Source organism: Cryptomeria japonica, chromosome 8 (genome assembly GCF_030272615.1).
Source record: "Cryptomeria japonica chromosome 8, Sugi_1.0, whole genome shotgun sequence".
In the NCBI taxonomy this organism is placed as follows: domain Eukaryota; kingdom Viridiplantae; phylum Streptophyta; class Pinopsida; order Cupressales; family Cupressaceae; genus Cryptomeria; species Cryptomeria japonica.
The window spans coordinates 645,213,625-645,357,803 of NC_081412.1; the positions used below are offsets into that span (position 1 = coordinate 645,213,625).

Genomic DNA, 144,179 nt, shown 5'->3' on the forward strand with positions numbered 1-144,179 from the left:
ATGCTTTTTATATGCTTGTGCTTATTCTATGATGATGCAATGCTTAGATAGATGTATGTGATGTGAATGCATGATGTTATGAGATGTATCTTGAAAATGAGATGTATGATATGCTATGAGATGTATCTTGAAAATGAGATGTATGATATGATATGTTGTAAGATTGTATCTTGATTTGCAACTCATTGTAAAATGACAACTAATTGTAAAATGATATGCAACTAATTGTTTTTGAGCATCCTCATTCTGCATTTATCATCCGATATAGCCACATGTTATTTGCTTTCGATATATATATCATCATTGAGCCTTGATTGATCTTGAGATATGTTGAAAATTTATACAAGCATAATGGTATAATTGAACCATGATGACCTGAGAAAAATTTACATGATGTTTGATTTTGCAAGATAGCACAAGCGTCAAGGTATAATTGAACCAGGACGACCCGAGTGCGGATTGCATATAAACAGACAAGATTAAACCATTTGTATGCGTAAAGTAGAATCATTTCTTTAGTGATGTGTTGTGAATCACGTCTCGAGACAAGTATTTACACATTACAAATGATCGCCTCACAGACAAAAAACTAACAAAATATTGGAGTTTCTCGATGTTTCTCTAGCTTTGAAGCATTATGGAGAAAATATAGAGAATCCAATAATTCAAAAAGTTTAAATGCAAGAATAGTCAAAAATTTATGCAAAATGCAACATGTGATACTTCAGAAAATCATCCATCGTATTTCTTTTGTGATTCCTTGTTTGATCAATCAATGTTTTGCTGTGTGATTTGTGTGAGCCTTTGGTTGTTGGATATGATGTTCTGAGTTTTGCAAATAGTTTTGACGGTTTGAACATGCTACAAGTTTCTAATGGTTATTGTCCATAGCTAAGTGTACCTCTTGATGCGGGTATGTACAGTGATTACCAAGCCATGGTGAGATGTGGTGAAAGGCTAGATGGATAAATCAGGATAGTGACTACGCTAAGTATGTCCTGAATGGATATTTGTGATAAAATGTCGGGCGATGGCCAATAGTGTTTTACTACGGAGATAAGGATATGGATATAGATAGAGGAGTTGTTCTTTCACAATAGCGCTTGTTACCCGGTTTTCACCAGTTGCTTTTATTGTACCTTTTTATTTGTTTTTTGTTGATTTTTTGATTTTTTTTTTACTTTTTCCGTGCATTATACTACTCAAGTGTAGTATTTCTTCAAATGGATGTTGTTAGCTGGTTCGTCGAGCACATCTCCTTCTGAAGTTGTTAGCTAATAAGCACCTGATCCATAGACTGATATGATGACATAGGGACCTAACCAGTTAGGTTCAAATTTCCCTTTTTTTTCTCGATCTTGCTGATTTCTAGGATTTTCCTTGAGTACTGGTCACCAACTTTAAAAATCCGGGGAATGACTTTGTGGTTGTAACTTTTGCACATGCGTTGTTGATATGCTTTGAGATGAGTATAAGCACGCTAGCGTCTTTCATCTAATAGTTCAAGTTCTTGCAGTCGGTTAACTCGATACTCTTCATCTGGGATTAAGCCTTTTAGAGAGACTCTGGGAGATGGAATTTCTACCTCCAGGGGTAAAATAGCTTCTGATCCATATACCAATGAGTATGGCATAACTCCTATAGGTGTGTGGATGCTAGTTCTATATGCCCAAAGTGTTGGATTAAGCTGCACATGCGAATCTTTGCCTCCATCATTCACTGTTTTCTTCAAGATTTTCAGTATTGTTTTGTTAGATGCTTTCGCCTAACCATTCCCCCGTGGGTAGTATGGTGTAGAGAAATGATGTTGAAATTTGAATTTTTCACATAGTTCTCGTACATTTTGGTTTTTGAAAGGTCGTCCATTATCAGTGATGATGGAACTGGGAATACCATATCTGCAAATTAGATAATTAAGGATAAAAGAGGCAAATTGTTTCCCAGTCATTGTGGTCATGGGGACTGCTTCAATCCACTTGGTAAAGTACTATGTTGCAGTTATAATGAACTTGTGTCCATTTGATGAGGAAGGATGAATTTTGTCGACTAAGTCTAGTCCCCACTGACAAAAGGGCCAGGATGTTGTGAATAGTTGTAGTTCCTGTGCTAGTGCATGTATAAGATTGCCATGAATCTGGCATATAGGACACTTTTTTGCAAAGTGATAAGAATTTTTTTCCATTGTAGGCCAGTAGTACCCCATCCTTAGAAGCTTTTTAGCAAGAGTAGTACCACTGGAATGTGTACCACAGATACCTTCGTGAAGCTCATGTAAAGTGGAGTCAGATTCATTACAATCAAGGCAACGAAGAAGAGTACCATCTAGACCTCGACGGTACAAAGTATCAGCAATAAGGGTATAACGGGCAGCTTGTCGGATAAAGTTACATTTTTTGGTTTCGGGACAAGTAAATGGGTAGGATATTGGTCTTAAGATACTCGTATATCATTCCATATAAGGGGGAGTCTGAACCAATTAAGGCGTAGATAACCTGGGATTCCAAGTGGTCATAGGCTGGGGAGAACAGTTGCTCTACCAGAAACTCGTAACGACTCTGTTGTTCTGGAATTTGTAGTAATGAAGCAATAGTAGCCATTGCATCGGCTGCTTTGTTGTTTAATCTTGGTATTTGCTTGAAGGTGATGTGTGCAAAATATTGTTTGAAGTCCTCCACCATTCGCTTATAGGGTAGCAGCTTGTCATCCTTTGTCTGATAGTCATTGTTGATTTGATTGACGACTAATTGTGAGTCTCCGTAGACCTTTAACTCTGTGATTTTCCATTCTACAGCCATTTTGATGCCTATAACCAATGCCTCATATTCAGCCACATTATTTGTGCATTGGAACATAAGCCTATATGATCTTGGTATAGTGTGTCCTTCAGGAGTGATGAATAGAATGCCAGCACCTGAACCATGTTGTGTGTAGGATCCGTCAAAGTATAGGGTCCATTGTTTGGTAGAGATAGCAAGAACGTCCCTGTTTGGAAATTCAATCTCCATAGTTTGTTTTCCCGGTAGTGGTGCTTCTGCTAGTTGATCTACTATTACTTGTCCCTTGATAGCTCTTCGCTCCATATAGTGGATATCAAATTCACTGAGAATCATGACCCATTTAGCCAATCGGCCTGTAAGAGATACCTTGCTGAGTAAATATTTGAGAGGATCAATTTTTGCGACTAGCTTGATTGTGTGAGCTAGCATGTAATGTCGGAACTTTTGGGAGGCGAAGACTACAGCCAAGCAGGCTTTCTCAATAAATGTGTAATTGAGCTCATATCCGTTTAAAGTCCTATTGATGTAGTATATAACTCATTCCTTGCCTTGTTGATCTTCTTGTGCTAACAGTGCCCCCAGAGATTTATCTGTTGTTGAAATGTAGAGAATAAGTGGCTTTCCTGCTATCGATGGTACCAAAATTGGTGGGTTCATCAGATATTGCTTAATTTGATAGAAGGATTCGGCACACTTGGCTTCCCATCTGAGTGGTACATTTTTATGTAGTAAATGATTAAATGGGAGACTTTTATCTGCTAGTTGAGCGATGAATCACCTGATTGATTGGAGTCGTCCTTGTAGCGACCTGAGCTGGCTGATGTTCTTTAGTGGTGGCATCTCCATAATGGCTTGTACCTTTGCTGGATCCACTTCAATTCCCTTGGTTGAGACTATGTAGCCTAGTAACTTGCTTGATGTAACCCCAAAGACACACTTCTTAGGGTTGAGCCTGACTTGGAATTTCTCCAATCGATCAAAAATACTTGCTAATATGCTTAGGTGTTCCGCTCTGGTGAAGGATTTAGCTAGTAAATCATCCACATAGTCTTCCATGAAGGTATGCATCATGTCATGGAATATTGTTGTCATGGCTCTTTGATAAGTTTCCCCTGCATTCTTTAAGCCAAAAGGCATGACGTTCCAACAGTATGTTCCCCAAGGACAGGTGAATGTTGTTTTATCTTGATCCTCTGGAGCAATCTTGATTTGGTTATATCCTGAAAAATCGTCCATTAGTGATAACATTGCATGGCCTGTTGTGAGGTCTACAATGATGTCAATACTTGGTAAAGGAAAGTCATCCTTTGGATAGGCATTGTTGACATCTCTAAAATCTATGCATATTCTGATACTACCATCTGGTTTTGAAATTGGTACGATGTTGGAAATCCATTCTGCATAGTCGATGGGTCAGATGAATTTGACATCTAATAGTTTCTTTAGTTTAGCTTTGACCATGAGTGCCACATGGGGATTCATTTTTCTCAGTTTTTGCTTAACTAGCTTAGCTCTTGGAGCCATAGACAAGTGATGCATGATTAATTATGGATCAATCCCGAGCATATTTGCGTATGCCCAAGCAAAGTTGATTTGCTTTTCTTTAAAAAATTTGATAAATTCTGATCTTTCTGCTTCTGTCAAAGATTCTGCAAGGTGTATATTCTTGGCTGCTTCTGTAGTACCAATGTCGATTGATTGAGTGGGCTCAATCAATATGGGTGATTGCTCATGAAAATGTTCAGGAAGAGTGTCAAGTCTCCCATCTTTAGGTGCCTTAAAAAGGTTTTCACCCTCAGATGCATCCTTTATTTTTACTTTTTTGTGATCTAGAGCTGCCATTGACTGGTTTTCAGCATCAGATCCTTTATTTGGTTTATTTTTGTGACTGAGAGACTTGGCACTCCCTTGGTTGCAGACATCATTACTTTGTTCACTAGTAGAGCCTATTTTCGGGTTAACAATACATAGGTAGTGAATAATAGACTCATTGTTTGGGAAAATTGATATATCATGTATTTCGGGTTCATCCCAGTCGATGAGGTCAGGAAAGACAAGTGGTAAGGAATCATTTGGTGGATCAAGTTCTGTTGCGGTAAGTGTCAGGATAGAGGTTTCATTGTAATTGGTTCGGGTGCTAAAGAAGTCCAGGATTCCGTCGAGGTCTTCGATGGTATCATCCTCCGTATAGACTTGTTCATAATGTTTATGCTCGCTTTCCTTAGCGTCATAGATATTCTGTGGTCCAAATTCAAGTAGTCTAATTTATGTGCTATGTTCTTCTTGAGAAAGGGATATAGAACTAGTATTTTCAGCGGTATTTTCAGTAGCATTTGAGCAGCTACCCCATTCATATTCATTGGAATCAGTCTTAGAGTTATCATCCGAGATCTTTTCAGTGTTGTAAACAGGTATGTTGAACGGTGAAAATAGATCTTTGATAATTGACACTATTTTGCTGGCTTTTTCTGATTCTGCGTCAGATCCTGCTTCTATTTTTTGCATTTGTTCATAGACTGTTTCTTCCCGGGGAGGAATGATGTTGCCCTAAGGTGATTCTGCTTTGTTGGATATTTGTTCATGAATATGAGCTACTATTGTAGATGTTGCCTTCTTGTGAATGATGGGCTTCTCCTGATGTTGCTTCTTTTCTTGATGTTCACGTTCCTTACAGATTATCTCTGCTGACTCAAATAGTGCTTCTTGCCAGGATTCTTCTTTGTACTTCTTCTTTGCTTTCCACTGAGGTTTTTGATATTTGCATGGTATTTTCTTTGGTAGTAGAGTAAATTCAAAGCCTAATCCTTTTTTGTCTTAACCAAATTGTGGAGGATCCAATGGTTCTGTGACACCTTCCTGACGCTTACCAATAGGTCCTTTGCCATTGTATCCGATTTGTTGCATGATTAAGTAGCCTTTTCCATATAGGTGTGTGGGTATAGCTACTTCCACAGTAGCTGCTCTATCTTCTTCCTCATCTTTGTATAGCCAACTAAGGATATCCTTTTCCTCAGATTCATGTGCTAAAGTGTCGAGTTGAATGAATGTGCCATCGAACTTGGTGATGGGCTGAGTTGCTTGATGTGTTGATGTTATAGGTAACCCATGAGATATAGGTGATGTGGGTAAGCTGGTCAAACACATGGGTTCCAAAGAGTATTCTCCCATGCCTTGATCTTTGATTTTCATTTTCTGCTTGAAATCTCCAAGTAATGATTTAGACTTCTCTTGTTGAAAATCTGGTTCTGAGGGATTTTGTTTCTCTCTATTATGCGGAACCAAACTGTCCTGGGCTGCCCCCATTGCATTACAATGTTGAAATGGATTGTGATCAGTAGATATAGAAACCTCCTGCCCATTATAGGGGAATTTGACACACTGGTGATATGTGGAGGGTGCTGCTTGCATTTCATGTATCCAGGGTCGACCCAATAAGATATTGTATGTGAGGTCTATGTCTAAGACCTAGCACATAGTATCTCTTTGTATTGGTTTGACTTGAATCGACAACACCACTCCTCCTTTAGAGGATCTTTCTTCATCATCATATGTCTTTATAGTAATCTTTTTGCATGGATCAATAGACTCCTCTGAGAAGCCTAATGCACAGATAAGTTTTAAGGTACATATATTAAGCCCAACTCCTCCATCTATCAATACTCATTTCACTCGGTGTTTATAGACGATGACTTCGATATGGAGAGGAGTGTTATGTGGATGACTTAATGAGATATTATCATGCTTCGAAAAAGTGAGATTATGAGGCCCTGTCATATGAGCAACCATGGCTTGGAATTTGTTAGCATCCAGATCTTGAGGTACATTTGTTTCTAATAACGCTTGCTCCAATATGTCTTTGTGTTTTGGCGAAAGTTTCAGTAACTCCAGTATAGATATTTGAGCAAGAGTTTTGCACAGTTGGCTGACTAGATCATATTGAATTTTGGGTATAGCGTTTGTTGTTGACGTATGTCCCTTCATGACATATTTTTGAGCTCTTGTTGTTACGTTGACAGATTCATGATCACGTTGATCTTGGATTGTGATGACATTGACTTGATTGTCTTTAGCTGATATATGATTGATGGTGTTATTGTAGATGTGATTGACACGAGCTCCACGTGTATCGTTCGAGGTGGAAGCTCCATCTTTGTTGTAGTTTGGAAGAGGATTCTTAAAGGCTCCATGGTCACCATTTGTCTTGAGACCATCTACTGTTAAATCACCTCTATCAATCATGTCTTGAGCAATGTTTTTCACTCTCATGCAATCATTTGTTTGATGGCCTTTGTTGCGATGAAAATCACAAAAGTGCGAGTCATTCCACCAAGGTGGTTTGATTTGTGGTTCATAATTGTTGATTGCTGGTAAAGAGATAATTTTGTTTGCTAGGAGTTCTCTGAATGCTGACTCTAGTGATTGTCCCAGTGGTGTGTAGACACGTTTTTGGAAATTGTTGGTGCCACCTCGTGAATTGTTATTAGGTCCTCAATTTGCGTGCTTGTTTTGAGCATTGTTGGTGTTGTTTGTGTTGGGTTGACCTTGATTGGTATTTGGTGCGTATGTGTTAGTGTCTGGGTTAGTACCTTTGGGATTCTTTGTAGCTTGAGGATTTCCTGATAAGGTGAGCACGGGTTGTTTAGATTTTGGATCATGTGGTTCATTGCCTCCTTCATTTCCATTGTTCTTATTTCTGGTCCAGGATCTAGATTTGTCTAAGTTGTTATTGTTTTGGTTATTGTAGTTTGATGAACTTGTTCCTTCTTTGAAGAATTTGAGCATTCCTTTCTTGACACATGCTTCTTCTACTTGAATGTCATTTTCAATTAGTTTAGCGAAAGACGGTATGCATTGGAGCTTGAGCCTGTAACTCATCTCACTATTCAAGTTATCGATGAAAATTTCCATTTTCTCCTTTTCAGGAATATCTCGAGGATATCGTGAAACCATACGCCGCCAACATTGAAGGAATACCATGAATGTTTCATTGTTTTTCTGTTTCGTATTACAGACATCTAGCATGGTAATCATGTTGAATGTTATAGGAATATTGAGTTATGAATTTGTTGACTAGTTCATCAAATGATCTGACAGGAGGTGTGATTTTGGATAACCATTCCATTGTTTGTCCTCCCAAACTTCTCGGGAATAACCTCATTAGATAGGTGTCATCATGAGAAAATTCAAGACTCATGGTGCATAATTCTCGAACATGATCATGAGGATCACTTTTCCCATTGTATTTGTCAAATTTTGGAACGTCCAAGTTTGGAGGAAAAGGGACCATGTGCAATCTTCTGTTAAAAGGATAAGGACAAATTTCATTTAGTGAATACCGCACTGTTGTCCCTTGTTGCATGGCGTGCATTTGTCTTTGTAACATTTGCATTTATTGAGTAAGTTCAACCAAAGGCGCATTGTTTTTTCGAGGGAAGACTTCTTCCTTTGCATTAATCCTGGGTTGAAATGGTGTATGGAATGGTATATTTTGCTCAGGGATGTTTTGCCCTGGTGTATGTTGTTCCGGTATGTTTTGTTTAGGAATATCTTGCTCAGGGTCGCATGCTTCCCCTTCTCATTGTTGTTCTTGATACTCGTAATGTTGAGATCTTGTTCTAAACATGTCTGTGTCAAAGTCTTCAGGAAGTTTAACCCCTTTGCTTGTAAGCATGAGTAGGTATTTTTCCTTGTCATTTTCCATGAGTCTTTCCACAAGTTTTTGAAATGAAGCACACTCTTGGCATTCCTGAAGAAGTTCCTCAAAAATTTCGGCGTCCTCTAGACTCGGATGCTCGAAAGGATTTGATAATCTCCGATTCATGCTGGATTCTGATTGCATTTCACTTTGTTTATTTTGTTGAGAGCGAGTAACAACAAGCATCTAGTAGAAGCTTTCTGTGATAAAGGGGATAAAATCCTCTTCGATGTGTTGCTCAGGGGTTGGTGGTTCAAATCGGGGTATGTTGTAAGTGATGCACTCGTCGGGAAAGAATGCAGGATTGATCTTTCCTCCTCGGTTTATGATTTGACTGAATGCGGATTTTTTACAATATGCCCTAGTCTTCAAAGGCTCCTTGTCAAATTCGTTGGATTTGTTCTGGATATAAAGTTTGACGTGATGAAAAAATGTGTGATGAGATTTGAAGAGTTGACGATTGATGTATACAAATTTATTTCTTTTGATAAATTTGGAAAAATTTGGTTGTTGTTTCTTCAACGTGGTGTTACGATAAATATTCTTTCTTCTCAGAATATGAGGATTAGTCATGCATAAGTGATTAATGGTTTCCTTTGAGTTGTTTTGGATTTAGTTTATCTTGTTTCGAAGACTGAAGTTTTACTTTATCAAAGTGAAGGTTTAGATGCCCCCTCATGATAAAGTGTGTCAAATGATATGGATAAAGTTTCCCGATATGGAAACTTGATTTAACAATCTGAATTTTTTGAACAAGTGTTTTTGGGATAAAATCCGTGAGATGATAAAGGACCTATTTGTCACTTGTGATGATGTTTTCCGATTTTGATAGGATAGATATGTTTATCGTGCAACCAGTTTTGGATGTTTGAACAACTTTTGTTTGACTAGAAATTTGCTCTAGAAATAGCTTTTAATGTTCTGTTTCTGATACTCTGTTTTGACGAAAATGAAGCTGATGAAAGGAGGTTTTCAAAAAAAAATTCAAAAATTTTCAAATTTATCTCTGTTCTGCCCCCTGTTTTTCTATTTTTTATTACACGCTAGAGCAGAGACAGGATGCGCTATAGAAAGTTTTTAATGAGCTAAGGAAAAGACCACATGCGTTAGGCTGCCCCCGGCTACGAGCTAACTGGTTTAGACTATTTATTTTTGCTTTCTGTTTTACTCAAAAAGTCATGCACTAGTATGGGCCTGCTAAGTGCTAACTGATCAACTCTATGCACTAGTTTTTTAATCCTACGCGCTAGACTATTCTTAAAACGCGCTAAGTTACGACTGTGAGTTTTGGATTCTTGGTAAAGCGTTACCGTTAAGACTTGACACGCTAAAGTTCAGTTTTAATGCGCTAAAAGATAGTTCACATGTGCTAAAAGGTTGTTCTTACGCGCTAGACTGCCCTGATATATTGATTTGGTTGTTTTCTACGATTTTTGGATCTTTGTTTTGAATTTTTCAGTGTTGACAGATGATTTTCTGAGGTAACAAATGAAAGCACAGCACTAAAGAGACAAACATTTTGCTTAATCTAACAATAAGTGTACGTTCTGCGAGGATGTGTTCAAATCCCCAATGTTTTAACAAGTTTGGATACAAATAATACACTTCAAGAAGACTCTTTATTCAAAGGTCATAAGTAATATCATAGCCCACTAGTCTTGATACTCCGTCAGCTCAAACAGTCGTGTCACCTCCTAGGAGGCGCCCTTTTTTTGCCTTTTGCCAGAAATTAACTCAAAGTGAATTGCTTCACAATCGAGTAGTTATCTTGGGAGATATATGGTGAGTAATCTTGGGGGTGGATTCTTCCCCACCCTTGCACTATGATATTACAAATGTCTAGTTACTGACTTAGCTCAAGGTTTCTATTTCTAAGGTTCGTAATCAGGCTTCCTGTTCAACCGTCAGTGATAAACTCCCTCAGGAAGCTTCCCAACCTTTAGAACAAAGGCTTTATATATCTTAAGGATACTGGGGGAATGCTAATCATTGCGCGCAACCATTGAAAAGGACTTTCATCACTTTCCACTTTTGATTATAGTGGGTTGGAACACTTGGCATCAAAGTCGTTTCCCACTTAGGTCGTTCCTTTCACACTGGCCACGAATGGCTTTAAGAGTTTTTCAACCCCTCGGGAAGGCAGGCCTGCTAAAGGATGTAAATACTATAAATGACTGAAAGCGTAAGAGTAGTCTGGCTTTTTGATCACCTAGTTAAGGGGAGAGCATATACCTTCTACTTTCGAGACAAGGTAATCAAGTTGTTCTTTTTATCCTTTCAATTCAGTGATTTTCTAAAATCTATATGGAGATGTTGCTCCACAAAAATATGGTGTTTATTTTACCCTTTCAAGGCAATGATTTTCTACTCTATGGAAAGAAATGGTCAACAAAGTAAATTCGATGTTTGGTCAACAAAACAAAAGCGATCAAATGGGGAAGATCTTCCCTCTTTTAGTTGTAACTGACTTTTGTGACTTGGTGTGATTCTTTACTGTGCCCAAATTTAAAGATAGATCCTTTTATGCACCAAAGGATGGTGAAATTCTTTTTTTAAGCCCTTTGCAAAATGAAAGTTTGTCTTGTTCTTTTTAAAGCCCAAATTAAGAATTTTCCTCCTAGAAAAGCAAGAAAAGATTTTTGATTTGTGGTTCTTTTTAGGTACCCAAATGAAATATGAGTTCAATTTTAAGAAAATTAAAAGAAGTTCAAATTTTAAACTAACTTAACTAAGTTAGTAAAAACTCTAACTATCTTAATGGTCCTAAAACTGAGCTCCTATCTGCAATAAAATCGTTAGAACCTTGCAAAATAACAAGCAAAAAGGTTAAATAACTCGTGGACTTCAACAAGTCTAATTTTACCCTTGGTTACAGATTTTAGTTTTTGCCTTTGTTCGTGATGTGCTACAGAACAAACTGTATGCGCTACAATATAACAGTGATGCGCTACAAGATGACAGCGATGCGCTATGTTGTTTCCAGGATGCGCTAGGATGGTTTCCGGATGCGCTACTCTGTTTTTCTCTCACGTCGAGACCTATAGGAAAATGTTAGTGGGATAATGCGCTATGGTAAAGACTACATGCGCTATTAAATAGATCCAACGTGCTAAACAGTAAGCGAGATGCACTAGACTGTTAACCAGATGCGCTAGGGAATGTTTCCCACGTGTTGTTTCCTATTTCTCGCGTACCTGCAAAAGGGGTTACCTAACTTTATTGGGGCACAAAAACGACGCAAATTCAAAAACTAATTTGATATATGGGGTCGGGCCCCATGGTGGGCACCAGAAATGTGTGCGGGAAAAGCGGGTCAGTAGAACTTAAAATGTGAAAAATGAAGCCTAAGGAGCCTTGTCCACACACCCATAGGACTTCTTGGTGCAAGTTATGGAGTCATGAAGAATGACTCAACTTTCCAAGGTTGGTTCCATGGTTCTCTATCTCACAAGGTCCCTCAAACCAATGTCTTTGGTCTCAGATCACTAAGCAAAGTGGTTTAGGGATGACTAATGCAAGAATGAGGGATGATTTAATTGATTTTATTATGAGATGCATCCTAAGCTATGCATGATCTTACAAATACAATAAACTAGATTATAAGATGACAAGATTAGTAGCAAGACTATCCTAGTATGATATACTAGTCTATGATTAAGCTAAATGATAAGGAAAATACTCTAAACATGCATATTTAGATTAATTCCTATTTAAAAGAGAGGCTAAATGATGAGCACAAATGATATATTAAATCTTGGATGGATTTGAGTACAAGTATGATGCTAAAGATTTGGATCCCTTAAAATGGAGGATGGGGAGCTCTATTTATAATAAAAATAGGACAATGGATGGCCAGGATTGAAAGAGTTAATCAAGGGTTGAGTTTGAAAGATGGGAATCCATGTTTGCAATTTGCACCAATGAAATGGTGACAATTGTCAACAAAGGTTGGGTTGAGAAGAGAGGTAGGAAGCATTAAATGCTTGAGAAGACATGATGGTTACCTTAGGAGGTAAGGGTTAAGGTTAGGTTAGGGTTATCCAATGGATAAAGGTTTTACCCAAAGGATAAACTCTTGTGCAAAGGATTAAGGACTAACCATGGTCAAAGCAATAAATGCTTGATGAGACCCTTGGGTTACATCGAGGTTAAGTTTAAAAAAAGTCTTTAGTCATGCAAGAGGATTGAGTTAACCATTAATGGTTTGGAAGAGAAAGTTGTTGGAGACTTGAAGCCTTTAATGGTTATCAAATACTTTGAGGGTTTGAGAAGTGACTTCCTCTTGCTTAGGGATGTGACAATATTTAGGAGATGGGTTAGGCTAATTTAGAAGTGATTAGAAGAATCTAGAAGAGGGTTTAGGATGCAAGTGGGAGATGTAGGAAAATGCAAGTGGGTGAGAGATAATAGGTTTAATTAAAATAAATTGTTTTATTTTAAATTGGTTGCAAGTGGAGATTTTTAAATAAATTAGATTTATTTAATTGGGATTCCCTGTTTAATTAAATGTAAATTTAATTAAAAGGTTTCGAAGAATAGATTTAATTAAATAAAATAATTTATTCAATTAAATGACCTAAAAGGGGTCAATTGAATTTAATTAAATAAATTGAGTAATTTACTTAATTAAATAGAGGAATGTGGATAATTTAATTAAATTAGATTTAATTAAATAGAGAAATGAACATAAAATATTCATTTAGAAATATAGTCATTTTTATACGTCTACAGTAGTCACATAAATCTATCCATTTTATTTAAATGAATATTTGATATTTATTTGATTAAAAATCCACTAGCCATCAGTTAATTAAATTAATATTTAATTAATTCATCTTCAAACATTCTCAATTAATTCATTCAACCAAATTCACACTTAATTAAATGAATAAATTCTATTTATTCAATTTAATCCTCTTTCCTCTTTTAAATAAATTAAATAAAACATTTATTTAAATCATAAATCCCCCCCACTTGCATTTTCCTACAAATGCAAATTGCAACCACAAGTTGAAATAAATTAATTTTATTTTAATTAAAATCCTATTTTCACTCACCCACCAAATCAACTTGCACTCCTAAACCCCCTTTTAGATTCTTCTAAACCCTTCCTAATTAACCTAATTCATCCCCTAAATATTGTCACGTTCCTAAGCAACTTGGAGTCACTTCTCAAAGACTTCAAAGTCTTTGAAAAACATTTAATACTTTGTGTGTTCAACAATTTAACCTCTGAGGTCTTCCAAACCACTTATGGCTCTTACATGACCATTTATGGTTAACCCCTAACTCAACCTTCATGTGACTCATGTGTCTCCTCAAGCATTTATTGTTTTGACCATGGTTATCCCTTTTACCTTTGCACAAGAGTTTATACATTGGATAAAAGCTTTATTCTTTGAATAAAGAATTTATTCACTCAACCCAACCTTGACCTTAGCTCCCAACTTAACCTTGAGGTCATGTCAAGCATTTAATGTTTATTCCCTCTCCTCTCAACCTATCTCATATTGACACTTGTCATCCTGGGATTGGGTTGAAAGCTATCACATGGATTGAATATCATTCAATCCTGACCCTTGTTGAGATTACTCAATCTCAACCATCCATTGCTCCATTTTTTCTATAAATAGAGCCCATTTCTTCATAATCCAGATCTTGAAAACTTGTATGCATCTAAGTTATAGAGAATTTTAGAGAGCATTTAGCATATCTTACTCACATTCACTCTTTTGGTTAAAATTAACAAATAGAACTTAGATAACTCATCCTTATTTGGTTATTAAGCTTGCATTTGCATACTTTTCATAATCATCCACAATCTCGAACCTCCATAAGCATCCATGGTGCAAAAAGCTGCTGAGAGCTACACTAATTTGGAACTTGGAGAGGAGAGGAACAAGGGAGAAGGAGCTAAGAGCATGGTAGAAGGCATTTGGAGATGTCTTCTTGCATTTACATTCATAGTTAAATGCTTTACTTTGTTTTTAGTGTCTCTTTTGGTATGCCTTCTTAGACTAGTTGTTGGTTGATTAACACTAACGTTTGTTTCTTTGTTTTGTGTGTTATACGACCACAGGTTTTAGTCTAACCTTGCCCCATTTTGCAGAGCAACAAGGTTAAATACTTCAGAAGTGTGCTTTGGCTGAGAGGGAGTCTCAACTTCTATGATACATTGTGTTGTATCCTCCAATCTTTGCGGGCAATGCAAGGTGGAACCACCCTTCGCGGGTAATGCAAGGTGGTGTTGTATTCTTCTCTAGGAGAAGTTGAGGTGAAAGACCTCTTCCACCCTCTGCGGGCAATGTAAGGTGGATCCATCCTCTACGGGTATGCATGATGGGTATCATGGAACGAGTCCATGATGTATATTGAATTAACCCTTTGCGGGGATGCATGGTGAATATCATGGAAGGAATCCATGATGTATCTTGGAACCATCTTCTATGGGAATGCATGATGAATATCATGAAAATAGTCCATGAAGCATGGTCATAGTTTAACTTTATTATTCAAGGAATCCTCCCTAGCTAAGAGGGAGTGTTGATTTATAGCTAGGTCAGATTCCTAGCTTGGGCTGACCTAGCTCTCTAAATTGGCCTTTTTGCCATTTATCATCGTGTTGATTGGGCCCTATTTGGGAGATTTATGTTAAATACATGTGTAACATGTTGTGACTTGCGTGTATAACGTGTAAACATTATGTAAAATATGGCTTGGCACCAAAATTATGTAACTTGTAAATAGGTCATGACCTATACTTGTAACTTGTAAAATGAAATTATTTGTTTATATTTTGGCGATAATTTTCATATGATTGATCTAGCAAAGTTAAGGCATTGTAACTCATGTAAAGTCAAGGCAAGTTGAAGCATTTCACATAGATTTGAATTATCTTGAAGATCAACGAGTCCTTCTGCAATATCAGTGATTCTTCCTTGGAGGTCAGTGAATCTATCCAAGGCTCAACAAATACATATTGAAGGACAACAACATATCTTGAGATTTGCAAAATCTATAAGAAGAGAAGCAATCAATAGAGCAGCGATCAGACATTGGACATAAACAACGAATGTCATCTCAGTTGAGTGAGTTCATCCAATGTGCAACTCTAGAGACCTCTGATCAAGTATTCCCTACTTGGTGGTGAATTCTAAGTAAAGGATATCTTCCCTAGAGGCTGCCCTATATGTGATTGGGATTTGGTCAAGTTCTCATCAGAACTTGTAATTCAGATAAGTTGATTTTCTCAAGCCCTAGGTGGGTGTACTTGTAATTAGTTACATTCTGACATTAATATAATCAATAGTGTTGTTGGGTTTTTCCTCCAAGAGGGAGGTTTTCCTAGGGTATTGTTGTGTTCTTGTGTGTTTCTCTTATGCATTTACTCTCAGTCTGATTGCTAAAATTAACATGGTATCAGAGCCTACTGAGGGGTGTGATCTGACCCAAACTACTATTCAAATTGCAATTGTCATAAATACACAACCTATCATCATTGGTGCAATCTGATCTTTATTTCTATTTTTGTTGATTTCTTCATACTGTCACAAGGATGTGAAACTACTATTAGTGCTTTCTTATTGGTCAACTGGTTATCATATTGATTAGTATTCAGCTTTGAGATCTTCCAATAGTTATCGTGGCATTATTTATCACTAGATTTTTTTCGTCCTACTATCTTGATGACTAAATTTGGTATTGTCAATATTTTTCTGAGGGTTTCAAGACCTAATTGAGCATCATTAATCAAATCAGTTTCTGCATCTATGCAATTCATTGTATGAGTGTTTACTTTGAATTCATTTTAGTCTGTGATAAACTAAATAAATTCAAGATTGTATTTTCTCTTGGTTGCTTTTATATCATTGGAGTAGATTTTATGTAATATATATATTTGTGTGTGTATGGATGTACCCGTACCCACTTTTTTTTGCTAATTCCATGAATCTGTATCCGTATGCATACCCAAATCGGTAACTTAGGTGTTAAATTATCTAAAAGCCATCTTGTCTCATGTATGACCTATGAGGGGCTTCTAACTGATGAAATTATCCTCAAAACTCCACCTTTTCCGGCCTCAAAATGATGATAAACTTAGAAATACACATTTTCTTTAAAAACTAATGCCTGAACTAATGAATGATACTAAGAACTTGCATTCTAACTTGAAGTTCACTTAACTGAAACTCCCACCCTTTAGTCATTTCCATGTGCTTGTTTATGATAGTCCAATCTACTAAAAAATACTATCATGACTGCACTTTCATTTCTCATAGAAGGTGATCATATCTCCATGTTGCATTGTCTAATCTCAAAATTACTGTCATGTGCCTTTGTATTTAGAACCCGATTTCGATCACAATACTTATTCTTCACTCCTCATTACTGGTCTGCAACACTGTATCACCATTGTACTGAGCCTCTGTGTATGCCTTATGACTATTACATCTTTGAATGTCTTTGAGTTCTTTTTTTTCTTTGATATACTTGATCTTCTTATCTCTCTATGACTGTACTTTGTCTTTGATTTGCTCTGTGACAAGGCTTTTATGGACTACAATTGGCATTGATGGAATCTCCTTGTATTGCCCTTAAGTTTGGAGCCTTGAAATGGAGTGTACGCCTTATGATGGCACTATCTACTTTGTGTTCTACAATATTCTCTTGTCTCCAACTCAGATGATTATCTTTTATGACTAGATATATCTTTGTAAGTGCTTTCTTTGTTAATCATTATATCCTTGACCTATGTATGCCTAAGACTGAAATATTGTTCTTGATAGTCTTGTTGCTCACTATTTTGCAGAGTTTTCCTTAGGCACGTGCACTATCACATGTTGCCCTTTAACAAGGTCTAGGACTATACCTAACCCTACACTGTTATCCATGACTGCATACTGAGTTCTAGGTCTCTATCTTTATAATATCCTCTTTTGATGGTATTTTTAAACAATAATATGACTATTTATGAATGCTTTATGTACTAGCTGCAAGACATTTTTGGCATTTACTATTATGATTCCTTATGATAAGTCTTCTCATGTATTCTTGTAGCTATTTCATCTTTATCTTCTTGATAATGAAGTACCTACTACGCTTAATCCTTTGTAAGCTCACTAATATTAATACTGCTGATATTAATCCTTTGTAATCGGCAAAAGTCAACTCAATGGTAACACTACAAGTAGAAGTATGTGATCGGGATAGCATACATCGTTTAAGTCCATCGACATAACACACACTAGCGGCAATGGATAAATCTTGTCTTTCCAATAGCCGATGAGGCTATCGGTAAGACTTATCCTAATGGACACTAGCAAAAAGTAAAATGCATCGGCAAAGGTTACGACGATAAAGGGTCATCGGTGTAGATAAAAGCAGTCAAGATTTTTTTTTTGTTTTAAATGTTGGGGAAGGTCGGAATTTCAACGAACACCACAAGACAACCAACGATGCTGCAATACCTGTGAAGACAAAAACGTCGCAGGATGTAGCCTCGTCCATCATCGCAATCATCAAAATTCTGACATCTCCTTGAAGATGGTCCACCAGTAGAACACACACTAGTGACAATGGAGAAATCATGTCTTACCGATAGCCGATGAGGCTATCGGGAAGACTTATCTCGATGGACAGTGGCAAAAGTAAAATGCATCGGCAAAGGTTACGACAATAAAGGGTCATCGACAAAGGTTACGATGATAAAGGATGCAACGAGGTCAGAATTTCGATGTGAATCCCATTGTCGAAATCATCGACGAAAAAATAGCGACGAGGATTTTCTCCCCGAATACGTCTAAATTCCGATGTTTAGTTGTTTGAGTTCTGACGAACGCTCATTGGAAAACTGCTCCAAATGTACTAGTGTGGCATGGACTAGCAAGAAACAAACTTGTGTTTCTCAATCTACAATTGAAGTAGAGTATGTAGCTGCATCCATGAATTGCATGCAATCAAAATGGATGAGACATGTGCTAGAAGGATTCAAGATAGATATGCCTTGACTAGTGACTATCTATTGTGACAATACAAGTGCAATAAACATTTCTAAGGATCATGTACTTCATTCTAGAACCAAGCACATTGAATTTAAGTATCATTTCCTAAGGGAAAGAGTTCAAGAAAAGAGGTGAAGATGGAATATGTGAAGAGTAAAGATCAGTTAGTTGATATCTTTACTAAGCCCTTACCAAAGGCTACCTTTGAGTTTCTTAGAGGTAAACTAGGGGTTAGACCCCTACACTAGAAGAACTAGAATGATGGAGATCCATCAATCCTGTGGATTTCATATTTATTTTTCACTAAGGATTGATGAAGGTGCGGGCTACTCCTTTGGGGGAGCAAGTTTGATGTAAAGTTCTGATTTAATGCTCTGTTATAATTTTTCTGATTTGAGTAGTGGTGATGATGGAAGAGGCAACAACATAATTGAAGACAAGTGATGCATTTACATCTTTGGCATTTTTTTCAAAGGGGGAGAAGAATAGAAATCAGATATGGCATATATGGGACAAGAAAAGAAATCAGATATGGAAGTTGAAGATCAGATTGAGAGAAGAATTGGTTAAGGGGGAGATGACAAAAGGAGAAGAATCGAAAGATGATGTTATACCAGCAAGCAAGTTGTTGATGATGATGATACTCTGATTGTATATCTAATTAGTGTTGCTATCAATGCCAAAGGGGGAGATTGTTGGCATTTGGCGTAACTGATGCAGATGCAGGTGATACAGTTGAAGTCTAATGACTGCACCGGTAAAGGATAGAAGTCTATTTGTGATGAAGAGATTGAGATTCTATGATGAGATGACATAATAAATTATTTGTGTTGTCAATGATGGAAAATGATGTCAACTAATGTTCCTGGTGTTTTGTTTTGTCATCTAAGTGATTTGGTTTACCGAAAGACAGGGTTTACTGACAAAGAGTTGAAGTCCGTGAGATAGGATTTTAACCAGTAAAATAGAGATGTTTTGATTGAATCCAATGATCGGCGATGATTGGTGATTTGAGGTTTGGACGGTGAACTTGTATCATGGAAAGATATATCTGACCAAAACCAGAACTTGTGATGATTACTAGAAGGCATGTTTCAAATTTCTGATGAAGTTTTGCTAAGGTTTTAGTAGGGTTTAAGACCGGTGAATAAATCATCAAACCGGTAATGATTTGTGTTATGATGGTGATCCACAAAGAGTCTACATGAAGTTGGTAACACGAAACAACCCACATGAAATAATTTGATTGTTGTTTGGGCACGATTCAAGGAAGAATTTCTTGGGAACCAGTGAAATGCTTAGTAGAGTGTTTTGATGGTTTGACTTTGGTACAGATCGGATTTTTGTGATGGGTTACGATCAACCAATGGTTGATATTACATTTTAATTTTTTATAATGATCTTTATATTGATCTGTGATGATCTCCTATGATTTGAATTGTAAATTCATGATGTAATTAGGTTTTGTGGCTGACCTAGTTGAGATGGCTATTTAGGATGACACAGTTGATGTTTTTCGTGTTGTTGGTCTTAAAGAATGTGTTAAGTCATCCAAGTGAAGTGTGAGATCTGCCTGAGAGTTGCAGAGTGTTGTGTATAACTAGATTTGATCACACGAGAAAAGAAGTGCAAGTAATAGATCATTTTCTTATTGTTGTTCCCTAACAGTTGCAACAGGTTAAATCCCTTAACCGGGTAGGTCCTAATAGGCCTTAAACATTTAAGTCCCCTAACAAGATAGCTCTCAAAAGAGTGTTAAATCCTCTCATGAGGTTGATCCTAATAGATCATCAAGCTCCTAACCGGCCTGCTAGGCAAATCCCTTAACCGAGTGAAACCTAACAGGGTCTACCAAAGAGGTTATTAGATGTGATTAAAGAAGTTGAGATATTTGTTAAATGGTTTCAGATCTTATATAAGTTTGATTTTGGATTCAAAGTTGCAATTGGTCTTAATACTGATTCACCCCCCTCTCAGTATTAACCGGATCCTCATAGGATTAACAAATTCCCACCTTGAGGAGGTCCACAAGGAAACAAAATCTAGTTGACAAATATAGCCCATTATATTTCCACTATGTATTTCTTTGTTGAGTATTGAAGATGAACCTATATCTTTTAGGGTGGATCTCTCTTTGAAAGAAAGTAAGTCTTGGTTGTAGGTCATGAAGGAGGAGATGATGACCTTGGAAAGTTGTGACACATGAGATCTTATTACTTTTCCCAAAGGAAAGAAACCCATTGGATGCAAGTGAGTATTTATAAAAAAGTTTGGAGAAAATGGTTAATTAGAGTGGTAAAGATCATACTAGTGGTCAAGGGCTACTCCTAGAGAGAGGGAGTTGATTTTGGTGGCATTTTCTCTCTTGTTGCTGAATTGAATTTTATTAGATTCCTATTGTGTAAATTGCTGCTACTTGTGATTTTGACATACAGAAAATGGATGTTAACATTACTTTCTTGCATGGGGATATTGAGGAGAAATTTATGTGATGACCTGATAATTTTGTTCAATTATTTTGCATTGAAGTTTGATTATATGTGGAGTGAGGAGGATTATTCTATTTATATTAAGCTTATTGGTGATCAAATACTAATTAGTGCCTTGCATGTTGATGACATGTTGTTTATCAGTAATAACAAGGTGATGATTAAAGAACTCAAGGATCAACTTTTTGGGACATTTGATATGAAGGAATTGGGGCTCTAAAATATATTCATGGGTTGGAGATCAACAAAGATCAAGTTCATAGAAAGCTTTGGTTAAATCGGAGTATGTTGATACTATTTTGTAGAGGTTTAATAAATATGACTATAAGCTAGTTATTGTTCTGTTTTTAATTGGTACTGAGTTGAGTTTAGACATGTGTCCTAGTATTGATGATTTTTAGGATACATCCAAGGTTCCTTATTTTAGCGGCATTGTGAGTTTGATGTATGTAATAGTTTGCAATAGACCAGATATAGCTTGAGCAGTAGGAATTCTAAGAAGGTTTGTGTCTAATGCTAGTAAAAAGCATTAGAATTTTTATTATGACGACGTTTAGATATTTATGAGGTAATTTTGATTACTATTTGCTTTATCTTGGTACTGATGATGTGGTTAGGTCATTGAACATACAAAGATTTGTCGATGCAAATTGGGCAAGTGACTTGGCTAGTCAGAGGTCTACTAGTGGCTATGCATTTACTTTGTTTGGAGGAGCAGTGAGTTGGATGAGTAATCTATGAATCCTACAATCAATTTGTCCACCATTGAAGTAGAGTATACAACTACTACGCATGCCTTTAAGGAGGTAGTATGGTTACAAATATTCGATATCTGTGCCAATTTTGTTTGTAGGATTGTGAGGATCAAATGTGACTATTAGAGTGCTATTTGTTTGTCCAATAATCCTATGCATAATGCTCATACTAAGCATGTTGATGTTAAATATCACTTTGTTTGAGAAATGGTTGAGAATGGTGTGGTCTTGATAGAGAAGTTTGACACTTTGGATAATGTTGCAAATTCTTTTATCCAGTGACTAAAAAAAAGTTATATTGGTGTGGGAAGACCATGGGCCTTGATTATTGTATTTAATTTTATTAATTTATGCATACCTTAGATGTAATTGTAATGTATAGTGTCAAGTGAGATAATGTTAGAATATGGTGAGATTAATCTTGCAAATCCTATGTCATTAATGTGTCTCCATGTTCCTTGGAGAGTGTTCTATAGGATATGAGAGAAAAACATTTAATATTTGTACTTTATGACAAATTGTAATTGCATTTTTAAGAGGTGAAAATGCATTGGTGATAAGAATAAGTCAAAATGGATATGATTCCCTCTTTTAGGTATCCACTTTAGGGATATGAATAGGCATGCTTTTGGTGCCCAAACATGGAAGGTGAAAGGTTGTTCGTTGGGTGATATAAATATTCACTGAGGAGTTACAAAGCATTCGAGAAAATAAAGCTTTAAGTGGCTATGGATTATACATCTATGGTGGAGGTATTTGAAGGAAATTAATATTTTATTATGTTTTATAGTTGTCCACTTTCTTAGGTGTGGGTTTTTGCAAGTGTTTTTCTACCTCTAGTTCAAGTTACCACTATGGTTTTTCTCCCTTAGTTTGTTATAGATTGGAGTGATGACATAGTATTTTTGTATTGTTCATTTGTAGGTATCTAGGTGCTACTGAGTTTGGTTGGATAATTAAAGTGAAGTGAAGTTTATTGTTGTATAATTCCTTTTTGAATAGTAATGATATGCAAAGAAATGAGATTGTGGGTGTATGAATGCAAGATAAGCTCTCAAATCCCCTTGAATAACATTGGAACATGAATAGGTTCAACTACAATTCTAATAAGAGAGTTGAACATTGGGTATTCTATTCCTTTGTTGCAATAAAATTGAGATTGTGAAGTGTGTGCATGAGATCTAGGAGTTAATGATGATAAACTAATTGATTTCAACAATTTATACAACAAATATAGAAAAAAATAACAAACATAGGAAGTTAGATCTAGAATATAGATACAAAAAGGAGCTTCGATCTAAAATCAAGAGTAGAAAGTGTTAGACATGAGGGTTGGGCACCCTAGCTCAAAGGTGCCTTAAACTAAAGACAATGAGAAGGAATGTATTCAGGAGGCTTTGAAAAATTGTCTAGAAAACCAACCTAGAACAATAGGACGGAATTCAATGAATTAGTCCAAGGTTTTTCACCTGTTTGAAATTTTCTGCAACCTATAACTATTTTCTCTACACTCTTATAACACTTTCATTATTGGATCTAAAATTGCACACATGAAAAATGGGGAAAAAAGGTTTGTGTTGTATAGAGGCTTGCTTAAGTCAAACCCCATGGTGTTCCCACCTCCATAATAGATTCAATGACTATGGATCTTAAGAAATTCAAGAACATAGTTGCATTCAAAGAGCAAAGAAGTCAAGCATACAACTATTGGACTACAAGAAATATTGGGAGGGGGGGTGAATTAATGTTTCAATAAATCAACAAGATTTCAACAACTTGTGTAAATTGAAACTGATTTGCTTAAGAAAATGCCTCACTGACTGATTTTTATGTCTCACTGACTGAATTATCTCACTGATAGATTTCACAATGCCTCACTGACTATCTAAAATAATTCATATCAACTTTTCTAAATTTACATACAATTTTTCTTCTATGTTTCTTTTCACAACATCTTCTAATCTCACAGCATCTGAGATTTAGAAGCAATGGTATAATATGCCACAATTATTCATATACAATACATCATTGTGAATTTAAAAAAACATACACATTATGATATATTATAGTGCATACTAATGTTCACATACAATATACCATTATGCATATGATGGAAATGCATTGTAATATATTGTAATGAACTCTATTCCAAAACAATGTGTATGTCTGTCAAGAATATTTTCAACTTTGTTTACAATCACAAATTGTATTACATAATAATATCTCTAAGGAACACAAATACAATCTTCTTTTTCAGAATAGCAGTAAAAGTATATCTTCTTGTGCAACTGTGTCATTTCGAACATTCTTACAAAGAATAAAAATACATTCTTACTAAAAAAATGAATTCTTCATTTAACAAGTAACTGGAAGAACGAGTAATATGAGTTTTAACTCGAAAATAAAACCCAACAAAGAACTCAACATAAACCCAAACTAGGGTTAAAAATAATAATATTCTGCTCAACAATCTCGAGTACATAACATACCAGAACTAGGGTTATACATATCAACTTGCATTAAGCCCTAGCAAGGGTTAACATATGCTAAACACAGTCCCTTTTAGAAAAAAATAGTTACCCTCAACTGGCATAGAAGAAAAACCCGTACTAGGGTTCGAAGCTTTAAGAATACATTTACATAGATTTAAAAAAGAAAGCATTCTCACTGTATCAAACAAAACCCCATGCCCTAAGCAAGACCCCATACTAGGTTTACACAAAAGAAAAAAAATGTTTAAACTAGACATAATCTTTCTTTACTAAATAGAAAACTATTAAACCCACAAAGATATATTCACAACATCATCTTGGTTAACAAATTTATCGCTTCTGTTTTATACTCTTTTGCCCATGTCAGTGACAATCTAACCAATAGTTGAGTCGCTTGCAATGGTATTTACAAGTGCTCTCTTCTTGTTTTATAAGGCGCAACTCCCTTTGGATATATATAATGAATATAAACAAAGAGCATGCTTTTCACTAGAAAGCAGAAAAGGAAAACCAACACCTACCCATAACCATGAAAGTAAATGTAGAGGATTGATTTTATAATGAAGCGAATGTAAATAAATGACACAAAGTTTACTTATTCCACGCTCACAAATGATATCCAGTGAAACAAAGAGTAGCAAAACCCTTTAACAAATGATTTAATCGAAATTCAAAGTTTTAGAATTAAATACATACACAGTCCGTTATAGCAGGATGACACTGAAAGCAATTGCAAAGAAACACAGTTCGTTACAATTTAAAGAAAAAGTTCCAAAATTCAAAGATTCAAAAAAATCTTCATAATTCCTTCCATAACCCCCCTCCTCCTCATATGTACTATCATCTATTTATACTAAAAATCCACTTTTTCTGTTTTCAAGAAATGGTTCATTTCACATTAGCCGTCTTTGAAAATGAAGACCTTTAAACATATTTAAGGAAAACAAAATTATTAGAAAACCCTATTAAAAGCACTAATCCTTGCATTATAAATAGCTACTAGCTTTACACTTCTTCTTCATTAGGCATCAGGTTCCGACCTGAAATCTAATTGTCAATCCTCTCAACCTTTGTCTCCTCTTTGATGAGCACTCAAAGGACGATTGAAAATTCATCTTCATCTTCTATAAGTTCTCGAGAAAGGTTGGTCAAGTAACAAAGGATGTCGTCCTGCATGTGCTCCACGTCTGGCTGAATCATGGGTCCCTTTCTTTTAAGCACCATATTTGAAAAACTAATTGCCAGGTCTCCTTCTTGTCACAATTTCTTCTTCCAAATTTTGTTCGTGATTTCTAGTTTGCTCTGCAATATTTTCTAACAGAGCGATAGTTTTTCTATATTCAACAAATTTAGTTCATCATTTCCATACACCAATCCTAGGATAATATTCCCTTGCTCAGTTGCTAGCAAATTTAGGTCTGGATTATGAAATGGCAGCTAACCATCATGAGGGAGAACCATTTGGGACAATGAAGCTCATAATGACAAGTGTTACTCTGATCTACTCCTAAAGGTGGTGCATTAAATTTCCAGCAAAAGACAATAATATCAAGTTTTACGACCTTTGCCACCACCTTTACGTGCTTCCAAATATTTAATCTGTCATTAATAACAATACTTATAAATCTTTCCTTGATATTTTTCTTGGAATTTGAGCGTCGCATGGTGACAAGCTGAGTCGGAACCATGATGACCCCAACACAAGGTTCCGTTATATCAAGGCTTGACTACTAAGAAAACAAGGTTAGTCCGTACAGATCACTTTACAAGGTGGTGGTGCCTGAGAATTGAGGCAGGATCTTCAAATCACATAGTCGTGAGAAATTAGAACTCCACAACCAATGACCGAGACTTTGAGTTTTTCAGAAACCAGTCCAAGCAATCAAAACAAAGAACTAAGGAAACAAGTTGGACAATTGAAAACTTATAGAAACTAATAACCCCATGACATAGTTATGAAATATAAGGGACAAGCGACTAGTTTTGAAAACACATAAAGCCGTGATTCAAGACTTAGATTATCAAGCAAACAATAAGGTTTGTGATGCAGGGGCACACAAAGACCCGAAAAGTAAAAAGAGAACAAGGCTTGGATAATACATCATTAGCCTAGTAAACGAAAACTATACCAGATAGGGATCAAAAACTAAAAAGAGCATGAGACATCAGTCAAGTGAACAATTGCAAGTATCCGAACTAGAAAGAACAAGAAATAACGAACTCTTCAAGAAGACACAAGATAATATTTCCATTTGGACACAAACACAAAGATTAAGGGTTCAAACACCTATATAAGTGCCATTTTTTAATTTCTCACCGGAAGTTGAAATCTTTGTTACCACCATATCATGCCTTGCCCATACAACCATCATGCATGACTGCTAGCTTCCACTATTATTTGAAAAACCCTAATTGTCCTGCATTGTGCTCTAGCTCCTGGGCTTAACAAATTGAGCTGAAAAAACATAATACAAAATAAATCTTATAACTTTATATCATATGCTTTTAGCCATTCAAAATATTGATAACTACTCATATCCCTTTTAAGGTACATTTCAGTGGGATAATTTTAAGTCCCCTCAAGCAAAATAAATACACCAGAATTTGTAATGTATTATGCCCTTAGAGATATTGCCAATCCAGATTCCCTTTCCTTTTTAACTTTACTTTAAACACATTGAAGGCTTCACCATAGACAACATTAGAACAAACCAATGCAAGATATAAGTCCACCATGATGTCTTAGAATTTGACATTAATGCCAACCAATGACCAAGTAGGGCAACAACAACTTTGGTACAACAATCATAATCAACTACATTGTGTTTCTTCATGTTGGAAGCATGTATTAACATGTTGCAGGAATTCATTGCATCTGTTGTGGAACAGAAGGAGATTCATCCTTTTGCAAACTAGTCGTCATTGTTCCAAGAGGGTCAAAACCCAAATTGGAAGGCAAAATATGACCTTGCACCATTTTCACACCATTATTATTATTTTATTTAATGAGAAACGTGCCTTCAATCACCACTTTTCTTTTCCATAACATTGTTCATCTGCTTTCAATCATCATTCTTCCCTTCCTCTACATCATTCGTTTGCCTCTACTCCTCAGGTTTTGCACCTGCTTGAATACCTTTATATATATTCTCTCATTGCATTCTTGATATTAGGTTAATATAATATTAATATATATCTTTAATATAACATTGACATGCAATCTAATAGTATATAATATTAATATAAAATCAAATAATATTATATATTATAATTATTTTAATATGACATGATATCAAATATAATCCAACAACATATAATTCAAACACTAATGACAATTCTTAGTACAAATCCATCTATGTCAACTATAAATGAGAAACCATGATATCCTTGTAGTTTAAAAATAAAATAAATCAAGACATTATCATGTCCCCTCCTTGATCATTATATATATCTCAAATGAAGCAATTATTATTATTAATTAATATAATAATTAACAATGCATGATTATTTGAAATTTATTTATTTATTGAATATTATTAGTTAATTGATATATGTTAATATTATAAACATAATTTATATATTATAAACCTAATCTACATATTCTTAATTGTAAACACAATTTATATATTGAATAAAGATGATAATACAACAATCAAGGAAGTGCAAAGGCAATAATCTTAGTCAAAGTTAAATTAAACAAATACTAAAAGTTAGTGATTTAGATGGATACATATTCTAAAGGTAGAACTTATGCTTTGAAAAGGTAGGGCTTATGAACCAATGAACAACAATAATACTCTAAAAGAAGAACCAACGTGAAATATATTGAAGGACATGATGGAAATATTGTCATTGATGTCAAGTGGATCCATGCAGATTGATGAACATATCCATTATAACAGAATAATGAACACTATGACAACAAATATGAAGATTATTTATCATTGGCTGCCTCACTATATTTGTCACAGTCATATATACTTAGAGTTACAACGATCTATTATTATTCTGGTAATATTATTATCATTCTAGCAAATTACTATTATTAATATTAATATTATTAATAGTAATATATTTGTAAATGAATCCAATATATTAAAAGAAATACGATTCCTTGACAAAATAAATCGGTTTAGTTAAACATCGATTAAGAGCAGCCATATGAAATAGTGCATATATGTCTTACACAACCGACTCACTAAGAATCATTGACGTGGCCAAGGAATGCATTGGCTATTTTCAATGAAAGATAAGGAGGGGATTATTAATTAAAGATTACTATAAAGAAGTTTCGATAACATTGATAATAATGAAATCAAAGACTTACTTTGTAAAAGTTCGGGTTACTATTATTTCCATTAAATAAGAAGGCATCGATTTGAATTAAGAAAGTTATAATGGCAGTTGTTACTAATATTTACTAATCGGTATTTAAGAATATGTGACCATTCACGTAGGGGTATAGTTAATGGTTGTGTTTTTTTGTTTGGAGTTAAGATATGACATATTATTAATTATTGTAAATTCAGTTTGAAGGGGAGGGATAAGAGGAGTTACATGCAGCAACATTTGTGTTCTTGGTGGTATGCATGAGATGTGCTTAATATATGAAGCTCGATAGTGATACAAATTTTGATGATAATAATAATAATAATAATAATAATAATAATAATAATAATAATAATTATTATTATTATTATAATGTTTTATAAGAACTACATTTCCAGTAATATATAATGATAATACCTAAGAATAAATAACGTATATAAATATATATAAAGTTATATGTACATTAATAATTAATATTAATCAGATAGAATCCTTAAGATAATATCAGAAAGAAGCTTATTGGATTCATGTTAAGATAGTTTGTCTCCTAATCAATTTAATTTATGTCACAAGTATGTTAAGAGGGATTATTTATGGTTAAAATAGACATAAACTCAATAGGGGACATTAAAGACATTAAAAAAGAAAAACAACTTTTTATAATAAACTAATAAATAAATAAATAATATTTTAAAAATTATTAAATAAAAAAATTATTTGTAAACTTAGTATTGTAGGAATATCACAACTCCAAATAAAATTATTTGATGATTGCTTTCATTTATTTCTTTACAATATTATATTATTTCTAAATAAGTCTATCCTCTTGAACGCAAGGCTACAAACTTTGAAATACTACCTAGTAAAATGAGTTATACCCCAAATTGGATTAGTTAGAATACAATAATGTAAAATAATGATAATAATAATAATAAAAGAAATCGTGGACCTTTTCTTTGGAAATAGTAACAGTAGAGAGGATAAAACGGCATGACAGATATCTTCGAACAGTACGAAAATTCCAAACCAGACGTAACGTCGCAGGCTCCACATGGAACTCCCGCTCGAAAGAATGATTTCCTCTTATTTTTCAGGGGAAACTTGACAAATAATTTTTCGTTCACCCATAAGTAATAATTTTTCGAGCATGGCAAACAAAACAAAGATAGGGACCCACATGGAACTCCCGCTCGAAAGAATGATTTCCCCTTATTTTTCAGGGGAAACTTGACAAATAATTTTTCGTTCACCCATAAGTAATAAACATAATTTGTTTAAAAAACGAAGAATTTTTACAGAGAATCAGAGATCTAGGAAGAGGAATACAAGGCCGGAGCCGGAAACTCAAAACGACATAGCTTCCAAAACACCCAAGCGACCCGGGATCGATTCTTTCATCCGCCAATTTTCACAAAATTTTCCCTAATTCAGAAAAATTTCGATTGAACACAATGAGTGAGGTATTTGATGGATACGAGAGGCAATACTGCGAGCTCTCTGCAAATCTATCCAAGAAAAGCACTTCAGCTAGTCTTCTGAACGGAGGTAAGATCTGATCCGACGCTTTTATTTTTCTTAGGGTTTTCTTTGCGGTCAAATTGCATTTATTTAAAGGTAATTAGGGTAATCGTAGCTCTGCATAATTGATGTTTATAAATTTTGAGGCATAGAAAAGCTTACAATATAATGGGATCTGGCTATGAATGGTCCAATTGTGCACGTGAAAATGGTTTGAGGAGAATCGAACCCGCAAACACCATTGGAAAAAACGAGGGCTGCTGATAATTTATTCAAATAGATTACAACTATCTTGGTAATTACAAAATTAATGTATCAATTGAATTCAATTCTTTTAATTGGAGAATAAGGGTAGAAGCGCCCCTCAGCTCTGGTCTCCTCGCTAGGTACAGAATATGTCCACCTCTTTTCCAATGAACACTCGGATCTTGCCCAGGGGTTTTGGGGAGGAGGGGTGCATTTCAATACGAGATATCATTGTGGTTAGTTAAATTTTTTCATTGATATCCTGAGTGAGTCCTTATATTTGACCGAATTATCCCATACTAGAAAATGCCGTCCATGTGTACTAAAATGACTGCACGGGTTTGTACTTTTGGCATGGGTGGATCGGTTTTTGCAAATCCTCTAGTTTTAATACGTAAAATTTGATTCATGGAGATGCTTTCTGCGATTTTTTTTGAAAACAAAAACATAATAAGGTTAAAGTCCTACATTTACATCAAGGGACATATTTATACTCGCAATGTATGATAACTAAAATAAAAGCATTCATGTAATTTTGTTTTGCTTATTTCTATTGCATATCATTCACATACTTACCTTTGATACTTTCCTAGTTTTTTGTTCTTCTCCTGGGTACACAATTTTGCCATACATGAAAGTTATTCTTTTTCTTTTCTTGTACATGCAAGACTTTCTAAATTGCTCTATGCAAATTAAATTGATTTTGCAGTTACTTCTAATCACATGCAAACTTCAGCAAGTTTTTTCTATTTTTCAAGTAACTTCTTTCAAAACTTCCTCGTTTGTAGTCTTTCTTTCTTCAAAGTTGTGGGAACTAGTATTTTTGTATTTTCCCAATCCACTTCTAGTAAAAACTGAAAACCACCTGCCAAATCTGCCATATTTTCTTTTTCTATTTTGTTGCGAATGTTATCTCTTCCTCTCTTAAACATTTTTGGGCATGTTCTCCCAGTTTTAGATTGATTTGAGACTTAATTTCTTTTGGATATAAATCAACTTTTTGGATATCTGTGTTGTTCTTTGCTTGTATGCATAGTAATGAATCTCCTTCTATCTCTAAATTCTTAATGTTCTTTTCCTTACACATCCATAACCCCATGTCCCCATGCCACTGTTTAACTCCATTTTCTGCTTAAAAATAAGCAGTTAAGAGTGTCCCCATACAAATCTTTAATCATGGGAAAAGGATAATTTGGAATCTTTTCCCATTTTTGTGGAGCAGCCATGGCTTAAAAAATGAAAATAAGCTGTGGAAAAAAGAGGGGGGCTGGAAATAAGCAGCCACTGCATATTAAACAAAATGCCACATGGCAGCACAAATTAGTTTGCCTCCATTTTTAACAATTTTTCTTTCTAAAATATATCACATATAATCATATTAATACTATTTAAACAATTTATTATTTATGTGGCAGAAGAATTTAAGTTGACTGCTTAATTATAAGCAGAAAAAATTTTGAAATTTGTTCATGAGGCCACCGGCTCCACAAATTGCTCCTTAAAATAATGAGCAGTGGCTGCTAGCCAAAATAAGCTTAAGTAGCCACATGGGGACATGCCCTAAGCCTAGGGCCAATGCTTCCATCTCAGCTTCATTGTTTGAGGCATATCATATCCTTTTTGATAATGGCCACACACATTGACCTTCAAAGACTGTAATGATACAACCTATTGTTAATGTTGTAGCTGTGGTCGAACTCCTTCACATCAACCCGTGCAATCTAAATGTCTATTTGGCTTGTCGACCATAGACATTTTTGGCGTCTTATACATTAATATTTGTTAAGCGGTTAACAAAATGTGGTTAATGTTCTTCCCCGCCACCTTTGGATGAGTCGTGCCTCTTGCTTAACCCGTCCGTCACCCTTGATGAAGGGCCACGATGCTTTGGAGGAAACACGATGATCTTGGAAGAAGCCGACTCTTCATGAAGAGTCTTCATGCCGGGTATAAGGAGGATCCTTTCCTCTTGCATTCGACATACAATCGATTGATGTGAAAGATTATCGAATAAGAAGGGCAGAGCGACATATACACAGATCATAAGACATACATGCAGATCGGGTCTTCACTACAGCAAGACACATAAGCATATCAATATTATCTTCAGCATCGTGTATCTTCTGCTTAGGTTTTCACCTTCTCCGACAACTACTCAATGAACATGGGCTTGTTCAGTGATCTTGCAGCATACGGATTTGTGAATACGGCGGATGCATGTTGTGGACAAGGAAGCTACAGTGGTGTTGGCCTTTGCACTGCGGATTTGTAAAGACCCGATATTATCTACAACACTATCGTGCTGTATGCACTGTTCATATTGGATATATATATATATATATATATATATATATATATATATATATATATAAAATTTGCGTGCTCGGGGGAGACGATAACAGTATATCGTCTATGGTTGGGAGGGCAACAATAATGTGAATCATTGCCCGTGGTTAATCGAGCACACCCTATGGTTACTGTGCATGGTCATCTTCTTGTGTTCCTAGTATTGTAAGAAAATCAACATGGTATCAAAGCAGGTTCCTGAAGAGCCATTGCCACAGTTAGTGCATCCCCTCTATCTTGAGGAGGAACTTGAGCTTAAAGTGAAAAGATGTGACAAAGGGATATAGATCATTTTTAGATTGAGTAGAGAGAGATTCTTGGTTACAGGTTATAATTGAGGACAATGCCAAGAATAATGAGAAGGAAGTTCGGGCCACTTCCTTCCAGCTAGACTTTGATGATTCTCTTCATAGAAGTGACATGTCTATCTTTAGCCTTGGAAACTCTGCAGATTTGTATCTATCTATGACAACTGAAATATGAGATTAGGACCTTCATTGGATGAAAGGACCAAACTGATCAGATAAGTCTTCTCCCCACTACCACATTTATTTGATAGTATATGGTGCATTGCTTATGCTCGTGTTATTTGTCTATTGTATGTATTGGACTAATGGTTGCCTTCATGTTCATGAAACTAGAACTGCCCATGTGTAACGTTGAGTTCTGTAGCCCTTAGCTATGATTGCATACAATTTAAGACATCTAATTTATCATTATCAATTTTTGAGCTATGTTTAACAGCAGATTATTACAAGTGTATGTGCAAGTGCATGTGTGATTATAGGGGACACTTGAAGACCTTAGTAGTTAAGGCTTGACTGCTGTTATACTACTTGCATAACAAGTTTATCCAAAGAGCTTGGATAATGAGATAAGTATTTTTCTTGGTTATTATCTCTTGAGTATTACTTTTATTTGCTTTTAGTCAGCCTCTTATCACTATTCCTATATGTACTATAAAAGTTGCTCTTGTTCTTTTCTTTGGCCCTCGAGGATGGGTTTTGCAGAGAAAGAAGAATGATACATTAGGAATGTTGCTGAGGCATCTGTACAGGTAATGGCAACATCGAGGATTACAAAGAAAAGTCGAGACAAGAGGGCTCCCCTAGTAAGAGGGAGCAAACTTCTAAGGGTATGCTTCTGTGATAGAGGGATCAACTAGAGGTTCTGCTTCAATTGACTTTCGAGGATCTTGGTTATATATGTTCAGAGGGAGTGGACCATGTCAAGATGGTTTCTCTATTGATCAGTAGTCGAAGGACTCTATGATTCATGGATGGAGTCCCATGTGTGTAGGCTGGAAGGTTTTATGCTATCACTTAGGTCGTGATATTCTTGGATAGATGGATACTTGGTGAACTTGGGATTCACCAAGAGTGATGCAAATGTTAATGGTGAGGCATTGATTTTGGTCGTTTATGTTGATGACTTATTTCTCACTGTGGCAGAGAAGCTCATCATTCAGTGTTAAGAGGGAGTTAGCCTCTGAATTTGAGATGAAGGATCTTGGCCTTATGTACTACCTCTTGGACTGAAAGTTTGGCAGAAGACCGCATGAGATCTTCTTGAGTTAGGGGAAGTACACTATAGACATCCTGAAGAGATTTGGCATGATGGACTATAAGTCCATGTCTACGCTGATGGATATAATTCTGGAGAAGTTGAGTGAGTCAGCTTCCAATTTAGATCTATTAGATTCCTCTATGTATTGTCAGTTGATTAGATCATTGATGTATTTGGTCAACACCAGACCATATATCTGCTTTGCAGTGAGTTCTCTTAGTCAGTTCATGTATGAACCAAGATAGATTCATTGTGTTGCAGCATGTGTGGCAGCTCGTGAAGCAATGCGGCCTCAGAAGCTCCTTGCAGGATTGTTTGTACAATCATTGGAGCCTACAATTATTCATTGTGATAACCAAAGTTGTGTGAAAGCCTTTTGTCAATCCTGTGTGTCATGACAAAATGAAGCATGTGAAGATCAAGTATCACTATGTTAGAGACGTGGTGGAAAGGAATGCTATTCAGTTAAGATACATTAGTACTGATGAGTAAACGACAAACATTCTCACCAAGCCTCTCTCCAGAATAAAGTTTGTGTACTTTCAAGGTAAGCTTGGTATGGTAGAAAATGTAGCCCTAGCTGAGATTGAGTCTCAACAACATTGATCTGTTTTAAATAGTACTAATGTATTCTCTAAGATGTTTAAAGTGTAAACTCTTATTATGAAATCTTATTAATTTGATATGGTTCATGATTAGTGTCATGTGTGTGACTCCATGACAACATTGGTTCAGTGCTTGATAAGCCCTTGTGAACATTATTGTGAGGTGACGATCTCTCATTAGTGAACACTTGTACATCTGATCATTATCGTAAGGTGACGATCTTATGATATTGATCGATCTTACAATTGTGATGGATATCATGGGACTTGATATCTATGGATATGCCATAGTGGTTTATATCTCTAGAAGTAATATCTATGGATATACCATAACGGTGGATATCATGAGGCATGATATCCATGTATAAGACATGATGGTGGATGTTACATAAAGAGATATTCATGGTGGATATTATGTGACGTAATATTCGTGGACATGCCATGAAGTAATATCCTTGAATATGCCATAATGGTGGATATCATGAGATGTGATATCCGTGGACAAGCCATAATGGTGGATATTACATAAAGAGATATTCATGGTGGATTTCATGTGACGTGAAATTCGTGGACATGCCATGTAGTAATATCTATGGATAAGCCATAATGGTGGATATTACATAAAGAGATATTCATGGTGGATTTTATGTGACGTGAAATCCATGGACATGCCATGTAGTAATATCTATGGATAAGCCATAATGGTGGATATTACATTAAAATATTTATGGTGGATATCATGTGACATGATTTACATGGATATGCCATAACTCTTGATATCACAGTGAGGTGATATCTTTCTCTCACATATAGGTGTAGCTATTATGGTAAATCATCACTATGGAGTGATGTAAGGATAAGAAGGATTCCTCCCTAGCTAAGAGGGAGTGTTAATGTTGTAGCTGTGGTCGAACTCCTTCACATCGACCCGTGCAATCTAAATGTCTATTTGGCTTGTCGACCATAGACATTTTTGGCGTCTTATACATTAATATTTGTTAAGTGGTTAACAAAATGTGGTTAGTGTTCTTCCCCGCCACCTTTGGATGAGTCGTTCCTCTTGCTTAACCCGTCCATCACCCTTGTTGAAGGGCCACGATGCTTTGGAGGAAACACGATGATCTTGGAAGAAGTCGACTCTTCATGAAGAGTCTTCATGCCGGGTATAAGGAGGATCCTTTCCTCTTGCATTCGACATACAATCGATTGATGTGAAAGATTATCGAATAAGAAGGGCAGAGCGATATATACACAGATTAGAAGACATACATGCAGATCGGGTCTTCACTACAGCAAGACACATAAGCATATCAATATTATCTTCAGCATCGTGTATCTTCTGCTTAGGTTTTCACCTTCTCTGACAACTACTCAATGAACATGGGCTTGTTCAGTGATCTTGTAGCATACGGATTTGTGAATACGGCGGATGCATGTTGCGGAGAAGGAAGCTATAGTGGTGTTGGCCTTTGCACTGCGGATTTGTAAAGACCCGATATTATCTACAACACTATCGTGCTGTATGCACTGTTCATATTGGATATATATATATATATAAAATTTGCGTGCTCGGGGGAGACGATAACAGTATATCGTCTATGGTTGGGAGGGCAACAATAATGTGAATCATTGCCCGTGGTTAATCGAGCACACCCTATGGTTACTGTGCATGGTCATCTTCTTGTGTTCCTAGTATTGTAAGAAAATCAACACCTATCACTGCCTGTCTTGGGTTTCCTTTTGCTGATCCGTCAAAGTTCATCTTGACTCTTTCTGTGGATGGAAACTTCCAAAAGACATTTTGTCTAAACATCTTCTTGTCTTTTAATTGCTCTTTTGGCCTTTCTAGGAGATCTCATCTCTTATGTAGTTCTTCATCCAATCTTGTAAAAATTGTTCCCGCTTTTATCATATTTTTAGCATTCAATAATTCACAAAGGCTTTCCTGAATTTTCGGAATAATCCCTTCTTCATCCATACTCTTTTCTTGAGAATTCTGCAATTCCTTTCTTTCCAGATATTCCAAACTATCATGGCTGGGGTTGCCACCCATAAACTGGCCCACATCGTATCTCTTATCTCTTGGTCAACTAGTCAACCATTCTTTTAAATCTTCCTTTTTTGCTCCTTTCCACCCAATGACGTCTTATATCCAATCCCAACATTTGCTTGCAAATGTGCAATTTAGCAGCAAATGGTCAATTGTCTCACTATCTTTGTAGTACAACGTGCATCTATTTAATTCGTAAATCCCAATTATGTTAAGCCTATCAGCTGTTAATACTTTTTATGTAGTGCTTTCTATAGAAACGCACCTACTTTTCGTAGGATTGTGGAGTGCCAACATAATGTGTTCAGCCATGATTCATCTGCCCTTTCTACCGTTTTGAATTTTGTATCCCATTTTGACCGAGTATACCCTAGATCTTGCCGCGTACCATATAACTTCATCTTCCTCATCCGTCAAAATTACTCTTCTCTTGGCGAGTTCATTGTTTAAAACTGATTTAGCACTATCTGTGATTGGTAATTGGTCCACCTTAATCCAATCGTGATGCCCAAATTTCAAATTGTTAAGGTCGATGTAATCTCTTACCTTTGATCCCACTAGATGTGTTAACTGTCTTATGTGTTGTTTGGTGTACTAGCTGCGTTAACTGTCTTATGTGTTCTTTCGTGTCCTCTAGCTCTTCTGTGATGTCCCCTTTTTGTTGACATCAGTTCTTTAGTGAGGATTAGCCTATTACCCTGACCCTCGTAGGCTAATGGGATTGGTTAGAGGGTCTTTTGAGGATTGGTATCATCCCCAGTGTTCAAAGTGCTTCAGTTTGGTCTTCGTTTGGCATCATTTGGACATCATTTTCTCTACTTACTATTTTTATTAAGTCTTGGGATGTTAGAGATGGACCCCTGCTATTTTTAGTAAAGGGGGTATGGTCATATGCAGTCTCCTCATGTTAGCTCCTAGTTCAGACGGCGTTCGAAAATACAGAGTATTCATGGAGATATTAATGTTTAATTGGCTCAATTAAACATTAATTATTTGGAGATTATATTATTAAGTTATAAAATGACTTTATATTATAAAGCACTTAAATGAGGGTCTATTTATCATGAGAAGGGGGCCAAGTTTATTAATAATTTATGAGCACATAACCCAAGGTTTAATTACATTATTGATGCCAATGAAATATTATAACATTTTAATGTTAATTAAGAGCTTTTTGAAGAAGTTCGAACTTCTTGAGGAAATATAAGTGTGCAAAAGGAATCGAACTTCATTATGTGATTGGAGTTTTTGATTGAAGTTTTTGATTGAAGTTTCTCTGGAGCATTGAAGTGTAGAATACCAAGGGCCTCTGCAGGATTCAAGGCTTGTCTGCATTGGAGAGCGTGGCTTCTTCATTATAACAGCATCATCTGATTATGCTTGTGAGAGTTGGCTTCATTTAGGAGTCAATATTGAGCTGATTGGAGGGTTTATTTCAGAGTTTGTTTGCAGATTGAAAGAGACTACAGTGCGCTACAGAGTCGTGAACAGTGCCGTGAACAGTGTGCATGAACAGTGCGCTACAGTAGTTCGAATTCTATAGAAGGGGTTTTAGAAAGGTGAACAGCTATATATATTTGACAAGGGCTTTGCATATGAGGAGAATCAAACTAATATATCAAGGCAGCCATTGAAATTTCAAGTTTTCTATCTATGGTTATTGTATTAGATAATCATTACTTCATTGCATCATTTGCTATTATGATTATATCATGAAATTCTTGGAGGTTGCATATGTTTAATGGAGATATAAGTTGCATATTCACATTCATGGTAACATTCAACATTGATCAGCCACTTAGCTTTCATGCCAACTGTTTGCTTAAATGCCTAATGGCTGTAGGTATACATTGGGATGCATGACAAGTGTTTGTCTTAATGTCAACTAGCTGTACTAGTTAATTTCAGTCATTACATGTGTGTGTAAAGGTCTAAAACAGCTAGTATATCATTTCTATAACAACCTTGCATTGTTAGAAGCTTTCCATAACTTCATTTGCAGCCTACAAACCCAAAGAAGACAATAAAAAAATTCATAACAGCGGCTTCAAACATTGTATGCCAAGTGTTTGACAATATTCCTTGGGGGTTCAAATAAGCGAAACAGGGTCATATTAGCCAAGGGATACAACATCTTCCAATGGTCTGTTGCCATTCCATGTTTTGGACTAGAAATCAGCTTGTTTTCCGTTCTTAATATTTCATGTAAGGTGTTTAGTTATTATTCTTCTGCTTTCCTATAGGAATCTCCATATGGCCGAACCTCATACAGAAACTGCCATTACCAAATCTCCTTTTTGGAGCAGGATCATCTAGGTATTTTTTTTGAAATATCTTGCACCATAACCAGTTTGGCTCTCAATACATCTTCCAAGCTAGTTTGGCCCTAGGTGCCATGTTTTGCATTCTCATCTTTTGGAGTCTTGCACCCCCTGCTACCTTTGGTAGGCATGCCATGTCCCATTTAACCTATGGGATTTTCTTCTCATCCTTTGCTCCTTCCCATAAAAATTTCTTAAAATATCTTTCTAACTTTGCCTGTACCTTATGGGTAATATGAAAGCAAGACATAATATATATTGGGACTGCTGAAAGAACTGATTTTGATCATCATCATTCTCCTTGCTAAAGCTTGCCATTTGTTGTTCCATGCTTGGGTTTTATTTCGGCAATTCTCTATCACAATTTCCCAATGCTGAGATTGACAGGTGCTGGATATAAGTGGTGCTCCTAGGTACTTAGTTGGAACATTTGTTATTGCAAATCCAAGCTTATTGACGATCCTTTTGTAGCGCTTTCTTAGTATTGAAAAATATTAATGTTGATTTCTCCTTATTAATTGTTTGCCCTGAAATCCTTGTGTAGTCTTCCAATGCTTCTTTCATTGTCTCAAACTCTTTCATGTTTGCCTCTCCGAATAAGACAATGTCTCTTGCAAATTGAGTGTGTGTGATTGGGCTCAAACCTTGCGCCACTTTGATGCCTTTCCATAAGTCTCTTTCTTTTCTTAATTTGAATGTTCTTCCCATAGCCTTTGCCATTAAGATGAAAGGAATGGAGAAATGGGATCTCCTTGCCTTATCCCATTTCTAGCTGAGAAGAATCTGTTATGGTAAATCAATGTTCTATTAAACAATAGAGACAAAAGCTCTATATACAAAATTTACAAAAGACGATGTTTCTAAAAGAAACAATTGTAAACAGAAGTTGAAAATACAAACTAACTAAAGACGACTAAGAAGACTAAGATGACCATTAAAGAAACATTACAATATTCTAATAGAATCCTCACATTGAGCCGTTGACATTGATTGTATATCTTGTAGAGGAAATGCAATGGTTTATCATATTTATCCATGGCTCATTGAAGCCAAATCTTCTGAGAACTTCAATAAGAAACTTCCAATTGACCCTGTCATATGCCTTGCTGATATCTAATTTGATCATCATACCTTTAATCTTATCTTTATTTATTGTATGAACAACTTCATTTGCCACTATGATGCTGTCAATTATTTCTTTGCTTAGACAAAATCCACTTTGCTCTTATGATATTATATTGTTTAAAATCTTTTTCAGTCGGTTTGCCAATACTTTTGTCATGATTTTGTAAATTGTATTGCACAAGGAGATAGGGTGAAAATCATTGAGAGAGCTATGTATTTGCTTCTTGGGGATAAGAGTGATCACTGTATTGTTGATATCTTTTACAAACTTTCTTTTCTTTTTAAATTCCTCCATTGTTTTCCATACATCTTTACCTATAAAATGCCAACATTTCTAATAAAAGCTTGTCGGGAATCCTTCTGACCCTAGAGTTTTGTCTGGATGAAGTTGAAAAGTTGTTGTCCATACTTCCTCTAATGTGATTGAAGCATTTAACACGCCATTATCTAATTCTGTTACACACTTAGTGATTCCGTCCAGTATGCCTGCATTATCATTTATATCTTGCTGATGACGCTTTCTCAATAGCTCTTCAAAGTGTTTAACAACTTCTATTTCAATCTCATGCTTGCCTCTTGCATTTTTTCCATCCTCCATGACTATGCCATCAATTCTATTGAAGACTCTTATGGCTTTTGATGAAGTGTGGAAAAACTTAGAGTTCGTTTCCCCTGATTTTAACCATGTTTCCCTTGCTTTATCTCAGCAATATACCTCTTATCTTGTAAGAATTTCTTTATGATGTTCTTTTAGTTGTTTTTCCTTCAAAAAATCTTCCTGAAACATACCAAACTTAATTACTCTATTCTTTAATTCTTCCATTTCTTGTACCATTCTACCCTTTTCCTCAAATATGTTCCCAAATACCTCTTTATTCCATGTTTTCAGTCTGGCTTTGATGAATTGTATTTTTTTCACGAAAATGTAGCTTGGGGTGCTTTTCTCTCTGCATTCATCCCACCACTTCTCTATTAATGGTAGCAGGCCCTCATCTCTCCACCGCATTCGACAATTTCTTGAGTCTTCTGATTCTACAATGGCAGCAGGCCCTCATCTCTATTAAGTAAGCATTGTTTGGTTTGTCTTCCTTCAGAATTTTCATGAGTATTGGGAAATGATTTGAAGCTGATATAGGTAGTCTTGAGGTATCCAATATTGTATCTCCCTCCATCCAATTGGGAGAAATAATAAATCTGTCAAGTTTCTTTGATTTGTTTGTGAAGCCTGGCCTGCAGTTGTTCCATGTATATATACCATTAGATGTTGGACAATCAATCCGTCTGATCTTAGTGATGAAGTCTCTAAAGTCCTCCATATTTTGATTTACTCTACTTATGCCTCCACTTTTTTTTGTTAACTCTGTTATTGCATTGAAATCTTCCCCTAAGACATACAACCGATCCCCTAACTATTTAAAACTTAATGCAATCTCCTATCGCTGTCCAAGTTGCTTTCTTATCCACTGTCTTTGTGGGTCCATATAAATTGAATAATATGAATTTTAGGGATGAGTTGCAGTCTGACACCCAACACTCCATCCAATTGGAATGAGTCTGAATTGGGTCAATCTTGATATTTGTATTTTTCCATAATATAGTCAATTCTCCTAACATCCCATTCGCCTCACTAAATACTCCCATCCTTGTTGTGCAATACTTCTTGAATTTATCCGCTTCATCCTTATTGAGTTTTGTTTCCTGGATTAATATTATGTTTGCTGAAATCTTCCCCAAATGGTGCTTTATTAAGCATTGCTTGTCAGGGGCATTTAAGCCCTTGACATTCCAAGTGGATATCTTCATTGACCCCCAATTAAGGGCTTTGCTCCCTTGGTATTAAATTTTTTTTTATGCTCACTAATCCTCTCTCCAATGTCTCCCCTTCCCTTCTTTGCCTGTTGGACTTCCTTCCTCTTCCTTTACAGGTCTTGCCCACCCTCTTAGCCATAGTCTGCCTAATCCATCTTGATTCAACAATTCCTATCTCATCATTCTTCATGAATTCTTCCTTTGATTCCAACTCCTCCATTTCCTCCATCTTTTTTCCCATTATATCTTGGCTCAGTTCCTTTTCTTGATTTGTTTGGATTTCCATCGATTCTTTACTGGTTTCGTTGAAGTTCATCTCCTACTGCTGTTATGATTTGTTGGATATTCTGCTTTCTATTACCATAAGCGATCCTTCTTTCTGGGAACTGATGTGGTTGATTCCATCCTCCTTTGGCTATAGTCCATCCTCTTGCTTCGATTCTTGCTCAGGCATTTGGGTTTGTGGTAATTCTGTGCTTTGAGGGAGAATTTCCCTTTTTTCCTTTGGTCTCTATACCATCTTTGGCTTTTGGTTCTTCTTTTGATTTATCCCTTGTTTTTTCTTGGTACAATATATCTCTCTATGCTCTGTACTTGTACAAGTGTGACATAAGTTTTTGATTTCCTTGACTTCCACCGATTGCAACCAGTGCTGCCCTTCAACACAGTCGGATCTCATTTGGGATCTTCTTGACCGTTGCAATTTTCATCCTTGCATATAGGTATGAGTCTTCTTCAATTATATCTGTGTCTATGTCTATAAGAGTTCCCAAAAACCTTCCAATTTTCTCTAAGCTTTCTCCAAACAAGTACTCCATTGGTAGATTGTATAAGTGAATCTAGACTGGCTGATTGTAGGGGCACGTTTTGAGAGGGTTGAAATTCTGGTGCTACTTCTGCATATGTAATGGGAATCCATCCATTTCCCATAACCCCCCTTGCAGTACCTTTTCTCTTTCTTCCTCAGAAATGAAGATTGCAATAAAAAACCCTTTAGGAAGGAATTTGACAATTTCTTGAGTCGTCTGATTCTACAATCCAAGCTCTAATCTTTCTTCTATTACATTTTGGGCCTATAAATTTGCAAATAATTGAAAATTCTTCAAGTAGTCCTATGTCCTCTTGCGTTTCTTTCATCAGATCAATTGTCTGATAGTCTTTATGATCACATCTTTGTGATTTATCCAAATTCTCTGTTGTGTTCATCTTTGAACTTTCCCTGGGATCCTCTTCCTGCCTTAGAATCATTTGTGAATCTTGATTTTAAGTTTTCAAGCTATTTTATTCGTTTCTGCAACAACCATGTTTGCATCACATTAACCTATCCTAATACTTACCAGATCCTGCATAAAACTGATTAGAAAGTAAAATTCAGAAATCAATAAACCAAATGCTTGATATATTGAATTTTGATGTAAAACAGCAGAAGCCCTAATTTATTGGGTGCAAATATCACTTGATCGCTGGAGCAGTTTTTAATTCAGAAACCCAATTTTGGCAGATTGTGGCAATGGTTTCCAAGGAAATTGAATTCATAATCTCATTTTTCTGATTTCCGATCTTATCTGCCCCATAGCCCGTGGAATTGGTGATTGTGCTAACATTTGAAATTTGCAAATATTCAGAGATTGTTTGTGAATATTCAAATATAGTTATGCAAATACATTTGAAATATATTTTTTAAAACACTTTATCAGTATTGTGAATATTCAGAGATTATTTAAAATGTATTTTTTAAAACAATTTATAGAATTACAAATACATTTGATATATCATATAATATTATATTTTATAATAATAATGACATTTGAACCTTTGATAGTTTGATGCTTCGTCATTGAACAATGGTATTATAATATTGATAAAGATAATTGTCTAAGTTGCCAGTTTTGGTCTCCACTCTTAGACCAACTCTTTGTAATCAAATTTTTTATGTGACAAGAGATCCTGATAAATAGTGGGGATTTGTGCATGGAGACTCCAATGGGGTTGAGGAGTAGCACATCCCTCATGGGGGTCTGGGGGCAACACTCCTAGCAGGGTTGAGGGGGCAATGCCCTTTGTGGGGTTTGGGGACAAAGCCTCCACTACCAAGTCAAGGCAAGGCCTTTGAAACCACATAAACCATCATGGCACACACCATTTTCACAATTTCATCACTTAAGGGCAAAATTAGGCATGTGGCACATTTTTGTTTATAAAAATATTTTTTAATTTTTTGTTTTTGTTTGGGTGGCCCTTGGGTTTGCTTGGGAGCAGGGTGTACTCAGACCAGTTTGGCGTGGGACTGGGATCGCAGGGGGTGTACTTGGTAACAAATGAATTGTGAATGACCATACTAGGCTGTGTGCCAAATGGATTTAACTCAATTGGAGCTTGATAGGTGTTGTTGGGCTGATTGCTAAAAAATATGTTCCATAGAGTTTCTGGGATAGGGATGGGGGGATGTGTTACTAGGATGGCTGGGATGGAAGGCCCTTTTTAGGGAAATGCAAGGGATGGCAATTAATAAAGAAGGGAATATTTAAAAAATACAGGAAATTTCAGTTATTCCTATATAAGGCATTCATCATATGCATTATAGAACCATATGAGATAATGTTAGAGCTGAATTGGAATTGACATTAGAGTTGACTTAGACACACATATTAACAAAAGTTCATTGCTTTCATTGTCAATGTGCTTTTTATATAATACAAAAATTACAACAAAGTCCCGAGGCTACAAGCAACAACTACAAAATGACAAAAGCATACAAAATCTGCCACAGCACCTAATCTTCGTTTGGTAACTCTGCATCAAAATCAGAGTCCGAGTCTGAATTAATCCCAAGAAAATAAAAGATAAAACCTTTGCACAAATTTATGAGTGAGATGCATCATAGAATTCATGGGAGGTTGTTCACATCAAAACAAGCAAAAAGGAAACTCCATGTTTAGCCAGACTCATAATGCAACTTCTATTTCTTATTTCATTGCCCAAATGTGTCACAATAATTTTGAAAGGTATTAAGATCGCATTACTGTTTCCTGTATGAATATCATGTTTTATATCTTGCAGAAATTGGGGATGGGTCAAATAATAAATATTTAAATCCACCATGAGGAACAGTCAACTTTGGGATCTGTTAAAAAACTTGTAAATCAAACAATGGTGGTTGAAAGATGTGTCATATATGTCCATTCCATAATCAATAAAATAAAAATTACTCACTTGGTTCTTTGTGTGCAATCATTTGGGTGTGGGATTTGAAAAAATTCTAAAGAAGTTTTCTTTACTCAGGATTCATTCCAACGTTTTGTATTCATTATATTTTTCTATCTGTGTTGCATTTTGATATTTTCAATAGCAATTATTATGGGCTATGCCGTAGATCATAAGATTTGCAGAATCAGATGGGAAAATTGGCAGGATATTCTAAACCTACCGAAACAAGGAAATGCCAAACAAGTTTTCTGAAAGAGAAAATGTAACTTACTGGGAAATTTAGGTTGGTAAACATTTCTATGGAAAGAATGGTAGTGTGAGAATAATTTTTAGGATGGAAGTGAAAAAGCAAGTAGAAAATATTTAGACCAGCACATCGAAAAATAGAAAGTACACAATGTCCACAATTAAAAGAAACTGAAAATCAGATTTCATGGTCAGGCATCAAACAAAATCCTTTTTTTTCCTTTTATATATATATTGTCGTCTCATTTGCTAGGCAGTAGGAGATGCCTGGCCATCACTTGCCTTTTTTTGGCTGTTTAGGAAATGTCTTTGTTTTTCGTTTTTGCATAGGAGACAGTCTTAGGGACATTTTCTAGCTGTCCCTGCATCCCTGAAATGCCCTGGGGATGGGAATGGCCAGGTTTTTCTACGGGACATGTCACCATAGAACAAAAAGGATATTTTTTTATTTTGACAAAATGCATTCATAAAACGTAGCAATCATGTAAGTTCCTTCACAAAATTCATCCATCAGCTTTGTAATATGAAATGTTTGATACCATGCATGTTTAAAATGTAGTGTATATACCGATATTTTTTTTTTTTTAGCTCCCGTTTCTTTGGTATTCTCAGCATTCAACATACTTGAACCAAAGGGGCTTAATTTTTAAGATGTTGTCTTTAAAGTCTTTGACCAATATGGGTGCACCCATCAGTAACAATGTTGATTTCCTCACCCTAGACTTGGGTGGCAGAAGCAATGTGCACCTTCCCTTTTCTTCTTTTTTAAATGGACAATGAACATGAAAGACAAATAAATTGTCCTGACGTAAGATAGGGGCTTCTGGGGCATTCCAATGAATCAATAATTTCCTTGTTACTGTTTCACACACATTTATCACCTTGCTGAAGGAAGATTGGTTTGGTATTATTTTATGCAGAATGATAATAACTGGTTTTAATTTTCCGAATAACTGCTTCAGCAGCCTATGCTTGATTATATTCCATGGTATTATACTATGAGGAAGCTTAACACTTGCTACTGCAGATACAGGGCTTATCCTCTGTCTAGTGGATATACACCAAATTTTGTTGCTTTTCCTTTCTTTCATGATCCACTTTCCTTTTGATCATCTTGTTCCTCTATGACCTCTCTGACCCTTCTTGTTGGTTCTTTTTCTCTTCCCTGTCTTTGTTAGCATTTTGCATTTTTTTGTTGGCAATGTTTAGTTGAGCCTCAGAATTATGGAATTTGATTGAGGTGGTCTCCCTGGATATGTCTTCAAAATTGAGCAGACTTAGTCTCCAGCTTTGACATTGATAGATTTTGTAAGCCTTGATTAACTTAAAATTTCCGTCAGTTGTGAGTGTGATAAATCCTTCAAACCTACTATTGTCTACTTTCCATTAGAGGGTTCCTCATCTTTTGAGTTAACATCCTAATCTTCTGGATTAGATGGGTTGATCCCTTGATTTAAATGCTCCTATGTAACAGTTTTGAGGGCAAAATCATGAAGAGATTCCTTATGTTGGTGTCAGTGTTTTGAGGACAACAGATTGGATCTGCGTTTGGAATCATTGTTTATGATATTTCCATGCCATGATCAGTTTTCTCTCTTCTTCCAGTATCACAATTCATTATTTGATTCCGAATATTCTTCTAGTTGATTAGGGCTAATTTCATTTTTAATCTTGGAGATTGGCTATGCCCTAAGTTTGCCCTAATTCTTGATTTCCAAATGAATGTGTGGATTTAGAGAATACCTTTCACCTGACTGAAGCCTGCAAGCAGATTAGAAAATCTCTTACAACAATAATCCTAGTAAACAGGTTAGTGAGTTCATATCAGAACAGTAGTCAGATTAGTGAATCCATATCAGAACAGGAAATCGGATTAGAACTGTAAACCAGATCAATGAATTCATCTCAGAACAGTATATCAGATTATCATTATCAGTAGCAGAATTATCGATTCAGTCATTAAACATTTTAAGTAGTGTTGTGACGTTTTTATGCATTGCCCCATTGCAAATGGGGACCCCCACTTTTTTTTGCTTTCTAGGTTAGTTGTAGTGTCTTTGGCTATTAACCTTTTTGTGATGATAGCTCTCAAGGCTTGGCAATGAACAATTTTGTGATGATCATTCCATTTGATCATCATCATCTTATGCCTTCAGGGTGAAGAGTCAAGTGTTGAGTCATGAGGATTGAGATGATTGATGCAAGATAAAGGCTTAGACTGCGCGAGAACACTTTAATAGTGACTAAGGACTCTTTGAGTTGGCAAGGTGATTGATTTTCGCTCAAAATTTGGCTAAGTTAAGTCACAGTCAGTGACCCCCCAAAACCCCTACTGTGCCTTGGTTCACAGTCAGTTACCTCTCCAAAGTCTGATCTAAGATAAGGATGCTTTTGCTAGGCGGAATGAACATTTTTGAAGATGAATATTTGATATTTGATGAAGTGGAAGTGATTGAGTAAGTGAGGCTAGCAACTTTTGAGCACAGTCAGTGCCCTACCAAATGCTCGACCTTTCTCAGTCAGTGCCTTGTCTAATCCACGACCTCATTTGAAGCTCAGTCAGTGCCAGGTGAAATCTCCCACCCAAAGATGGAAGAAGATGTTGAAGTTGACGATCAAGATAATGGTGAAGGAGGATCAATCCAAGGTGTTTGAACATGAAATAAAAATTAATGAAGATCAACAAGTTTGGAGACTCAATTGATGTCCAAACTTTCTCAGTCAGTGATCCCCAGAAAGTCCGAACTTTTCCAGTCAGTGGGGTACCAAAAGTCCGAACTTTCTTAGCTCTCAGTCAGTTCTCCCTCAAAATTCCGAAATTCCTTGGATGACTGTCAATGCATGCTAAGAACTCCACCCAACTTGGATGAAAATGTCCGAGTTGATGATCATGCTAGTGGTGGAGGAAAGATCAATTCGATGAGTCAAGCAAGACAAAGAGAGATCAAATGAATCATCAATGAAGTGAAAGCATGATGTGATAGAGATTGGAAGTCTTTGCTTCCACTTGAAGGCCCAAAATGTGACTAAGGCATAGTCAATGCCCCCTTGAAAGTCTGGCCTGCCGCTGTCAATGCCACCTTGAAACCCCAATCCAGCTTGATGGTATTTCCTTTGCCCTCCCAAAACCACGACCTTCCTTTGCCACCTGAAAAGCCTGACCTGCTCATGCTGATTGTCAATGGGTGTTGAAAAGCCCGAACTTCCTGAGAGATTACTTCCCAAACCAATGCAGATCAGGCATGTCTCAGACCTGAAACCTATCAAATCAGACATGAAAGCAGTGAAAATCAGACTTGCAAAATCAGAATCAGACTTTGAAGATGAAAATCAGAGATCGAACAAAGGGAAATCATTTTCAAATTTAAAGAATGAAGTTGTTCTCTTCTATATCTTAATCAAGGTTTGTTTGCTTTTCAGGATATGAAGATTAGAGGAGGGATGAGCTATGAAAAGCTTAGCAACAAGTGATGAGGATCAGCTCCAAGATGAAGGCTCATCAGCTCACCTATAACATCAAGATCACACCATTCAAAACTTTTGCATATGGAGGAGGGTCTAAGCCATTGCAACATTCTAAGTCTAAAGCTTATACAAGGCAACAGATAGGATGACTTCCATCACAAAGGATAGACACTATAAACTTGTTTCATGAGATAAAGACTCACCATCATAAAGGAAAAGATAGCAGCATCTCCAAAGCACGTGTAGAGATCAACATCAAAAGGAAGAAAGTTTTCACAATCTTGAATTTCCTCTTAAAATCCAAGAGTCATTGCCAGAATAGCATGAGTAATCAGAGATGGAAGCTCCAAGGTGGAGGTGATTAAGTCAAAAGATGATGCAATTTGGGAGTATCTCCTTCCTTCATCTCATTCCCTCCATCATCACTACAGGAGCTTGGAAATGTCGAGTATTAAGAGATATGCCTCAATCACCTACTCCTGTGATGAGTTAGACTTGAGCTAGCTAAGGTGGCATCCAGTCATCACCTATCCAATCACGTCATCATCACTTATCCAATCACGTCATTCTAAGACAAGGTGTCCAGATTCAATGCACCTAGCTTGTCCATCAAAGAGGATAACTACCACATGGGCACAAACTCCAATGCACCTACCCTTATCATCTATTGGTCAATAATTCAATGGAGGACATGTGTCCTATATTTTGTAGATTTATCATTGGTCAAGCATTAAATGCTTTGTAATGGGTGTAACAAACCCTAATTAGGGTTTTCATCTTTCAATCGCGGCCATTGATATGGATTTGATCTTGGCCCTCCATTGTAATAAGAGCACTATATAAGGCTCCGCTTCTTCATTTGTAAAAGTTAATAGATAGGAGAAAGTAGTAGATAATAATTAGATAGCAGTAAGAATAGAGTAGGAGGGATGGCAAAGATTGTTGCCAAGACTTTGTTATAAGCAGCATATTAATTCCATTGAAGATATGGTGAACTTTGTGTGTTGATTCAGCAATTTGCATGGTCTCTACTTCTCATTTATTTTCGTGTTGTTTAGATGAATGGAACTTTGTGCATGATCAATGATGAAATTCGTACATCCATACTACTAACACCTTGTTGATTGTAAAGTGCCTTGCGTAGTCAACTGGATCCGTCTTAGCCAAGCTTAACTTCAATTATCACTCCTTCATTGATATGTTTCACCTTGAGGGTGTCTATGCTTGTAGTGGTGATTTGAAAATCATTAGCTATTCCTAGAAGGTTGCACTAGTCTTGTGGAGATGTTTGCTACATGTCAAAGCAAAGCTTAGTTTAGTTTCACCAAAGATTGTCCATTGCTTTTACATTCCTAGGATTAGATTAGCTTTCTCAACCCTCATCCTTTTTCCCCTTTTTTAATCAAGTTAGTTTCCACGTCCTAGCGACATTCAAGCATTCAAGATTCAATGTAAGTCTACCTTGTGATTCCAGCAATATCACATCAAACAACTGAGTCTATCCAAGAGCATGTCAAGACCTAACATTCGGAACCTTGGAGTCGAAGTCTACCTTGTGATTCCAGCAATATCACATCAAACAACTGAGTCTATCCAAGAGCATGTCAAGACCTAACATTCGGAACCTTGGAGTCGTCCCATTTGATCACGTAGTTTAGCACTTGGCAGGATTTTGTTGAAGAGAGGATAGAATACTTAGTATTTTATTCTGTGTTTAGTGCATAAAAACACCATCAACAAGTATTGTGGAGGGCTCAACCATGTGACTTCAATGGGGTGTCTCAGACCCCCTACTCTAGGCCAAAGGTGAGGTGGTCTACCCAGTGAGGCGCCCACTTTTCTGTCATCCCCTCATCTGGCCAACCTTTCCCCTTTCTCTCCATGATTGGTCTCCTTGCACCATGGTAGGGGAATGAGGCTGCAACAGGGTGCCCTGGAATGCCATCTCCTCTAGGCCCAAGGGCAGTACCTTTTGTACCCCTTTGGCCTCATGGAACCATCTAGTCTCCTCATAGAGGTGGTGTGCACCCCTCTTGTAGGCCTGCACTCCATCCACCGTGGCTGGGCACACTCAGAATATATGAAAATATATGAAACAACTACAGAGTATACTAGTCTGATTTATATTTACTATGACATATATAAATAATCATATCAACAGTATGTGATTAATCATAAAGATGTAGAAATAATTATGTAGATAATGATATGCAGAAACAGATGTATAACATTGGTACAACACTTAATGATTTGCACAGAAATCCATACCACACTACAATAATCAGACGGACTGCCTGAGGGTTTGTGTCTTAAAATATATCAGATTCTTAATGCCTTAAAATATTCTGCTTTTATTCTGCTCTAAAATGGAAGACATATCCAATTCCAATTGATGATGGATTAATCCATTCAATCTCCTTTTATACACCTCAATATGCCCTTTTTCCAATGGTTATACCTCTTAAACGAGGTCGGCCCAAAACAGTAACAATTTATCTTTATTTAATTTATTTAATGTATTAAATTCTGGGTCTGCCCTTTTTTAAATTGATGTATTAATTTCATTAAAAAAGGTCGGTTCTTTTCCCTTTGCAATTATATTTTATTTTTTATTTTGTTATCTTTTTCCCTTTGTTTCAGGTCAGTCCTATTTGCTAAAGCATGGGTTTAGAGGCTACTTAAGGCTGTGATTTGTAGTATGATGCCCTAATCTCAGACGGGGCATTACATTCCCTGGTTGCATGTACAAACCAACCCTGCCCATGAAACATGTTTCCTTCCAAAAACATCCTCCCTTGTTTTTGTTGAATGAAATAGAGCCTGAAAAAAGCCTTGGCCAAATTTCTTGTCTTATTTGCCAAGGTGACTTCCTTATTGGCACCAATCTCTTTTGATGTGCTGCCTTTTGACAAATTCCAGTAAATTGGAAGACAGGGTAGCACCATTGATTCTTCTTACTGCTGGCTCTAGATTTTAATTTTTCAGATTGATGTTTGATATCTCATCTGATGGAGAATCATGTTTGGGAGGTAATCACTAGTCTGCCTTCTTGAACAAAGCACCTGTTTTCCTTTGCAATCTTTTTATGCCTTGCCTTCCTAATCATAATGTGGTTCTATTCTTTCGTCTGCTTGTCGTAATCATCAGTTGCTTTCTATTACATCAACTACTAGTCCTATCATTACTTTTAATTAGTACAAGATTTGAACCAGTTAGATCAAGCTTACAGGAAGAAAAAGGGAGAATATTTTAAGAAATCAGTGAAAGTTTATTTAATTGGATGTAGGAACTTCAGCTAGCTTATTTGCTTTCAGTTTGTTTAATCAGGGAGTTACAAGCAGATAAATCTCTCTTATTGGTCCCAGCGTATTTTTTGTTTAAATATTGAATGCCTAGCGATGCATGTTAGTTTAGTATGCTATTGGGTGGTCAACTCACCCTAGACATTGAATACCTAGTGATGCATGTTAGTTTAGTATACTATTGGGTGGTCAACTCACCCTAGACATAATTAAAGGATTAGGCATCCTAGACAAGCATGATCATACCATTTTGAGAATTCTTTTCTTTATTGAGATCTTGTGTGCAGCAATGTGTTAAGAGAATCCATCCCAATGTTTGATTGCTTGAATGCTTGTTGATATATTTTGTTTTGTCGATTATGGATTTATAGTTAACTGCCATGTGGATTCATGGCCTATGGTTTACAATTTTTGAGTTTTGGTCCTTTCCAATTCCAATCACTTAAAAAGTGGGTGCATGGAGTCATGATGGGATGTTTGGTTGCGTTCAGCGTTCAATTGGAGCTGTGTCATCGAAGGGTAAATTTGGTGAAATTCATGTTGCAAAGGACATTTTTGATGATTAGTTTCAAATTATTGAATCTTCGTATGAAATGACCAGGATAAATTTGACACCCATTTGACAGTCATTGGGCTATTGTTTTTTCAATTGCCATAAGTTTCGTATGGACTCTGTTTTCAAATTGTTGGATAATTACTATAGATCTTTGTAGTGGTTGAAGATTTTTTGTTGCATTTGGAAATTTCTAGCCTACTCTTGATTCAACTGAGTATGGAGCCAATTCCATATGTTTCTTTCGTTGTGGTGACACGACTTTTGCATTTTTCAATTTTTGAATGTGTGATATCGCTGGATTTGATAGGGATGATAGTATTTGTATCTCATCAGTGATGGATTCTTGTTGCATTTGATGGGTTGGTTGCCATGTGAGCATATGGGCCATCTCATGTAGTGGGCATTAATCTGTTGATTTCATTGTTTTGTAGCTTGCTTCTTGGAATTGGTTTGGGTAGGGCTAACACCCCATTCTGTGCTGACATGCATATTAGTTTGCAGGACAAACACCCCATTCTGTGCTGGCACACATATTAGAGTATCCAACACAGATATGGGTACAGTACGGCAAGGATATTGTAACAAAAAATGAGCCCTAATTTTGGCTGTGGCAGATACAGCCAGATGTGGTATTTGGCAATTTACAGCTGTATCTACAAAAAATGTTTTAGTTGAAACCCATATATTTAAAAAGACCAAGCCCTGAAAATCCATTAAAATGTTATAAATCAATAACTGTCTATCTTTGAAATCACCAGCTAGAAGCAACGGTGGATTTGAATCATGAAAGCAGTGATTTTGGTTTCATATAATTATAATTTTTGTTACTGTGTAATTCCTATGTTAAGTCTTTACTTTCCCTATGTGCTGCTGTATTATTTTCCCTGCATGCTGTTGCTGTGTCAAGTATGTGTTACCTTTTGCTTCCGCTGGCTCCAGTGGTGATGTCAGAAAAAAGATGATAGAAGTTTGTTAGGCTATTAACTTTGAACTTTTAGCCTTTAGTTTTTTATTTCAATCATTGGTAAATAGTGTACAAGTATGCACAAACGAACATCAAGATATACAAAATACCAAAAAGCTATGATGATAGGCGAAAAGACAAAGAGGAGGCTCCAAGTAAGTAGCGACAGAAGAGCAGATCACTATTAACATCGTCACAAGAGCATACCATTATAACAAAGAGACCATTATTTGTTTTATTTTTATTTTTCTTCTTTATCATTGTTGAGTTTAATGCTAAGCTACTTGTTCAGCCAGATGTCGGTCCAGTTTGAACATGGTGTGGATTCTGAACCAATCTGCCCATGGGGTCATCCAGGTTCCTGTTAATCAGGTCTGGATTCTGTGAGAATGAACCCAGACAGAACCTGGGTGAACTTGGATAGAATCCACACAAACCCACCGTAAAAAATGCTTTCTTCAAATGCCAGATTGTCTGCAGTTGCAGGATATTTTTCTTCACCACATGGCTTTGTTTAGTCAAGAGCCTTGTCCCTTTCTGTGACTAACTAGGGTATGGGCCAGATTTGTAACAATAGGAGGTAGTTGATGCGTGAGGGAGGCAACCAACCATTTCTGGATGTTTTCTGCAAGGAAGCGAAGGGATTGGGTGTCAGCTGGGTCACATGAGAAGGTGGCAGTTTTGTGCAAGAGTAGGTGGTCCTATCATAAAAACCCATGAGAATATGTGGTTCTATATTATTAAATTGTGAAAGGTATATTCTCTATTATTATTATTATTAAATTGATGATAATGATTTATTTATTAATTATTTTTATAGGAAGGGCCCTTTATGCACTATTGTTTAAATATAGTCATTTCAAGGATATGTTATTAATTATCAGTCAATAGTTCATCTTCACTCAATCCAAATTCCCATATTTGTATGTAGTCATGGACGAACCCTAAAAGAATGGAACTCAGATTTTTTAACTGTACCTAAACCTATGTGGGCAACTTAGGTTCAGTGTGCTGAATTTTAGTTTTATCATTCTATTTGATCATGTACTATAAACATAAATGTTAACGGATGGGGTAATACTTTTTGTTAAAAGAAGGTAACTAACCAAAAAATAAAAAAGAGGACACTAATTGCCTGAAACTTATAAGTTTTCTTGAAACATACTTCTAGTAGAATAATTTGGAAATTTGTCAAAAGTTTTCTTCTCTCACCTGAGATGTTTGTGACATAATTCTTTTGTTCTAAGATATTTCCTGGACTGTAAAGTTGGATATTCATCTTGGGAGCTGAAAATAATTTTCAGTTTTGTATCTTGTTGTCTAGATTAATATAATTTTGATTTCCTCGAAGTATTTATGACACATTAGGAACAATAGATCTGATGTGAGACGTCAAACAAAAACAGTCAGATATTAACAGGTCTAATTTTATGCATTCAGCAATTTGACAAACACAATTTCATTTGTTCAAAACATATATTATAGATTAATATTTTTCTAGATGCCATTTGAGTGTTATGAGGAAAAGAACATTTTCAACTAGCTGAGAGCCAAGCACAGCAATCGCATTTTATGAAAGATGACGTGTCATTAATTTTGATATTATGTGTTACCTTTTATTTAGTTTATCTATTGCAAATAGTAATCTTAAAAACATCAGTACATGCAATGTCTATTCTTCTTGGATACCTGAAATAATACCAAAGTCATGTACAAGAGTGTGGAATCATATTGCACATTCTGTTTCTTCATCATTGAAGTCTTAAGACATCTTGTCTGATCTCTTAGTTTGCAGGAAATCATTGAAAGTTTCTTACAGTGTATATCACAATGCCAATATGTTAATTGAAATTGAACAATCATATTCACCATTGTTTGGTATCAGTTTACAGAATATATCTGAAGGAATCCCATTTTCTGATGCTTTGTTTTGGTCTTGTAGACTCTAGAATGGCACCACTTTTCAGTGATAGTATATATAGATCTAATTTATGTTATCAATTTACAAAATACATGTGGAGAGCTTGTTTTCTGTTGCTTTGCTCTATTCACATCTGTTCATTAAATGGTTGTGTTTCTTCCTGCAGAGCAAAAGAAACAAAAACTTTCAGAGGTTAAAGTAGGACTGGATGAAGCCGAGTCTTTGGTACACAATTAATTTGACTTTATTTTTTCTTGGTTTACAACAGAGGCTTATTTTTCATATTTTCTATGTTCCTTTTGGGATTTTTTTTTTCATATTATAATATATTGTGCCACATTATGACCTATTTGGGGTTTTTGAAGATTCGTAAAATGGATCTTGAGGCAAGAAGTTTGCAGCCTAGTGTAAAGGCCAATCTGCTTGCCAAACTGAGGGAATACAAATCTGACCTGAACAACTTGAAAAGAGATGTGAAGAAGGCTTCCTTAGCTGATTCGCAAAGTGCAAGAGATGAGCTGCTTGAATCTGGAATGAGTGATGCATTAATGGTATTGTTTCTAACCAAATAAAATTTGTCAGATCTTTCTTTTTTTGACCATAAGATTGTTGTGAATTCACTCCGTTTGAACTTTTCTATTTTCATTTTCTTAAACATAGAATTCTTTCTTAGAAAAGGTATTTTTTTTGGGGACTGCAAAAATATCTTCAGAACTATGTAAATTTCTGTTGTATAAGTACCATGCTTCTTGGATAATCAATATCACCTGTCTATCAATCGCCAAGTCTACAATTTTTCTTTTAAATGTGAATTTTATATGAATCCACTAGGTGGATGGTATTTAAGGCTTTTGTTGGGTATTAACTATTAACTATTAACTATTAAGGTTGTCACATTACTTCTCTGTACTTTATTTGTATATGATTTTTCAATTTTAAGGAATACATGTAGAAAGTATTTGTACATATGGAGAAATGTTCCATTTCAATTTCTAATTATTATATTACTATTTTTATTTGTTATGATTCAGGCATCAGCAGATCAAAGGGGGAGATTATTGATGTCAACTGAGAGGCTTAACCAGTCTACTGATCGGATCAAAGAGAGTAAGAGAACCATATTAGAAACAGAAGAACTTGGGGTTTCCATCCTTCAGGACCTGCACCAACAGCGACAAACACTTCTGCACACACATGATACGGTATAAATATCCCTTTTAAACTGTTTTAATATCATTTTTGTCACATGCAATCTTTAATTGCTGTGTCCCAAATTACATATTTTTTTTTTTTCCATTCATAGTTTACTCAACCAAATAAAATTATAGCATTTTTCTCCTCAGAAAATTAGGTGTACATGTGGCTTACAATTAATAGTTATAAAGAACAACACGATTTTAAATCTGTTAGTCAAATATATAACATGTATTTGTATATATCTGGTACTTCTACATAGAATTTGAGTTTCAAAGCGAAGTTTTACAGAACTGTCTTGTGCATTTGAATTACAAGCTCATGACAGAATTAGCAAACAAACATATCTATTCAAGAACTACAAGTGCATGATGGTTTAGTTTGACAATGTTGGTGTAATAAACTTTCCTTGTGCCTTTAGAGAAAGTAATGTTACCATCCAACCCTCCCATAGGATCCATCCATTCTCAAGTTGTTAATCTCAAGATGGCCATCACTCATCCCTTACCAGACAATGGCTCATGTGAATTGTTGTTCAACTTCATGCCACAGACACAATTTGACTAACCTCAGTTCCTTGAAGCCTGTTAGCACATTGGATAAGAAATGTATGGCTGCGGTGATAGTCACCAGTAACCTTCTTATATTCAATGTGTACTAACACCACTAAATACCTCTACTTGCCCTGTTGAATTTCTATATAACACCACTACTTGCTGCATTTACATAAATAGTGAATATATGACAAAATATAAGCTTCATGGAAAAGAGCATCAAGGATGTTGACAAGGTGGGTTGTGTTTTGCAGCACATACTGTTAATTGACATTTCACTTGTAGATTGATTTCCAAATAGGACTTCGCAATTGCTCATTTATACATCTTGTATTTTCCAAATAGTTGTCGATTTTTTTTTTCTTCTCTTTATTTCCACAGAGAAGTTTTCAATTGCTCATTTTCACGTCTCCCCCAAGTGTACTACAATGCATACCTGCACACTTGGGATGCTTACTTGTCTTTCAATGAACATGCCTATAATAAAGCTTTTCATACACTAGCATGTCTATTTTTATCATAGAGATGTCTTGACTCCCAACCATAAAAGCAAAATAATGGAAAAAATTGTATTGATTGGGAATTTTTGTCTCTTGTGATTTTTTCTCTCAAAATTCTTGTTTTTGTCTCGATTCCCAACCATACAAGCAAAATAATGGAAAAAAATGTGATTAATTGGGAATGTTTTGTCTGTCATGATTTTTCTCTCTCAAAATTGTCGATTTTTCTCAAAATCATGGTCAACAATTTTGTTTGTTTATTTGCCATTTAGTCATGTTTAAATCATGAAAAAATTAATGTTGTCAAGTTTCCACAATCCATAAAGAATTAATGCAAATGCTTTTGGATTAGATTGTGTAAATTTTTTTTGCATCACCGTTTCCGATCACACTCCGTGATCTATCATCAGGATTTAAAAGAGAGCATAAAGAGATAAAAATGTAAGATGCAGACCCAAAGCTAGTCTAATAGGAGAGAGGAGGAAAAGAGAGGAGGGGGGGTTGCACTAAAATCAAAGAAAAATAAAAAGAAAATAACAAATAGTGTGTGAATGTGAGAGAAAGACAATAAAAGAACAAGAAGAAAATAAATAAACCTACCTCAAACCTATAAAATTATAAACAAGAAATAGGAGAAGTAAGACCAAAACTAACGAGAAAAAGAAAGGAAAATAAAATGAAACAAAAACGAAAAGCAAGTAAAGAGAAAGGGCAACCTAAACAATATATGTGTGTGTGTGTATATATATATATACACACACACAAGAAATAATAAACTGAAAAGCTCAAAACCAAAGACACTAATAAACCATGCAAAAATAAAAGACAACAATTAAATAAAAAGGAAAAAACATAAATAAAAAATAAACAAGTGAATTTCTTTCCCTTGTTCTTTTACTTGTGGTTGTCCTTCCCTTAGTTCTTTCCCTCCATTAGGGGTTCCTCCCTTTTTTGTTTTAGCTTCCTTGGGTCCTTCTTGTGTTGGTTCTTGTTTCTTCCTAGCTGTGGTTAGGTTGGCCTTTCGGTGTCCTCGCCTTTTCCCTTCTCTTGTTCTCCCCTAACTCATAGCTCTTGTTTTATTTTTAATTTTGGGTTGCGTGGCTTGTTTTTTTCCTTTTTCATTTATTTATTTAATTCTTGTTATTTATGTTTATGTATATATATTTATATTTAATTTGTTTATGTATGTGTATTTGTGCATATATTTAAATATATATATACACACATACATGTATATATACATTCACACACACACATAAGATTGTGTGTGTATTACTCTCTTGTTTTATATTGTGTTATTTATATGTATTTATTCACTTGTTTATTTTTTATTTAATTGTTGCTTTTAATTTTTGCATTGGTTTATTGGTGTCTTTGGTTTTGCGCTTTTTAGTTATTTCCTTTGTGTGTGTATATATATATGTACATGTATATATTTTTATATATCCATATCTATATACATATATATAGGTATATACACACACACACATATATATATATGTATACACACACACACACACACACACACACACATATATATATGTATATACACACACACATATATATATATATATGTATATACACATATATATACACATACATACACCTATATATACATGTACATATTTATGTATGTACATATATATATATATATATATATATTGTTCTTCAATATAAAAAAAAAACAAAAAAAACATATATATATTGTAATGTCCTCACTTTGAAATAAAATTTAATAATAATTAATAATAATATTAAAATAGAACAATCTCTTCTTGCAAATGCATAATATTATCTCTAAAGAGGAGGTCTTTTGGAAGCAACGATCCAGAGCCCTTTGGTTGAAATGTGGGGATAGAAACACAATGTATTTCCATATCTCTGCTATGAAACATTGAGCCTCTAACCGGATCTCCCACATTAGGAAATATGGGATTAGAATCGAGAATATTGAAGACATTTCATCTAAAGCCATTTCCTTCTTAGGCCTTCTATTTGAGGAGGGGTCGTTGGATGAGGATATGCAGAGATCTTTCTTGGGGCACATTCCTTCGCTGATCGCTGATAATATGAATAGGCAGCTATCTTCCATTCCTTCTATGGATGAGATCAAGAAAGCTGTTTTCTCTTTGAAGGGAATAAAGTGCTTGGTCTGGATGGCTTCCCCATGTTCTTTTTCCAGACCTTTTGGGATATTATTGCCAATGATCTCAGGGCTGCAGTTCAGGAGTTCTTTGGTTGCAGGAGAATTTCGAGAGAATGGAATTCTACCTTTATTGTCCTCATCCCTAAGGTCCTTGGTGCGGATAGTTTATAAAATTCCCTCCAATGTTATGGCCAGTCGTATTCTTCATCTCTTGCCTTGTGTTATCTCTCCTCACCAGAATGGTTTTGTTCCAGGGCATCAAATCTTGGATTCTATTGTAATGGTTCATGAGAATATTCACTCTCTGGAATCTAACAAAAAGCTTGGTTTCCTCCTTAAGTTGGACTTAGTGAAGGCCTATGGTTGGGTCAAGTGGGGATTCCTTACTAAGGTCCTTAAAGCTTTGGCTTTGACAACATATTTTTGAGCATTATTTGGCAATTCATATCTATAGTTAAATCCTCTGTGATTGTCAATGGTTCTCCCTCGGCCTTCTTCGGTTGTTCTAGGGGGCTTAGGCAGGGGGATCCCATCTCCCCTCTTCTTTGTATCGTTATGGTGGAGTCTTTGAGTAGATATTGGCAGGATTTAATCACCTCTGGTTCTCTAAGGGGTGTTCATCCTTCGTCTCAATTTCTTGTATGCTCTCATCAGCTTTTTGTTGATGATACTATCTTTCTTGGGGAGTCTTCTGTGTTGAAGCAAGGTGTATTGAGAGAGCTATCTCTTCCTATGAGGCGGTTTCAGATCATAAAATCAATCTCCATAAGAGTTCTATTTTCTTTTTGAATACTCTTGAAGATTGAATGAAGAGAATTGCAGATATTCTAGGCTGCAAGATTGACTCCTTGCCCTCTACGTATTTGGGTCTACCTTTGGGGAATAAGATTTTTAATTCTTTTGGATGAACTTGATTGATAAGTTCAATGCAAAATTTGCGGGCTGGAAGAGTGCTCTCTTAAGTCAAGCTAGGAAAATCCAACTCCTTAAGGCTTCCCTCCAAAATCTTCCTGTTTATGCTATGAGTCTTTTCAAAATCCCTAACAAATATGTTGATGCTATTGAAAGAATTCAGAAGCGTTTCTTATGGTCTGGAACAAAAGACAAAAGAAGATTGCCGCTTATAGCGTGGGAGAAAGTTTGTTTAGCTAAAAAGCATGGGGGCCTTGGTCTTAGGTGTATTAAGGAGCTGAACCTCATTCTCTTGGCTAAGCAATTATGGCGTATTTTCCACAGTAACAGTGAGTGGAGCACTATCCTATGTGGCAAGTATTTAGCTAATTCTAGATCTCTTGCTGCCTTCTTGGCTCAGGAGAACTTACCATTGGGATCGGAAGTGTCTAAGTTTGTTATCCACAAAGGTACTAAATGGAAAGTTGGTTCTGGTTGAACTGTTAGATTCTAGGCTGATACTTGGCTTGGGGAGTGTTGACGTGTATTTTGTACACTATCAAACACAAAATAAAATACCCAAGGGTACCTTATCCTCTCTTGAGTAAAGCCTCTGAATGCTGAAGATATCGCGAAAAGGATCAATCAGGGTGACTTCAAGGTTCTCCGTTGTAGGATCTCTACGTGTGGATAAGCTCTCTGTGGTATGATGTGATTTTGCTGGAATCACAAGGGGACTTACACTTGATGACTGAACGTCTGATTTGCTTTGAATATTGCTGGAACACAGGATTTTACTAACTAACTGGAAGACAAACAAATGGCAAAAGATACAAGGTTCAGGAAGTCTACTCTACTACCTAGAATGCGAGAAGATGGATGAATGACTAGGTGGATTCCTACTGGGCTGGGTCTCACCATCAGGCTGAACAATTCAACACCAACTCAGTGCGATCTTCTAAGGGATGCTTCCAATATGTTCAAATCGTACACCATCTGACACTGATCACCATTGAAGATAATGCATGAAACAATAGACGTGTAACGACTTGAGATTAAGCTCATTTTATTCCAGTTGACCACACAAGGCGCACTTACCATCGGCAAGAGGCTAGTGGTTTGGATTAGACGGATTCCACACAGGTGCATTCAACAATTTCCTTCATTCGATCTAATCATCTACCATCTAGAATTGAAGATTCAACAAGAAACCATGCATATTGCAAGAAACGACACACTTCACCATTACTTCAATGAAAATAGAGTTTATTTACAATCAATGGCAACAATTTCTTGCCTTGTCCTCCTATTTGCCTTAAGTAACGTCCAATCATCCTTTCGAGAGACCCTGCACAAAACAAATTAGAAAAGTCAGTGACAAATATGACTTAAACAATATTTTCGCCCTGGACCCCTCTCGAAAGGATGATTGGACATTACTTAAGGCAAATAGGAGGACAAGGCAAGAAATTGTTGCCATTGATTGTAAATAAACTCCATTTTCATTGAAGTAATGGTGAAGTGTGTCGTTTCTTGCAATATGCATGGTTTCTTGTTGAATCTTCAATTCTAGATGGTAGATGATTAGATCGAATGAAGGAAATTGTTGAATGCACCTGTGTGGAATCCGTCTAATCCAAACCACTAGCCTTTTGCCGATGGTAAGTGCGCCTTGCGTGGTCAATTGGAATAAAATGAGCTTAATCTTAAGTCGTTACACGTCTATTGTTTCATGCATTATCTTCAATGGTGATCAGTGTCAGATGGTGTACGATTTGAACATATTGGAAGCATCCCTTAGAAGATCGCACTGAGTTGGTGTTGAATTGTTCAGCCTGATGGTGAGACACAGCCCAGTAGGAATCCACCTAGTCATTCATCCATCTTCTCGCATTCTAGGTAGTAGAGTAGACTTCCTGAACCTTGTATCTTTTGCCATTTGTTTGTCTTGCAGTTAGTTAGTAAAATCCTGTGTTCTAGCAATATTCAAAGCAAATCAGACGTTCGGTCATCAAGTGTAAGTCCCCTTGTGATTCCAGAAAAATCACATCATACCACAGAGAGCTTATCCACACGTAGAGATCCTACAACGGAGAACCTTGAAGTCACCATGATTGATCCTTTTCGCGATATCTTCAGCATTCAGAGGCTTTACTCAAGAGAGGATAAGGTACCCTTGGGTATTTTATTCTGTGTTTGATAGTGTACAAAATACACGTCAACAGAATTGGCGCTAGAAGGAGGGCATTCCGCTTGAACCACACGAAAGTTGGATTATCAAAAAGGAACAGAACTGTCCAAAATATGTTTTTTAACATGATCATGTATCACGATGGTGTTGCCGCAGGAAGGATTGAATGAGGTAGTACAACCTAATTTGGAAATAGGCAACACTCAGGAAGACATTGTTTCAGGATTGAATCACCTAGCATGGAACGTAAAGAGAAGTGAAGTTGAGTATAACAGAGTTAGAATCATCTTGGAACAAGAAGAAGACAGAGCTGAAGAACGCCAAAGAGCCGCCGCTAGAGAACTTCGCAATCAAAGGAACCTGCAGTAATCTCCACAAAACAGATTTTCACGCTGGATCGCATTGGTTCTTTCTCGCTCGAAAAACATCAAAGAATATTGAGGTCTACTCCAGGCACCAAAAATCTGAATGAGCTTCAATTCACTTCAAGGTCAAAGCGAGTTAAGAGAGAAGATACTCCTAGGGAATTTGAGCCAAGATTAGAAGGCACTTCTGAGTCATCACAAGCTCCATCTCTTCAAGAACAAGTACAAGCGACAATTCAAGCAAGTATTCAAGCAATTTCTCAACCAACAAGTCAGGCCAGTTCATCCAGTCTCTTGTCAAGCTTTCAAACTTCAGGAAGCGTGATGGCTCACAATGCTCCTCCTCCTCCTCCTCCTGCTCATGCAATCAACGGCGCTACATGGATGATCAACAATCTATCACAATTAGAATTTGCAATCTATCACGACATGCCAAAGAATCCGGAGAATTTCTGTCCCAAATTCAATGTCAGTGATTTCAATCGTACAGCGGAGGATCATATTAAGATGTTCGAAGATCTTCTTCATAACAGGTGCGTTGAATATGGAGATGTAGCATGTAGGCTCTTTCCCTACTCATTAGGAGAAGAAGCATACTTCTGGTTCATTCACTTACCCACAGGATCAATCAGGACTTGGGATGCCATGAAAGATGTATTTATAGCAAAGTTTGGTATACCAACCACACCAGCGGAGCTGTATAGGCAGTTTGTTGAGATTCGAAGAAGAGAACATGAGCCAATCACTTCTTTCAACAACAGGTTCCATAGGGCATACACGATGTTACGACATCCATACCTCATTGCTGACCCAAGGGAGATCTATTATGGAGCCTTAGATCATCTTACCGCCATGTTCGTAAGGACACATCCTATCCCAAATGATTTGAACGCAGCATATGCAAAAGCTATTGAAGTCAGTAAGCACATGGGACAGAGTATTACTGGGCCGCTACTCCATATGGGACTTGCTGCAGCACCAAACCAAATACAAGCAGTTAGTATGGCATTGACCAACCAGACTCCAGTTATGAATCCTATTCCACAAGCAACATATCCCAGTGTACAGTCGGCAAACCTGCTAGTGCTTCATCCTGGAGTTGCACTTTCACAAGCCCCACGAGCACAACCTGTGTACCTGCAAAATGCAACAAACTCTTCAAGAACACAAGAAGAAAAGGATGAAATGAAAGAGTTGATTGAACAAGTCAAGAAACTGTCAACCGAAGTAACTCACTTGAGGAATCAGAATAATCAACTTCAAAGCATGCAAAGGATCAACCAAGGCCAACATGCAAACAATCAAAATTTCCAAGGAAATAATAATCAAGGTTTCAGGAATAATTATCAGGGAAACAACAACCAGGGCTTTCAAAGGAGAACATGGATTACAGCTCCTAATAATGGAAACGTGGTGATGCCTTTAGACAACCCGTCAAGTTCACAGAATCAAGAAAATCATCCTACCAGTAAAGTGTTTCTAGTTGAGGCGGCCTTGTCCAGTCGGTGTAGACTCCACAATACAAACCAGCATTCTAAGTTGCAGTGTCCTGAATTCAAAATTGCAACTAACATATTCCAGCAGGAGATGCACAACAACAATCCACCTGACAATCCGCCCACGACAGGATATGAAATGGTCCCAACTACGCGATATGATCAAGCCATGATTGTGGAGAGCTACAAGCATTCATCGGAAGGAGAAAGCAACCAAACTCAAAATGGGAGATTTCCTCCAGAATCGGCTAATGGACCAATGGTACCTCCTGGTTCCCAGTTTCCACCTGCATCAGCAAATGAACCTGTTGAAGACTCAGAGTATTATTTTCCCCCCTTAAATAATAGTGTCCTAGTTGAAGGGATAAAGGAGGTATTTCACCAATCCTCAGGAGGCATGGGTCAGAGAGTCTATCATAGAAATCAGAGGAATCAAGAACCTTTGACAACATCGATCCCTCCAAACAATTTCTCTACTCCTCCAGATCCACGGGCTAGTAATAATCCAGAGTATCCACAAGACGCGCGGGAATATAGGCCAAAGAATGTTTCACCTCCCATGGGGGACGGAATGAAAAGGCTGGCTATGTTGGTATTGGAAGAACTCAAGAGGGTTAAGATTACCTTGCCACTTTATGAGCTACTGAAGGTTTCAGAGATTAAGGATGTTGTGATTAATAGCCTGAATGATTCAAACACAATGAGGCCAAATGTACAGCATGGGTCTAAAGAAGCGGCCAACAATGTTCAAGCCACCATCAATGTAATTCAAGAGGAAGCTGATAACAAAGAACAATCCGAACAAGACGAATGTATGGTCCAGACCATGGCCTTCCCAGCCAAAAAGGAAGATATGTTAGAAGGCAAGGTATTACTCAAAAGAGGTGAGGCTAAGAAAACTCAACCCGCCGTCAAAGAAAGTCTCACCACTAGTCAGATTCTCCCAGAAAAGGAAGTTCCCGTTAAGAAGGATGTGATCAAGAAGGGAAAGCCTCTAAAGAAGATGGACGATTCAAAAGAGGAAATATCAGAACAGAATAACAATCTGAAGGTCAACGAAGTGAAGAATCAAGAACATAATGGGGATTCCTCGATCCTTTCCCAAGGCAAAGATGAGCCGGCCTCGTTCTTGCTGTCAGTCAGAATTTTTGGGAAGTTATTGCATAACTGCCTCTTATGATTCGGGAGCCTCTAGTAATGTGATGCCCCTGTCTGTCTGTCAGAGACTAGGTATAACCCCTACTCCAACCAGAAGAAAAGTCACTCAGCTAGACAAGACAGAAGTTCCAGTCACGGGAGAATTGAACAATATCCACATGCAATTGGTTGCAGACCCAAGGGTTCAAAATTTCATAGACATATCAGTCGTAGATATCCTTGATTCATATGGGATGCTTCTGAGTAGAGATTGGTCACGAAAGTTGAATGGGTACGTGTCAACAGACTTTGCACATATGTGGCTACCCTGGAGAGGAGTTCCAAACCAAATCAAAATTGACAGTACTCCAAGATTGAGACTTATGATAACTGAGTATGGAGAAGATAATGAGGTCCTATTCTTAGAGACGAATTTAGGGACATACAAACCTAAAGTGGGAGAAGTCTTGATGATACAGAACCTGCAAAACAAAGACGGTCAACAAGAAGTGATGGAATCTACAGAAATTGTCGTGGAAAGTGACCAAGGATCCGACCAAGAGGACGATGGAATGTTTGAAAATTTTAGAAAATTTGTACACAGGAACGTGCGACAAAGTGTGCAACTTGGCAACATGGCGTCCGTCCGAGATCTACTCCTCCCCAATTGGTGTAGGATACATAATGCCGTCCATTCAGAACTATCCTGTGCTTTGTGCTAGACTGCATTAGAACAAGTATACAAGAGGGTCCCACAGGGATTGATTGTAGAAGAAATGGAAGACCCAGGAGTTGAAAGTTCCTCAGAAGATGAAACTCTATTCGACACATCAAGCGAATGCCAGGAGGACCAAGAGACGGAAGATCAAGGAAATGCAATATGGACATTAAGGTTCGATGGATCTAAATCTAAACAAGGATCTGGAGCAGGCTTCGAATTAATTAGCCCGACAGGAGAAACTTACCTCACCACTCATAGGCTTCAGTTCCCATGCACCAACAATGTAGCTGAATACGAATCCTTGATTCATGGGTTATTGCTAGCTATCAGAGAGAAAGCTAAAATACTGCAAGTATATGGAGACTCAGAAATAGCGATAAGACAAATCAGGAGGTAGTATGTATGTCATGACAAAAGGTTGACTAGATACCGGAATCGAGTTTGGGACCTCATCGAGAGTTTTGAGGCCTTCAACATCAAGTCCATATATAGGCACCAGAATCAAGTGGCTAATTCTCTTGCACAAGCCGCCAGCTCTTTGATTCCATTAGCGATGGAAGGAATGAAGAAGTTCACAGTAGAGCTAACCTCAGTAGCTTTAGTCCCAGATAACATCACCAATTTTCAAGTGTTTGAAGATGACAAGCATATACTGGATTTCTTGACCAACACAGATGTCTTCTTAGCCCAAATCATTGATGAAGAAGAAGTGGAGGGAGCAGAATTGGATGCAGAAGGAGTTTTGAATTTGAAGACAAACACTATTCCAAAAGGAATGGTGGAGTTAGAAAGAATCTTTGATCTCGACAAATTGAAAGAGATGAAAAGCCACAACATGGAAGGAAACATGTGCGACACAATCAACGTAGGTGATGGTGTACAAGTTAAGAACGTGTTCATTGGAAAAGTCTGCATTGCACCAGAAAGGGATGGTATCTTGAAAAATGTAAGAGATTTCCCAGATGTCATCGCTTGGAGTTATGAAGACCTCAAGACTTATGATACTACGATCATCACTCACACGATCCCTTTGAAGCCAGGAAGCAAACCGTTCAGACAAAGACAAAGGCCGGTCAATCCTTTACTGGAACCCCTAATATATCAAGAAGTTAAGAAGTTGCTCTCAGCCAAAATCATCTTTCCAGTAAGACATTCGACATGGGTTGCCAACTTGGTTCCGGTCAGGAAAAAGAATAGAGAGATCTGATTGTGTGTTGATTTCAGAAATCTCAACCGAGCTTCAGAAAAGGACAATTATCCACTGCCATCGCTGGATGAAGTATTGCAGATCGTCAACGGGTCACAAATGATGTCTTTTCTGGATGGATATTCAGGTTATAATCAAGTATTGGTTGAGCCTGAAGATCGACTAAAGACCGCTTTCACTACCAAGTGGGGAACGTTTGCATACAAAAGAATGCCTTTCGGGCTTATCAATGCTGGGGCCACATTTCAAAGAGCCATGGATATTGCCTTCAGAGACCTAATTGGGAAGTGCATTATCATATATATGGACGATATCACAGTTTTTTCTAGAAAAAGGGAAGATCATGTGGATGATTTAAGAAGAGTATTCCAAAGGTGCAAAAGATATGGTGTTTCTCTCAATTCGAAGAAATGCATATTTGGGGTAACGGAAGGAAAACTATTAGGACATGTTATTTCTGAAAGGGGAATCTCCATTGATCCTGAAAGAGTAAAGGCTATATCAACCATCAACTTGCCAGCCAGTAAGAAGGAACTCAAATCATTCTTCGGCAAGATCAAATTCATCAGGCAATTTATCACCGGATTTGCTGAGATAGTTAGGCCTTTGAATGAGATGTTGAAGAAAGACGCAAAGGTTGAATGGACGACATAGGCCAAGAGAGCATTCGAGGAGATAAAGTCGGCAATCACAGAAGCACCAGTACTAATCAGTCTTGATTACCTAAAGCCCTTCTACCTGTATTCCTTCGCCTCTGAATACACTTGTGTGGCTATCCTCACTCAGAGGAGTGAAGAGAAAGACGAGAACCCAATTGCCTTTATGAGCACCCCGTTGAAAGATGCAGAACTCAGATATCCCAATATTGAAAAACAGGCATACGCATTGGTCAAAGCCATTAAAAAGTTCAGACATTATCTCTTAAGGGCCAAAATTTATGCGATAGTACCGGATGCAACAGTAAAGACTCTCCTCATGCAAAACGAACTAGGAGAGAGAAGAGGCAAGTGGGTCGCCATTATCCAAGAGTTTGATATTGAAATCCAACCTATGAAACTTGTTCGAGGGCAAGCTTTGGCGCAGACATTGGCAGTCGATGGCCCCGGATTAATTCAACAAGTATATGAATTAGAGGATGTCACCCCGGATGAATGGTACAAGGAAATTGTGACGTACCTGCTCAACAACAAATGCCCTGCTCGCATGACACCCACGCAGAAAAGAGCTGTAAGGATAAAGTGTCAGCATTATATGCTTCAAGGATCTGTTCTATATCGCAGGAATCACGAGGGAATATATCTAAGGTGTGTTGGCCAAGATGAGGCCAAACAAATAATTGAACATTTTCACTCTAAGTTTGGGATGGGACATGGAGCCAATTTGGCCACAGCTCATCAAATCCTGAGGGTAGGTTATTACTGGCCCACACTTTTCAAAGACACATTTAATCATATCAAGACTTGTCACACTTGCCAAGTCGCCGCCTTCAGAGAAAAGAATCCTGCCATGCCATTGAATCCAGTGATCGAAGCAAGACCATTTGCAAAATGGGGGATGGATTTCATTGGTGTCATCAACCTCGCATCCTCAGCACAACACAGGTATATCATCACTGCTACTGATTACTGTACTAGATGGTCGGAGGCTCAAGCCCTCAAGGTATGCACTACTGAGGCCGTAATTAAGTTCTTGGAGGGAAACATTATCACAAGATTCAGGTGTCCCTATGCATTAGTTTGCGACAATGGCTCAGCATTCACATTATTGAGATTTTCAAATTGGGCTTTTGAGTATGGTATAACCCTTAAGTTTTCATCAAATTATTATCCTCAGGGTAATGGGTTAGTTGAGTCAACTAACAAAAACCTACTCAGTGTTATGAAGAAATTACTGGAAAGAAGTCCGAGAGAGTGGCACACCCAACTGAGATTCGCCCTCTGGGCAGATAGAATCAGGACCAAGAACGCATTAGGGATTTCACCTTATTTTCTAGTTTATGGCCAAGACTCGGTATTCCCCATGCAACTCAGGATCCTGACTTTGAGATTTATCCAAGAATACATGGAAAACACCGATGTTGTCCAGGCCCGATTAACACAGTTATTGAATCTTGAAGAAAAGAGAGATCAAGCACTGGAGAATTTTGCAAAGCATCAGGGAGTTGTGAAAAGATGGTTCGATCGGCAGGCCAAAGTCAAAGCTTTCCGGATCTCAGATCTTGTTTTGTATTGGGATAAGGCACATGAGAAAAAAGGGGAACATGACAAATTTGATAAGCTTTGGAAAGGCCCTTATCAAATTTTTGAGATTTTAGGAGAAAATGTATTCAGACTGAAGACTTTAACTGGAGAAGACGTCCCATTGCCTGTCAATGGGAGGTATCTCAAACATTACTTCCAGTCTTAGAATTCAAGAGGCCTTCCTTTGTACATAGTTAGTTTAGTTTGCTTTCGTTTTTGTTTGTCCTTCGCTTTGTTTTTTTGGTCTTAGTTTAGGTGGTTTTGGTGTCTTGGTTTAGGTTAGTTGTTTTGTCTTGAGGAGTATCCATTTGAAATTGGGCGATTTTGTCATGAAGCACTCTGACTTCTCGCTAGATTGTCTGTTTCATTTTGACAATTATGAGGTCTTTTGGAAATTCAAAGGAGTTTTCTCTTGATAAGATTTTGAGTTAGGCCGTATTTGCAATGAAGTAAGACTAGCTTATTGGACTCAGATATTATTGTCCTCCAGTTATTATATCTTTTCACACTTATAATCTTCGAGTCATTGTGATTTTCAGGCAAAGTTGTGATCGGTGAAAAATCTAAAATTTGGCTTCAGCGCCACCGCAATCCTCAAACCCTAGTGAGCTTCACTGCTCACAAGCCAAAAGAATTGACGGAGCGAAAAAGCAATATCAAAAGGAAAAATGAGAAAATAAAAAATCAAAAAAAGAAAAAAATGAGCTGAAAAGGAAATATCAAAATTGGCTAATGGGAATATACGGATAACTCCATCGGGGCTATAGACCCCTGGCTGGCAATGGAGCAATGTTCGTGAGCTTGCGGCGATAACCTCGTCGGGACTATGGATGTTTGACTGGCAGCAAGGCTCTATCCAGGATGCTTTTGGAGTTCAGATAAACTATGTAGCTTGTCACAAGGGAACTTGGAGATCATGATTGTCTTGTTGAGGGGAATTAACTCATTTGCACACACATGGGTAACTGTGGACTTAATACTTTGTCTCAATATGAAGGTCTCTTCTTGTAAGTGCTGTTTAATTCTTGGTTTTATTGAGGGAGATTTTCTGGGTTTTTCTTTAAGATGGATTGATTCCCAAATGTTCGCGAACATTCTCAGTGGTGTTGCGAGATGTTGTGACCATTTCACACATCACCCCATTAGAATGGGGACCCCCTCTTCTTCGCTTGGTTTTGCTTTCTCTCTGCTTGTTCTTCTCTCTGTTTTTAGGGTTTTGAGTAAGTGATATGTTTGGACTAGGGCTAAACCTTAGGGGTTCCTTTTGGGCATCATTCAGGCTAAGTCCAGTCAAATTTTGAGAATTGTTAAGTGTCCTCCCAAAGAATTGAGATTGTTGAAATAAGGTAAGTCTTTCAGGGGAGTCAAATAGGTCTTAGGTTAGGTCTAATCAGGGTTTTTAGGGTAAAATCCAATTTTGACTAAGTGTTAGCATTTTTGAAGGGGAAATGAATGACTTTCTCCACCCACCTGAAGAAGTTTTGACTTGAAATGATGAAGGACCTTGTTGAAAACACTAAAATCACTCCTGACCCTCAGAGCGGGTCCAGAGCGATTTTCTTTGTGTGCACATTTTTTGACCTTTCTTGGACATGAGAACTTATTCATAGCATGAAACAAGATGACATCTTCCTTAGCAAAGAAATTTTGAGATGAAAAGTGAAGCATTTTGGTCTAGGTAGCAAAAATCGCTCCTGACCCTCAGAGAGGGTCCAGAGCGAGATTTTCAAATGTGCACTATTCTTGCAAGATCAAAGTGATTTTTATGATTGGAAGGGATGAAGGAAAGCATGTTCTACCCGTTGAATATAATTTGGATGATCAACAAAAGAGGAAATCAACCCAAAATCAAAAAATCGCTCCTGACCCTCAGAGAGGGCCCAGGGCGAGAAACCTAATATAGGAACTTTTCATCCGAGTTTGAGGAAAGCCAAGGCTAGGCATGGGTTTGAAATAATGTTTAATTTGCCTTGAAGTGAAAAGAGATTGTTGAGAGTCAGTATTTTGAAGTCAATTACAAAAATCGCTCTTGACCCTCAGAGAGGGCCTAGAGCGATATTCCAGGATTCTCTCCTTTGTTTGAGGAATTGAGAGAAAATCTTGTGTGTATAGGAAGAAGATGTGATGTTTTGTGCCTTAGAGGCAATTTGGAATCCAAAAGATGAAGGAATATGCCTAGAACTGAAAAGTCGCTCCTGACCCTTGCTGAGGGTCCAGGGTGAAAATCACAAAAATTGCATGTTTTCTTCAAAATTGTGCTAAGGCAAGCCTAGGCTAGGGCGAAGAGACCTCCAAATGCATGATCAATGATGTTTTGCTATTGAAACTTGATGATTTTGGTCAGAAAATGAAAAATCGCTCCTGACCCTCAGAGAGGGTCCAGGGCGAAAAACTTGAAAGAGGATTTTATTGCTTATTTTGAAGGCATTAACACGATCTAGCTTGATGGAGAGGTGTTTTGATGAGAAAATGAAGATCTTTTAGTCAAAAAATGAAAAGTCGCTCTTGACCCTTGCTGAGGGTCCAGGGCAAAAAACCTCAAAATCACACCTTTTCTCCAAAATTTGATAAAGCTAAGTTTGCAAGTCAGTGAGAAGGCCTAGTTGAAATGTCTTGAAGAGGTTTTGGATGTTGAAAAATGCTAATCTTGAGCAAAAAATGGAAAATCGCTCTTGACCCTTGCTGAGGGTCCAGAGCGAAATTGACATTTCCACCTATTTTTCCTCACACAAAATGCCAAATTTGAAGTACAACACGTTAACTGGATATCATTTTACCCTCTAGGAGATTTTCAAGTCAAGATGCGAAGTATTCAAGGCTAAAATTCAAAAATCGCTCCTGACCCTCAGAGAGGGTCCAGGGCGAAATCATCATGAAGGTTTATTAAGCCTTGTTTTAAAAATTAATATTCTCCAAATTGCATTTGATCGCCAAAATTGCTAATTATGAGGCATTTGGAAAATTAAAATTAAATTAGCATTAAATTAAGGCATTTTGGCATTTAATAAATTGATTTTAAGCCTTAGAAAATCGAACTTTTATTTTGGAGGCATTTAAAATTAATTTTTATTAAATTAAAATTAAATATAAAGCGCTCAAGGCACTATTTTGATTTATTTTGCCAAGTCGGCCCCCCCTTTTTTGGAATTTTATTTATTTTTTAACCTCCTTTTTGCCAAGTCGGCCTAGAGGAAGCAAAGGGGTGAGCGCTCTATATATGGGAGGAGTTTTTTCACATTTCAAATCATTCAATCATTGCCTTAAGTGTGGAATTAGAGAGCTAATTGGAGGTGCGAAATAGAGCTGGTTTGGAGCAAATTTCTTTCAAGTGTTGAAAGCTAAGGAAGTGGAGTTTATTCTTTTCAAGGCTAGAGGAGGCGCAATTCATCCAAGAGAGGGCTTTGATCTAAACTTTGCCTAGCGAAATCCATTTTTCTTGCATCATTTCTTAGAGTTTAGCACTCAAGAGGAGGTATGGCGAAATTATCTTAACATTCTTGTTCAAGACTTGATTATTGGACATTTTTTAGAAAAGTCTAAGTGTTGCATGGTTAATTAGGAAATGATAACTCTAAATTTATCATGAAGTTTCCTAATTAAAATCTTAAATCTTCCTTTTGAGTCTTAATTTCTACACTTCAAGATATAATGCTTGAGAACTAATTTTGAAATGTTGTGTAGGTATCAAGATGGTGACTCCAAAGGCAGGAGCATCTACTAGTCGCCCGGCTCTCATCAAAGAAGATCAGAAGAACGACAAATTGGAGACCAGGATCGTGTCCAAATGGAGTAATATCGGAGACACCAACTTGGGAAACTTCAATGTGAAGAAGTTTCGAGAGGTCCCCTACATTGGCAAGCCATCGCCTGTTGCGAAGAAGATAATTGAAAGTGGCATCATCAAGGCGGCAGGTTTCCCTCCAGCAGTCAAGTGTCATGAGCTGATGATCGAGTGTGCCCTCCACTATGACTCACAATCAAGGTCGATCCTATCCAAGGAAGGGAACACCTTAGCTTACCTTTCAGAGGAGGCTATAAGTGAGGCTCTTCATCTTCCAGAGCATAAAGATATGATTTACAAAAGTTTAGAAGGAGCCAACTCAATGTATGAAGATGATCCTGACCCCTGTTTGAACCTCATCAACAAGAATTGGTTGCTCAAAAGTCGTCCTCGCCTGAACAAGATTCCCAACACACCGCATAGGATCGACTTCTAGGAGGAGTACAAAGATTTGATAACTTTGCTCAATCGAGTTACAGGGGCTCCTCAGGCCTTCTACTTCGAAAAGTGGATGTTCTTCTTCATTCAAGTGATAGTCCAAGGAAAAGAAACGCTTCATTGGGCCAGAATTATTAGCAATAGTTTGGATGTGCAGTTGAGGAGACTAAGGCCTACCAATTCGTTCCATATGAGCTCATATGTCATATATGCCTTGATCAGGAGTTTCGAGTATGCAGGGCTACCTCACAGGGGAGTGATTGGAAGAGGACCCGTAGAGGTGAGAGTTTGTGACTCTTATGTTTATCTGCATCATCCGCCTAGAAGTGACTACAAGTTAGTCAATGATACCTTCACGATGAACATCACTAGGATTTTGCAAGGCGGGATTCACAATCGACTATCTCTGGATGCACAAGAGCTTGTGAAGAAGTATGGTGCATGGTTCATCCAGTTTCAAAAGTTTACATACATCAGAGTTCATGGGTGTCCTTCACCTCCCTACATGTTGTCGAGATATCCGACAGACAGAATAGTGCTACTTGAGGTAACCAGACAGTTGGCAGCTTGTGCAAAGGTATCCAGACACAAGCATGGAAATGGAGTTCCTGTACCTATCATATTGGGGAATTCAGTTGAGGTATGTCCTAATACTCAACTTCGGAGGATGCAGAGAAGGAATTAGCCTTGTATTCATTCACCTTCTTTGCCTCGCGGGAGAATTTTGATCCTTATGGTTATATGGAGGAGAAAGTTGGTAAGAAGTACGGACATGAGTTTCAGGTAGAGGACTTTTGGATGAATCTCTCAAGTGATTTAGAAGTTAAAAGGAAGATGCATTCCAGATTGCCTTTAGATTTCATCAGGAAATGCAAAGTTTACAGAGTAGCTGATCAAGCCCAAGACAATGGCAAATACCTCCAGTCATCCTATGACAAAGAAGATAAAAGAGTGAAGATAGATTGGAGCGAGCCTGAGATTTTTGACTTGAGAACTTTGATGGCTCCGGTTTTATCATGTACTCGCAGATGGGTGGATGTACAACATCAGAAGTTGAGAGAGCAGAACGTATCAATGACTTTTACTTTGGAGGCAAGGCCGGAAGAAGGAGAAGCAAGCGTGAGTGAAGACACTTCTCATCCTAGAGGCGCAAAGAGGAAAGAAAGGCCTGAGAAAAGAGAATCCTCCAAGAAGAAGCAAGAGGCCAATCGAGATCGCCCATCAAGCACATCTTCTCGACATGGAAAGAAGGCAAGTCAAGCTGAAGGTCAAGAGAAGATGGTACTTGAGGTGGATGAATCTATGGAATCCATGGTGCAAAATGATAAGCCAGACTAGGGACAGACACTTCAGCATTCATCAAGTCAATCTCCCCGAATTAATGAGCTATAAGAAGATCAGGGAAATGATGATGAAGAGACATCTCCTCTCCGAGAAGATGAACCACTGCCGAAGGAAATACAAGTTAGAGAAACAAGATCCGCCATCTCGGATTGGTTGAAAGAGAGACTGACAAGGGTGATTGTGATTGAAGAAGAAGAGAATGTAATTGATTTGGAGAGCCTTATAGGAAATTCTCAAGAAGTAACGGAAAAGAAGAAGGCCACCAAGATGTCCAAGGTGATAAGAGATGAAGTAGGATCCAGGAAATTGCAAATAGCTACACCAGTGGTGGACAAGTATGAAGGTGAAATTCTTGCAGATGAGTATGACGTAGAAACATTTGAGCTTGGTCCACTCACTACTGAACAGGCAATGGATGAGGCAACCGATTCATTTGAAGCACTTAAGGACAAACTCAAGGAAGAAGTGGAAAAGAATAAGAGGCTTGAGAGAGAGGTCGGTGCTTGGAGAGGCTACTTTAGTCATCTCAATCAGCCCTTGAGACGTCAGGATCCAGTAGTATCTCTTGTGCAAGCACTTCCTCTTGAATCAGTTGGCAAAGCAGAAAGGGTCAAAAGCTTGGTTCAGCTTATGAGTTCTTGGATTGATAAATCCCACACGGTAGCCGTCGAGTTTGCAACAAGAATGATGAAGACAATTCATCGAGCTATCCAGGTCTTTGAGATTATCCATAATCTATTGATAACTATAGCCGCTTTCGCTCATACTAGAGATGTTATCATTCCTGTCTTGCAAGTAATAAGACAAACACCAAGACAGATCCTGGCACAAGAAAAGATAATGGATGGAGGAACTCATAACCTCCTACAGTGGTTAGCTCTGCTCCAGATGAAAGAGGTCCTTTTTGAAGACATCAACACCAAATGCAATCAAGTTGAAGGTGTCATCCATCCAATTCAGGATAAAGTGTTTGAAGTATTGTGTACCATCCTTGGCCGACGGATCGAGTTTGAGACAGATGTGGACATCCAAGAGTTGGAAGAAAGAATCAAGGTCATTTTTTGCAAAGAGGAGAATGTCATCACAGATGAGCAATGGGACCTGATGTTCACTACCATGCTCCTGATTGAGAAGATCAAAGAACTCGAACCTGGATGGGAAGCAACTCTTCTCACTGCCTTCGATCAGGTTATTCACTTGGAGGAACGAATGAAGAATCTTCTTGAGATTCCTATTGCTGAGATTGAAGGAATTGTGTCCAGATTCGTTGGATATGCTAAGAAAGAGCATAGGAAAGGGAACAAGGTTCTAGAAGAAAGGTTGTTATAGGGTGATGTGGCATCTTAATTATCATTGGTCTATGTTTCCTCGACTTTTGTGCCAATTAAATATTTGGCTATGCATTTAATAATGTTAATCTAAAAAGGGAACTTTTTGTAATAAACCCTAATTAGGGTTTAGGTGTCAAAATCTCAGCCATTGATCTTCTTTCGATCTGGGCCATTCATTGTAATTGAGGATGCTATATATACCCTCACTCATTTTCATTTTGTCATCAGATTAGATTAGAAAATTAGAAGAAGATATTAGAGATTAGAGAGCTTAGGGAGAAAGTTATTGTGTAGCAAGATTGAGTAGTGAAGAAAGAATTTTGAGCAATTGTTGTCCATTTGGCTTTGAGATCAATAAAATATTGAAGTTATGGTGTTTTATTGCAATACTTGTGGCTATCTTCATGGTTGTTTATCTTCTTGAATCATTCTCAGTCGAAGTAGTATTTAAGTTTGAAGGACTAAGTGTTGTGCTTGATTTTTGGTGAGATTCATATCCAAACCACTAGCTTCTTACTGATTGTAAGGACGCCTTGTGTGGTCAACTGGAGATATTGAAATTGCTTGAACATTCAATCATTATTGAAATATTGATATGTATCTATAGTCCTTGATGATTTGAAAATCACTAATCACCTTAGAAAATCGCATCAATTCCAGTAGAGTTGTAATTCCTTGGCAATACTGAAATTGGTAGAATTTTACCAAGTCTAGCCTACATTGAGTCATTCTTAGGATTAGATTATAATTCATCTCTTGAAACCCCTATCTTTTGATCTTTTTTTGGAAAATTTGTTAGTATTAGGAAAATCCTGTTCCTGCAGTCGAGTGAGAGCAACACGGACCAGCTTTCTTAGAAAGTGCGTAAGACCCCTTGAAGAAACAGCATTTACAACGACCACTGGTGCTTATCCACACGTAGAGATCCTACAACAAAGAACCTTGAAGTCACCCTGATTGATCCTTTTCGCGATATCTTCAGCATTCAGAGGCTTTATTCAAGAGAGGATAAGGTACCTTTAGGTATTTTATTCTGTGTTTGATAGCGTACAAAATACACGTCAACAGGGAGGAGCCTCTCTCTTCCTCTCCGATCTTTAGCCCTTTTATGGAGAAATATATTGATAGGTTTGGTCTTTTGGTTAAAGTTTACTTGATAGATGGATTGTGGATTGACTCTCGGTGGTGGATGTGGTTTTGGGGACTCTTAGCAGTATTCTTAATTCGGTTCGCTTATCCCAATCTAGTGACTCTTTGGTTTGGTGAGCTTCCCCTTTGGTTTCTTTCAACTTGGCGTCTATGTTACCCTTTATTAGACAGCCACTCCTTCCCCTCCCTTTTTGGGCTAAAGTTTGGGAGTCTAAGTTGCTACCCAAAGTTAATTTTTTTCTGGATCTTTATCCAAGGTAAGGCCCTTACTTTGGATAACTTATGCAAACTGGGCTTACATCTGGCCAATAGATGTGTTCTTTGCCAGGTCTAGAGTGAAAGCTCCCTTCATTTGTTGTTGGAGTGTTCTTATGTCAAGGATATTTGGGCTTTATTTTTGAACCTATGGGATTTAGATTGGGTTTTCCCCTCAGCCGTGGATGACCTTCTCTATTAATGGGTCGCTCCCTCTATAAATCCTGTCTTGTCCTTGTTATGGGCCATTACTTTACCCCATTTAGTGTGGGGAGTTTGGAAAGAGAGGAATAACCGAATCTTTCGGGAAGCCTTCCTTGATATTTGGTGTCTTTGAAAATCTCTAGGGCTATCAAAGAGAATTTGGATTGTGTTTCCTCCAATCAATTTGGGGCTATTTCTGTTTCTAGTTATGATTTCCAGGTAGTGTTGAAGGGGCAGCTTCATGTTGACATCTCCAAGCCTATCAAGAAAGTTAAGAATCCAAGAACTGATATCACTTGGCAATCGCCTTTTCATGGGTGGGTGAAAGTGAATTTTGGTGGGGCGGATAAGGGTAATTGGGCCGGTTGGTTGTGGGGGAGTGTTAAGAGACGAGTATGGTGGGTGCATTGCAATGGTGGCGCTCCCATTGGGAATCCAGAATAATCACCTAGTTGAAGCAATGGTGGCCTACCATGGGCTTTTATTAGCCTCCAAATTAAACTTGAAAAAAAGTTTGGTTAGAAGGTGACTCAGAGATTATTATTAATTGCATTAAAAAGTAATCCAGATTGAGTTGGTCAATCGAGAATTGGATTAAGGGGTTGTTAGATATTATCAACTCTTTTGATAATTTTTATATATCCAATAAATTTAGAGAGGCTAATGTGGTTGCCGATCTTCTAGTCAATTTGAGAGTGTCTAGTAATCATAAACTCGAATGGGGTATAGGTGATGATTTGCCTGCCAATATAAAAGATTTGGTGGCCTATGACATAGTGCATGCGGGAAATATTTAACTCCTTGTTATTTAATGATGACTAGAGTTATGATTTTTATGCTAACTCTGCTCTTGGCACAATTTTTGGGCATTTTCTTGGTTCCCTTTAAGAGTGACGGTGATTTCGATGGGGTTCACCTGTTTCTAGATAATTCCAGAGCTTCAGAGCTGAGAGCGACATTTTGGTTCTTATAGAGGATTTGTGATATGGGGGGAGACAGGAACAAGCTTGAGCCCCTAAAATGTGACAAGATTAACAAAAATTGCACTATCTGGAGAATTTTGGAGAGAGGGGTTGCGCCTTACCTTGAAAGGCTTCATGGATGCAATCACAGGCTTTCTAGGGCTTTTGTTACAGGATGGAAGAAAGGGCAGGTCACAGTTTATGGGCATAATTTCAAACTTATAGAGGAGCTCATCGCTGAAGTTACTTGGTTGAGCATGGAAGGGAAGAAGTTCTTCAAAGATATTAAATCGGCGGATGAAGTGGTCTAGAGCTTTGTTAAGGGCAAAGAGGGCAAGCGGCTGGTCAAGTACAGGGGTGGCTACAAGATGAATTCCATCAAACCTTTGTGGGCTGAAGTTCTCAAGGTAATTATGCAATTTTTTACCCTTGATGGGTGCTATATGCTTGTTTATAATTATCATTTCGCCCTCTTAAATCGCTTCAGGCATAAGGAGAGAGTTTTGTTTCCTTTCTTCTTGCTTTCTTCTTTAGAAGCTGCTATTAGGGAACATAAAAAGGAGCGAAAGAACCCTATTCTGCATGAAGGTTTGATCTTGTTGTTAATGGAACATTTTCAAAAATCTATGGGGAAAGGTAAGTCTGCTAAAGGTCATGATTGCTTTGACTCGGAAGGGTTTGATTCCCCCCTTTTCTGTGGGTAATGGTTGGAACACAGAGGAGGGGGATGATTCTGATGAGGAGTGGGTTGAGGATAAGGGGAAAAAAGCCAGCGGCAAAAACCCTAAAGGCAGAAAGGCTTCTCCTGTTGTGGCATCTCAAGATAGTTTTTTTGACAGTGAAGAGGGGAGTGGTCTTAAGAAAAGGAAAAGGAACGATGGGAATAGTGAAGATTCTCTAGTGGGCTCATCTCTCAAGGAGGGTAATCAAGAAGGCTTAAGGGCTTCAAAGGACTCTCACCTTGAGACTGGCCGTGATGGGATGCCTCCCTTCCCTGGTGACCCGAACCATGATTCATACATGTTAAATCTTAATAGGGAGCACCCGTCGGATCTTCCTGCTGTGGCAAGGAACACAACTGTTGATAGTTTCAGATTGCAAAAGTTTTTCTTTCATGAAATCAATGAGATTAATATTGCCATTCGGGGAGTCAGGAATAAACAGGAATAAACATGAAATCAAGTCCAGTGCTGAAAGTGTCAGAGTTATGACAAAGAAGTTTGAAAGAGCTCATGAAGCTAAATCTTTCGTCATTGATATTGATGCTGTTGAGAAAGGTAAACAAGTTATGTAGGAGGGTGGTAAAGGCCCTTGTACCCATACCAGAGCGAGCAGCAAGAAATAAAAGATATGAAAAGTTTGTCAATGAATCTGTCTCAACTTGAAGTGGAAGCTGCTGAAGCCCTTAAGAATTTGACCTAGTTGTGTTTTCCTGTTTTGTTGTGTTTGTGTCCTTTTTTGGTCATTTGGTTGTCTTGGCTGCCTGTTTGCTGATGGTTTACTTATGGTTCTCTGAGGGCAGCTTTTTGAAAAAAGGGTTTCAGATCCCTTCAAAACCTACTTGACCCCTTCAATAAAAAAATAAAAAAATAATAATGTTAAAATACAAAAGAATAAAAAATAAAATTTAAATTAAAATATAAAATAATATAATTAAATATTATTAAAACTTAATTAAGTTAATGAATGGTCAAAAGACATGGATGGAAAAGTTGCGACTCCCATACAAAAGGGAGAAGAGAACCTCATTTGAGAAGGGGATAATCGTGGAATCAGAAGTGCAGATCTGATCATGAAAGGTTGTGTCCCTTTCAAAGGGCAGATATAATGAAGAGTTGTACTCTTTCAAAGGGTGTTAATGGTGGAAAGGGCATGTCTCTTGCCAAAGGGCATACATGATGAAGAGGTGTGACCTCTCCCTCACATTGAGAGATATTGAGGAAAGTAATCAAAAGCATCCAGTGACATCACCATGGATCAGATCAGATCAGAACTGTTATTAAGTTACAGGCAGTAACATCTTTGTTCTTGGTGGTATGCATGGGGATACACTGAATATGCATGCTTAATATATGAAGCCTGATAATGTTCTTATGCAGAATTTAATAGTAATATTAATATAGACTGCAATATGTATGACAGATTAATAATGCCTTTCTATCACTAACTGTTCATATGATGATTAAGTAAATTATATGATGGAGTCTGTAATACCTTTCAATCTCATCATCCAATTACGGAGGGAGAATACAAGGAAGCAAGGGCACTAGGTTCCAGCAGGTACGCCGACCCCGAGTTTGGGCCAAGAGGCCAAGTTGATGAGGTCCTTGGTGCTCTTGGGCTTGTTGGAGAGGGATAGAGTCAAGGTGCCTGGGGTGATTCTCCTTGAGCTCCATAATGGGAATTGGTGTAGGGAGAGAAAGGGTTGTTGAATCCTTCGTATAACTATGCAATATATAAGAATGCCGAATATATAGTCTATCAAGGCATGATGGAAATGTTTACTAATCTGTTGTGCAGGGTCCAAACCAAGCTTAGTTGACAATAGTGTCCCTCTATTGTAATCACTATGCACTCAAATTATGATTCAAGGCCAGAATATATATATATATATATATATATATATATATATATATATATATATATATATATATATATATATATATATATATATATATATATATATATCGTTTAGGTTGCCTTTTCTCTTTACTTGCTTTTTATTTTTCTTTCTTTTTGTCTTTAGTTTTTGTCTTAGTTCTCCTACATCTTACATTTTTTATCTCCTTATGCTCTCTTTTACATCTTGATGATGGATCACGGAGTGTGATCCAAAAAGTTGATGCAAAATTTTTTTTTACACAATCTAATCCAGAAGCATTTGCATTGATTCATGAAAAAATGTTCGACGCCTATGTTTTTCACCTACCCAATAGTTTTTTTCATTAGGGTTTTTGGGTGATTTATAAGTTTTCTTGAAGGAATTGTCAAATGTTTCTTTAGCATTTTGAAGGCACATGATGATGCGGCTAGGACTGTTTTTCTATTGTTACTTGGTCTTTTTTGCTTCATCCATAGCTGAGCACTTTTTTATGATGGTATTTGGTCTGTTTTGGATCAATATAGTATGATGTTCAGTGTTACACCTCTAAAGTTGCAACCAGGTAGTCAAGATATAGGGAAGAGACATGTTGGAGATATCTTTTGCACCACAATAAAGTTTCAAGGTGTTCAAAATATTATCAAAGTGGCACAACATAAGATTGGTAGAATTACTTCCAAATTAGATGTTTGTGCAAAGGGTTACAAACAGGACATGAGTGTAGAGAGAAGCGATAGCATAGTAGAGTTATGTTGCAAATGGAACATGTCAAGGATTGCTGCCATCAGCTTTGGGACTGCTATTGCCATTATCTCCAATGGCTACATTACATCATTTGCAGCCATACAAGTGTTTTAGTCAGTGGATTGTGTTTTCCAAGGGATTCAAGAGGGTTATATTGTTTGTCACCGCTGTTGAAGGATTTCTAGTCCTTGTTTGGCTACTTCTAGCCTTCCTAGTGCTGATTTATACAGAAGACTTAAGTATTGCTGCCACCATACCATCTTCATATTGCTGATTTTTATGGTTTCAGATTTTGGACATCTGTTATCAGACACATATAGCTACAAGTTTACAAATTTTAAGAGATTTTTCTTGCATTTTGCTGCTTGTGGGAAGTTTCAGCCATTAGATTTGGTAAAAAGAAATTAGTCCAGCCACTGTTTTGCTGATTTGAGTGATGTTTCAGATGGTTTGTGATTGTTGAAACTTCATTCTAGCTTGCAGACAATCTGATTTGCACCAATTTATAGGGGTATCAGCTTGCTGTACAAAGGTATGATCTGTTGAAATTTAAAAAGGTTATTATAATGCTCAATTGAAAGTTCCAGATTCTCTGGTTCATGGTGATAATAGAGTGGCACAAAAGCATGGTGGTAGTTATATAGGGCAACCTTTGGCTTTGTAAGAGACTGAAGATGTCTCAAAGCAATGGGAAGAATTTATTATTTACCAACAAATCAAGGACTATAGTATGAGTTGGTTGCATTTCTTGCCTCATCCAAGTCAGAAGTGGAATGCTAAGATTATGGATCTCATCATTAACCTCCCCAAGGTTTGCATTCTTTGTTATTTCTCAAGTGGTTATATTGTTTTTTGAAGAAGTGTTTAAGTTACATTGTTTTTATAAAATTGTTGTGAATGATGGAGGTAGATGTTGAAGTACATGTTGCTAGAAGTTGTTTCACATGACAGGCACTGGATCTACGCTCTATAAACATCACATGATTTAGAGGATAGATGGTAGGGTTAGTCAGCTAATCTATGGTCCTGATGTTTCCATGTATCACATGCATTTGGGTTTCCATGCAAATTATCTAAGAAAGCCAACTAACCAAGATGGCTTTTTTGAGAACTGTCAAAATACAATGGCTTCTCTTATAGGTATCCATCCAAACTAGCAAATTCTGCAAGTTGGGTAGTGATTGTGGTATCACATATATTCTCAAAGAGACAAGACAGGATTCCAATGCTAAAGCAAAGTAAATCATAACCTTAATGTGATGCAAAATATCAAAAGGAAGTTTTTGTAATATGGTTTAATGCTTTGTAAATTTTTTAAACTGCACATTTTATTGCATTTTACAAATCATTGTGGTCTAACATAAATTGGGGTTTACAAATATCCTCTAAAATTCTTTGATCCACTCACCAGATCATAACCCAAATTTCATATCCTGTATCATGTGAAAACAATTGAATTGGTCATCCTGGTGCTGAAGTACAATATACTGTCCCTGACTATTGCCTTTGCCATTTGACAGTGATGGCCCCAAATCATGTTGAGACATGGACCAGCTAGGACTCGAACCTAGGACCTTCCATACGCTGCTGGAGTGCTTTACCACTGAGCTACCGACCCCTCTTGGACCAGTCCATCGTCGGTCCGGGTGTGGCTTATTTCCAACACCAACACCCCCCCTTAAGACACACCTCTCGTGTGCTTGGGGCTCCTAGTCTGGTCCTGGCTCTGATACCATGTTGAGACATGGACCAGCTAGGACTCGAACCTAGGACCTTCCATACACTGCTGGAGTGCTCTACCACTGAGCTACTGGCCCCTCTTGGACCAGTCCATCGTTGGTCCGGGTGTGGCTTATTTCCAACACCAACAAATCATGGGTCTACTTCTGATTGAAATGTAACATGTCAGCATCAAATTCTTTCTTCTGTGATCACCAATAATATTTAGTAGTAGGATAACTTTACATCTTTTTTAATAATAATCTTCAAATTTACTACCAGCTTGGCAAACCAAGTTTCAGGCTGGGGTTTGGGGGATGCATTTATTCAAATCCTCATATGATAAGGCATTCATCATATACAATATACAACCTTATTACATAACATTAAAGCTGAATTGAGATTTAACACAAGTCAACAACACAAATTAATAAAATTTCAATGCTTTCATTGTCAATGTGCATGTATGTTATGTAAAAATTACAAGAAATTTTGAAGAAATCTTTTAGGATTCAGCATTGGTGGTTAGAATTTGAAGAAGGCAGAAAAAAAGCAGTCAAAGAAAGTTTTTTGTGAAGAAAGACATTACAAATGTGAGATACAATCCAGTCAAAGCGTGCAGTTGTTCAAGGAAGCCAAAGCCCATGCATTTTGAAACAAGTCAAAGGAAAACTTGTGTGAAGGACATTACAAACTGGTTTTGTGTGAAGAAAGAACAACGCCCAAACTTAAATACACCAGAACATTCGCAGTTCAAAGGATCTCCAAATTTGAAGGAAAAATCTTGAAGGAAATATCGTGAGCAAATGAAAAGCTACGAAACCCGGGGACGCGTCCCCTACCTGAAAACCCCCGTCCCACTCCCGGGGACGTTTCGGGGACTTGGGGACGGCCAGGGGACGTCCCCCCCCCGTCCCCAAATTGCCAGAATTTTGAGGGGACGTCCTCAAAACGGGGGGACGGCTTCCCTAGCTGTGGGGGATGTCCGTACGTCCCGGGGACGGCTGGGGACGGATTGGGAACGTCCCAGCCGTCCCGGAGACGGCTAGACGTCCCCCACTTCTAGGGCTAGGAAAAAATATTAAAATAAAAAAAGTCGTATTTTCATTTTTTTTTAATGATGTTTTTTGCGTAATTGAGGGAGTGAAATATCTCATGAAGGGTTTTTTGCCAATAGAAAAATAACACTTGACGCCTAAATAAAACAATAAAAGTATTTTTGGCCTCGCGGGGCGCTGCCCCTCGACCCCGCCCTATATCGCGACAGGGAGCGCGCAAGGGGCGCTGCCCCTTGACCCCAACTTGGGGGCGCTGCCCCCAAACCCCTGTCAAAAAATATTGGGGGAAACTGCGCTGATGGAAGTAGTGAAAATTTAACCTCCGAGTCTGATTAGGCTCCATTATGTATGTTATTTCTTTAATATCTATTATGATATGCATATTGACAATGTGAATGAATTGAAATTCTGAATTATGAGTGCATATTGAGTATTGAGTCTATTGATAATGTTGTATGTTCGATGTTTGCATTCTAAAATGTTTTCATAGTATCATACACATGCTATATCCATGTTTTCATATGAATATAATGTATAGATGCATGCTTTATCCATGTTTTCATATGAACATTTAGAATTTTCCTATATATTTTAAATTTTCCCTATATTTTATATAGCCGTCCCCTTTGCCGTCCCTCCCCGTCCCCAAATTTGGCAAAAAAATTTGCCGTCCTGGAAACTCGTCCCCCCGTCCCCCCGTCCCGGAAACTTGGGGTAACGTAGATGAAAAGTGATTCAGTTGCAATATACAGTGGCATTTAGGGCATTGTGTAGACTTAGTTGTGGACAGAAGAAATACCAATCATATTTAGGGCATCACATGGACTTAGTTAAGCCAGAAAACAATACATTTTATAGTTATTTTATTGATAAAATTTGTAGGTGTCTAGTCAGATTGTGGTGGGTGTGTTTGATCTCTAAATATATATTTCTGTTCTATGTATAATCCATGATAAAAATTCTGGGTACTAGGGGACAGCTAGCCGTCTTGAGATGGTCAGGACATCGTGTCCATTCCAGGGACAGCTAGACATTTCCCGGTCTGTACTAAAATTTTTTCATGTCGCAGGGATGTTTACAAATCTTTTAGCAAATTGAGATGGTTGGGGGGCATTTCTGACCCATCTTGACATCCCAAAATAATTTCAACATGGGATGGGGTCAGAAAATGTAGGGGAGGTGGTGTTGGGGTAAATAGTCTTAAAACTCTTCTAAGCATATTTGATATTTCACCTTTTTGGTACAAAACACTAGAAGGGTATTTAATTAATTTTTACAAAATATCAGTGTTAGTTTTTCCTAAGATACAGATAATCACACCATCCTATGTACTTTATTTTCTTTATTCTATTGTTTTAATCATAGCAAGATAACTGAAGTAAGCTCAATTTTTGGTGTCCTATCTTTTTCCCTTAAGCCAAGCCTGATGGCAAATGGTTATCTGCAGAAATTGTAAGAATTGAATGATATTCTGAAATTTGAAATGTAATAATTGTTTTTAAGAAACATTAGACAAGCATGTCTTCCTATTTAGCAACAGCTTTATTCGATTGCAGGAATACTCAAGAATAATGAATACTTCGTAGCACGGTATTGACATGACATAATCTTGCATGATAAGGCTTCCATAGTTAGAAACAAAATGTAGTTAAATATATCTGAGGCTTCAATCATTCTTTACCATGACTGTTAGCTACACGTCAAACTTGTTTACTTTGTTTGTTTTGCAAGTTAAATTCTTAGTGAAATATCTTAGGTTGGTTTTGTTGAGCATAACTGTAACAAGTGATATTGTATGTGACGTTTCCTACAATATGCTACAGCATCTGTTAGACTATAATTATTTCATCTAGTCGCTTCCTCAATCTCATCAATTTATTCCCATTTCTTAACCATAAGCTCTCCTTCACGTATTTTCTTCTTTCTGGAGAAAAATGCGGTAATGGTTTTAACTGTCACTCAATCTTTGTTGTAGTTTATCCTCAGATACAGAGAAGTATGCTCTATAGTTATTTTCGTTTCTCTTTCAGATTTTATCTTAATCGTGGAATGATGGCTGAATTGTCCTCAGTTCTGGTGCCTTAATTTTTTCCTGAGCCAAATCTGACAATAAATGGTCATCTGCCTAAACACACAAGAATTGGAAAATATTCTGAAACTTTAATTGTAATCAATCTTTTAAAGAGTATGTCACAAAAGTATATATTCCTACGTCCGTTAATTTAAGTATCACAATCATACCAGAGAATAAACTGTGCCTCGAAGTATTGCTACAGGTCTACAGAATTTTGCATGCTAAGGCTTCTGTATGTTTAAAAGCAAAATCTAGATAAATATAATGCTAGACTTCAATCGATCTCCAAACAAATCTTAGGTAACGCTTCAACCTTTTTCAAAAATTTTCAAAGTCAAATTTCTTACGAAAGTCCAAGTTTGTTTTCTACGAGTATCATTATTTTTAACGATTCATATTATTTGTTGGTTAAAAAGTCAGAAACATAGAATTAATAATTTGTATGTGACATTGAGTTCTACGGTATGCCACCTTTGATCATCTGTCATGCCATAATTGTTTTATGATTTATCTAGAGTCTTCTGTAAGGATTTCTTTCTTTGTGCTCAACTTCTAGAGTTGCATGGAGCCTTCTTTATTACCTTAGACATGTTCTACTAATTTTGACTGTTCTTTTGGTCACAATGGGTTACCATTCCGAGTAATCACCAAATGTTTTTCAAAAGAAGATACATAAGTTATAGCATTGCAAACTATGCTTTTTCGTTCTCAATTATCAGACATTGTTATAATCATAGTGAAGTTAATTTTGACTGTGAAGACAATTGCACCTAAAAGGTTTAAAATACAATTCAAACATTTGTGAATGATGATGAAATTCTATTAAGTTTTAATGTTGTGCCCCTTATTACTGAAAGCTTCAATTAATGCTTCCATTGAAATTGTTAGATGCAAGACTAATGATAAGACATCTTCCTTTGTAGAATTACATCTTAAGTCTATGTTGTTACCTTCAAGATGCGGTCTATGAGCAATCTGATGTTGCCATGGACTTTCATTTATCTGTAGTTGTGGCCAACCTTTACATGGAACATTTAGAATAGACAACCCTCAATTCTTTTCTTTTAAACCTTGTTGGTGGAAACACTGTCAATTATACCTTCTGGCAACATGGCCTTGAAAAGTTAGAAAAAATTCATTCACTAAAATAACATTGTTAAGTGCATCAAGTACACCAAAGAATTTGAAAATAACAACCATCTCTCCTTCCTAGACATCCTTCTTATTAGGAAACTTGATGTTTCATTGACTTGTTGAGTCTTTAGAAAAACTATCCATAAAGTTCTTTACCTTCATGCATCATCTCATCACCAACCTACTCAAAAGCTAGTTTCTAAAAGCCTATGGCCACCTGGGCCTTCTGTATTTGTGATGCGGAACACATTGATAAAGAAAATTCCCACCTAACCAAATTCCTTTTACTGAAAGCACATGAGCAAACAAATTGCAGGGTCGTGTATGAAAGCTGAATCTGTTGGTAGTTTTCTTCCTAAGGAGGGAATATTCTATGTTGATTCCATTTGCCACCCTTCACTACTTTCAAGGCGTATCCAACAAAATTACCAAAATTGTTTACAAGGCCTCAAATGTGCCTTTAGACCCCTCAATATGGTGAAATTTTTTATTTCTTCTACCAAAAATACTAGAGACCACCTTAATTTGGTGTCTAAGATTGATACTCTGGTGTACTCCCTACATTGGTGAAATTGGCTTCTCTATTAACACTAGTATCTGTTAGCAAATGCACACTCCAATGAGAAATTGTAGGTGATTGAAGGTTTTGTCATTGATGGCAACCTTGCAATCATATGATACCGGCAAGACAATATACCGGCACCGACAACGACAAACTCTACACTGGCACACAGAACACCGGCAAAGGAAGGATACCGGCACCCTGGCCGACAGGAATTTTGTTTATAATGTATTTTGTAATTAATTGTAAAATCATTGTAAGCGGACATGGTGAGTTGTAATATGACTCATATATGTATGAGATCATTGTAGAACATTTTGCAATAATGTGATAGGCGAAATAAGGCAGACCTAATATGCGAATTATAGGTTAAGGGTTTATGTATGAAGCAGAGCTAAAACCGGTATTGGATTTGGCATAGCAGATGCTAATTTGAAGCAGTACAAGACATTGGATTTGTATAATCCATTTTGTAAGTCAGTGTGACTTCTTATTTTGTAATTGAGCAGTGAGCTCTAGGCACTTGGCCTTCCTGCATGTGCAGGCCCCTATTGTAAAAGTAATATTCACTTATTGGCCAGTAAGCGAATATTGTGGGTCACAAATCCCACCGAGGTTTTTCCCACACCGGGTTTCCTCGTTAAACTATTGTGTTATGGTGTGCTTTTCATGTGGTTATTGTTATTCTTGTTTACTGCATTATTCTTGGTTTACCGGTATACAGTATTGATATGCTTTACATGTTTTAAATCAAGTAAATTCAATAACTGGTTAGATACTGATTCACCCCCCTTTCTCAGTATCTTTGGGAATCCTAACAATTGGTATCAGAGCTTGGTCCTCTATTTTCAGAAGCCTAACAGCTTGAGGAAGATCTTGACACCGGTAGAGATGGATAAATTGAAGAAACAATTGGAAACAACTCTTTTAGACTATGATATAGAAAAATTGAAAAATATCAAACTTGAAGATGATCTAAAAGCTGCTCAGGATATTATTCAAGCACTTCAAGAAAATCTTACCATTGCAAGAAATAAGAGAAGAGAACTTTGTGAAAAGATGCAGAATGAGAATGACGAAAAGGAAACTCTTAATGATCTGGTAAACAAACTGAGACAAGAAAGCAGTACTACAAAAAATGAATTGCAGGATATGACTATGAGATTTTACAAAGAAATTGAAGATAGGAAGCAAAATGAAGAAGATCTGACTAGAAGACTAAATGATGCTGCAAATGAAAACACAAGACTTAATTATGAAAATGATATGTTGAAGACAGATCTGATGCATACACAAAATGACTCAAATGAACTTATGAGACAGAAAGGAATCTTGGAAAGAGAACTGGCTTCTGCAAATCAACAAAGAAAAATTCAAGAAAAGCTCAGAAGAACTTGGTGACATGCCGAAGAATCAGAAACCTAATGGTGACACTAATGGCCTTGGCTTTGAAGTTGGTGAAGGCTTCGGTATTGCAAAGTGCAAACACACATGATCATAACAAACTGGTAAGACAACCAAATGCTTATAAATTTAATGGCAAATGCTTTAACTGTAACAAGTATGGTCATAGAGCAAATCAATGTAGATCTAGAAATTATCAGAACACCAATACACCCACCGGTCAATGTTCTAAATGCAACAAAGTTGGTCATAATTCAGAGAATTGCAGAATGAATGTAAGATGTTATGTTTGTGGGAGATTTGGACACTTATCTAATCAATGCAGAACACAAACCGGCATAGGATATGGGAAAACTATTTAGAAAAATAATATGACTTGTTATGCTTGTAACAAGATTGAACATATTGCAAAATTCTGTAGAAGTAAGGCACCACTGACAAATAATAATGGTGCTAATTTGAAAGGTAAACAAAAGGTTGAAGAGGTAAAACAAGAATTCTCAAAACAATGGATCAGAAAGTCAGAACAGAATGTTGATGGGAATACTCCTCCACCGATAGAATAGAGTAACACTCCACCGACAGGAGACTCTTCATCTAACTAAAGAAAATTCCTTTGGGGGTTTAGCAACTAAATGAAAAATATGCTATTATTCCCTCGGTTGATGGTGAGAAGTTGAGATCACTTCTTTACCGATAGATAAGTTAAGTTGTGACTTAACTGGCAAGCATTAAATGTGGTAGGTGAAGAAAATAACATTATAAAACAAGTGTTTTGGCTCCATTTTCATTTCATCGAGCATTCAAATCTTCGAGAGCGCGAAAATCCCGAGCAAAGACATTCCAAGCAAAGAAGTGAAGCAATCTATCAAATCTTTCATCCCTAAGGCATATTAAGGTATTTATAGCTATGGCATCTTTATCTACTCCCAAATTTATTGCAAACCCTACTGTTGTTGAAGTTATTAAACGCCCTAGACCCGTATTCCAGCTAGTTCCCGAAATTGCGAAGAAAGATGATAGCTTAGGTGCATTTTCGCAAATACCTAAAGGGGTAGTATATGTTGAAGACCCTAGAATGTATATACACTATCATATTGATGAACTAGGTGATGAGGAAATTAAGAATATGTATGAATTTGTGATTTGTGATGAATCGGGAAATGTCAAACCTGAACATAAGATAATAGAACCCCAGGTTTCACTGAAATTCTCAGTATCTCGGATTTCCCCAAGGATATCATAAGGATAGTATTAAGCAAAGTACATGGTGAATTTTTCTGGTTGGACTCAGTTCATAAAATCACAAAAGAAGTAGTAAAGGCTGTGACAGGGTTACCCTCCACCGACAACAGACCTGACAAAACTAAGGTGGTCTCAAATGATCTAGTGACAAACCTAACCGGTGCAACATTTGATAAGAGATCACTAAGGGTAAACGATGTAAAGGATACAAATATCAGATTTATCAGTATGATCTTAGGTTACAAGACTACACATGCAAATAGGTTAAACTCAGTTTCTAGCCTATGTATTAAGAGTGCCTATGATATGGTAAATGATAATGCAAGGATAGACATATGTGAATGGCTTAAAGATGAACTAATAGACAATTTAGCAAAGATCAAAAGGGAAAAGAAAGGAACATTCAGATTTGGAAACCTACTTGTTTGTCTGATGCTATATATAACCAAACAAGTACTCGGTATTGGCACCAAAGATTTTGGATATGATATACCGGTAGGAAAACAACTATCAGAATTGCTAAACAATATGGGAGAGAACAGGGAGAACCATAAATGAGCACTTTCAAGCACTAAAAGCTCGAATGAAAACAAGAGTAAGGTTATCACAAGCTATTGTGGATAAGTACCAAAAGAAAATTTGTTTTGTAATAAAGAAAGATGAAATTTGGATGGAGGCAGTTGTTCCTAGAACCATATGGGTTACTGAAATGGGGTATGAGACTGATGACAACATAATAGAAACCTATGCAAAAGCTCTCCTAGAAGCTTCTAAGGAACCTGAAGAAGAAGTATTTGGTAATGCTGAAACTATAGAAAGTCAAATTCAATCAAGGAAAATAATTAAAAGGGTTGAGGCAACTGTTAAAAAGGGAACCCAACAGGCAAAAACTATTAAAGAAGATGTGCTAAAGCAAACCGGTATAACTGAAAGTGAGGTGGAAGCACTCCAACCGGAAACACACCTTTCACCGATTGAAACTTCTTCAGAAAGTGACATACCTGCAGTATTCAAGAGAGTTGAGAGGAAAAGAAAACCTTCACCGACACCTTCTCCTACACCAAAAAGACAGAAGCAACAAGCAGTAAGGCCCCCAACAAAGAAATTAACTCCAAAGAAAAAGAAGTTGACTCCTAAGAAGAAGTCAAAACAAACTATAGCTCCTATTGATAAATTACTAAATGAAATTACTGAGGATGGCAAGTTGAAGAATATTAGCAAACTGTAGAACACACTATCCGTTGATGACAAAGAAAGAGTAGAGAACATTGTAATATTACACTTAGATATTTTCAAGAAATTTTTGATGCAAGTTGATGATGAAATACCGGCAAATCTATATAATAGACTAGAAGCTAGAAGAGTAGCTATTATTGAGCTAGATAAGAAAATAAAGATTGAAAAACTACTTGCAGTGCACCCTGTTAACTCACCTGATGAGATAGATCAATTAATCTCTGAGGCTAACCGGTCAGTATTCTCAACTGCTCACCGGCATGTAGCACTGATGGCAGGAAGAGTGAATCAGATAACAGAGGAAACAACAAATGCATGGGATATATTCTTGGTAGAAAAGGAGAAACAGGAAGAGTATCAAAAACCTAAAACCTTCAAGGTATATCAAAATGATAGGGACAAAGGAAAAGGCAAGGTTGGTGGACCTCCCAGTATAAAGATAACAGACAACTTACCCCCACTGCCTTTAGATACTTCACCGGTAGACACTATTGAAAATCAACCGGCAACAGAGAGTATGAAGACAACACATGAGGACACAAATCCTGATTTTGAGGTGTTGTACACAATGAATATCGACACACAGGAAGTCAACATTGTGGTTGATAAGGAAACAAGTGAGAAAAGAGATATGGCAACTGAGCAACCGGTAGAAGACACAACAGTTGAGACAAATGTTGAAGATACAGTTGGAGACATTGAAATTGGGAGTGAGCAACAAACTGAACAGACAATGGATACAAGAAAAGCTGATAGCACGGGTGTACATAATGTATCTATTGAGCAACCGACAACTGATAACAATGAAAAATCTGTTGAGATACCAACTGAAAACATTTCAGGAGCAAGCACAGAGAAACCGGTAGAAAATACACAGTCACAAACAGAAAAACCGGCAGTGGATACCACTGAAAAATCATCAGAGGCACCATCAGAGAAACAATCAGTAGAGAGTACAAAGAAACAGGTAGAACAATAGGTTCATTCGCAAGTACATTCAGAGACAGTGCCACCGGCTACAACTGAAAGACCTAAACCTTTGGTAGCAGAAATGCAGACACAAACTGATCCTCCAGTGAAAGAGGAAAGCAATGCTATTATCACCACCGGCGGATTACAAATTGTGAAGACAGTTGGACAGACATCCGGAACCTCCATGTCTGAATTTAGACCAACAAATGTGACAGAGGTATTGCTAGATTCAATTAAGAAAATAACAGATTGTAATGCACTAGCATATAAGGCTATTGATAACACCATACCAATTTTGAAGATGATTGCACCCAAGTGTAACATAGAGAATAAAGATTCTTCAGGACAATTAGACACATTGTCTAAATTCATCACCGGTAACCTAATCACTGTTGATCAAATAAATGAGGATACTTTTAAGGAAATGATGATAAAAGAAAAAGAGAAATTCTTTATGGAAATTGTGAATAAGAACAAAGAGGAGATGGATACTCTTTTACTGGAACTCAATGAAATCATTTTTGACTTCAAGAAATTGTATAGGGATACATGCAAAACAGATGTATTAACAAAAGATCTTGACAATGAAATCAGAAAGACACAGGATAAGATTAATAATATTGCTGACAATCTGATTGGAACATCAGATTCATTTTTGGAATTAGAGAAGAAAATTGCAGAGCAGGAAGAGAAAATCAGGAAACTGGAAAATGAAAAACAAAGAATAAAGGACAAAGCAAAGGACTTAAAATGCAGACTTGGTCCAAGACTAGAGTATCTTATTTCTTTGAGAAAAGAAATATCTGAGGCTCTGGTTCCCGGACTAAAGACACCGGAAGAGAAAATGCACATACTCACCGGTATAGTGCAGAGAACCCATGAGGCTATAAAAGACTGTAAAACATTCAGCAACGACATAAATTTAATTTTGACAGATATCTTTCAGAGTGTAACCCACCAGTTACAAGAAACCAGGCAGGACTCCACTGACAGCGAATGACAACCTTTGTCGTTGATGTCAAAGGGGGAGTAGAGGCGATGAGAAAAATGATCAGCAGATGGCTCATCAGCTCAGGGGGAGCTCATATTCTTTTGGTAAGACAATTTTGGCAGACTCATTTTTGGATGACACTTTTTGGATTTTTCTCATGAATGTTGCCATCAATGCCAAAGGGGGAGATTGTTGGCAAATGCACACTCCAATGAGAAATTGTAGGTGATTGAAGGTTTTGTCATTGATGGCAACCTTGCAATCGTATGATACCGGCAAGACAATATACCGGCAACGACAACGACAAACTCTACATCGGCACACAGAACACCGACAAAGGAAGGATATCGACACCCTGGCCGACAGGAATCTTGTTTATAATGTATTTTGTAATTAATTGAAAAATCATTGTAAGCCGACGTGGCGAGTTGTAATATGACTCATATATGTATGAGATCATTGTAGAACATTTTGCAATAATGTGATAGGCGAAATAAGGCAGACCTAATATGCGAATTATAGGTTAAGGGTTTATGTATGAAGCAGAGCTAAAACCGGTACTAGATCTGGCATAGCAGATGCTAATTTGAAGCAGTACAAGACATTGGATTTGTATAATCCATTTTGTAAGTTAGTGTGACTTCTTATTTTGTAATTGAGCAGTGAGTTCTAGGCACTTGGCCTTCCTGCATGTGCAGGCCCCTATTGTAAGAGTAATATTCACTTATTGGCCAATAAGCGAATATTGTGGGTCACAAATCCCACCGAGGTTTTTCCTACACCGGTTTTCCTCGTTAAACTATTGTGTTATGGTGTGCTTTTCATGTGGTTATTGTTATTCTTGTTTACTGCATTATTCTTGGTTTATCGGTATACAGTATTGATATGCTTTACATGTTTTAAATCAAGTAAATTCAATAACCGGTTAGATACTAATTCACCCCCCCCTCTCAGTATCTTTGGGAATCCTAACAGTATCAAGGAGCATAGTGTCAATATTAAGCATTAGTAAGTTTGGAAAATTTGCCTTTGTGGAACTCTCCTCTACAACCAATCGCCACGTGGTTTGGAGTCTACTTAAGTCCCTTTGAAAGAAGAAAATTACTTAAAGAGGCAGCTGAAATTGGAAAACACTAAATCAACCTTTTGTCATGATGATGGCTGGAACTTAAGTTTTTTTCTTGGCAACTTTTATTACATTCTCATTGACTCAATCCCTCCACTCCTTAATTACCTTCCCTTCTTGCTCCAACCCCCCTTTTCCCTTTCACTTCTCTCTTGTAGCCACTTCCATTCTTCCTTTCTTTACTGTCTTCCTTCATGTCCTCTTCTACCCCTCATCCATTTTCTTCCCTCATTTCTTCTTCTTTCCCTCTCTTCACCTTTACATTCCTTTCCTTCACCCTCTTACCTTCTTTTCTATCTACCACTCCTTTCTATATTCTCTTAGCTCTTTTGTCCTGAATTCCTTTGCCTATTTTCTTATTGCCATTATTTAATTTGATGTGGTCACCCCATTGTTTACTTTATTGTTTGATTTAGTCTTAGTACTTCTTTTATTCAGTTCCTTTGTTTATTGATTATTGGTTCTAATATGAGTATTATTTAATTGCGTTTTTTACAATGAAATTGTTACCATTTTGATTGGTAATATATGATTTTTAGCGTAGACCATACCATAAGAGGCCACAAGGGGCGACTCCTTGCATCCGGCATTAATACCAGCAACTAATTCAACTTAAATATCAATATGAAATGTCAAAGGGACACTTAGATATAACATTGTGACAACTTAGATATTGACTTTATTTATCAACTATAGAAATCCAAGTCACCATTTACATTTCCAAACTAGTTTTCACTTTGGGAATTTCAACTTTGAGTCTCTACAATGAGAATCCAATGTTTTAACCATTTGAGCTCAACCCCTTTGACAAGTTTTTCTAACGGTAAAATATCTTTGCTTTTACTTTATATATTATTTTGCTTCCATTTTGTCACTGGATATCTTTTTAATCCCTCTTCTATTTTAAGCATTAGGTTATTTTTATTTATTTCGTTTCTTGCCTTGGCTTATTCCTTTGCTTGTATATCCTTTCTTCTCTCTAATTTTATTGATAGTACTCATTCCTTTATTTTGTTTGTTTGCTTTGTTTCTCTTCTTTAAATCACTTCATTTTAAAGTCTTTATTATTATTCCTCCTTTTTAGTAATAACCATAGTTTATTCCTATTTTACCAATTTTCTTGTATCCCTGTTTTTTTGGCTGCCAATTGAAGAGACGTGTCAGTATTGAAATTGTATTCTTGAGTAGATTGGAGAGCTTCTTGAGGGGTTGTGTAGAGATGAATGATTTAATGTGTGTCTGCTTGGATGCATGTTGCAGCTTCATGGTGTTGATGACTACATAGGCAAGAGCAGGAAGATATTAACGTCAATGACAAGGAGAATGAACCGAAACAAATGGATTCTTGGTGGACTTATTAGTGTTCTCGTTGTTGCAATCATTCTGATTGCATATTTTAAAATTACTCACTAATTACAGGTCGTATGCATGATTTGATTCAGAATAAATTGTTATGCCCGATGTTGACCTGTGGCAGCTTTCTTGTAAATTAAATATGCTATGTTTATCAATCATTATGACTATCCCAACTTGTGTACCAAGTGGATTGCAGGTTTTGGCAACTTTGTATTGCTCCATATTGAATACCAAGAAGATTTTTCTGTATGTACTCTCCATTATCCAACATTGTCAGTAATTCTGCTATGATATATTTTGATGTGTACTTCTAAAAAGTTTTAATATCATTCATCTGCAACCAAATATTAAGTCTTTTAACGTCAATGCTAAGTTGTTTCCATTGAAGAATGCTTTATTGGTCTGGCTTTGCTAGAGCTACTAAAGCACAGTGACTTTTTTACTATGCATCTGTGATTTGATGCCATACCTTTTCAATTTATGCTATCTAGTCCCTAGGATGTACCAGGATCAATGTCCCTCTTACATAATAATGGATGTCTTGGTGTATCTTAGGGGCTGGATAGCCATTTCCACATAATGGACATGTATACGTAAAATTATTTTTCCAAAAGCTAGCAGACAATATAACGTGCAAATGTAGGAACAAAGCCCTTAGCAAAATACACAAACATCAACTAAATATATTCTCTTTTCAAAATTATCACAACTAATCTATTTTTAGCAATTATAATTACTCTTCTACAAACATAAACAAGTTTCACTCGCATGAATGTAATTCTACACAAATCATCAAGGATTATACAATGATATAAAAACATGTATCTGAAAAATGTGGGGAGATTATCATTCTGAAGGCAATCTATTTTGGATACTTAACACAAGAATGGTATATGTCTTTGGGGTTAATATCTCTGGATTTATTCAGATAGATGCAACATTTAAGACAGTGAAAACCTGAACTTGATTTGTAATTATGTTTTATTTGGCATATATTAGATGTCATAACCCTCTTTTTGGACCTTGATATGACTTTCTATCATCATCATCATCATCATCACTACTACTACTATTATTAATATTATTATTAATTTTATGAGCAATGTTAGTTGGAGATGAAAATTGAATAAGGATGGAATTAGTTTAAAAAGAAGAATTAAATAGTGGTGACACAATCGTGAGGTCATAATTTATTTTGAAATTATTTAATTCCTCAATATTCTAAAAAAGAAATTTTCAAATTCAAAATATTAAGGAATAATATCATATTTAGCAATTATATGACATGAGAGTTACAAAATTATTTTATGACAAATAATTTTTGCATGACAATAGTTTTTGCATGAAATTAATTTAGAAATTACTTATTTTATCAATATGTTATTTAGTACATGTAGTAGAAGGAAATGAGAAGATTCTAGAAGAGAATCTCAAATTCAAATTTTTGCATGTAACCCCCCCACTATGACAATTAATCATTTTGCATGGAATTATTTTGGGAAAAGGATATGGAAATCAATTAATTTTTTTGGGTAGTGGGAAATGGTTCTCTTTTTATATATATTGATTACTAGATTTTCAAGAAAGGGGAGTTCATTTTTGTTTTTATGTGATGAAATAGGTCTTTGGATTGTTAAGAAATTAGTTTCAAATTTATGTTAGTTGTAGGAGGAATTTTATAGGAATATTGTTGAGACATAGACCAGCTTGGACCAGTCCATTGTTGGTCCGGGTATGACTTATTTCCAACACCAACACCCCCCCTTAAGCCACACCTCTCGTGTGCTTGGGGCTCCTAGCTTGGACTTTGCTTTGATACCATGCTGAGACATGGACCAACTAGGACTCAAACTTAGGATCTTCCATACACTGCTGGAGTGCTCTACCATTGAACTACTGGCCCCTCTTGGACCAGTCCATTGTCGGTCTAGGTGTGACTTATTTCCAACACCAACAAATATTGCAAGATTTTTACTTTGAGGATTTGGAGAAGATCTTCACCAAGCCATAAAGCAAGGATTGAGGAAGGACAACTGGAAACATAGGGTGAATCAACAACAAAGTTTTCATTCATTTTGTAGAAATTAGGGTTCCCTCTTCCATATTCACTTGCATGATCTTTTTTTCAAAAAAAAAAAAAGAAAAGAAAAAAGAGGGGAGGTTTTTATTTGCATGCATTAATCTTTTAGGAAAAAAAGAATTAGAGGATAAAAGTAGTTTTAAAGGGATTCGATATTTTGTTTAAATTTGAAAAGTGGTTTATCTTAATTTTTAGATTTGCAAGTTGTATTTTCAAAAAAGAAGAAGAAATATTTAAATATGTTTATTATTTATTCTTGTCTTGCATAGATACCCTTTATCTATTTATTTATTCAATTACTTATTAATATTATATCCTTTATTCAATTACTTATTAGATTTAAGATAATATAAAATACATATATATTGCATGCTATTAAACACAATTAAGAGAAAGTAATATCTTTTTTTTTGATCGATAACCAAGATAATATATTGCTTAAAATAGGAAAGATTTACATCCAAAAAGCAGATATACAGTTTGCCACTACATGGGGTCTCACCCCTACTACACCAAAAGAACTCGATAAAAACACCAGACCTACAGGGCCATCAACTACTACAAACCATCATACATACACATACCTCACAAAAAAGAGCTCGACAGGCCCAGAGGACCTATCTACCGAAACCATCCCAAGGCCTCTTCCTTTGAGAAGTTAGGAATACCTCGGCTGGGCCCTGCATCATGCATCTCACTCCCTCCACCTGGCACTGTTCCTGGCCTGCCACCACCCAGCGAACCGCACTCCACCACCTTCGCATGCTTCCATGGAATCTGGTGGCGAGCCATAGGCCTCCCATCTTCATCTAGAGGAGCCTCAGACCAAATTGGGGTCACCTTCCCGTGAATCTTCACTCGCTCAGTCGGCCCCAACTCATGCACATACTGCACAATCTCTCTCAATCACTTCCTTGTGTTCTCCAATTGCAATTCAATAGGTGGAGATGTCGACCAAATTATGAACGGCTGCAGCTCCCCCACTTCTACGCCAATCCTCCGCCACGGCTCTTCCATCATCTTCAGCTCTTCACCAACAACAGCTCGAGCCACCACTTCGTTCAAACCACCCACCCATTTGGGTCTTAGCACCAAAGATGCAACCCACTGCACCTCCTCCGTCGACTTTCCCACCAGCAAGGCTAGAGCAACGAATGACGACGAGATGTCAAGGTTAGTTCTAGGCCGACAGTTAGACACTAGAAATTCCTCCCCAAAAATCAATTGCACTGCCCTCCAAAATTCCTCTCCATCCACCCTGAAGACATTCATCAACCTGTTGCTCGAGATCAGGCCACGAAAAGCTGGCATTTGCCCGTTCGTTGTCAAGGAAAAAATTGCCTCCATCCTGACTCGCCTCTGCACCAAAACCTGCACACACAACCAACACCGAAAACCAGCCACTGCGAAATGCGAGGGAGCCAAAATCAAAGGCCTTAAAAAGCCACCACCATCACATGACATGATTGCTCCACACGAATCGCAAAAAACCATGCATCATCACCAAGCCTTCACACCGATTGCCTCCCTCATCACCCATCACCGCCAGGCCACTTGCAACATATTCGTAGATCACAATCCATGAGGGCCATAACTTCCCACAAGTCCAGTGTCACAAACAGTCACTTCAAAAACAAACTCGGGTTCACTTTCCTAAGACTAAACAATGCAACAAAAATCATGAGAACTACCATTCGAAAGTCCTTGAACAATCTAAAATTATTTTCCAATGAGCCATTCGCTCCCACATTTGAAAGCTTGTCAGCTTCCACATTAGCTTCCCTTAGAACGTGGGCTTGAAGTCTTCAAACCCACACAAAAGAAGTTTCATTCTTCGAACGAGCTTGTCTAAGTGCCACGCCTCCATTCGACCTCTAGCTATCCCATTCACTACAATCTGAGAGTCTCCCTCCAAATGGAGTTTCTTCACTCCCAATTTCTTAGCCATGAGAATGACTTCTAACGCCGCTTGGCACTCAGCAACGTTGTTCGATCCATCCACCAATCTTTTAGCTCCTATGGCTAGAATATTGCCACAGTCATCCCGGGCTATTATCCCAACTCCAGAGACCCCTGGATTACCCCTCAAAGCGCCATCAAAATTGACCTTAGTCCAACCTTTACCTGGCGGGGCCCACTTCTATCTTGCTTCACCCATCCTCTGGGGATTAGCCCTCAAAAGCCAATTAGCAGGCCAAGAGAAAGTAATATCTAATATCTCTTTTAAAACTATGAAAAAAAAAAAAAAAAGAATAAATAAATTTAGATTCTGCTTATAAGTTTCTATAAATACATATTAAATGAGATTAATATAATACATGAAATATAATAACATCTTTAAGTTTTTTTTTTAATAATAAATATAAGTTATCTTTAACATTATCTTAGTTCATATTTTAAAGAAGAGCGATAATGAAACTATCTCGATCAACATGAAGTTTGAAAAAAAAAACAGTTTCAAAATAGAAATAAAGTAAATATTGAGATTATGTATAATTAAATGTGTGCTTATGAATAATTATTGAAAATAATATTAAAATACTGAAGTTTTAAGATTTAAGAGTAATAAATAGAAGTTTACATTTTAATAGAATAAATCTTAAAAAAACAGAATTTTTTTGAGAAGATAAGAAAAAAAAAAAAAAAACTCTATGGTAGAAAAGCATTCTTTTTAGAAGTTTGGGTCCATGGTATCATTAGTAGTCTTTTAGATGATTTAAATTATATATATATATATTTACATTTCTTTTCAATAAAAAAATAAAATAATAAAATAATAAAAGATAAAATATTATATATAAATTGCATTGTTAGCTTTTATCAGAAATACATGTGCATGTGCAGCTCAGTGCACGCATGTTAGGTCTTAATATAAGCTCCATGCATATTTTAGACATAAAGAAATTTAATAGACTTAATTCAAAGTTTCTATTTTAATATATTCTGTTAATAGTAATAATTCATAGTTTTAATATAAATATTACTAAAATTCTTGTTAATATTTATAATATTAATTTAAATATAATTTAATAATTGTGTACCATGTTTTTAATATTTAACATCTTAAATAAGAAAAGAATTATGTATATATTTAAATAATACAAAGTAATTTTATAAATTTTAAAGGACTACCTTTGAAAATAAATAAATATAATTTATGAATACAAAAGATTTAAGATGAAGTATCGATTTTAATTCCATTCAAAAACCTTGAATATGAAAGATGAATTTTATCGAATGAATTATATTACATGCAACGACTCGAGAGATAGATTGGTCAATTAATTTAAGTATTTAAAAATAATGTTAATAAATAATTGTTGGGAATAGATGTAATACTCCAAGTAAATAATTTTAGACATTATTTTATAAACAATTAATCAAATAAATGATATAATGGAACTTATTATATTAATATCTTAGACTATTCTTATGATTAATTTAACCCTATGATGAGTAAACAAATACTTAATTCTTCCATAAAAAAAATTATTAGTTATTTTATTTGATAAGTATGCTTATTTAAAAAAAAAATAATATAAGAAATTAGACTACATCCAAGCGTAATTAAGCTTAGCTTCCAAAATTAATTCTAATTAGTCCAAAGCATTTAATCTAAGAAAGTTGTCATTTTTGGAATTAACCAATTCTTTTGAGTAATTCAAGCTTAGTTGGACTAATCCCAAACAATTGATTCTTATAAAGAAAATGGTACTAGTTAAATTTAAATGAACCTTCAAGCATTTAGTAATAATTCACAAGGGTAGTAACTCATTAATCATTGATTTCCCTTTTAAACAATGGTATCAACACAATTCTTTGTTAGACTTATTTTAAAATCTGATCTCAAATAAGTACTGCTTTTGAAAGCAAGTAGATTCATCAAGTTTTAATACTAAAAGGATTTTATTTCAAAGAATGAGTACTTTACAACTTTTATTCTTTCCTTCAAATACTTAGTATCTTACAAGTATTAAATTTACTACTAAAAAATTCATTCTTGGTGCGATTAGTACCCTTCAAACATTTGGACTCATTTCCTTTTTGAAGCAAATAGTACTACGAGTTTTACTTGCAAGTTCTAATATTTTATTTGGTTTCTTTGAAAGTAATAGTTAGTATATATTTTGCAAAGGTTTTGGCATTAGTCTAAAAGCAACTAGAAATAGATTGATTCAAAATTATTTATTAGGACCCTTATTATTATTAACACTGGCTAATTAGGAAGTGTTTGGACTCTTTTCTTCTTTTCCAAACAATTAGTATTTAAAAATAACGTGGTCATTTTGAAGCTTATTGTTAATAGTTTTTCTGATTCAAACAAGTAAGTATTAAATTCACTTCCAAAAGTATTGTTATTTGATAATTTAATTTTCTTTTAAGCAATTTAGTACCATCCAAATATTAGGTTTCATATTTAAAAGTGTAATAGTTTTGTTTTAGAGAAATTAGTACCCTACAAGTAATTCAAATCATTTTCATAAGCTATCTCTTACAAGTATCATACTTTTCAAGTAACTAGTACTTCCATGTATTTAGTTCAAGTTTTAAATATTATCATAGTTTTCATTTTAAAAATTGATTTGTTTATTTTTATTCTCAAGTAAATGTTGCTTTCAATTACCTAAAATTAAAATCTTATTTAAAATTCAATCAATAATTCTTAGCATATATTAGTTTCATTTTCATAGTTGTATCGGGATATTGCTTTATTTAAGATTTCATGAACTTATAGTTAAATTCCTTAGTTAGACAACCAAACAAGAGGAGTTGAAACCAAAAACTAGCAGTGTTCGGTATCTATGGTGCCTCTGAGTCATGCTTACAGGTAATGCCGTTGTGTTGAACTACTGCACTTAACACCTAATAAAGCTGCAACAACGACGTCTGTGGCAGCATCCCTTTTAATCGCCGGGGAGAAATAAGAGTCATTTGAAAGTTAAAATCCAAGGGGTGGGTAATCCCCCTTGGATCGATAATCTAAAAAGATTAATTTTAAAATGAATTTATATCCGATCAGTAAAACTTTAGAAAACCCCATTAGGGTTTTGTTGTGCTTAATGATTTTGGAAATTTATCTTATGATTTCGGCGGATGATAACAGATTAAGGGTGACGTACTTAATAGGAAATAGGACTAGTTATTTTAGGCCACAAGCGGAAGGCCACCTTGAGCCTTTTTGCTATAGAGCTACCATCGTGGGTAGCAACCATAGAGAAATTGTTTGGGACATTGACCCTATAAAGGGTTGCGTACCCACCAAACAGTTTACATTAAATAATAGTTAGAAACCAGAACTACATACTTTACGCCTTGATCCTATATCGAAACGGGTAAGTAGGCAGTCTAGGGACGAAGTTGTCCCTTGTGTTCAGGCGATTGAGGATGGGGATTAGGATTTGGTTATGGGTGAGTGGTTGGTTCTCGAAGCTCCTTGGTCTTTTAATCAAATGGTGCAAATACTAATTGAAAGGTTAAAATTAATTCAATGCATACTCAGAAGGAATCCCATATAGATTTGCTTGACTTCCCGAGGCTTTAGGCCAAATTCCGAGGCGAACTCAAGCTTGTTTATGTAATTAGTTTTATACTCCTAAGGATGACGACCTCGGTGCACTCCTAGTAGGGGAGTGTAGTCTTTAGAGAGTGGCTCAGGACCCAGATGGTCCCGATGAGTCTAAAGTCTGGCCAGAACATATCCTATTCTTATGAATAGATGCCTACCCTGTTTGGGTAGATGCCTATCCCGGATTGGATAGATGAAACCTCCTGTCCCATATGAAGAAATGCCTAACCCATATGCTTAGATGCCCATCCCGGTTGGATGGATGCCTATCCCGTTTGGATAGATGTACCTAAGTATGTGATTGAATCAAACACAATTAAGAATAAGTAAGATATATATATATATATATATATATATATATATATATATATATATATATATATATATATATATATATATATATATATATATATATATATATATATATATATATATATATAAATCGTTTGAAATTTTGGGTTAATTTAATTGGGTTATTACATTAGAGTTACATGAAACTTAATTAGGTAAAAAAATATTATTTAAAATGTTTAATAATGTTGAGAGGCATTCTACAGTGATAGCAAGAAGTGGTGTAATGTTGTGTTAACAAGAACTCTTACTTTTTATTTGAAATTTGACAACTTACTTGTTTGATACTTAAATAATAAATATAAATATAAAAATGTAAATAAAATAATTTTTTGTTTTTGTTCAAATTGTGTTTATTGCTTCCTTAAACATAAACAAAAGATAAATATATAAATAAAATTTGTTATTACTTGTTAGTATTTTTTTTCATAAATTAGCTCTAAAGTAAAATGAACTAACTTTATTCATATGACCAATTATTTATTTGTATAATTGAAATAGATCAAATGAATAAATCTATTGTGTAATAAATTGAAATAGATCAAATGAATAAATTTAGTGTGTAATAAATAATTTATTTTGTTTTTATCTGAAATAAAAAGAAAACAAAATTGTACAAATAATTTATTTTGTTTTTATTTGTGTAATTAAAATAGATCAAATTAATAAATTTATTGTGTAATAAATAATTTATTTTGTTTTCATAAGACTTTAGCACTATTGATTTCATCCAAGGTGTTCCTTATATGAAATGAACAACCTTCTTTTAGTCATCAACAACTGAGAATGCTGAACAAACAATGGAAGATGATTGAACACTTTTCAGCCCTCGATTTTTTCATTCCCGTTTTTCGTTTGACTTGTTTTTCTGAATTCGATTTTGGACCGTTCCTAATGTTTCAAAGCGCATCTGCAGGTGAAATGTTTGACAATCCTCCTGGCACATTTAAACTTTCTAAAATGGTGCCAGTTCTTGTTCCTCCTGCTATCTCACAATTCACCTTAGACATCTCCACCTTGCAATTTGTTGCCTTCTTTTTTGGCGTGGCCTACACAAAATCCACAGCTCTTACTTGAAATACTTCTCTGAAAACATTTTTGCCACTTCATTTGCCTCTGCTCCCGCAATCATAGAACGTTTATTTACAGTTTTGACATTCAATGATTTTGCAGAGAGCTTTAGTGAGATCGCGCAGGATATATCCGTTGTTTGTTTGGCTCTTTCGTGGAAGATGATATAAATTCAAAAGTTGTGCAATTGTTGGCATTCATTTCACAGAGATTGGCTGGACAAATGGGCAAATTATTACCAAAATACGTGCCCTCTATGCAAATGTTCTCTTCTTCCAGAACATGTAACACAAGCAAACAATAAGAAAGCATGAACCTGTGAAATAGATGCTGGACAAAGACATGGATTCGAAGGGCTACTCACAATGGTGCCATAGTCTCCGTTATCCCTTACACCCACCTCCAGGAGCCCTCATTTTTCCCTTTATCCAAAACTTCGCAGAGATTTGTAAACTTCATAACATTAGATATATAATTATATTATATATTTTTTAAATGTATATTATTCAAAAATATTTTATAACGATTATAAGGAAAGAATTTCTCTCTGGAATTGGCTAACTTCCCTCCCAAATATTCCCTGGGTCATGGCCAAGGATTTTAATATGACTGAATCCCAGAATGACAAGGCTGGGGACTTCCGTTTGAATGGAAAAACGCAGAAAAGCCTCATTGGGATAGATTCAAACAACATCTACAACTATTTGACCCCCTGGAAGGCTCCAAACCTGATACCCCCAACCTATGGCACACCTGGTGCAATTTTCAGCAAAACACTAATAGGATCTACTCTAGGTTAGATAGGTTCTATGCTAATAAAGACTTCTTCTCCTTCTCCCCCAACTAGCTTGGGAATGTGGTTGCAGTCTTACCAACTACCCTATCTGACCACTTCCCCATTCTAGCCATTATCAACATCAGGAACTCCATCACCCCTAGCCATCCTCGCAATAAGAAATTCTTGCTCAATACCTCCTTGCTACAAGATGAGGATGTCCTGCATGCCATCAAATTAATTAGACTATTCAATCTGCAACCGCATCTCCCCCAATCCCCCACGATTAGATGGCAAAGGAACATTTCTTCTTGGCAGAATCTTCTCCAGACCATTGGCCAGAAGAAAGCCAAGGACTTCAGACTCATAGAAAAAACTCTTACTCTTCGACTCCACTCCCTAGAGCATGATATTCAACTTCAACCTTCTTCCCCTACCTTGGCAAAGCAGGTCGCCGAGGCTAGAGATATCCTCGGAAAGCACCAGCAGGTTAAAATCAGAGGTGCCTTCATCAGAGCCCGCAACCACTGGCTTCAATTTGGTGATAAGGGCTCTAAAATATTTTTTAAACTACTCAAACAAAAATAGATCAAGGAAAAAATTGATAGAATAACTATAGACGATAAGGAACTCCTAGATATCAATGACATCAAAGAAGCCTTTGAAGTTTTTTACAAGACTCTGTTTACCTCTGAGGATAATGAGGCCGTGGCAGAAGCCCGTACCAGGTGTAGGACCATTATTCCTAATAGAATCTCTGAGGACGAATCCAGCCTCCTCAAAGCTAAGCTAACCGTGCAAGAAATCAAGGATGCCATTAAAACTCTTAAGGATAACAAGGCCCCAGGCTCTGATGGGCTTCCTGTTGAATTTTACAAAGCTAACATTGATTGGATCTCCATCGACCTCTATGATATCTATAATGAAGCCCTTGCCACTGGCACCCTGGGGGAATCCATAAATAGGGGTATTATTAAACTTATCCCTAAAGAAGGGGACAAAGCCCTAATTAAAAACTGGAGGCCAATTACCCTCCTTAACGTCTCCTACAAGATCATGGCCAAAGCCCTAGCCTCCCACCTTGAGAAGATCCTCCCCAAATTCATCTGCTCCACCCAAACAGGCTTCATTAAAGGCAGATACATCTTGGAGAATCTTGTAACGAGTTGGGAATCCATGGAATGGGCTAGAACATCAGACCAAGATGCTGCCATGTTCCTTGTCGATTTTGAGAAAGCATATGACTGGGTAGAATGGAACTTCATCCTCATGATGCTCTCAGCCTTTGGCTTTCCTAGTGAGTTTTGTGACTATATTTGATTCCTCCTCAAGGATGCATCCGCCCTGGTTCAAGTCAATGGAACCCTCTCCCAGCCTATTCCCCTGTCTAAATCAATAAGGCAGGGTTGCCCCCTTGCTCCTGCTTTGTTTGTCATTGCTTCTGACGTCCTGTATTATCTCCTTAGAGATGACACTCTCTCCCCCCATGTCCAAGGCATTACCCTACCAGACGACTCTGAACTGATTAACATCCAGTTTGCTGATGATACCTCGTTCTTCCTGAATCTCTCAAGACATAATATTGACTCCCTCAATCAAAAACTTGACATTTTTCGTAGAGCATCCGGAGCCCGGATATCTAGGACAAAATCCATCCTACTTGGATGGAAAGATAATCCCCCGGACTGGCTTGACCAGTTTGGCTATGCATGGGGAGGACCTACTAAACTAGTCTGCTATCTTGGCATCCCCTTCTCGATATCTCCCTCTCTTAAGGACATGTGGGGCTGGGTTAGGGAAAAAATAGATAGTAAACTCAACAAGTGGGACAATAGGGTCCTATCCCTTGCTGGCAGGATTCAAGTCTGCCAAAAAATCCTATCTTCATACAGTATCTATTACTCCTCGGTATGGATGTTTAGCAACTACCAAATCTTTGAAATCCAAAGGGCTATTAGACGGTTCCTTTGGTCGGATGGGAAGGGTAAAAGGAAAGCCCATGCGGTCAAATGGACCTGGTGTCACTTGGATAAAAAACTTGGTGGGCTGGGCCTCAAGGATCTTAGGCTGCAAGGCATCTCCCTTGCTGCCAAATGGATATTTCACTCACTGGAAGGACAAGAACCCTGGAAAATCCTCATTAGAAACAACATTAAAAATGGTGTTCCTAAAAATGCCAAAACGTGGAAAGCTCTCCCACTCAGCGACCTAATAGTTGGCAGTTTTCCCGTGTCTGTCCAAGGTACCTGGGTGTTTAAATCCATCTGGAAAGCCCGGGAGCATGTGCGTGGTCTAATTAACAACTCGAGCATCAACTCTGACAACTCCCTACACGGTGAAAGGTCAATATGGTGGAACCTGCATCACAACTCCAAACCCCTTGCTTTAACCCAAGGTTGCTCTGCTAAGCACTAGCATAACAAAGGAATCAAGTACATTATGGATATCCTTGAATATGATAACCTTATTAGCTGGGAGGCTCTTAGCACTAAATATGATCTCCCTGCATCACATAAAAAGACATACAATATGATTAAAAATGCATGTGTTCCTTTTCACCTCCCCAAAAACACCCATGTAGATGCCCATAGATACCTCTCTTTCCTATGGAAGGATGGCTCCACCCTCCCTAAAATCAAAGCCAAATCTATCTATACCTTGCTAAACAGTGACTTCTCGGTGATCGAACACATCAACAAACTGTGGTATGTTAACCATACCCCCCTCACTTGGCAGAAAACCTTTGAGAAGCTCTGGCGATCCCCCATTCCCCCTAAAATTCAATGCTTCAGATGGCAACTCATTTTAGACAGATTACCCGTTAGGAATAAATCTGCTGAGTATGACCGGTGCTTTGTCTGCAGAAAACCTGAGACTGCACGTCACATATTCTTTGATTGCCCCTTTGCTAGAGAAATTTGGCTTCTGTTTGGAATATCTATTGCAGAATCCGTTTTTACTCTTAATATTGTTACTGGTTTTATTCATGGACTGCAGAATGATACTAATCTTGTTTGGCAAATCTTATCTTCTTACATTCTCTGGTTTATTTGGAAACTTAGAAATGAGGAGAAGTTCCAAGGCATTACAAGGGAACGTACTGAGTTTTTCAAAAAACTCACACATTACAAAATTGTTGTGTAGGTCTGTTCTGTGATGAACCTCGAGAGAAACAAGCTACTGCGATTCCTGAAAGATGGCAGAGCAACCATGGTTGTTCATGAGATGCAAAACAGGTACGAATGGGCTAGAATCGCAGAGAACCAGACCTCTTTTGACAAAGCAGTGAAGAAGCTGATAAAGGATCTACGGGACATCAGGCCTTCCCCCTTCAATAGGATTGAGATGTGCTCCCAGATCCTAGCAAGAAAGAGGGTGGTTTGGATGGAAGGAGAATAAGGCTGGACTATGTGGCTGGAGGATCAGGATGAGATCCTCCAATACTGAACTATTTTTCTATGTCCCCTCTTTTTGGCTAGAGTGATAATTGTATATAATCCTTTCTCTGGTTCTTCAGTTTGGCGGTGGTGGCCCTGCCCCCGCTCGATAGTTTTGTATAAACTCTACGTCTAAGTTTTTTTTTGGACTCTCGATATTTAATACAAAAAAATAAATAAATTTATAATTAGAAATATATTTATATTTATGCCGATATTTTCAATTGTAAAATATAATATATAATAATATTGCTATTTAAAAAAATTGAAAATACATTCTATAAAATATAACATGGGTATAATATGTTTTCATGTGTGTGTTTGATTTTTCATTTTTTTTTGTTGATTCAACTTATATGGATGATAGGATATTCAGGTTTTTAATAAGAATTCTATGAACCGAAACAATATTTTATGTAGGGGAAAAGGCATAGTTACTGCACATGTTCCAATAACCATTCATTAAATTTTGCTAATTAAAAGCTCACTAAAAAACATCTAGTGGGCGAATAGTCACCCACTCATGTACCCAATAGTTGAAACAAGAAAGTTAATAATGAGAGCAATTGTACAACTTTATTGATACTAATAACATTTAATTACTAGGGCATTTGTGCATCTTGAATTTATTGTGCAAATTTTGTGGTGGTCAAATCAAATGGTTAACAAGGAAATAGGGAATATGTATCAGATGTCAACTCAAAACGGCCACTTTTTAACCCTTGTGCACATACTGAATCCCATTGTGTTTGTCATAATTACATAGAAGCCAAAACGATAGCTATTATTTGGTCATCTAAGTTCTACTTTGAATCAAATTTTTGTGACAATGGGCAGTGTGGCAAACTATGTTTTCATGCTCACCTATCAAAGGTAAACAAGTTCCTTTCTTCTCTTTATTGGACATATTAATGAATTTAAGGCACCAATTCTCTATTTCTATAAACATTTTTGAATTTAAGTCAATTATTTAAAGTTCTCTTCCATCGCAAGTCTTATTACTTTGTTGAATCCTACAAAGCTCCATGTCAACACAAATGAAATAAACCTAATCCCCATAAATATAATGTATACATTCATATTAAAAAAATTGTGTAATACCCAAACATCACACACAAAATAACTTGACAATGTTAGATGTAGATTTGTTTTAGAAACACCCAGATATTCTACAAATAACTCATTAATACAAGGTGTAGATTCATTTTAGAAGCACCAAAAAATCTCAAGCAAATAACTTGAATATTTAAGGTGTTCTCCCTTCTTGAAACATCTAAATATATCATACAAAATAGCAATGTAAGGTGTAGAACCATTTCAGAAATATTCAAACTTCTCGTACAAATAACTAAACAAAGTTAAGTGTATATGCATTATAAAAAACCATAACATCCCATACAAATAACTCAACAATGTATAGTGTAGGGTCATCCTAGACACATCCAAGCTTTTCACACAAATATACCAACCATATAAGGTATAGATTTATTTCAATATGAAGTATGATCTCCTTCCAAGAACACCAAAACAAACTCATAAAATTCTAGAGTCCTACTAAATAAAGCCAAAATTATTTGAAGTTAAATTTATTATAAAAAAATTATTCTTGAAAATAATAGATGGTACAAATTATATATCCATGAGGCCCTTGCATGAAGATCTCTTATTTTTTTGTTGACTAAACACTAGGAAAAATACTATGCATATACTGCTAAGAAAAGTTCTATAAAAAATATTATGTCATACATAGATCAATGATAGACAAGGTGTGTAGGATAATACAGTCATATGATTAACCCTCTTGCTAGTAGAAACAACATTGAGTGGGAAAAATAAGACAAAAATGCAATGTGAGATCTTCAAAACCAAGTGCTAAATATGACAAGTTCCCATCAAATAGTAGCACCTTTAATCACATATGAGCTATGCAGATCTACCTTCACAATGAAAAATAATGATATCATCATTACCATCATTGCCACAACAAAAGTAGGGCAAACATGTTGTTCTATGTTGCTCCTGCAATCTCGATACCCAAGTAAATTTCTTGATAGTAATTGTGGGACTATTTTGGTCTAACTTCTCAAGTTGTTAATGTGATTGACACTCTTGATTATTTGTTGAATCAATTTTTGCTACAATCTTCCATACAATTCTTTGTTGGACCTAGAAATGTGTTATAGTCATCTTCTCATCACATTTCAAGCGAATTTTATCTATGTAGTTATTTGGTCATCTAAGGGGAAAAGTAGACATCTTTCTTTTTATGGTCCACCCATTGGAAATCTTCAACACATGACAAGTTTAGTAATTCATGAGACATCCATGTTTTAGAATATGTATTAGTTGTTACTCTCTTATTAGTATTGGCCTTTTATTGTAAAAAATGGGATTAATTGGGGAATAGGAAAAAAACAGTTTTCCTCCTATTAAATGTGATTTAAAAAATTGTTGATCAATAATTTTGACTAGTTTCCCCAATTTCTATAATATTTTTTTATAACTACAATTGTGAGTTTTTGGAGTTTTATGTGCTGGATTTGAAAGGAAGAATAACATCCTCTTATTATTCATTCAACACAACAAGATTAATCAATCGACATTTATGGCTATAAATATCTTCACATAATTGGATAATCCCAACCCCACAAAATCTTTCCTATCTAATCAACGATCTAAAATGAGCCATAATATGGAGATTTGATCATCTATTAAGACTACTATAGTTTTTCTTTACCCAAGTACACTTAGACCATGTCTCTAACATGAAGCTTATGCTCTATGTTGCTTGCTCATGCTCTCTCTCTCTCTCTCTCTCTCTCTCTCTCTATCTCTCTCTCTCATGATCCCATTGGTAATGGATGCATAGTTGTTTTATTGTTATTACTTCTCTGTTAAGATCTTTTTTGCACAAACAATATTACTTACTAAAAGGATCTCTGTTAAGATCTTTTTTGCACAAACAATATTACTTACTAAAAGACCCACCAATTGAGACCTACCAATTGACCTCATCCATTGCACAAATGTATGCAAAAAAAATAAGACGAAAAATTTCCTTGGGTGACCTTCAACAACTCTTCGGTGTACCCATTGCACACTAGTATAGTTTTATTTAGAATGAGTAAGTGATTTTTTAAAATTGGATCTTGAAAACATATATCCAAAAATCACCAAAGAAATAATTTGTTTTTTGTAAAATTTTGGCATTATTGATTATATTTAAGATGAGTGAATACTTTATTAAAATTGTAAATGAAAAAATATTAAATAGTTTTATTTAAAAATTAAAAGCTTGAAGAGATATCCCTTGGAATGTTTTAGATAGATATAATTTAAGATATCAATATTAGTGTGATAATTTTTGTTCACATCTTATTTAAAAAGACCATTTATAAAAGATTTTAAATACATTATCTAAAAATCATTAAGATTCAAAAGATGCCTTGAAGTGTTTTAGATAGATGTATTTAAGATATCTATATTAATGTGATAAATTTTGTTTAGATCTTATTAAAATAATTATTTTAACATATTAACATTCTTTAAGTTTTAAAATTAACTAATTTGTATAATTTTTTTTCTTTTATATAATTTAAAAGTGTATTTTTAAAATCTTTTAAAAGAAAGAAAACCCTCCCAGTTTGCACATTTGAAATATATTAAATTTAAATATGCAAATGCTTAATTCTCTACATTTAACTTCTACAATCCTTTTCTACCAACTGGTTGCAATCTAGAATGCTTATGGGACTTCACACAATTGTTTTCTATGTTATATGATCAGAACACAAAGGAGTCTTCTGTTACAGTCATACAAACTATCTTGTATATGGGGCAAGAAAGTTAAGTCAACTTAATTAGAAATCCATGTGAAGCTTCAAAAAACTTGAAGAGTGTTTATACATGCAAAAATAGTTTTGTAGTAAAAAATATCACCCTCATCACCTTTAGTGGCAATTGCGACATGTGGCGCCTCCCCCACACTTCTCCACCAAATAAGTCCATGTCAGCTTCCTCGAAGGCGTTATCAATTCTGCCAGCTTGATAGATTCACAAACTCAGGCACGACACAGAGATGTCTATGCGGCGCACTGTCGTCTTGTCAACCTGTCGGCCAATAGGTGGTCGTTGGGACGTTATGACCTGCACCAAGAAGGAATCATAACACCTCCGTGCGCGGTCACCAACATCCAGGTTCCTCCCTTAGCCTATATCCTTGATTTTGGGACATTTCCAAAGATTTGTTTGGTAGATTGAAGACTTGCTCTTGGAGATTGAAACTCTTGGAGACACTACCACCATTGTTGCAATATTGTCAAGCTATCAAGTTTACGAAGCATGCCAAAACTTTCGAAGCACTAGGGGATTAATCTAACTCTATCTTATATTTCCAATATCTTGTTTATTTTCCCAATTACCAAATAGCATGGCATTGTCTTTGTAGTTTCTTTTACATTCTTCTTTATCATCTTTCTTTCCCGTGGCTTTTTGAGTTATCCGTGGAGGTGGAAACACCAAAACGGGGGTTTGACTTAGGTAGATTCCAAAACACAACCCCCAACATTTTCTCTCTTGCATGTGTTTAGGCGTAGCTTCATGAAGAGAAGTTTATCTTGTGGGAAGCTTCACAACATGGACCATTTGTGAGATCTCTTTATTCTCTACTACTTTCCTTATTTTGTTTCGTAATCTGTACTTTTCATAATTTTCAGTATTGTTTAGCTGTTTCATAAGTTTTGCATGCATGTCTAGGACTTCCTATTCGGACTCTATACTTTGTCTGTGCAGGATTACAGTGTGCCGCACTGGCGTCCCATCTCCCCGCGCTCGTCCTGCGTGTAGAGGCTCTGTAGAGTCATCCTGAGATGTCTCTTGGGCATCTGACACTCCTCGCATGATTTTGTTATCGCTTAGATCAACGTTGCACCTATTCGAAGAGGTAATCAGAAGGATAATTTGTCCTTGAGAATTCATCATCCTTGAGGTGACAAATTCCCTCCATTACATTTTGGTGAACCCTACATGAAAGGGGATTTGTGTGTGTTTGCTTTTTCTAGTGTATCTTAGTTGCTTTATCTCATTTCCTTTTTTAGTTTAGTATAGTTGTTTTTCTTTTCATCGCATTCATTTTAAAAAAACAAAAAACAACAACAACAACAAACATCTTTTTCCTTTTACGTTTTTTAGCTTAAACACATCAAACAGAACAATCCTACATGTTTTTCTAAGGAATTGCATAGGTGTCCCTATTCCATGATCTGGTTGTTGATCAGCTTATGAGCTTTACGACCTAGACTGTGACAGGAGCCATAGTTAGGAGGTCGTCTAGGAGGAGCTTCCCTCCTGATCACTACAACCCTCCTCTACCCAGCACCATGCAAGGTGAGCAGTCATTTGGTCCCAATGAGTTCTTGAACTCTCATAGTCTGAAATCTATTGTGACTGGGGGGCCTTCTTTTGCTAATTCATAGCCTAATTCTCCAAGGAGTTCTACTCCGTCTTCCCCTCCTACTATCAATCATGATTCTGCTATCTCTATCGATTTTGAGCAGATCAATTCTTTAGAGAAGAATCTGAGAGATTTTGAAGGATTCTTGAATCGAGAGAACGTCTCCCCTAGGCCGAGAATGTCGTTAGCACGTTGAGAGACATGTTGATATCCGATAGGAGAGGCTTGGGGATGCTAAGGGCCCTATACATGATTGTTAGAAACCATGTGCCCCTAGCCGGGGTACCTCCCTTGGACACCCAGTTTGATCCATTCGAGTCTTAGGTCGGTGTTAGCATCCCAGGTTTGGGAGTTTGCATGATGGATTCCACCATCCTGAGTATCAGTTCCTTTGCTATTCCTTTAGGTTACATGGGTATGGCTAGTGACTCGACTGCTGCTACCCATATCACGGTTGTCTCTGCTAGTTCCACATTAGTCGACATGTCGCCTGGCGGGAGGTGGTACAGCTCCACCACCTCCTCCTCTGCCTATGAACCCAGTTTTGAATACTATACTATAGAATATGGGCCAAATTCAGTTGCAACTTCTCTGGCTTCTGCTTTTGGCCAACCATCTGCACCCACATACTATAGGAAGAGCCCTTTAGACATCATTATCCTGAATACCATCCTTCCAACGACCGTTGAGTCATTGAAGTTTGATAGGTTTAGTGGCGATGGTGACCCGAACACTCACATACATCGATTCATTTATGACCATGTGTAGTGACTATCACAATTTGGACATTGTTCTCCATAAGTTGTATCTCATTCTCTCAAAGGGACCTCGTTGGAATGGTATAATTATTTGCCTGACCACTCCATCCACACATTTGACCAGTTGATGGATCTCTTTCTCAAGAGGTTTCAGGTTAACATAGGCAGCATGGTCACTATATTCGACCTTGTTCATTGTAAACAAAAACCAAATGAGAAGGTGACGGATTTTATCTCACGATATCAGGAGATGTCAACTAAGATTCCCTTTGCCGTATCGGATGATGACTTACAACGTATGTTCATAGGCAACTTGCAGTTGACATTAAGGGAGAAGTTGTCCCTGAATTGTTATCAGAACTTTGCCAACATGTGCTCTGCCTTGATTGATTATCAATACACAGTGATGTAGTTCAGAGACTCTTCTTCGAACCCTCGTGGTGGGTCCTTTCCTAGCACGTCCTCAGATAGGTCTCGAAGGAATAAAGACATGGCTAATGTAGCAGCTACTCCTCTGATAGCCGCCTCTCAATCTTTGTAAGACTGAGTCTTCATAAAATTGAATCTCCTATTTGATTATATGTAGCGGTTGTTATGAGACAACCTGATCACCCTAGTTGAGACTAAACCTGTGTCAGATAGTCAATCCTACCCCCGTTGGTTTGATGGGTTGAAGTATTGTCATTACCATCCTATGCCTGATCACAACATTGAGAGATGTTATCGTCTTAAACAGATTGTCCAAGACCACATCGACAGTGGGGTTGTCAAAGTTGACGCAAGGAAACACAAGTCAAACAAGTCTGTGGATAAAACCAATAGTGACTTGCAGATCTATACCAACCTGTTTCCTCTGCACTCGATAAAATGTGATTTCTACATTTGATCCGACCTTGGAGGGTGGTCCATATGTCAACATGGTAACCATCACCCCTATCATCTCCCCCTACCTAGAAGGGGAGGGCGTCTGACATTCTTATCTCATTCACACCTCTCAATTCCCCATATTACGAAGAGCCTACTCCTCTCTATATCCCTACTTGATTGAATGGTCAAACTGTCACAGGTGTGATGGTTGAACCCTCCAGCAGAGTTCATGTTATCATGGAGGAGACACTCTTCGTGAATGGATGGCATAGGCCAGTCTATAACGAGTGTCGCACTACCTTGCAGACCCACCATGTATTCTCTATCAGCCCATTGGGCAACATCACCTTGACGGTCATGGTAGGTTCCAAGGCGGTGTCCTTGGCTTTTACTATAATCCCTGAGTCTAATCTCTTTTGAGTCAGACTCAAGATCTCGTGGTTGATCGCCATGGAGGCGGTTCCTTCTGTGGTTCACAAGTGCTTAAATTTTCCTCATGAGGGCACAATGCATATCATCCAAGACACTGGCTATTGATCGTTTATTGCCCGTGGGGACTTTTCTTTGGGTCACTTCTGGCCTACCTCGATTGGGCCCATGCTTCCCCACAGTGGCCTTTTATATCATGTATATTATAAATACAAGATAGGGAAGTCGGTGCATCCTGCCGTACCTTTGCCGCCTCCTGCATCAACTTTTGTATGCGAGAGCCCAGTTTTGGAACGGGTTGTACCACATATCCCTCCATCATAGGGGACTGAAGCTAAATCCACTCCCACATCAAAACCTTATCGTCCGCCTAGACCCCAATGGTGTTCTTTGTTTCTGCGACTGCACCTAGTGCAGGCAACAAAAAGGCACCTTCCAATCTGCTAAAGTCCATGACCCACCCACCCTTAGAGCTTCCCATCATGGGTGACATCCCTAGGCCATCTGGATATGTAAAGGGGAAGCGCTTGTCTCAGGTTCTTTCATCTCCTCTTTCATCTACATCACAGACCATGTTGAAGCCTCCTATCCCTCCACCCGCTTCTCGAGCAAAGTGAGGTCTGGTGCTTGTCGCTATGAATGTGGTGCCCATTCAGGATTTCCCTCCTGCTTCATTAGTTAGACCTCCTCCTGTCCTTGAGCCAATCTCGAAGGCCTCTCCTATGGGGTATGATGCTCCTGATTCATCTCAACCTACGGTTGGTGGTGCCCATCTCTATTGAAACCAACGTGCACACGAGTGTAAAATCTTTCGATAGTCTAAGGATCGAACACGTGGCATAGCCTTACAGTATGGTGGTGCATCCTATAGTACTATTGTTTCAGAGCCTATTCCCTTGGTGGCTACCGTTTCTGCATCTGTTTCGGTTTCGCTTCCCACTACTCGAGGGACCTTTGATGACCCTCCCCCTAAGCATGTGTAGGTCTTCATCTCTCCTTCCTCGGAGCCTCCACTTATCTCTTCTCTATTGGACACTCTACCCTTGTCCGTACCTTTGGATATGTTGGACACGCAGGTGGTCTCCAACGTAGCTTCTGCTGATCCACTTATTTTGCCGCCCCTTCAACATCGTAGCTTTCCCAGGGTCCTTTAGCCTGCCACGGTCGATAGGAGGTCGGACACTCCTATCCCATGTAAACACAAGTTCGAGAAGGGCCCTATCTTGGAGTTCCGACGGCGCCAACCAGTATAGGTTTGTTCTTCATCCATTCCTTTGCTTGCCTCTGTGCCTGCTAGGTTTCCTGTTCTTGTTTGCATGATCGAGAAGGCCCTGCCTTCTCTTGAATTCATCACTGCCCCTCTTCCAGAGGTCGAAAGTCCTGTTCTTGTTCCATCTTCTCCAATTGAGTCACCTGCTTCCTCCTCGGAGGCCTACATGTTCAACTCCTTGGAGGATATTCTGACCTTGTCTACAATCTTCACACGATCGGTGACCCTCGCCTCCTCTGAGCTTGAAGATGAAGGTCTTGCTACTGCTTCATCTCTTTTTCTCACTGTTGGTGAGGCACCCGATGCGGCCCTTGCAATCGTCCCTCTCCAAGCTCGGCCCCCCTCTCCCTATGACATCGATTGGGAGGATGAGGCTCTTCTTTAGGAGGATGATCTTCTACAGTATGATCTCCTCCTAAGGATTTATTGTTAGGACTTTTCTTCTGTACCACCCCCTGCTTGCATGTATGTGTGGTTGTGTTCCCCTATGCTTGCTTTGTCCGTTTGTTCCCTTTCGGTGGACCCAGGTCACTCCATAGGTTCTTGGATACGGGAGATTGATTGTTTTTATCTGTTGTTCTCTCGTATAGGATCCGAGTTACTTCATAGGTTAGGTTCTTGGTTATAGGAGATTTTTTGTCGTACAAATTCCTCTATTTGTTTATCTCATTCTTCTATCTATTGAATCTTACTTTTTGACATTCGGGGACTACAAAGCGTTGGGGGAATTCTCTTCTTTCTTCTATCTGGACCCAAATTTTTATTTTATTTTTGTCTTCCTGTGCTCTTCTTCAGATCTAAGAATTTTGGCAGTATGACGATGCACCCATCTCGTAGTGATACCATATGTCTTTTGACACTGCTATGGGGTCTGATGCCAAACTATTGGATCCCCCTATTCTATTGTATTGTATCTTTTGATGTTGTGGATATTTATGTGTCACTATCTCTTGGTGACATTCCACTAAAACATCTCATTATGTTGATGTGCCAAACTCTTCTTCTCCTTAGAATGACATGCCTTCCATGCATATCATTCTAAGGGGGGGCATCATATCCACATTCCTGCATTTGTGCCTTTATTTTCATTCTTTTTCATGTATTTGCTTTATCATGTGTGCCTAGGTGGGGGCCAAACCACTTGATCTTTCTTTCCAAGTGGGGGAAAAACCACTTGATTTGTTCCAAAGATCACCTACATGGGGGCTAAACCATCTTTCCAATCTACATCATCTTTCTTGCCTTGGTAGAGGCCTATATACTTTGTTTCAATTCCAATTTCCCTATCACATGGCAATCTAGTATGTCACTACCCATGTCGGCTAACTTATCAACCCTGTCTCATGGTGGGCCAACGCCTTGCTACCCATGGTGTCATATCATTCCGCCCTATAAAATGGTTATCCATATTGGCATTCCATTTGTCCCTATGATATGGTTATCCATATCGGATTTCCAATTTTCCCTATCGTATGGTTATCCATACCGACTTATCACGCCCTATCACATGGTTCTCAGCATGGCACACCACACTAACCATATCGACGTATCTTGTACCAATGGAGACCACCCTATTTTGCATCTTTTCATCATCAAGGACTTTCCTCCACGGTGAGGTTTTTTTTTTGCGCTTTGTTCTAACTTCTTTATCACAATCATCCATCAGGCTAGACTACAACTAGTGTGTTGTCGATGTTCCAAGTACCGATTTCCATTCCAAAATTCTAGCATCATATCGTCAGGGGAAACTTTGTCTGATCAATGAGCATCTGCTTCCCTATCGTGATAATTTCTCCTCCTCACCTTTTCTATCTTTCCTACTTTAGCTTCGCATCTCTCCACAGAGACATTCTTGCTAAAGAGGGGGCAAAATGTAGAGTAAAAAATATCACCCTCATCACTTTAGTGGAAATTGCAACATGTGGCGCCTCCCCCAAGCTGCTTGGAGGAAAAGTCCACCAACTTGTCCTTTTGTCCATGAAAGAAGTCCATGTTAGCTTCCCCGGAGGCGTTATCAATTCTGCTAGCTTGATAGATTTGCGGACTCATGTGCGACGCAAAGATGTTTGCACGACACACTACTGTTTTGCCAACCTGCCAGCCAACAGGTGGTCATTGGGACGTTATGACACTCGCCAGGAAGGAATCATAATGCCTCTCTGCGCGACCATCGACATCCAGGTTCGTCCCTTTATATATGTAGACACATAAATATGTCCACTTAATTAAATGAATATTTAGTATTTATTTGATTATTTAACCATCAATCAATAATTAATTAAATTAATATTTAATTAATTCATCTTAACCCTCTTCTCCTATTAATTAAATAAATTATTCAATTTATTTGATTTAATTCACTTAACCAAATTCAGACCATTAATTAAATAAATAAATTATATTTGTTTAATTAAATCTTCTCTCACATTTAAATAAATTAATATTTATTTAAATCCCCCAAAATCCCATCTCTCACATTTAAATAAACTAGCAATTGCACCTTGGTGTGCAATAGGTATGTCGAACAAGTGCGAAAAGTCAATTAGGGAAAAATGGTCTATTTATTGTATACATTTATGCAACACATGACGTTAATTGGTAGACCATTTAACAAATGATATTTTGCAAAAAATGTATCAATGGAGACGCGGTAGTTTGAAATCAACTATGTATCCTCTGATAGGGTTTTGAAAAATGAGAAAGATAATAAAACTCCATTACCAATAGGGTCATGGTATGTTTGAAATAGAGAGAGAATAGAATATATGCAAGGGTTTTTAGGACCAATTTTATACATGTTAAATGTTTCATTTGGTTGAGAGTTTCCAACGACTTTTACAAGTCCATTTTGTGCATATTTTACGACCATAAAAAGTCATTTCAACTACTAAACAATTTTCCCCTACACACTGTGATTGCTTTAACTAAAATAAAAATTATTTATCTATTTATAAAATATTATTAAATTAATCTTTAAATTATGATGTAATATTAAATAAAACATCAATGATATATATTATCAATGCAGAGGCCTCCATATTATCAAAATATTTAATTGCATAAATACAACAATTTTACACAAAATTACACATAATTAAGAATTCACTTTATTGAATAATCCATTATGCTCAATATACCAAAAAATAGTTACATAATGTTACAACTCAACACAATGTTTGATTACATAGGCCAAGAGATTGGCTAAACATAATGAAAATTACTCATGCTACAAAAGACCATAAAGTCAAATATAATGAATTATATAAAACAAAGTTGAATATCATCCTAATAGGGACTCCCAACATCTATCTCCCACACTTACATCATGGGTGAGAACACCGTTAGAGCACTTTATAGCCCAACCGCAAAGCATTTACGCTTCCTCGAAGTTCTTCTTGACACAAAGAACCACTAACCTTGCACAAATTAGTCTAGTGACTTGAAACTGGCAGGGGATGGAATTTGGTGCAACTTAGTGTATCTAGTATCAACACTAACATATGGAAGAGAGTGAAAATATAATGATTCTCTTAGCAAGCATATAATAAAAAATCAGTAGAAATTTGGCCAAAGATCTTTCAAGGCTGACTATCGGCAGATGAGTTAAAGTGAAGATTTAAACCTCTCTGGAAACTCACCTTTCTCTTTTAACCCATATTCAAAACCCATCCAATACACACATAATACACATTGAAGACACACAATGAATATAAAAGCTCAAAAAATTATACATGAGCATACAACAAAATACAAGAGTATATAAATGCATATAGGGGGAATATTTTTGAACATGTCCACAAGTCAACAAAAGAAATAATCATATCACATGAGAGATAAATCTACTTGGTTGTAATGTGCCAACATGAAATCAACAATCAAATGAGCATTCACATATAGTTATGTCTTTCATATACCCAAAATTTGATTTGCACATCATGAACAATGCTTGCATATGCAAATCAATGGTATCAAATTTCACACATATCATACGAAGAATATTTACAATTGTAGACACTAATTCTTTTGTAGTTATTTTGATCATAAACATTGAGGTAACTTATCATATTTTTTTGATGAACATTGGACATTATCATATTTTCATTAGTGACAAGAATCTCAATAACGTTAAGGTGGAAGCATGGTTCCTTAGAGTTGACATTATGTAAGCCATTGATATCTCTATTCTTCTATAATCCATAGTCCCTTGCCTAATGATTCTACACTTACTCTAGAGTAAGGTGAACGTTATGAAAATTTCCTAGCTCTAAAGATTAGTAATCAACCATAACTAGAACAAGATAAACGTAACCTCATTTCCAATATGAACACATCGGATAGTTTTTTCATAATTATCATATTCTTAAGTTTCTAAAGATCAATATAATGAAGGCATAAATTTAAGGAGATCACAATGCATAACCCAATACTATTCTTATATGTTCTAGAAGAAACAATTGAGCACCCTCTCTCTACCATTCCTTTGATAATGATAGTGTCTTTTAAGAACTTAGGATGTACCTAAACTTATTTCCCTATTTCTAATATTCGTATACTATGGAGGTCATGAAGATAATGTTTATAGAAGATTAGTTATCATAGTTTAAGGAAGTACAATTTAAAAAAATAAAAATAAATCCAAAGTTAATTTCACATCTCAAAAAAAAACATTTAAAATGAGATAATATTGAAATTAGATTTATTAGACTAAATTGTAAATAATAATCATTTATTCTCATTAAAACTTTTCCTTTCTTAGCTTTTAGACTTACGTGAGGGATATAAGAGAAAATGGCAAGACGAAGAAAACTTAGATTCTTTTTTGAAGAGAATCTTGGGTGGGCCCCTTCTCCCCTCCCATAGGTTTTGAACTAAATATTTGTTTAATGTAAATAATTCCTTCTTTTAAGGATATCTATACGTGGTAGGAAGTGTATAGTCACCATTGAAAATATTGAATATTAGACAATATCAATATTACAAGGTCGTGGTCAACTGGGGGGTGCATCACTCACATAATATGTACAGAATAGAAATATAAAATTAAAGCTTTAGAAACTTTCAACAGTATACAATTGGTAGTTTAAAAATAATATAAATATGCATCCAATGGCAAACCTTGATCACATAAATATGCCTTCAGTGGGGAAGGAATGGGCATTAAATATGTTTGTGTAGAGATAGACTAGGAGAGAGGAAGATAGAGAGAAGAAGTAGATAGATAGATAGAGAGATAGAGAGGCAAAGGGAGAGATAAAGATAGAGAGAGATAGAGAGATAGAGGAGAGACAAAGAAGAAGAGATAAATATATGTAGACGAAGAAGAAGAGGGAGATATAGAGAGAGATAGATGGTGAGATAGAGTGATAGATAGATAATATAAAGAGGGGGGAGGGAGAGAAAGATAAAGAGGCAAATATAGATGGAGGGGGTGAGAGCGGGGGATAGAAAGAGGGGGAGATGGAGATATATGAGAAGAGAAAGCAAGAGAGATAGAGATAGAGAGATAGGGAGGGGGATATGGAGGGAATGGGAGAGAGAGAGAGAGAGAGAGAGAGAGAGAGAGAGAGAGAGAGAGAGAGAGAGAGAGAGAGAGAGAGAGAGAGAGAGAGAGAGAGAGAGAGAGAGAGAGAGAGAGAGAGAGAGAGTAAAATTCTAACATATATTGTGTTTTTATAAAAAAATATATGTTTAAATTATATTAGATCATTATTTATGTGAGTGCGTGAGATTTGTTATTATGATTATGTCTACTTGTATTTGAATATATTTATTGTTTTACATATGTGTATATGATATTGCAACTGAATCATTTCACATTGAGAATTAACATTTCAAATTTATATATTTAAGGAAAAAAAATTCAAAAGTGTATCATTCAATTGATACCAGAGAATAGGTCATAACAAAAATTTTCATTTATTCCATTTTTTGAAAATATAACAATGTATGCAATGAACACAACATTGTCTCTTTTTTTCATAAGCAAATTCACAAGCTATAGAAATTTGGAAGCATGGAATAATCTAGGAAAAATAAAATAAAATTGTTTTATAGAAGTTGAACTTGTAGAAAAAGAGATATAATGAATATGTGATAAATAAAAAGAAAAAGAAAATCGATTTTTTTTATATGCACATATTATAAAGAGACACACAATGACCAAGATTTTAAAGAGTTGCAAAAAATTGTGTAACTTCGACATGCATCAAATTGACAGAATAAATTAAAATTATGCTCATTACGATAGGGAAAATAGAAATATGCAACTTCTTGGCAAAGTGATATTGTATGAATGTGTTCAACATTCCAATTGAATATATCTTTGGAGTATTTATATCAAGGTTAGATATGATAGAGAATAATGTATGGAGGAAGAAAGGTAGGTTATGAAAAACCCAAGGAGTCAACATTGGCATAAATTTAAGGATTTCATGGTTTGGGAGTAGGATTATATAATTTTGGTTGCACCTTAGGGGAACAAATTTTTTTTTGGTACACTGCGCTCTTGTTTTAAGATGTTCTCATTTATTAGAACTTTCAAATGTTGTGACCTTTTGTTATGCCAAGAATGAGTTCTTGTCCACTTGATTTGCTTAAATTGATATTCAACTTGAAGGGTGATAATACCTATACATTATATGACATTATGTAATGAATACTTGAAAAGGTCTAAAGAAAAATTGAGGGCATGTGTTGAAAACATAATTATTTCTCTCACAAACATCTAAAGCCTAATTTAAATACTGCACATCAGAACAATGCTATAAATGCATGGTTCCTTTTTAACTATCAAACAATTAAGGCATAAAATTACAAAGACAATGTATCAAGTACCAAGCATTATGTTGGAAAATGCAATGGATATGAAATACCTCTTGAAATTGTACAAAGCTATTGCATCTAAAGAAGAATAGTGTTGTTGTCACTTTGAAGAGGCTCTAAGAAGCAACACCAAATTTGTGTGATCTAGTGACTTCTTTTTTGTAATTTATATTTTTCATTCAACCATGGACATGCTTATGAAAAGACAACCATAATTTCAAGGGGAATAATAAATATGTCCCAATTTTAACATTAAACGCAATTTTATTAACATAATATATATAAAAACATGTAAATTTAATATAAACTACTAAAAGAATACTATGTAACAGAGATTGTTTTGTTAGGGTTCCCACAGATACTGAGAGGGGGAGGTGAATCAGTATCTGACCGGTATTTAGATTTTCTTAAGATAAAACATGCAAAACATAAAGTAATAGTGTACCGGTATGCAAGAATTAATGTAATAAACAGAATCAAAAACATCCACATGAAAAGAACACCATAACACAAGATGTTTAATGAGGAAACCCGGTGTGGGAAAAACCTCGGTGGGATTTGTGACCCACAATATTCACTTACTGGCTAATAAGAGAATATTACTTACAATAGGGGCCTGCACATGCAGGAAGGCCAATTGCCTAGAGCACACTGCTCAGAGAGAAGTCACACTGACTTACAATGAGGATTATACTAGTCCAATATTCTGTATTGCTTTATAATAGCATCTCCAATGCAAGATTCAGTACCGGTTCTTGCTTTGTTATTTACATATACCCTTGACCTATAATTCGCACATTAGGTCTGTCTGATAATTTTCTTTATGCTCGCTTACCTATCACTACAAATGTCTATAATGATCTCCTTTATATACAAGAGTCATTTTACAATTTGCCAAGTCAGCTTGCAATAATAATCAAATTATTATATATCAAAAATCCCGTCGGCCTTTGTGCCGGTATACATCTTTTCTTCTGTGCCAGTGCCGGTGTCGGTGTAAAGTGATTTTGCTGATGCCAGTGCACTGTCTTGCTTGAATAATGCTTTGCCGGTAGAATGTCTTGCCAGTGCCATAGGATTGCAAGGTTACCATCAATGACAAAATCTTCAATCACACACAATGTCTCATTGGAGTGTCCATATGCCAACAATCTCCCCCTTTGGCATTGATGGCAACACTCATTAGAAATTCCAAAAAGATGTCCAAAAATGTGTAGACCAAAAATTTACCAAAAAAAAAAAATGAGGGGCTCCCCCTGAGCATATGATCCCTGTGTTTTGAATTTTCTCATCCTACTACTCCCCCTTTGGCATCAATGACAAAGGTTGTCAAGATGTTAGTAGAGTTTGTAGTTATACCGGTCCATAACCTCAACCTTGTAGTTGGGTAGTTATTATCTGAAAAAGATCGCCCAAAATTAAGTTTATACTATCCATAAACTTTTTGCTATCTTTTATTGTTGTTTCAGTTCTCTTCACAGTGCCGGTGAGATGCTGCAATTGCTCTACCGGTGTTTTACTTCCCTGTGTTAATTCCTCTGAGATTTCCTTCCGTAGAGATGCTAGATAATCCAATCTTGGACTCAGTTTAGATCTCAAGTGTTTTGCCTTATTTATTATTGTCTCTTTCTCTTTCTCCTGTGTAAGTAATTCTGTCTCAAAATTTGCTAACTTATCTTCAAAAATAGATAATGAATCCGGTGAGTTGACAAAATTGTCTGCAAGCTTGTTTATCTCTTCCCGTGTCTTGCTTATTTTCTTGTCTATATCTATAGTCAGGAAGTTTGTTTTGCATGTGTCTTTGTATAGGTTTTTGTACTCTTTTAACAAACTACACAGTTCTGGTAGAAGTGTGTCAAAATCTCTGTTACACTTCTTAATTTCTTCCTCAAAGAATTTCTGTTTCTCCTTTTCTACAATGTCCTTTTACAAATTCTACCTTTATTTGCTCAATATTTCCAGAAATGTATTTACATAGTGTATCCAATTGTCCTAAAGAATCTTTATTATCTATATTACAATTAGGAGCGATTGTTTTCAAAATTGGTATTGAATCATCTATTGCTTTGTAAGCTTGTGAACTATAGTCAGTTATTTTCTTGATGGATTCAAGTAATACCTCAGTCACATTTGTTGACTTTGATGGTGACCCAACAAACTGAGTACCGATGGAAGTGACCATGCTTGTATTGACCTCTGGCAGGTCAGTTTGTGTCTGCATTTCCTTTAGCATTGGTTTTCCTGCTTCATTGCTTACCGGTGGCATCTGTTCTGGAGCCTTTAGCTCTATCGGTTTCTCTATTTGTGCCTCAAATTCCATCTTTTTCCCTGTATCCATTGTCGGTTGCTTTGTATTTCCTATTACCAGAGGCTTTTTGGCCATATCTGATTTTCACTTGGGTCTTTATCAATTGTTATGTTGATCCTTTGGGTATCAACATTTACAGTGAATAGGACTTCAGGATTTGTATTGCTATCCTCTGCATCCATGCTTTCAGCTGCTGGTTGGTTTTCAGGGATTGCAATTTTTACAGGTGGAGGTAGGTTATCTTTAACCTTTATGCTTGGAGGTCCACCAACTTTCCCTTTCCCTTTGTCCTTATCCTTCTGATATACCTTAATAGGCTTGGGATTCCTATATTCTTCTTGTTTTTCTTTTTCAACCAAAAATATGTCCCAACCATCTTCTGTTTCCTCTGAAACCTCTGTAACTCTACCTGCCATCAGTGAAACATGCTGGTGTACAGTGGAAAAAACTGTCTGGTTGGCCTGCACTATCAGATCATCAATTTCTTTTGGGGAGTTTACCAGATATACAGCAAGTAGTTTTTCTATTTTTATTTTCTTGTCCAGTTCAATTACTCCTTGCCTTCTGGCCTCAAGTTTTTTGTATAAGTCATCAGGAATTTCATTTATGACTTCCATCAAAACCTTTTTAAACATGTCCATGTGTAGTATTACACTCTCCCCAACTTGCCCTTTCTCATCAGCCGATAGAGTGTCATAAATTTTCCTTATGTTCTTCAGTTTTCCTTCCTCTGTGATCTCATTTAACAAAATGTCTAGAGGTGCCAAGTCAGTTTTTGCCTTTTTCTTTTTCTTAGGAGTCAGCTTCCTTTTAGGTGTGACCTTTCTGTCCAGAGATCTCACAGCTTGTTGCTTCTGCCTTGTCCTTCTAGGTGAAGGAGTGGTTGCCGGTGAGGGATCTCTTTTCCTAACAACTCTTTTAAAGGTTGCTGGCATATCTCCTTCTGAAGAAGTACCTATCAGTGATAGATGAGCTTCAAGTTGTGGGGATGCCAACTCATCTTTAGTTATGTCAGTTTTCTTTAATACATCTTCCTTAATGGCTTTTGCTTGTCTGGATCCTTTCCTCACAACTGCCTCAACCTTTTTCACTATTTTCTTTGATTGAATTTGGCTTTCTATGGTTTCAACACTACCAAATATTTCTTCTTTAGGTTCATTGGGGGCTTCTAGAAGTGCTTTTGCATAAGTTTCAACTATGTGGTCATCTGTTTCATAGCCCATTTCTGTTACCCAGATTGTCTTAGGGATGACTGCTTCCATCCATATTTCATTCTTTTTGATAACAAAGCATATATCATCTTTGTATTTGTCTACAATCTTCTGTGATAACCTTGCCCTTTTCTTCATTTTCGTCTTTAGTGCTTGGAAAAAGTCATGAATGTTGATTTCCTTATTCTCACCCATGGTATTGAACAGTTCTGTCAGTTGCTTTACTACCAGTATGTCATATCCGAATTCTTTATATCCTATACTGGGAACTTGTTTTGTTATATGAAGCATTAGACACACTAATAGATTTCCAAATCTGAAGGTTCCTTTCTTATCCTTCTTTATCTTTCCAAGGTTGTCTATCAGTTCATCCTTTAGCCATTCACAGATGTCAATTTTTGCATTGTTGGTTATTATGTCATAAGCACTCTTAATGCATAAACTTGAAACTGAGTTGAGTCTATGGCATGAGTGGCTTTGTAACCTAATATCATGCTTATGAATCTCACATTTGTATCCTTTACATCATTAACCCTTAAAGATCTTTTATCAGATGTTGCACCTATTAGGTCAATGACTAAATCATTTGAAACTTTCTTGTTTTTATCTGGTCTTTTACCAGTGGTCGGTAACCTTGTGACAGTCTTTACCGCTTGCTTGGTGATCTTATGAATTGTATCTAACCAAAAAATTCTCCATGAACTCTGCTTAATACTATCCTAATCATATCCTTAGGAAATTCAAGAATACTAAGGATTTTTGTGAATCCTAGGGTTTCAATGATTTTGTGTTCAGCTTTGATATTGCCGGTATCATCACATATCTCGGTTTTGTACATGGTTTTGATTTCCTCATCTCCTAGCTCTTCAATATTGTAGTGAATATACATTCTAGGGTCTTCAGCATATACAACGCCTTCAGGGATTTGAGAGAATGCACCTAAGGTATCACCTTTCTTTGCTATTTTGGGGACCAACTAAAATACGGGCCTAGGTCTTTTAATTACTTCCACAACTTTAGGGTTCGCTATGTATTCAGTTGTAGAGGTGGATGCCATGATAAAATACCTTTTTCTGTCTTGGATGAATGATTGCTTGGAGTGTGCTTGCTTCTTGCTCGAAATGCCTTAGCTCGGAAATCTTCGTGCTCTCTGAAAGTTTGAAATCACGGTGAAATGAAATGGAGCCAAAACCTTATTTTATAAAGTCTTTTTCGCTACCTACCACATTAATTGCATGTTGGTAATGTATTCACTTAACTTTATTTGCTAGTAATAAGTGATTTTCAACTTCTTTTCTCTAACCGAGGGAATAATAGCACATGTGTCATTAGATTGCCAAACCCTCAAGATAATTTTCTTCAATTAGATGAAGAACTTCCTGTCGGTGGAGCACTGCTTTGTCCTGCCGGTGAAGCATTTGTTGGTTCTACCGGTGGAGGAGTATTCCCAATATTTAGATCAGCTTTTCTAATCCATTGCTTTGAGAATTCTTGCTTAACCTCTTCAACCTTTTCTTTACCTTTCAAGCTAGCACTTTTGTTGTCTACCGGTGCACCTTTACTTCTACAAAATTTAGCAATATGCCCAATCTTGTTACATGCATAACAAGTTACATTATTTTTCTGAATAGCTTTCCCATAACCTATGCCGGTTTGTGTTCTGCATTGATTTGATAAATGTCGAAATCTTCCACAAACATAACATCTTACATTCATTCTGCAGTTTTCAGAGTTATGACCAACTTTGTTGCATTTGGAGCATTGACCGGTGGGAGGATTGATATTCTGATAATTCCTAGATCTACATTCGTTTGCCCTATGACCATATTTATTACAGTAAAAGCATTTTTCATTGAATTTATAAGTATTAGGAGGTCTTACCGGTTTGCTGTGATCCTAAGTATTTGCAGTACCGGAGCTTTCTCCAACTTCAAATCCAATTCCAGAAGTGTCACCTTTGGGTTTTTGATTCTTCAATAAGGTACCAAGTTCTTCTTAGCTTTTCTTGAATTTTTCTTTATGTTGATTTGCAGTTTCCAATTCCCTTTCCAAGATTTCTTTTTGTCTCATTAGTTCATTCGAGTCATTCTGATTATGCATTAGATCTGTCTTCAACATGTCATTTTCGTAGCTAAGTCTTGTGGTCTCATTTGTTGCATCACTTAGTCTTCTGGTCAATTCTTCTTCATTCTTCTTTCTATCCTCAATCTCTTTGCAAAATCTCATAGTCATATCCTGCATTTCATTTTTTGTTTTCATGATCTCTTGTTTCAACTTGCTTATCATATCATTAAGTGATTCCTTTTCATCATTCTCATTTTGTAATTTTTCACAAAGTTCTCTTCTCTTATTTCTTGTAACAGTAAGATTTTCTTGAAGTGCCCGAATGATATCCTGAGCTGCTTTTAAATCATCTTCTAATTTGGTATTTTTCAACTTCTTTGCATCATAGCCAGTAAGAGCTCCTTCAAGTTGCTTCATCAGATTTTCCATCTTTACCGGTGTCAAGATCTTCCTCAAGCTGTTAGGCTATTGAAAATAGAGGACCAGGCTCTGATACCAATTGTTAGGGTTCCCACAGATACTGAGAGGGGGGGGGGTGAATCGGTATCTGACCGGTATTCAGATTTTCTTAATATAAAATATGCAGAACATAAAGTAATAGTGTACCGGTATGCAAGAATTAATGTAATAAATAGAATCAAAAACATCCACATGAAAAGAACACCATAACACAAGATGTTTAACAAGGAAACCCGGTGTGGGAAAAACCTCGGTGGGATTTGTGACCCACAATATTCACTTACTGGCCAATAAGAAAATATTACTTACAATAGGGGCCTGCAAATGCAGGAAGGCCAATTACCTAGAGCACACTACTCAGTGAGAAGTCACACTGACTTACAATGAGGATTATGCTAATCCAATATTCTGTACTGCTTTATAATAGCATCTCTAATGCCAGATTTAGTACCGGTTCTTGCTCTGTTATTTACATATACCCTTGACCTATAATTCGCACATTAGGTCTGTCTAATAATTTTCTTTATGTTCGCTTACCTATCACTACAAATGTCTATAATGATCTCCTTTATATACAAGAGTCATTTTACAATTTGCCAAGTCGGCTTGCAATAATAATCAAAATATTACATATCAAAAATCCTGTTGGTCTTTGTGTCGGTATACATCTTTTCTTCTGTGCTGGTGCCAGTGCCAGTGTAAAGTGGTTTTGCTGATGCCGGTGCACTGTCTTGCTTGAATAATGCTTTTCCAGTAGAATGTCTTGCCGATGCCATAGGATTGCAAGGTTGCTATCAATGACAAAACCTTCAATCACACACAATGTCTCATTGGAGTGTCCATATGCCAACATGTTTATCAGTTTCAGTAAACTTGTTTTTTTCTTGAAGCTTGTGAATGAAGAGTTTTAATGTTTAAAATAAGGAATTTGAGAAAGAAAAATAAAAAATCGAAGTGAACTTAGACTATGAAAATATTAATTCTTGAATCTTAATCAATAATCAACAAATACTGCCCTCTATTGATCCATGAAAGAGAAAGGTAAGGATTTGTTTTATTCACGATTGAGAATTTATACAAGAAAAATAAAAACATACCTAAGATATTAAGTTATAAATATATAAAATCAAACACTTCATAAATTTTAACTTCCCTCTCACATCAAGGCCATAATGAAAGTTAATACAATCTAAACTACATCTAAATTGAAGAGATCATAAATACTATATATAGAATTTTAAGTTTCTTATTAACAAAATAATCCCATTCACGTATTTTTTTGTTGCATCTTTCCATTTTATCTTAGCATAGAATTGTAAATAACCTCAGCCACTCCTATGTAAACAAACAATGAATAATATTTGTACCAATAAACTCTTACTCTTCATGTAAAATGTTTTTTCAAAATATGAAAGGAGGTAGCACTTTTCATCTCTAAGTCACCCAAAGTAAATAAATTACAATTATTCTACTATGCACTCAACGATTAATTTTTTGGCTTGCTATTCTTAGTTTTATGCTCTAAGTAATACATTGTCAGTTTTCCATATCAACACCATGCATATTGAATACTATTATGATTAGCTTCATCTAGGACGGTTACTATAATTAGTGGACAGAAGCATGTTGCGAGCCTGAAGTAGTTTGTTTTAGGATGATATGTAATAAAGATTCCATTAAAATAATTAGTCTTCATTAATTGATTGAGTGATTTCTTCATTTTGATTTGAGAATTTTTTTTTAAGATATATATATGAAGAAAGAGAAAAATCACAGAAAAGGAATATTTAAATCACATGCTACCTATGCAAGGGAAGTGGGCATGAATATAATTTAAAGGTGGATTGCACTTAGTAATTTCTTTTCCAATCATTGACAGGTTTGCATATCGACAAAAGTAATTTCTGGTCAATGACCATATTAATATTTAACTATCTTTCTATTTCATTTTAATTAAACTACTAACTTAACTCTATCCATACATTTACGTTCTATTTCATTTTAATTAAACTGGTATCTTAACTCTATCCATACATTTACTTAAATGTCATATAGTCCTGCCATATACACGTCTTGAAAGACACAAAATAACTCTGAACGTAATCCATGATGGCAAGATCTCTTTTTACCCTTACCCAGGTGTAAGGTGTTCATTACCCTTGCAAAAATCAGCCACGTGGAAGCCAATGACAAACACAACACTAATGCAATTGTCCCGCAAAAGGAAATTGGGAATTGCTAATACGTGTAAGGCTACGATGAATCACATCATCTTGCACGCTTCTATTGAATCCTAAGCCGTTGATTTCTTATGTCAAGGCATTTTCTTTCATAGGGCATGCGTTCGGCATAATTAACATTTATTTAAATCACCTTTATCCTCCACCCACTTGAATTTTCCTACAAATGCAAGTTGCACAACTATTTTAAATAAATAAATAATTTATTTAAAATCCTATTTATCCTCACCCACTTGAAACCTTTAATGGTTTCTCTTAAAGTTTTCAAACTGAATGGCTTCCTTCAAGAGTCTTCTCAAGCCTTTAATGGTTTCCCTTAAAGTCTTCAAACTCAATGGCTTCCTTCTAGAGTCTTCTTAAGCCTTTAATGGTTTCTCTTAAAGTCTTCAAACTTAATGGCTTCTTTCTAGAGTCTTCTTAAGCCTTTAATGGTTTCCCTCAAATTCTTCAAGCATTTAATGCTTTATCTTCCTTTTTCTCATGTAAATAAATTAAGATTTATTTAAATAAAATCCAAAATTCACATTCACATTAAAATAAATTAATATTTATTTAAATATCTATCCAAATACAAATTACACCATTTAATTGAAATAAATAATTTTTTTTTAATTGAAAATCCTCAAATTCCTCCCACTTGCATTCTCCTACAAAATCCACTTGCATGCCTAAATCCCTTCTAGATTCTTCTAACTCCTTCTAATTAGCCTAATCCTATTGTAATCATTGTCACATTCCTAAATAAAAGGAAGTCACTTCTCAAAAACCTCCAAAGTCTTCAATAATCATTAAAGGCTTTATGTCTTCAGATGGTTAACCTCTAAAGTCTTCCAAACCATTAAAGGCTCTTACATAACCATTTATGGTTAACTCACCTTTTACCTTTGGTTAGAGAATTTCCTCTAACTTAACCATCCTTTTGACTCATGGGTCTCTTCAAAGCATTTATTTCTTTAACTAAGGTAACCATTTAACCCTTGCACATTCATTTATCCCTTGGATAAAAGGAGTATTCATTAACCTAACCCTAACCCAACCCCCTACGGTAACCATCATGTCCCCTCAAGCATTTAATGCTCCTTATCTCTCCTCTCAAGCCTCCTCATGGTGACACTTGTCAACATGGGATTGGGTTGAAAGTTTCACATGGGTTTAATAACTTTCAATCCTAACCCTTGTTAAGATTTCTCAATCTTAACCCTTCATTTCCCCATTTCTTCTATAAATAAAACCCTTATCCTCAAGCAAAGAAGGAAGCATTAGAGTATTGTTGCTATAGTCACATAAATCTGTCTTGTTTAATTAAATGGATATTTGCTATTTATTTGATTAAAAATCCATTAGCCATCGGTTAATTAAATTAATATTTAATTAATTCATCTTCAAACATTCTTCTATTAATTAAATAAATTATTCAATTTATTTTAATTAATTCATTAAACCAAATTCACAATCAATTAAATGAATAAATTCTATTTATTTCATTTAACCCCCTTTCCTCTTTTAAATAAATTAAAAAAAAACATTTATTTAAATCATTTATCCCCCCCCCCCCCACTTGCATTTTCCTACAAATGCAACTTGCACCTATTTATTGAAATAAATGAATTTTATTTTAATAAAAATCCTATTTTCCCTCACCCACCAAACCCACTTGCAATCCTAACCCCCTTCTAGATTCTTCTAAGCCCTTCCTAATTAACCTAATCCATCCCCTAATTATTGTCACATTCCTAAGCAACTTGGAGTCACTTCTCAAAGACTTCAAAGTCTTTGAAAAGCATTAAATGCTTTGTGTGTTCAACAAATTAACCTCTAAAGTCTTCCAAACCACTTATGGCTCTTACATGACCATTTATGGTTAACCCCTAACTCAACCCTCATGTGACTCATGTGTCTCCTCAAGCATTTATTGCTTTGACCATGGTTATCCCTTTTACCCTTGCACAAGAATTTATCCATTGGATAAAAACTTTATTCTTTGAATAAAGAATTTATTCACTCAACCCAACCATTGACCTTAACTCCCAAGTTAACCCTCAGGTCATGTCAAGCATTTAATGCTTCTTCCCTCTCCTCTCAACCTCTCTCATGTTGACACTTATCATCCTAGGATTGGGTTGAAAGCCCTCACATGGATTGAATATCATTCAATCCTGACCCTTGTTGAGATTACTCAATCTCAACCATCCATTGCTCCATTTTCCCTATAAATAGAACCCATTTCTTCATAATCCAGATCCTGAAAACTTGTATGCATTTAATTTATAGGCATTTCTAGAGAGCATTTAGCATCATATTCACTCTTTTGGTTTAAAATCAATTAGTTAATTAGATAAATTTCTCATTTTCAACTTTTATTCACACTTGCATAACATTTAGATTAATCATCTACAATCTTGAATCTCTATAAGCATCCATAGTGCAAAAAGCTGCTAAGAGCTACACTAATTTGGAACTTGGAGAGGAGAGGAACAAAGGAGAAGGAGCTAAGAGCATAGTAGAAGGCATTTGGAGATGTCTTCTTGCATTTACATTCGTAGTTAAATGCTTTACTTTGTTTTTGGTGTCTCTTTTGATATGCCTCCTTAGATTAGTCTTTGATTGAATAACACTAACAACCTCTTGTGTTTTTGTGTGTTATACGACCACAGGCTTTAGTCTGACACTTGTCCATTTTGCAGAGCATCATTTGGTGAACTCGACATTAATCAAAACACCCGAAACATTTTTTTTAACACAACTAACTTGTTTGAATGTTGAGCTTGACACACAGGTCGCGCTTTAGCGCTTTTGATCACATTGTAGCGATATTGCAATTTGACATTCTAGTGCTATTGTATTTACAATAGCGCTATTGTCTCAAATTTGGCGCTATTGACAATTATTTAACGCTTTTGTCACTTAAATAACACATTTGTGCTTGTTTTGGCGTTTTTGTATTTGCTGTCAAAGTTTTACTTTTAGCACGTTTGTCTTCGTATTAGCGCGTTTGTGTTAAATAGCGATTCTATTTTCACACAGAGTGGTGCTATTGTAACAGAACGTTGTAAAAAAGACCATGTAACCGAAAAAGTAATTTTTCTTAGGCTTGTGGAAGCCCTCCCTATGTTTGGATTTTACTAACTATTTGTTTCTTGTGCAAGTCTAAACTAACTTCTTTAAAGGTGAAAATTTTGCATTTTGGTGCTCTAAAATTGAACAAAAACAATTTTTCATTTCTTGCAAGTTAGGACAAAATTTATTTTGGTGCTCTAAAATTGAACAAAACAAATTTTCATTTCTTGCAAGTTAGGATACACTCTCTTTTTGGTGCTTAAAACAAGACAAAGACAAAATTTATTTCTTGTATCAAACTAAAAATTCACAATCAATACTTCCATTTTGGTGCAAATAAAAATTCACAATCAATTTGTCTTATTTTGCAAATGGTTTACTTCATGCATACATGTTTCAAATTAAGTTGACCAGGATTTCAAAGTTCTAATTTACTCAAACATTTTGCCATTGAAGTTAAAAAGAACACCATGATTGTTGGAGCAACATCTCCAAATAGTTAACTCACATTGCGATGACAAGTTAAAAAGAACAAGTGAATTTCGTGTTTGGCACACTTGTGCAAATAGAGTTTGTCGAGTGGTCCTACTTCTAACACACATTATCCTCTCCCTTAGCTGTCGTGGTCCTAGGTGCAAGAGAAAAGTGTTAGTAACACTCGAATTTTATTTTTTTAAGAGAGGCCTGCCAAGGGATCGATCACTCTTGGGAACAACCTCGCGCGATAAATCTTTTGAGCCACTATAAAAATCAGGTGAGAGAGAAAGATGTAGCCTTAGGTATAGCTGTTCCTACAGTGTAACTCGCCGAAAGAACAAATGGGCCCCACCATGAGTTACAAGGCTCTTAAGTGAGTCACTACAGAATGAAGTTATGTCTAAAAACATCGAACATTACTAAACACCTTTAAGTAGTAGCCCACTCATTCTATTGATTGAGGATATTTGTGAAACGTTCAGTGCAAGAGCATAGATGGTTTTGCTCCCAAGATACTCACCATACATATTTCCTTGAGTAGAAACATAACTTTTTGAAAGGCTATTCATAGCCTGATAAAAGTGGTGACTCCCCCATCATAGGGATCATCTATTTGTTATGCTCGTGCAAGATTTAGTATATCACATCCTTACCTGCCACGGCGGAATTCATAAGGTATGTAGTACCAAAGTTGATGAAATATCAAGATGTGGACTGAAATTATCACAACTGGCCATTTGACCTTAGGGATAAAAAGTGTTTGAAGTGTCTTCGTTTTTGTGTCAGACCAGTACAAATTGAGCCGACTTCAGGCTTTGGAAAAACACCTAAAATACATTTAAAGGAAAGGGTCATAAAAGTCCAAGGATTGGGTTGATCTAGAACAACACTTACTTGTGCCTTTTAAAGGCAACATTCTTGTGTTTGTGTGCTTGCTTTGTTTTCTTGTCAAAGAAACATCAAAAATCAGATCCAAAAACAAAGTGATTCATCCAACATAAACATTTTCAAAATACCAACAAAGATCAAAAACAAAGAGCAAGAGTATCAAATTTTATGACCATTCTTCACATCTTGAGAAAGAAGAATATTCATCAACATGTCAACTTGAAAAGAAGACCATTAAGCTCAAAGGCTTTAACCAAAAGGAGGAAATTCTTCTATCTTAACAGACAAATCTTTGTCTCTCATAGAGCCTTCTTACGTCACATGCGTCTTTATATTCAAGGAAAATCAAACGAATTTGATCAAGAGTCATTAAACCGCAAAGCTTTTATGCAATATAGAGCTTTGAGTTATCACAAAAACCAAGGAGGCAAGATCAATCCTGACTTCTTTCCAGACATTTGTATCACATACAACATAGCTCAAGAAATGCCACCAATGCCCGAAAGAGAAGAGGTAGAATTTGTCCCATATGTGACACAAAGATTTTATTGAAGTTTAACATTTTACCCCATTCACACATCATCTCAATCCATTTCAACTCTCAAAATATCAAGAGGTTGTTATCCTAAGTTCTCTTTAGATATTGCTTGAATCAAACATAAACATCACTTTTTAGAGTGTCTCGACATCTAGGATAAACTTATCCTAAAGAGGCATTTCTACGAAGGTTAAAACTAGTCTTTAAGTAAATCCTCTGATTGCTAGGTAGTTGGATCCGTAACACATCTTAGATCCCTCTAAACCTTATCACACCAAACATTGTCAATCAAACACAACAAGCAATTCAAGAAAGGACTTTGGTAATATCTACCTTTAGTGTTAGAGATTCATATGCAAAATACTCCACCAAACATAAATCTCTCATTTCATCAACAACTCATCATCATTTTCACCCAACTTCAACAAAAACTTGTGCACAAAATGGCTCATACTAGATCCAGAACTAGGCAAATAGAAATTGAAGAAGAAGAGGAGGAAAACATCAATGAATTCCAAGAAGCTCTTGGAGGAAACATGAATGAAGAAAAACCAAGTACTCCTACTCCTACGGCAATGAAAGGGCACAACATAACCCTCTCTTTAATAGACTTTTTGATGAAATACTCAAGAGCAATGCTGATGCTCACTTTTTGAGGCTTGCTCAAGAGGGAGCCAAACTACCCTCAGACTTTGATGTTGCGCAACTAAGACAAGCATTAGAACGCCAAAGTCATAATGAGGATGAAAGAGGACAAGATCCCATTAGATACAACCTTCATCAAGGTTATCCACCACCTCCTCCTCCTCCTAATGACATAGACATGTTGCAAAAACAAGTCAAAAATCTTGCCCAACAACTTCGTAGTGGCGTGAAAACAAACCAATTTTCACTTGATGAGATCTGTCCCTATCCCTTTGATAGGAATCTTCATATGCCACCTTTTCTACGAGGGTTTGAAACACCCAAGTTCGAAAAGTATAGAGGAAAAGGAGATCCTCGTGATCATGTTAGAGAATTCCATTCAGCATGCCTAGAAGTGGCATACGAGGATACGTACCTAATGCGACTCTTTCCACAGAGTTTGGGAGGAACAACCACATCATGGTTTTCCCGATTACCAAGTGGCATAAGGACCTTTGAGGAACTAATCCAGAAGTTCCTATCGCATTACTCACACAACATTGAACGGGATATCACAATGGTTGATCTGTGTAACACTAAACAAAAACTAGGCGAGCTATTTTCGGTCTTTCTGCAACAATGGCGTCAAATGTCTAGCAAACTTTCAATTCAATTACCAGAATGAGAATTAGTGGAAATATTTATTTCCAACTTAAACGATGAAATGGAATATCACCTAGACCTCAAAGACACAGATTCCTTCAATGACATGATCATAAAAGGTTTAAAGTGTGAATGGGTTCTCATCAAAAAAGGGCTGATCAAAATCTACAGTGAGCCAAAAGATAGCCCTTGCCCATGCTTCAATAGTGACAAACTGAACTTCTAGAACAAAAACAAGAATGTCATCAACGACGGGGTTGTGGATGCTAGAACTATCAAAAGTGCACAACCTGTGGTTCCGTTTGCAGGACAGAACCCCCCACCCAAGACTAACACAATGGCTCCTCCAAATCAAGGCCACATCACATCTCAAGACGAACCCAGACAACGTCAACAAAATTTTAAACCCAAGCGAACATACACTCCCTTAGGGGAACCCATTGAAACAGTGTTACGTCAGTTGGTTTCTCAGAATCTGGTTATCTTACCTAGAACATCAAATTATGAACCTCAAGTCAAACCTGCATGGTGGAGAGATACTAAACATTGTGATTTCCATCAAGGAAAGGTGCATAAGACAATCAATTGTCACAGATTGAAAGATCTTATTCAAGATCTTATTGACCAAGGTGATATTGAAATCGAAGGACACGACCCAAAGACAACAAACAATGATCATCTGATGTTCAAAAATCCACTTCCATCACCAGATCAGAGGGGTCCTGCTACTTCCAGGAGAAACACTGATACCACTGATTATATGCAAGCCACGTATAATTACATTGTAAATCACCTGTATGATGCCAGTGAACAAATTGCCACCATTACCATCAAAAATCCATCCAGTTCCGATTGCAATGTTGTTACACGTCACGACAAAGTTACCATAAATGCAGCTCCACAAGGTACCACATCAATCCCAAAGGAGTATAACCTTGTGGATCAATTAGATAAATTGTCCGCACTGATATCTATCTTAGAGCTATTGTGCCTATCTCCATCTCATAAAACAATCTTGGACCAAGCTCTCCAAGAGGCGTCAGTCCCTGCTAACTTAAATACAAATCAGTTCCAAGCCATGGTTGGAAGTCTAAAATCATCCCCTTGTCTCACTTTTTCTGAAAGTGACAATACATCCTTCCAACAACCACATAACGCCTCACTCCACGTTGAAGGATTTATCAACCAACATAGGATCAAGTGAGTCTTGATCGATAATGGAGCAAGCCTGAATATTTGTACACTATAGTTAGTCACTGCATTGGGATATGCAATTCAATCAGTGGATCCCCGCAAGAAGATCACAATCAAAGCTTATGATGATGCATAGCGTTCATCCAAAGGAACTGTTGTACTACTAATCTGGGTGGGCCCTGTGGTGAAGCACATCATATGTCAGGTTCTAGACCTTCCTCTGCCATACAATTTGTTGTTGGGAAGACCTTGGATACACGCCATGCAAGTTGTTCCATCCACTTACCATCAGTGTATCAAGTTCCCACATAATGGTGTGTAAATTACAATCTTGGGAGATGCAAACCCCTTTGCATATTGTCATAACATAAATCATCAACCAGAGATTACCGTTCCCAACAATAGAGAAGCCATCTCATCCACCTCATATGTGAGTCCAGCCTCTCTTTCCAGTTCAAACACCACTATACCCAAGCAAGAGAAGCTCAAGATGAAAATAGCGGAGGAAGGTCCTGGAGAATAATCTAAGCCAACTCTTTTGTGTTGGACAAATGCCCACGTCTCCAAGAACTCATGGTAAACCTTAGCAGGTACTTCATACACCAGCAGTCACACCAGCATGCACTTTGACATCTTTCATCCTTGGAAAGAGTCAAGAAGAAGAGACCAGAGATGAGGACTTAGCAGACTAGATTTATAAAGATCCTATCACCAAGGACATCCCACAAGCTAAGCTTCCCACAGATCAATATGGAAAAGGCCTGCTCATTATGCAAAGAATGGGTTATGATGGTCAAAGTGCTTTGGGACTTTGCAAGCAAGGCCGACATGAGCCACTGCCGACAAAAATGAAGCTTAAAGATAACACAGGCTTAGGCTTTCAAAAGGAGATCTTTCTTAAACTCAGATTCAAAGGGAAACCCAACAAACCCCTATATCAGCCTATTACAAAGAGGTCACCTTTATTTATCAAAGCAACACCACCCATCACTCCACCAATAAAAACAACAACCCCATCAGTAGCAACAATAACATCAACAACACCATTAGCAGCAACCACTATATCTGAATTCCCAGTAGTATCCACAACACTAACAATTCTAGCAGAAGCAGCAGAGTCAACAACAACAATACTTCCTATATTAGATTCATTGATCTCCATAATTCTTCCGACAGCACCAATCATTACATCTACAATGGTACATCAGCCAATCACACCTGCAATATTTAACTCGAATGTTATCCTAGTATGTTATAGCGATCGGATCCTAGACAGTGACTCAGAAATTGACTCACATGAGTGGGAATTTGATTTAGTGCAGCTTAACACTTCAGATGAGGAAGACACATCACTACCTCCACCCCGCAAAGACATCCCTATTTATGGAGAAGCACATATAAAGACCTCTTGGGTTCCAGAACTAGAAGCATCTTCCATAGACCCTACGTCACATCCTATGCCTG

General features: G+C 36.6%; 1 protein-coding gene across 1 annotated transcript; it reads left to right on the top strand.

The window, feature by feature from the left end:
- The first annotated feature begins 29,610 nt into the window (after positions 1 to 29,610).
- LOC131049244 (vesicle transport v-SNARE 13) lies at positions 29,611 to 98,363 on the top strand. The gene is made up of 5 exons (XM_057983287.2): positions 29,611 to 30,083; positions 55,952 to 56,010; positions 56,151 to 56,336; positions 56,817 to 56,987; positions 98,019 to 98,363. Exons 1-5 carry the CDS (start codon positions 29,990 to 29,992, stop codon positions 98,169 to 98,171), a joined length of 663 nt encoding a protein of 220 aa, XP_057839270.1. The 5' UTR covers positions 29,611 to 29,989; the 3' UTR covers positions 98,172 to 98,363.
- The last annotated feature ends 45,816 nt before the right edge of the window (positions 98,364 to 144,179 follow it).

Bases quoted from the DNA above. Each gene is read 5' to 3' on its own strand.
- LOC131049244 (XM_057983287.2), top strand. From the start codon at position 29,990: ATGAGTGAGGTATTTGATGGATACGAGAGGCAATACTGCGAGCTCTCT. The intron at 30,084-55,951 runs GTAAGATCTGAT...TTCTTCCTGCAG, and splicing joins AGCTAGTCTTCTGAACGGAG to AGCAAAAGAAACAAAAACTT. The intron at 56,011-56,150 runs GTACACAATTAA...GGGTTTTTGAAG, and splicing joins TGGATGAAGCCGAGTCTTTG to ATTCGTAAAATGGATCTTGA.